General features: G+C 36.0%; 3 protein-coding genes across 9 annotated transcripts; 1 reads left to right on the top strand and 2 right to left on the bottom strand.

Moving 5' to 3' along the window:
* Positions 1 to 20,332: 20,332 nt before the first annotated feature.
* RB195_017146 (uncharacterized protein) lies at positions 20,333 to 20,839 on the bottom strand (the record flags this gene model as incomplete). Its single annotated transcript, XM_064184011.1, has 1 exon — positions 20,333 to 20,839. The coding sequence occupies one exon, from the start codon at positions 20,837 to 20,839 to the stop codon at positions 20,333 to 20,335; it is 507 nt and encodes a 168-aa protein (XP_064039892.1).
* A 15,607-nt stretch (positions 20,840 to 36,446) lies between these two features.
* On the top strand, positions 36,447 to 38,402 carry RB195_017145 (uncharacterized protein; the record flags this gene model as incomplete). Of its 2 annotated transcripts, none has more annotated exons than XM_064184009.1 (4): positions 36,447 to 36,525; positions 36,759 to 36,845; positions 37,376 to 37,421; positions 38,198 to 38,402. In XM_064184009.1, 4 exons carry the CDS (start codon positions 36,447 to 36,449, stop codon positions 38,400 to 38,402), a joined length of 417 nt encoding a protein of 138 aa, XP_064039890.1. The 2 variants fall into 2 exon arrangements, with proteins under 2 accessions (XP_064039890.1, XP_064039891.1); XM_064184010.1 differs by having other exon boundaries at positions 36,468 to 36,525.
* Positions 38,403 to 39,290: 888 nt separating this feature from the next.
* Positions 39,291 to 116,353, bottom strand: RB195_017144 (uncharacterized protein; the record flags this gene model as incomplete). 6 transcript variants are annotated; one of them, XM_064184005.1, is made up of 21 exons in its annotated part: positions 39,291 to 39,443; positions 41,654 to 41,786; positions 41,851 to 41,947; positions 42,020 to 42,128; positions 42,685 to 42,768; positions 43,442 to 43,557; positions 44,031 to 44,107; positions 44,744 to 44,853; positions 45,547 to 45,630; positions 63,788 to 63,899; positions 69,044 to 69,125; positions 74,769 to 74,857; positions 75,774 to 75,881; positions 77,239 to 77,335; positions 78,389 to 78,505; positions 79,943 to 80,101; positions 81,068 to 81,150; positions 83,683 to 83,767; positions 84,884 to 85,045; positions 88,393 to 88,461; positions 116,182 to 116,353. In XM_064184005.1, the coding sequence occupies 21 exons, from the start codon at positions 116,351 to 116,353 to the stop codon at positions 39,291 to 39,293; spliced, it is 2,298 nt and encodes a 765-aa protein (XP_064039885.1). The 6 variants fall into 6 exon arrangements, with proteins under 6 accessions (XP_064039885.1, XP_064039886.1, XP_064039887.1 ...); XM_064184004.1 differs by lacking the exon at positions 116,182 to 116,353 and adding an exon at positions 89,084 to 89,237 and having other exon boundaries at positions 84,872 to 85,045; positions 88,390 to 88,461; XM_064184007.1 differs by lacking the exon at positions 116,182 to 116,353 and adding an exon at positions 89,084 to 89,237 and having other exon boundaries at positions 88,390 to 88,461.
* Positions 116,354 to 144,179: the final 27,826 nt, after the last annotated feature.

The raw sequence follows: 144,179 nt of genomic DNA, 5'->3' as shown, positions 1-144,179 counted from the left end.
CTAAACAATAGCACATTTTGGGAACTTCAAAGTAATATGTTCGCCCGTGGGGGAAATTGCTTCATTTTCTTCGACGAATGAGTCCCCGGAATGGTGTCGTGCCGGGGAATTGCACTCCAGAAAACTGCAGAAAAACAAAACATGCAGTCATATGCGCTCATTAACTCGCTCTCAAGCTCGAAGCGTTTAGGAAACGGAACTCTGTAATGCTTATATCATATTTACTTAAGGATCTTGTTAGTACATTGAAAAAGGCGGGAGAAAGTGTTGAATTACGGTAAGTCTTAATATCTACAGTACCCCAGGACGAAGATGGAACATAATGCGGTTTTTGCGGGAGAAAATTTGAATTGGTGAAGCTAATAAGCTAACTGATACCTGCATCAATGCAAAGAGAGAAGATCAGCTGCGGAAACGCGCCGCGCAGCGCACTGCGTACGAGTACTGGGATGCATGTCCTCAATGCTGAGGATGTCGTAGTTGTTAACTGTTCGGCTATCAGCGAATTAGTTGTTTCCGGGCAAGAAAAGAGTTATCTGTAGAAAAAAAACTAACAGATTGATTTTAGATGGAATTTACTAACTATCGATCAATTCAGTTGCAACAGAATCTTGAGACAGCGCCTCAAGAGAGGGATAACGAGGTTTGATCGGTGGGACCTCTTGGGACAAGAGTAGATAGAGGTGTTTACGAGTACGAAGAAAATCACACTTAGTTCACTCTTCCCGACAACCAAATAAATCTGGAAAAATGCCTGTGCAGTAGTCTTGCGGGTTCTCGTCTCTCCAACGACGCAACTTATTACGGCCGATAGAACGCGGGCAAACCGCAACGGGTCCGTCGATTTTGCGCGGTGGGGCGGCTTCTGCAGCCTAATTTAATTGTAGTCGTTGGAAATATCTTACGAGGACGAAGTTTCAAGCAAATTTATTTTAATTGATTTTGCTGGCCGTTTGAGCAAATCGTAATAAGCTAGCATATGGCTTTTTCTGGACTACTAGGTTGAATTGAGCGTATGGGAACCTTCTTTTCGACTCTTCCATGACTGACTTCTTGACTTTCAATGAACTTCTTCGCGAGAAGATTTTGCGTTGATAAGCTCTACCCGTCTTTTTAATTGATTTTGCTGGCCGTTTGAGCAAATCGGCTTTTTGGAGCCTAAAATGGGTGACTCAATCCGCATTTGAGGTAATCGAATCTGTCTACAACTGAAGAGGAAAAACTCAAAGCCCAATTTTCGATAATTAACGAATATATCGAATCGCTCACCCTGGATTGAAGAAGCTTAGGAGAGTAGTAGCCGCTGACCGATCGCTCACGGCGAACTACGAAAAACTCAGATATTTCATTCAGGAGAGCCTTAAGAAGAGTCGGAGTCAGGAGGGATATGGCCCTAGTTCCCATTTAATCAAGATGCATTCTCCTTCGCAATTCATCTTCGGATTTTTGGCTTGGATCGAAAATCCGTGCAACAATTTTCGCGTCAAATCCCCGTAGATTAGCGCGCTAAGGTTCTATAGCTCCATCGTCGTGCTTCCGTGTTTTATGGACGTCTAAAGGTGCCGATGATGCGGATGTACGCCGAATTACTCTTGTCATTCACTTGTTCTTTGAGACGAACCTATAGCAGCAGCGCTCGTTCACCAACAGAACATCGGTGCCATTGATTGTCCTGGAGATCGGGTAGCTTTTCCTGGATCTCATACAGTCTGCGGTTTACCTAGAGGCAAACGATACACTTTGGTGTTGTGTAATTCCGATCCCGAGCTACTTAAGGCTTTTAACTATACGGTAGGTGGAATAGAGCTTGAAGGCACCGGTAAATGTGGACTACACCTCCGTCGCTAACTGATTCCTATAGAGTTCTCTACATCGCCGCTTTCGTGATACGCTGCCTTTAACAACTATAATGCTAACTTTAATAATAATAATAATAATAATAATAATAATAATAATAATAATAATAATAATAATAATAATAATAATAATTCACTGCTTATGCAATAATTATGGGGTCTTGAGATTAAATGACAGCGAAGGAAATGTTTTTTTTTTAAATCTATCTTTTATAATTCTTTTATAATCTATATAATCATTTATCATTTAATCATTTATAATCATTTATAATTTTTAAACTAATTTCAACAGCTATGTTTTATTATCATGTTCCAGAAACATTTTCAGTGCAAATTTTAAAACTAAGACAAATATGTAATGCGGAAACTTCCTCTTTCCCTTAGCACGCTGATGATAGCACGCTGCTGTCTTGTGGCGTATCTGTTACGTGGTACAAGTGAAACGGCTTTTGGTAGCTGCTTATTACAATTATTACATTTATTTATTAATGTATTTATTTATTTATTTCTGGGCGGGTGTGGCGCAGTCGGTTAGAGCTTCGTTGTAGTCACACGGTCGAGAGTTCGAAACCGCCCTAGTGCAAACCAAGCCCTTCATCCCTCCGGGGTCGATAAATTGGTACCAGACTTGTCTGGGAGGATAAAAACACTGACTTGATCATCGGCTGGCCCCCGCAAGTCATTGTACGGTTTTTTCCGTTTTCCGCGTCCCAAAACGTCAACGATGACGAAATCCAGTAAAACGCGTTGGCGCTTCCCGCGTGGATTAATATGCCAGTGACTTTATCTTTATCCTTTATTTATTTCTAGAATTATCTCATTAAATACGAGAAACGTTTCCAAAAAAAAGATCCAGGAAATCATGCGAAATAACGGTCGAGAAATGTGATGGCTCAGCGATGTGATGGCAGCGTTGTCCCAAGCGATCAAAAAAAAAAAAAGAAAAAACGAGCAAGCAGCTCAGCATTGAGTTGTGTTGTTCGTCAAAGTTCTGAAGTCATCGTTATTGGATCCTCTACCACAAAACCGCCGTTATATACCACATTTTTAGTATTTATGCGCTGTTATTCCTCAAATCTTTCTCTTTTTTTCGTTTTTTTTTTCGAGTTTTTGAATTTTTTCAGCTGCCGGAATATGTGAGAAAGTGATTTTCTTTTGGAAAATTCTATTAATCAGTTGTCCTTTTGAAAGACCAAAGTGAATCGAAATATTCACCAATTGCTACGGCTACTGCTGCTATTCGTGTGTTCATTGTTCACCGAAAGGCATAAAATTCGTTGCGTATGCATTTCTAATGAAATTGTTATATTGAGTCTAAGCTGAAGAACGCTGAAGTGATATTTCGTTTACTGAACATATAGAAAATCCGTTAAACGTCTTCAAATTCATCGCCGATTCTTCGGGAATTTTTTCCACAAGATTTTTTTTCCACAATTTATTTTAGAACTGAAATGGTCCTCTCTCAAAAAAATAACCTCGTTTTTCCGCCGTTTCTCTAGTTTCAACGTTTTAAAGTCGTCCGGTTGTAATGATTTTGAATAATTTCAGTACAATAATTTCAGTACATCTATCGAAATCTAGACGCAAAATAAAGTAGATGTTTCGAGAATCTTCTCGAGAAGAAAGCTGCTCCATCGTAGAACTTTGCTCCTTTTTAAGATCACTATGATCTAGTGATCCACTCCTTTCGAATTCAGGTTTTTTTTGCTCATTTTATTGGTTACGTTTATGTTTTGAGCGTAGAGAAAACGTGACCAAATAGCTCCTGTCTTTGGGTCATGGATCAGCCATAGAGCACACTATTCTTCTGAACTGTATTCAATTCTGTTGTCGTACTTTTCTCAGTTAAAGGCATCATCCCACGAATCTGAGGTGGTACGGATTTCAGGTGGAGTATTCTTATACGGGATCGTAGGTTATGGAGAGCGAGGTGATTCCGTCTATTTCCTGCTAATTGGCGTAAAAAACGGTCCTGAAGATGCGGCTCCGAGCGATCTGGCGCGCTATTTCCTACAACGAGTTCGATTGGAGCGCGCCAGCTTTGTGTACGCGCCGCATCTTCCGCCCGTTTTTTACGGCAATTAGGCAGAAATCAACGGGATCACCCTCCTCTTCTTAATCTACGATCCCGTATACAAATACTCCACCTGCAATCCGTACCACCCCAGATTCGTGGGGTAATGTCTATAACGCTTCAATTTTTTTTCGCGTTCTTCTCGGAAAGGTGGGATTTTTCTCTCAGGAAAAATTCGAGGACATCGGATATTCCGCGGAACACTAGTAACTTTTACAGCTATTTCTTCATTCGGTAAACAATCAGCTGAATCTTGCCTACTAATGAGGTCTAAATGTGGAGGAATAGGATCTCCGAGTAAATTAAGCTGTTCTCCTGTTATCAAGTACGATTAGTGCACATTTTTACTAATTTTTAATCTCATCCTCTTTCTTTTTCGCTTTTTCATTTTCTTGCAAAAGTTTCGATCATTACTTTCTCTGGCTTTTTAATAGAATGTGGTTTGTGTGGAGGGCGAGGAAGAGGACAAGGGGAGAGAAAAAGGAAAAAGGAGAGGGGTGAGGGAAGAAGGAGAGTTTGCACTGATGCCTTAAAGTAAATACCTTCAAAAAGAAAAAAACTCTGCGCTCTATGATTTTATCCTCTCTTCTTTCTCTTCCTTACACCGTAGGCTTTTTTTCCCGGATATTTTTCCTCCTTCTTCTCTTCGCCGAACATGTATGTTCGGCAATATATCAATTCAATGCGACACTTATTTTCATCTACACAGCTTTTTTTGGATGCGTGTAGCGCAATCGGTAAGAGGTTCTACTGCAGCCATCGATCTATATAGTTCGAAACAGCCTTGGTGCCAAACAAGCGATTCATCCTTCCCAGAGTCGTATTTTTTAGAGTGATTTCGTTTTCCTCACTTTTGATTTTTACTCCCCTTTCATCTAAAATTGTCCTCTTGTCGTATTTCTGATCAGATATCTCTAATCTTTCTTGAGTTTAAAAAAAACAGTGAACAAATGAGAGTTTGTACTATTCCAGAGAATTCTGTAGGGTTTAATTTGTATGGACGGCTTTGTTAAATTGTTACGTATGGAGTGAGGGAAGAAAATGGGAGTCACGGTGCTGCCATATGAATGTCCCCAAGAAATCTTTGTTCCCTGTGACCTAGGGTGATTTTATTATTTTTCCTCGTTTTTTCTTCGGCTCTAGCACTTTTTTCTGAATATTTCTTCTCCTTTTCATCTTCATTCTGTCAACATGCCTGTGATCCCTCTGCAATCCACCATGGTATTCGTGATTAACTAACTTTTTGTTTGTTTACACCAAGAAGGTGTTTAAATAGGTGCACCTCCTCCATAACTCCTTCCCGATCCCTCTAAGGATTCAACTTTTATTCGCGTCAATCTTCCGGCTTCCATCACACGTTCGTTCACCAGTTCCCATTGTCGTTGAAAAGAGTGCGGAGAGTGACTGAAATGACTCTGCACTTATTTCTCGATACGTACATACTTGCGTGGACGCATTCCATCTCAGTGATTGGCATTCAGAGGGGAGGGCTGAAGGTAAAAATAGTGCCTACTAAGTCGTTTCATGGTAGAACATTAATTTTCCCTCGAGCACTTCACGGTCAACGTTAAAAACGTCGTTTGAAATATGGGCAGACTACACACCGAAGTCCTCTATGAAGCATCACTACTCAGGAAAAGGATTTTCCACAAACTCCAAACTTTCGCGTTTTTTTTTTTTCTCCTGGAGCTTCGAAACAGCCACATTTCCACAAATGTTATTCGGTATCACTCCCGATGAAGTATACACTCTTCTTGATTAAATATTTCCCTTTCTGTGTATTTTTGCAAAAATTCCCAGGACTCATTGATTGAAAGTGTGCGTTTTTGTTCCATTCCCGAATTATCCCGCTCCGAGAAAGAAGGGAAACGGTGCCACTTCCCGATTTTCCTGGCCATTTTTGACATGTGAGGGACCAAGGTTGTACTTATACCGTAGTCCATTATGATAGTTCACCAATAACCGTCAACGTTTTTTTTTTCCGCAAAAAAAAAAACCGTTATCTGTGAATTTTCTCATGCAAAGCATTATTATTATTTTCTCACTATTTTACTTTTACCACTTTCGTGAACATATCTTCTGATTAGAATCTAAGAGATTTGATACTGTCCCAAAAGCTTTCTTTGGCAAGTGATACACCGGTGACTCACTCATCTCCGTTGGATACATTTGTTTGATCAAGGGTATTTTAAAGAAATTTTCGCGCAATCTATTTCCCATTTTCCTCACTGGTAGCCTCTCAAATGAGCGTGAGTTCCCCTTTTATTCTCTTTCTCCTTGAAAGGTCGTACTGCAAACTGTAGTTAAATAAGTTCATTGTAGTTAAATAAGGTCAGTTATGGAGGAGCGTTAGGAAAAGTTGGTAAAAAAATTTCGATCGTTCTGGAAAATGGGAAATGTGCAATCTTTTCTTCTTGAAATTTTTACCTCTTATCCTTGTTTGTATTATTTTACTCGTAAGCGAGTCTAATAAAATAATAACGATAATAATATTAATAATAATAAATAATATCAATATTAATAATAATTAACATAAAGAATTAATAATATTAATAATAACGATATTTACCCGTGGGGATAAGGTAAAGCGTGGTGATGGGACACTGTCCCATCATCGGGATCGGCTTGGTCTTTGCATCTTTTCCTACCTTGCGGATCTGTTTTTTTTCGTATTTCTTTCTCATACCTCTTTTCCTCCTCTCTCTCCCGCATCACTTTTCTCTCCTCTCCTTCCTCCTACTGGAAAAATTGCCACATACGTTTGACCCCATCCATTGGTGTGCATTCCGTACAATGTGAAGCACCGGTGTCTCATTTCTCTTAAGGTGGTTTTGTGTTTAAACAGCAATTCCATACGCGTGTACCATTTATTTCAATCTCACTTTATCCTGCAGGAAAATCGTAATTTGTCAATTTTTTTCGCTAAAATGTGCAGGAATAAATTTTTCCATTGTTTGTTGCTGGTCTGGATGTGTGTGTGTGCGTCGTCATTCAATATCACTTAGTGAGATTGCTGCCAGGACTTTTCGTTTTTTTCCCCCGTACTCCCGTTTTGTTAACCATCCAGAACTGCTGGAACCTAGGAACCGTTTCGCCTGAATTCACTGTATTTTCTGGATTTTCTTCCTCAACACTTCACGTACGAACTGAGGTAAAAATAATGTGAATAACTATGGAAATACAAAGAGAAAAAAACATCGTTTTGTGCCCAGCCACTACCTCATCACTCTGTACAGATGTGTTTTGTTGAAAAAAAAACCCAGAAAAATTTCTTCTTTTCTCATTTCTTTCCCCGGATGTCACCTCGTTTGTTAATAGAAAAACCTTTTTGCACTTTCCGGAATATATGCAGTCAGCAGTATTGGGATGGTTTCATATTTCATGGTACCCAAGTGTGTTCACAGCTTTGCAGAGTTGTTGGTTCCAGTCGAATGCGAACATTTCCCTTCTTTTTTTCCCCTCAGCTTTTAACATTCACGCTTTATTACACTACACTGGAGATGTCCTCAACGTCCACAGCATGATGGATCTAGTGCTTCATCAATAATCAATGATCTGGTAAAGATCTTTCGTCCAAGTTAATTAGCTCAATTATTTTATTCGTTTGTCGGTTTTCTTCGGCAAACATAGCGTGTTTCTTTGCGAACGGCTGTTATTAACGAAATTAAAGTCAAAATAATTTTATTTTCAGAGAAATTAGAAATATAAACTCGACAATCAACTGTGGTTTTTTTTTTGAATTTTTATCGATGTTTTTTTTTTGTCGCCGCCAATCGGAGACAATTTTCCCGTCAACCTTTCCCTTTACATACTGCCACTTTTTCCAGAATTCCTACAATTATATTCCTGACTCTGGATGAGTTTTCGATGAACACTCGACTGTTTCAGATCCGATTTAGAGCTAAGTAAACCTGAATCGACTCAAATTTCGAATAGTTCCTATGCGGAATTGCTCGAATTATCGGCAATTCGAATAATCTTCGCAAAAATTCGACCGAATAGAGAAGAAAAATTCGGTTTAAATGCATACTAGACAAAAAAAAAACCGGCTGAATCTGCTAAATAAATTTGAAATTTTTTTTATTTGCTCCAATCAAATTCTCGCTATTTGTCTCGGATCTGTCGTCTTTTTTTTGGATGCATAAGAAAAGATTAAGAATCCAGAATTGATCATTTATTAAGCTGTTTCCTTCTTTTTCCGAACGAACGGGCACTGATGGCGGAAAAATACGATGTTCCGTGGATGATTTCCCGGATGTCCGACATCCGTCTTTACATTTCCTCTCATACTGTAACGTGTGTAGTTTAAAACGAAACGAATCAGGCTTTCGAGGGAAAAAAACTTTCGAGCGTCATCGCTTGTAAAGAAAAAGACATCATTATCTTTATGTTTTCACATTAAATTCTGAGAGGACATCGACACAAGAAATAATGTGCCTTTTTAATGGGTTTTTGTTGTTTGTTTTGTTTTTTGTTTCTGGCGCTGTCTACTTTTTGTGCCTTCAATTGAAGATTTTATACTTACTCTTCTATTACTCTTAATTTTATACTTTTTGTTTATTTTTACTTTATTTTTCACTTTTTTTTACTTGAGAATTGCATATTTTATACTTATTCTCTTGCTTATTCTCCATTTTATACTTTTTTGCCTTCAAATCAGAAGAATTTTATGAATCCAATGATTTTATGTTTACAAGATGTAGACGCAATAACGCACAAATTTGTTTAAAATATCCGAGAATAAAATATAAAAGCAAATAAATAAAACGTTAGCAAATAAAACATAGAAAACATACAAAAGCATACAAAAACAACATAAATAAAAACTATGAATACGTCTTTAAATGGGAAAATGCTCTCACAACTTTTCGAGAACTTCTTCCGATTGATGACCTCTACTGGATTCGTCTCCTTCAGTAGACTATTCCAAAAAAAAAAAAATTGACGAGATGACACGGATTTGTGCCTCGATAATGTCAAAATCTGCTCGATTTTTTCTCTCTATTTTTGTCAGCTTTCTAAAATTTTTTCTTACATTTCATCGGTTTTCATTTTTTCACCAGCTTTTTTATTTTCTCGTTTGAAATTTGAATCAATTTTAAAGTAATGTTGTTAATGGTCTTCAAATTGGTTACCTCTCCAAACAAAATAGAATTTCTTCTGATGTGAATTCGAACACCGATCCCCGTATCCTACAATTTCTACTGAGACTCCCATACGTCACGTGCACAGAATTTTGGCGGACGCGTCGCGGTCTCTCGGCGCAACATAAGTCCTAGCATTTTCGTTAAGTCAGGGAAAACTAAGTTTCCCTTTTAAAACTTTTAAAACTAACTAAAACTAAAAAAGTCCTAAGTTATGTAAATTACATAAAAATAAAAAAAGGTGTAGTTAATCCTAGGTTATATAAAATATATAAAAATAAAAAATAAAAGATGTTGATTCTCACGACTGGAATTTGCAGAAATTTGGTCAATTTTGTGGTCCTAAGAGAGTTATAAAATCAGAATCGATTAAAATTATTAATCTACATATGTATGCGGGGGTGGACTGAACAGCCACGTGCCGGCGCGCATAAGTACATATAGGAAATACGAATGGATAATATTTGAATTTGAGAATTACCATTATTACCGTAGAAATAATAGTTTTTCATGCAGATTTAGCTAAATGCTATGAATTCGGAGGACATATGAATGCAATTCACCTTTTTTTGAATTTATTAAATTGAAATAAAAGAAATAAAGTCTGGATTTTTTCTAGAAAAAAATGCAATCTTGACGGAAGTTTGCCTTTGAATAATAGGCATGGTTGTGGAGTGTGTGTTTGTGTAATTTATAGGACTTATGAACGTAATGCATCTCGTTTAATTAATTTTAATTTTTGGGGACTGTTCTTGTGCTTGATCATTTTATTTATTCTTTTTTTCTCTCTAACCCCTTTTTTCTTTTTTCTTTCCAAAAATTGCAATCTTTGCCAGAATTCGCCTTAAAATAATTATAGACATGCTTGTGAAAAGTGTGTGTGTACATATGTGTTCATTTCGCGTGTGTATGCACTTAGGGCATTGAAATTTTTGATTCATGTCTGTTCATGCACCAGTAAACTTTGAATAGCCACGTTTTATGGGTAGCCGCGTACAACGAACGATGCTGGATAACTGCTCCGAATTCCAACAACATAAGCATCTAATCCGTGTTTCTTTGTTTTCTTTTTCTTTGTTTTTTTTCCCAATCCATGTTAGCTGAATATTTTTCTAAAGATCAAATTTTTGTAATCACTTTTATTTATAATAATTAAAAGTCATTGCAATTTCCTATTAATTGCTTATTATTCTTAATGAGGGGTAGGAGTGGCACAGTCGGTTAGAGGTCTGTTGTAGTCTCATGGTCGATGGTTCGAAACCGCCCTAGTGCAAACCAAGCCTTTCATCCTTCCGGGGTCGATAAATTGGTACCAGACTTGTCTGAGAGGATAAGACACTGACTTGATGGTCAGCTGGCTCCCGCAAGTCATTCCAGAGGCCAACACACGTTCCAAAACCTCAACGATTACGAATTCCAATGAAACGCGTTGGCGCATCCCAAATGGATTGATACGCCAGTGACTTTATCCTTTTTTATCCTTTGGGGACTGCTCCTGTGCTTGATCACTTCATTTATCCCTTTTTTTCTTTCTTCTCTAACTCCTTTCTCCTGATTTTTTGAAAATTTTTCTTTTTTCCCAACTCCTAATTCTTTAAAATGTTTTTGGAAATCTTTGTTTCTTCTTTTTGTCTTCTAATTCTTTACGTTTGAAAGAGGCGGATGTAGCGCAGTCGGTAAGTGGTTCCGCTGTGACTACATCATCAATTGATGGTTCGAAGCCGCCCCGTAGACATCCACGCCTTTCATACTAACCCCGCAAGTCATTGTATAGGCCAACTACACGTGCGTAAACTTCAAATGTTTCGGAATTGGAGTGACCGTGTTGGCGCTACCAAGCGGATTGGTGGGACCGACATCTTAACCTCTTATTTGTTTTTTTTTTTATTGAAGAGCGATTTTCCGAGACAACCATACTTTTCTTTTTCTTTTTCTGGCTTAGTTTTGGACTCTTTCATATGAGGAGTTGGAGGTTTTCACCACACCTCTTGAACCAGGAATCGAAAAGAAGTGTCCCGAGGAAAGTCCTACGTTAAATTCCTTCTTTCCACCAACCTTATTTCTGCGTTGTGCGTTGTGACAAAATGAAACTAAAATGTGCACAATTGAAAAAATAAATAATTTTTTAAAATAAATAGATAAATAAATAAGTAATTTTTACGAATAAACCTGATCCCGGGTCACAAGTCTTTGCTGCTTACCACCATACCATTAACCTACCTTTCTCAGAATTTATTTAACTAATAAAAAGTACCAGGCAATTGTGATTGACGGATGTGATCCTAACGATTTTTACACTGTGATGAAATGGCGAAGAAAGGTGTTTTTTCTATCACATAATTAATTTCTCTTTCTTTCCAGAGATTAATCTGTTTTCACGTGAGAATAACGAATGAGTTGTGCATTGCGCGTTCTCATGTGGACGCACAGAATTCTTCTATAAAATATTTTCGAGGAACAAGTAAATTTTTGTGTCCGGTCAATTGAAAAACTCATTGTCTTGCTACCTGATCTCTTCGATCAATAATTAAACGGTGAGAAAAATAGCTGGAAATTATCCATGAACTGATCCGGGTGCCTAGAAGATTTTCTCCTACCGTACTGTGTGTTTAGGAAGGCCTTCTCCAGATCATCCTGAAGTTTTGACCACTCCCTTTTCGCGGTCAGTGCACTCCTTATTTTATTGATTCGATGCTGATTTGAGTTACTTTTCGATATCGTTTCTAAGATTCAAAATATTTTAAAATATTTTGAATAATAAATAAATAATAAGATAATAATAATTAATAAAATAAATGATAATTAATTTTAATAATAAAATAAAATATTTTTTTTGCTATTATATCTTTATGAAGGGTTTCTGGTGGTTTTCTTGCTACTTTTTTCAGGAATCGGTTTCTGAATTTCCAAATACCGTAAAAATTATTTTTCTTGCTATTGTATCCATATGAAAATTTTCTAAAGGTTTTCTTGCTATTTTTTCACGACTCCTTCTCATTTTTTCCCATAAGAACTATCGAATTTTCTGGATAAGCTCCCTGGAAACGTTATCTTAGCGTTATCTTAGTTTCTTCCTCGATTTTCTATGATGGTTTCTTTTCTATGAATTTTCTTTTATCACGTTTCATTTAATCTATTTGGGTGAATTTTTCCGTGTATCTTTTTTTTTTTCGCAAGGAACGATCCTAGATGAAGAGATATTTAGACTAAAGTGGACGTCATCGAATATTCAACGAATAGTCGGAAAAGTTCCGTAACCTGACTCATACGAATTCTTGTTATCCGGCGCTTATACGCGCTCCCCCTTCGCGTGTCATCGTTAAATGAGCGGAGTGTTGTTTTCGAGAGCGAAATTCACCACCACCAGGTCCACTCCGGCGAACTCCTCCATCTCCAGCCACCGACCGACCGACCGTAGTCCTCGTCCTCAAATCCTCGTGAATTTTTCATCAACATCAGCGAATCAAAACAGCTGCATGCCTCCACGAATCCAGGAAACATCAATCTCGACGGCTCGGTACCAATTAACGTGTCAGCTCACCGGCCCGCAAACCGTCAACTGCTGGAAGTTAGGCTCGGCCCCCGGGCGCTGAGTAGTACTTCTACGCGCCATTTCATCGGGTCGCAATACTGGGTAATTTCTCTCGGATAAGAAGAATTTTCCCTCATTTATCAACTCAACTCAACTTCAACTTTATAATCAACTTTACCTTCCTTTTCTTCAAAGCTTATACTATTCAATTATTAAAATCTCTTCGAAACAATTTAGTCCTTTTTCTCAGCAATAATACAAAGACAACAATTCCTTTTTTTTTTGTACACATATACATCTTACATATTTGTATTTATTTCTGTTTTTGTATTTTATATATATTTTATACAGTCATACATTTTAATTTTAAAAGTAGCAAACAAGTAAGCCACCCACCATTAGGTCTTAATTTTATAATTTTTATATTTTTATTTTCATTTTTATTTTTATACCAGAAATAATTTTTATACGAGTACTTTCCGGACTAGGCTACCAGAAATAATTTTTATACGGGAACTTTTCGAACTAGGCAAATATTTTCTATGAGATTTCCTACTGTAGTCAATCTGTTTTACCTTGGATCTTCAGCTATTACATTTTCAAGAGAAAAAATTGTTATACTAATGGTGTATAGAGTTTTTCGAAGGTCGTATTAGGCATTTCAACGTCATACCTCGATCTCATCATTTTTTCTGTTTTCTTTTTTTCTGTCTTTTTCCAATGTTTTCTCATAATAATTGCGGAGAATATACGTTTCGTCTGTCATTTTCATCACTGATTTTCACCTGCTTATTCTGTGTTGCTCGGTTGTGTCTGATTTGGTGCGTTGTTTAATGATGTAGGTGTGCAATTACACAACTCAGCAAATCTGTAATCACGTAGTCCTATGAAAAATTGCATGAAAAATAACATCAAGTACAAAATGAACAAAATTTTTACAGTATTCAAAGGAAGAACAAAAAGTAGCAGGACTTATTGGGGGAGATCACCTGGGGGCGGTACCAGGGCAGCTGCAACCAATAGGAGAATTCGTGGGTCATCATCCTTTGTACTACCATCGATACTCGGAAGTGCTAACTAAAACTTTTAGTTTCTAAGCCATTTTAATTTTATTTCCATATTTCTACATTACTTCTTCATTTAACATTAGCGGAACTGGTAAGAGCTTTTCGCGTTGCTTTGACTTCGTCAGGATTGGGTTGATGGTGGGTCTTAGAAAGAATTTGTGTGTTTTTTTCTCTCTTTTATTGCATTTGGATATAGATCCTTTTGTTTTAAGGATAAACAGAGGATTTAATTGCTAAGAATAAATTGCTATCCAAATTTCTTGTTAATCAGTTCTTTTGTCATTTTAATGTTGCCTAGAAATTCTAGTGATGGTGATTTATTTGATGAAGTAAAAATTCTGAGCGTTTTCACTGGATGCCTTTAGTGAACCACATCTGACGATGTAAACAAACACGCATCGGGTCATTTTATACCGTAAGGCGATTTCAAGGTCACATTACGAGAAAAAAAACCGAAAAAGATCGTGGTCCAATCGCGGTGAGCCGGTCTAAACGATCGCCAAGCCCACATTAAAGGCATCATCCCGCGAATTTGAGGTGGTGCGGATTTCAAGTGGGAGTATTCGTATACGGAGTCGTAGATTATGGAGAGAGGGGTGATCCCGTCCATTTCTTCCTAATTGCCGTGAAAAACGGCACGGAAGATACTGCTTCGAGCGTTCCGGGGCGCTATTTTCCACAACGAGTTCGATTGGAGCGCGCCAGTCGTGTGCACACACGGCATCTTCCGGGCCGTTTTTTATGGCAATTAGGAAGAAACGGACGGAATCACCCCCCTCTCCGTAATCTACGATTCCGTATACGAATACTCCACCTGAAATCCGTATCACCTTAGATTCGTGGGGTGATGCCTTTAACGACGGGAAAGGTTTGTGTTTTGCTGGGATTGAAAGGGAGTTGTCCACTATAAGCTCCTCCCATCGGATCAAACACTCAATTCGGACCTCTACTGTCAACAACTGATCAGATTGAAGCAGGCGACGGACCAAAAGCGGCCAGGACTCGGAGGACAATAAGAAAAGTGCTCTGCCTCATCCAGATAACGCCAGGCCACACACACATTTTTAACAACGCACCAGAAACTCCGAGAGCTTGTATGGGTGGTTTTACCGCACCCACCGTACTCAGTCCACAGCTGGGATTTTCCACAGATCCTGGGACAAGCCAGCATTATCACCCTTTCAAATATTTGGAAGATTTTCTTGATGGTACAAAACTGGCCTCAAGAGAGATTTGTGAGAATGAGGTGGTCAAGTTTTTTGCCAATAAAAACAAGGACTTTTTCATTTGCTGAATTATGAAATATCCATCAAAATTGTCAGAATTTATTGATTAAAGCGATTTATATTTGATCTTAATCGGTTAATTCTAATTATTTTAGTTTCATCGTTGAAGCAACGCGAAAAAAAACGCTCAGAACTTTTTTCTGCACCTAATAATTTAAAAAGTTTCCATACGATTACTTAATTACACTATGATTGGATTTATATTTAGGTTGGACACAAAAAAAAACCTCCAATCCTATCAAAAACCATCCAATCCTTAAGAATAACTTCTACTATAAGCAAACTTCTAGAAATCGATAGACTTTCTCAGAATTAATTATTTTCTATTGGTTTCTAGTATCTGTAGTGCTGCTGTAGTCCTTAATTGAGAAATTTTCCACGTTTTTATGAGTATCTTGCAGGAAAAAATTCCCCTGCAGAAATAAAAATGTTATAGTCACCAAAAATCGTCACATTAGACACGTCGCACAAATTTGCTATTGAAGAGATGTTGGGTAATTGCACTATGTAGTGCAAAATAACTTTTTTTTCGGGTGGACTGTTGAATTTCCAAGCAGTTGTCCGGAAGAGATACTTTCGAGTAAAACTCGACATAAGTCGTGTGTGTGTGTTTGTTTGTTTGTTTTCTCGTTGTTTGCATCCGTTCGTCTCTCGTTCCTAGTCGTTACGTCGTATCCATAGACATTTTGATTAATCTACTAGTCTAAAGTTGAAGGTAAACTGTCAACGAAAATGTCTCCGGAAAACACTCTGGAAATATAGGGTTGGGCAAATAAAAGTGGTCCAGGTCACTTGATTTATGCGCTATTATTTTTTTTTTTGTAGAGAATCCTCAAGGCTAAAGTGTACCCGCGCTACAACCCTCATGGCCCTGAGGAACTGCAGCAGAACATTTCTGCTGAGATTGCAGCCATTCTAGCAGTCCAGGTTCGTTCCGGACCTCTGGAATTTGCTGATCAGGGGTCAAAGTTATAAAAAAATTAGCGGTGTGGTCATTTTCAACATCTCCTATAAGCAGGATAGTAAACTATCTCCTTTCCTTTGATGTGTTCCCTTCCAACCTGGAAATTTTTTCCCCCAGGCCACATTTATTCGCCCAAACTCTGTACACACTTGCAAATCCATAGGTATACGTTCAAAAATAACACATAGGGCAACGATGAGTGGAATTGGACGCAGGCGCCGTCCTCGTCTGTCCTCATGTCGAGTGCAAATCGCCAGCTTAACTTTTATAAATAAACTCGTGCTCGGTGTTTTCCCAACGCTCAAGCTGTTGTGAGACGTTTTCATTTATCTTCGTTTTGCGAACGGCATCACAGGGGACATTTACTTCCTCAGATCCGAGAAAATACACAATGGATCCGTTTTTTCCTCCTTCTCCTTTTGGAGCACTCGACTCCTACAGCGTCTAATCTCATTCTATTTCATTATCTCAGCTTCTCCTTTCCAGTTATTTCCCAGTTTCGATGGAATTTATCGTAATAATGACTTCCTGAATGTTTATTCTACTATTTGCTGTGAAGAGGAAAAAATCTCGACTTAAAGTTGTTCTACCAGAGGCAGAAAAGAAGGAATGTCAATTTTTATATGTCTTTAGTCGTTTTCGTACGTTTTCTTTTCTTTATGCGTTTTTAGTGCATAAATAAATAGAAAAATAAATAAATAAATAAATAAATGAGTACTTGGAGTATTTGGATGTAGATATAGAATGTTAAATCAATACAACACGTCAAAATTACTAATTAGAATTTGGAAAAATATTGATTACAATTATATTAGAGATATCGATATCAATGTTATAATATTTTTTGCTTGCCTCTTCATAGTTCATAATTCGTTCCAACTTTTAAGTCGCATGCTATGCCGCGCCGCGACCGCGTCAACAGCGAAGATGTGTGCGAGCGCACGTTTACGTACCGGCTAAAACGATTTTGCACTCGATGTGACTCGGCTAGGAGAGAAAAAGAAACCAATTTTAGTAAATTGTGGAAAGGCTGTGGCATTTAGAGAAAAAAAAGTTTTTTTTCATATTTTTGATGTAAAATTCTTCCTTCAACATAACGCTATGTATGAAGTTTTCTTGACATGTTTTCCCAGGAGAATTTCCTGAGGAAATTTTTTTCCGCCCATCTACAGCATTGCTTCTCTGTCATCTCATCAGCTTTCAATCTTCACATGCGGCCCGCTATGACAGCAGCAGCAGTTGAGTTAGTCATAGAGGACAGAAGAAGAAGGAGAAGAAGGAGAAGAAAGAAGAAAAAGAACGAACGGGGAAAAAAAACTTCTATCGGCACTAACTGCGTCACTGAAACGAGCTTGTTTTGTTCACATAAAATTTTATTGAGAGCCTTCGCCGCCGGAGTCTATTTTAACTGTGAAAATCACCGGAAATTCCTGTCATCCGGAGCTGAGACAGCTGGCCACCGTGATCGATTTCATTTCAACTTCCGAACATTTCAACGTAGTTAGCGAATAAATAATTTCAGTTGTTAAATTTCAGACTTTTTTGGTTTTGATTTATTTCTTTATTATTGTTCAACCTTATTTTTATACTCTTTATTATTTGTTATATTAAAATATTTCATTATTTTTACATTTTTTATCTTATTGTAGTTTATGTCCTATTTGAAAGTTTTAAGATTCGTTTAAAATTAGGGTTTATGTAAAATAATACGTCATCTGTACTCAATCCTCACCATAATTTCCCCTTTCCGCTACATTTCAGAGAATTTGCTCAGAATTGCTCCGGTTTTACCACTTCCCCTCGAATCGCAGTTTCCTCTTTTGCGCGAAGAGAAATTATCGTTTTTCCACGGCCCATTGATTGTCCTTTCTGGCGCGAAGATTAGTCCAATGTTTTCCACAATTTCTGCTTTTACTGCTTCTACTGCTACTGCCGCTGTCGCTGCCACCGCGGCTACAAATCCTGCCGACGACGAGTGTTAGTGTTCGTGGTTTCGTTCGGTGTGCCGGCCAGTATTCAGGCGCTCATCCACTCCCCGGGGACCGTTCCTTGCTCGTCGCCGATGACCGAGCCTAATTTTGATTAATAACCACCAAAACTATGCCTCGTGGTATGGTCGATTGCTCGAGTTTTCACGTGAAGTTTGAACGTTTAGGAGAACGAAAAAAAAAGAAGATTCATCCCTGGAGAGTCGTTAATTTTATGCTCGTTTCGGCGTTAGTCGAGGATTTATAACTCTCACTTGGTATAAACGAAGAAAAGAACGCGTTAATCGATTCAAGTTAGACGTAGTTAGGTAGTTAGAATGAAGTAAAATATTCCTGGAAATTAAAAAAAAACCCGTGTAAAAAAATCATTCTTAAAGCGAAGAAAATTCAGTTCCAACGGGAGCTTTCTAGAAATTTTCTAGAAATTTTCAGGAAAAAAAAACTTCCCATTCTAATAGCTTCAAGACCTTGGCTACTGCAGCGCTCAAAGGTTACTTTCTAAATGGGAACATTTGTCGGTGTCTGTGAGACACCGGTGACTCACCACGTTAGGCGACTTAATGCTCCATGTGCGATGCTTGGTGAGACACCGGTGAATCACGTCAAGTTCAAGTGTTCTTCTTCGTGATAACAAGAAATAGCTGCAGTTGAATGCTTACATTTATTTATTTATTTACTATTTTTGTTTATTATTTATTTATAATATTTACGTGTGTCATTGCGACCGCCGCTGCGCTCATTGATTTAATCCCATCCCTAATCGTCTTCTTCCAAGAAAAAAGTGGGCATGGCTTGAATTAGCAACATTGGCCGCGTTGCTAGCCGAAATCTTCTAACTTCACTTGTGATTTTTCCGAATCATCACTTAATTAGTGCGTAGAAATTAATAACTAATTATCTAATTAATTAATTACTCTAAGGAAATGTTCTTTCGTGACTTCACGTCTGTTTTTCTTCGGATACAAAAACCTCATACCGTTGCCAATCTGTTCGCTTTTGCACTCCTCTCTATGCAATTTTCGAGTCACAGCCCCATGAGTGTTCGCTTTATTTTTTAAAGCAAAATTTATGGCTTAAGGTTCTGGTTGGAGTTTTAATTTTTCATTTTACTAATAGTTATCAAGCAGCTGTAAAAAAGTTCCTCATAATAATTCCATTGTTTCTGTCACCAAAATCCGGAGATATTTTCACTCAGTATTGACCGGGTTCGTTTTAAATTCTTAATTCAGAACGTATTTCAAACAGGGTTGCAGATTTAACTCTCAAAAATTTCCACACATTTGATCACTAATCTCTGATTTCCAATAGGGGTCTCAGATGGAATCCCTTCAGGCAATTAGATCCGCTTTTGTTTTGCAGTGCAATTCTGTTTGGAACTTCTTTTAAATTGATTTTATCTTCACATTACTCGAATGATCACATTACTCGAATCATAAACCTGTTGATGATTATTTATTCTACGTTCCAGAACATTCTACTATTCGAGCAATCGAGCTTTTCGCAATCGTTCGATATTCGAATGATCGAACACGTGAATCTTTTGAAAAGCTGAATATTCGAGTAGTTAAGCTTTTGAATTCTATGAGTTAGTCAGATAAAGGAGAAAACTGACTTTCTCACTACTCCAGCAATTCGAATTTTCGAACAATTCGAATGTTTGAATACTTGGAAGGAATTTGGATTTTGAATCCTTCAAACATTCGCTGCTCAAATTCGATTCCTTGCCTGGGCATGTGTCTGAGCAACATCGTCACATCTTTTATCCTGGGTAGAGTCATTGCGGCACTGTATGGATTTGAATGTTTCCGGTTAGGGAATTCGAGAAAATTTATCATTTCCGGGAAATAATCTTGCAGATAGTTGTTTCCGGTAAAGTACAACACGATTACTGTACTGTGGATCTTAATTGCTGTTCCACACCCGGTTACTTACGTTCCTCTCTTTTTACATTAGAAGCATATGTATATAGGTGGAGGAGGTTGATTACCTACTGCTACAGTATCCCCGGGTCTCTGTCGATGTCTCTTTTCGGGGCGTCTCAAGGCTTCTCATTGTCCCCGTGCGGATAATTCTTCCACTCACTTTAGACAAAGCGTACATAGTTCTATTATCGCTCCTGGATCAGATTGTTTTCACCCAGGTTTTCGCTGATGTTCCCCGCGTTTACACCCATCAATCACGGTCATCGTCCGTCCCTTCATCGTTCCCGGTGCCGCCGGTGTTGATCAAGCTCAGCTCAACTTGATGGAGCTGAACAAATGGTGCGCTTACACGCGTCTCGAAGATGTTTTCGTTAAAAGCGCTTGATACGTTCACATCGCTACATCTACACCGATAATTTTTGCAGTCGAAATTTAATTTTTGGTAATTCTTGGTAATTTTTGCACTTTTCATACGTTAATACGTTCACATTAGCCACATCTATCCTGATAATTTTTGCAATTGTAATTGAATTTTGAATTTTGTTAATTTTTGCATGCAATAATCGGTAACCGTAACTTTTTTTTCGAATTTTTCTCTTTTTTTTCGACCAAACGTGTTTTCTTTTTTTCTTCTTTCTTTTGGTGCACCACTGTTGAATACTGTTATTATTATCCTTCTATTTGCTTTTGATGCATCATGATACAATAATAATAATAATAATAATAATAATAATAATAATAATAATAATAATAATAATAATAATAATAATAATAATAATAATAATAATAATAATAATAATAATAATAATAATAATAATAATAATAATAATAATAATAATAATAATAATAATAATAATAATAATAATAATAATAGTAATAATAATAATAATAATAATAATAATAATAATAATAATAATAATAATACAATTCGAAAAACAGAAAATTTCGTATTGAATATCTTATTTTTTTTTGTTGATAGATCAGAAATCGTGCAGAATAACGTCATAAAATGGAGGAAATTGAACTGTCAAAGAGATTTTTGACCAATGTACCTAGGATACATTAATTACACGTGCTGCCATTTTTCTAAATACTAAATGGCTTCTAACTCTCTGAATACTGTAGCTGAACTAACGGTTGATCGCTTTACTGTATCATTCTGCTGATTTGTTGACATTTTGATGTGTCGTTTCAATGTTATTTATTTATTTACTTATTTATTTATTCACACACACCGACGATGCACCACGAAAGGAAATTATTTTAATCTCGAGCCAAAAAAAAGCCCACCCTTATTTTTAGGCAATAGTCTTCGCCACGGTGATTTACGGGCTCTTTCTTCTCTTACAGAAAATGATAAACTCATTTGCGAGATCTGGTCCCCAAAACCAGAGAATTTTCGTTCTATTTAGATCATGATAACTAGGTGGAAGTGAAATGAGGGAATGAATGAGTAAAAACAAGTAAATATTACCACTATTATTAATGATATTAACATCAAATATTAATATCATAGTGTTGTTCAATTGAGCGGGAATTTTTGGGTTTTCTTTAAAAAAAAAAAACTTCTGTAGTGGATGGGAGAATAAAACCGAATTGGGTGCCTTCTAACTCTGAAATAATCCCGCAAGAAAGTTCCAAATATAGGTTTTTAGGTTGAATTATGTGTCTGCAGCATTCTGGTGCAATTACAAAAAAAAGAACTCGTTCTACATACCATTATTTCTTCTTTCTCAGAGATTTTTTTTTGGTTTCACAACGTGTCGGGGACGATTTTTTTTCCATTCAAGTACCAAATGTCTTGTGCAATTCCGAACGTATGCAAGGATGCTGATCTTATTCTTCTAGTTCACTTTATTTTCTGCTAATTTTCAGTCGACGCGCGACCACTGCGTATCAATCACACTCGACACTTCTCCGATATTTACTTTATCATCATCTCTTTGATTTGTGCTCTCTTCGTAATGCTCTTGGGAAAATTTTCATCCGTGAAGTGAATGAATGTGGACTCTTAGGGGTCGAAAAGAAATGAAAAAGTGAGACTCGAAAATTTTGCGTAAGGATGAGGATGGTGTTAGGAAGTTTTGTGCAAATATCGATGAAATCCAGATTAAAATCAAATCTTTTTTGGGAATTAAATCTTCTAAAGGCTATAACGAATATGAGAGCTGTTATTGACTAAAAAAATATTTTTAGAACAATTTCTCATTAGGAAGATATTAAGGAAAAGAAAAATATTTTCGTAATTAGCTTTGTGGAGCAGCAGATGGAAGTAGCAGAGCTGGGCAAATCTCCACGATTTACTCACAAATAAAACGATTTAATAAATTGATTGAATTAAGTCAATCGTGCACGTGGTTCACTGCGAGGATCACGTGCATTTTTTTTTCTCTTTTTTCTCCATTTCTTCTCTTTGAAGATTTCAAATGCTGTAAAGCTACAAAAGCGTCTTATTTTTATGTATTTTCGAATGAAAAACAATTAATATCGTGAAAAAGCTAAAAGATAATAGTAGCATCACGTTATGAGAATAACGGATAAAATATTGAAATAAATAAAATTCTAACAAAAATAGTAAATAACATTCTAACAAACTTAGCATCCAAGTGTCCTTGGCTGACAGGTCATCCAGGGGCAGAAGGATCCAAAAAACCGTGGGCGTGAAGATTTCGGGTCAGGTTAAAGCGTAAAGGCAATGAGAAAGATGCTCTTTTGACATTATCACATGACGTCGGTAGGGCGTGGGTAGCGGAATATACTAATAAATAATAATATAAACAATTGATAGGTTGAAGATCAAATGTGAAATTTCAGTAGTCATTTTGTTCCTTTTCCTCTGAATTTTCTAAAAATTTCTACAACCCCCCGAACCGAACACGGCTTGTTAAGTAGAAAAAATTATGCAATTTCATTCCACAGACTCGTCGAATCGTAGAAATAAAAAAATTCAGGGGAAATAACGAGAAAATGAATTTTTAAATTTTGTACTCGTCTTTCAACCATTAAATCATTGTTAGGTCATCTTCTTGGAAAACGAATCTCCCGTCAGTTTCAACCTGGAGCGAATTTTTCTTTTTTTCCAGAATTTGGTCAGCCTCATCGGGTTTTTTTTCCCTCCTAACAACTTGCACCGCCATGCTTCCGTTACCGACGTCTAACCCACCTACCTACCTCCTTACTCCATAGTCCATTCGTTGCGCGATAAGTGTCCTCAGATCGGGGCTTAACTGTTTTTAATGGGTTTCCGGACAAGTACAGCCATATGTATGCGGTCAGAAATGTCGCCTAATTCGACACGGCTCGTCATATCGCTTGGCTCGTTCGCACATCCGCCGACACTAACGCGGCTAATCATCTGAGATGCGCTTCCGGTCGCTTCGTCGCCAGTCGCTTTCGCGCCAACAACGACAGCAACACGGACGACACATTTACGAATTTTTAGCAGTGGAGAAAATTTTTGAAATTGTTTTCCCTTTTACTTGTAAAACTTGCCGGAAGACACTATTGGTAGATCTTTTTAAAAATCGACGTCGAAAAGTAAATGAAGTGAAAGTTTTCGAAAGTAAATGTGTGAAAGTGTGAAAATTCGATTATTTCGTTGTTTCTGTTTCAAGGATCATCCGCTCCTCCATCACCATCCCTGTGATAGCCTTAATTTCTTCGCATTAAATGATTTGTTTTTTTCTTGCTAAAAAATTTTGAGGGAAGAGGTAAAATGCCCTTGTATGTCAGTTCTTGTCTTACAAAAAACTGTAAAATGAAAAAAGTTTCCCTTTCGCGGGGGTAGGGGGGATTTCACGGTATTCAGTGATGACTATTTTCGTAAAAATATCTAATTAAAATGCGATCTTCAAGGAGCAGCCTCCAGCGTTCTGCGAGCAAAGGCATCTACGATCTGCCTAAACGTTGGCAGAAGACCATCGATACTACTTCAAATAACTTACAGTTATCATTTAAAAATTGTAAAATGAATAAAAATATTGTCAATTTGTCCAAGAACTTTCGACTCAACCTAATATTAGCAAGGAAAAAAGAAACTTTTTTCGGTCGTTTCTCATGTTTTTCGAAAAACACGGCGGCTTTCAACGCGGCCCGAGCGCCCGGGCCAACATTAACCCTCAGGGGACGCGTCAGTTATGATTCCGCTAGTTATCTCGCATACGAATCTTCACATTGACCTAGCCAAACACTTGTCTTCGGCGACCACATCGGGTGACAAACTCGAGCAAAGCACTCGATTTTCTCGACGCACAAATTCCCCGAAGGGCGTGGATTTTGAGGAGTGAAGGCCCGGAGTAAATTTATGGTGAACATAACCGAGTTAGAATGCGATAAACGGGAAAATCTTTCATTGATTTACTTCCTTCAATTTTCTCTTTTTTTTTTGGAGTTTTGAAAAAAAGAGCCGCCAAGTTCCCTTTGGTTCACTTTTGGGTACTGTAGAGCATCGCTGGGAATAAAATTACTTCCCGTACTAGCCGTACGTCATGGAATCCTTTCTTCTTCTTATTTATAGAAGGATTATTTGAAAATCTTAAATCTTTCGCTATCAATTTGGCTGTCATCGCTTTTCTCAGGAATAGTAGCTCGAAAAAATGATTACATTGACATTTACAAATAAATATAATAATATGATACAAAAACCCCTGATAGTTTCTGAAAGCTATTTTTAAGATATTTTCCCCGCTAGAAGTTCGACTCCAATGGATCTTGAACTTTTCTGGAAAGTGTTTCTCTCCCTTCCCTTTCAGTTGTAATTTCTTAAATTTCTTAGATTTCTCTTAGTTACATGCTTTTCAACTCGTTCCGGCGACATTATCTATTTGAAAATTCTCTCTTTCTCTGGTAATTTTCAATAAAACTTCAATATTGTTTTCTTTATATGAAAAATCGCTTTGTTTGAGAATTTCCTAGTGAAACCACTTCATCGCAAGTCGTATTGCGTGACAGAAGCTTTTCGAAAGTATTTCATCTATTTTCCTGATTTTTCCTGATTATTTTGTTGTTTTTTTCAACGATCTCTCAACACTCTCAACACTCTTCCATCCTAGCGTTACCTCTGCCTCTACGTTATCTCTTATATCGAGAAATCACCGATCCCGGCGTTTCTCCACGATCATTTTCATATTTTTTCATAGTTTCCAAATCTGCTTCGTTGTAAGTCCACTCCTTAAGGTACAGATGTCGGGTGAATATGTGAGATGCTTTTCTTCCGTACCATCTCCTATGATATCCTGAAATATATATTAGGTTGGTGGAAAAATAATGCGCGTTTTCAAACATTCACTTCGAAATCTTATAACTCGCGTGAAAATTCACTTTATCAATGGAAATAATAACTATTACAGCATGCGCATCTTTGCCAACGAGAAAGAAGTTTACGCTGCTTAAAAGACCGAGTTTTCTCAGTCCACGAACTTCCGGAAGTCGTTTTCGGCATCACTTTAATTTTGAAAGATCTTACTACTCGGGCAGCTGTCCGGAAGTTGGAAAAAGTGGTAGTCGGTTGGCGAAAAGTCTGGGGAATGTGGTGGGCAAGGCACAGTCTTGAGGCTTAAAGCCATCACCCCACGAATCTGAGGTGGTACGGATTTCAGGTGGAGTATTCTTATAAGGGATAGTGAATTATGGAGAGGAGAGTGATTCCGTCCATTTCTTCCTAATTGCCATAAAAAACGGCCCGGAAGATGCGGCGCCGCACAAGGCTGGCGCGCTCCAGTCGAACTCCTTGTGGAAAATTGTGCGCCAGAACACCCGAAGCCGTATCTTCCCGGCCGTTTTTTACGGGAATTAGGAAGAAGTGGACGGAATCATCCCCCTCTTCATAATCTACTATCCCGTATACGAATACTCCACCTGAAATCCGTACCACTTCAGATTCGTGGAGTGATGCCTCTAACTCGTTCAACTTCAGCAGCATCACCTTTGAAGTGTGTGGCCGGGCATCGTCGTGTAGGAGAATCGGGCCCTATCTGTTCGCCAACGCCGAACGAAGAAATCGGAGTTTTTGGTGCATTTCGTTCAGGCTTTTGCACTACTTCTTTGCGGTTATTGACCTCACCAGGTTTCATGAAGCTGTAGTGGATCACATCTGTAGCACACCACCAAACAGTCACCATGGTCTTCTTGGAGTGTATTTTCGGGTTCGCAGAGTGCTTCGGAGCTTCGCTCTTGTCCGTCCATTGAGCAGTACGCTTCCTGTTGTCTTAAAGGATCCATCCCTCATCGCACGTAAGAATAAGATCAAGAAATGGATCATTCTCTTTGCGTAACAGAAGCGTTGAGCAGATCTTAAAACGGCGGTATCTCTGGCTTTCACTCAGTTCATGCGGCTCCTGGCATTCATCGGCGCCACTTGTTCAACTTTTTCACCTTTTCAATTTTTTCCAAATGGCGGACGACTGTTGAATGGTCAACGTTCTAGTTCCTGAGCAACCTCTGGTGTTGTTTTAAGCAGATCTTCTCCGATGTTTGCCTTCGGCAGGTTGTCGTCAACTTCAGAAGGGTGCAGCGACCTTCATTATTTTCGATGCTCATATAGCAACGATGAAACCTTTAGAATCAACGGGATACCGCGGATTCGGTGGTGGTTCCCTCACTCCAAGCAATAGTGGTGTTCCGAGCTGTTTCCGCTGCAGACGGGTCCAACTTGAACTCGCAGATGAAGATTTGGTGAAGATCTTGCCTGGACATATTATCTTCTAAGTTTTGGTACTGATCAAATATTGGTTCTCGTTCAAAATCACTTCAGGACTAACAACCACAACCATTTATGCTACAAAACGCTACATGGGTTCTTATATTAAAGGTGGATGTGACCGAAAATCATTTGTCATGAGGATAAGGAGTGAGTTTACACCAACCTAATACGAAGAATGCGATTAGAACTTCCACCTTTTTCTCTACGAATTGTCAGCTTTCATGAATTTGTGAAAAAATCTAGGATTTTTCTAAAATGTCAAGGTATAAATGGACGAATTTCTAACCTTCACCTCCTCCAAGAGCTCCCGAATGTAATTTATTTCAACGTGAAATCAATTTTGAAATCGCTTCACTCATTCAAGATTTTAAGAAGAACGCAGGGGAACAGTTTTCGCTTTACTTCCCTTTTCCTAGTAGAATTTCTCGTGATCCATATATGACATTATTTAACTAACTCAATCGTTTTGTGCCATTCAATACGAAGTTCTAATCAATTTTGTTACGAAAGAAAATTCCGAAATTTCATTCCTTTCCCCCACACATATTTGAGTGGTTTTTTCGGATGGAGGAGAAAAAGGTGAACTATGGTTTCCTAGTGATGTTTACGACCAAACTTTCAATTCATATATGGCCATCAGCAATTTTCAGTTGCTCGGCAATATTCCACAGGTGAATGAACACTTCCTCAAATTTCAGAAGCTTATTCTCTTTGGGGAATTGACAACACTTCAAAGGTTTTTTTTCCAGAATCAGGAGAATTTTACCATCACAGCATTGTCCTCGAGAACCTATAAGTTACTACAAAAATTACATTAATTCCTGTTTTCTTGTGGCATTTTACTTCCCTCAACTCCTCAGAATTTTTTTCCCCATGAGTTTTCAAGTTCGCCTACTTTCAAGTTTCATTTCTTATGTGAAATTTGCTCTGTTACTTGGTACAAAGTTTATTAATTTTTCAAATTGCACTTTTCGCAACGGAAGAGTTCCTTTTCTTTACCTGTGGCCATCAATTTTTGGAACCAAGTACCAAAAATTTCTCGGAGCGGCGGTTACTTTGCGCTCCATCTGTCTTGTATATTCAAGGACTATTGCCACTTTGCTGAGCACATTATGTCTGACGCAAATTCTTCACTTTTTCCCGTCGCCATACTCCGTCAGCTGGTCGACATTATTACCCAAATTTGATGCGAGGATCGGCCACAACTATCGCATATTCCCCCGAATCCCACGGCGCCTTCGCTTATTCCATGGCTTACAGTTATTTCAGGATTTATTCGATGCGATTATCAATTAATACGCTAGACATACAAGTAATCCTGTACTTTTCCTCTCTGTTTCAAAAATTTGAAAGTATGGAAATATTGAAAATTGCTCCGTATCTTTACAAATCTCATCTTTTTCGTTGTAGTTTTCGCTATGTACTGAAACGAGAACTGGTCCTCAGCTATTTTTTGGTCAGTAAAAGACCAAAACTTGTCCAGAAACGTCTGTAATGCAGTTGTGGCACGATAAACCTCTAGGTTACTATATTTCCAATGTTTTTCTGGCTATTAACAGCTATTCATTTTTTCTTTTGTGAACTTTTGTGTTGAAGAGGTGAACTAGAAAATCCAATTATATTTTCATTAGCAACAAGTAAACATCTGCCGTTTAGCACATTCTTCTTTTCTCTTTTTCAGGTTTTTAAAATGGGCAGATTTTTTCTGGAAGACTTGAGAAATAGAGTTTATTAGAAGGTTGTCTGAGAAATTGAGAAAATCTGCTCAATTTCAATCGATGTAGTTTATATAATCGTTTATTTCAAGAATTTATCTCTTTTTTTGAATTTATTCACAAAAAACATTTATAATGACATTTATGCATGATTCTCAATTTGCTTTACGAGGATTAGTTCACCCTGACGTTTTTTTCTGCCCAAGATAAATTCGTATATTCGTCTAGCCTGCCTCGAAACTACGTTTTCCGGAATTTCTCGGACACTTTCCTCTCACATCTCTGGAAATGTTATCCCGGTAGTTGCCCGGGATATGGGTTATCCGCTTCCCGGTCGGAGCTTCTAACGCATGCATCGTTCGGCCGCGTATCTCCTGTTTTCGCCGGGATTTCGTTTCATTTTTCATAATCTCAGCGGCAACAAGCGCTCCACTATGTTTACTCACTCAATACTCACATCCGAGATGAGAGAGAAAAAGGGAACTAATCGTTCTTCTCAGGATGAGCCACCAATATCCTCATCTTTTTCGAATTATCCTCACTTTTTTGTGATCTATGTACAATGCAATGGTTTATTTCTCCAATCATGTACATTCATGGCATCATGCATATTTATCATTTATTTTGCAATCTATCTATCTTTGTTTATCTATTTATTTATAATTTATACTTTGCTTATTTATCATTTATTTACTTCACTTTTACTCATTTTATTTTGTCTTTTTTTATACCAAACTATGCATCTTTTTTTATTTATATAAAATTTAGTTTTTTAAATTTTATTTATTTGACATTTATTTATTAATTGTTCATTTTATTTTTACTTAATTATAGTATATATTTATATTTATGTATATTTTTGCTGATTTGTTAACAGTCTGGTCTCTTCTTTCGTTCTCGGCTAAGGTCTGAATATTCGAAACCATAAATTTTCCACATATCTGTTGTTTGTTTTTTTACTTTTACACTTAATTTAATTTAATTTATTGATTTTATTGACCTAATTTAATGTAATCCAACTGTTTTATTTTATTTAATTTTTCTAAATTTACTAACTGGTCATTTCCCTAATATATGTGTGTTGATTCAAGGAGAATGCGCTCTTTGTTAAAAAAAATGAATGATCGGCTTTTTTCACATCAGTGCGTAGTTCCAGTAGTTCATGTCCCAATTCTTCTTGATATACTCCAATACTGTGCATTGTAATATTCAAAATTTTCCCAGACGTTAGAAATCTCTTTCACATTTTTTTCTGATTATTTTTTCAGCTTTATTTTAAATCTACAGAATTCAAGCTGGTTAACTATTACTGCGTCAAATTTCCAGCTATTTACTTTTCGGATTATTTTCGTCTCATTTTGTTTCATATATCGATCCTTATTTTTTAGTTTAAGATTTATTTACTGTATGATAATTGTTGATCGTTGTTCACGCACAACGCTAGGGATGAACTTCGTAAAAAAGGTTGGTTTGCCGGTAGTTACCACCCCCTTCGTCGTTTTTTTTTTCTGAATTTTTTAGATAATAACTATTTATGACTGTTTATGAGTGGAAAAATACTATCAGATAGCACCCATCGAGCTGCTCATAAAAATACACCTCACACCAAACGCGCTTTAAATTACTTACGAACTACGCTTATGCATGAAATAAAAACGCTTACGAAAGTCTGCACTAAAAAATTCTGCTTAAAATTTAGATGTGGACACTTATTTCAATGATCAAAAGGTATTTTTATTTGTTTTTTTTTATTTTTATTATTATTTTTTATTATTTTTATTTTTCATTTTTTTAAAAAAATTGTAGAAAATTGGTAAAATGAGAGATAAAAGCTTTCTTGTAACTTAGAATTTTTATTGCCTTGAATTTAAAAAATCATGTGCCTTTTCTCGGACGTTTCATGTTCGTTCTCAATTTTTTTCGATGTAGCGCAGTCGGCAAAGGCTGTGACTGAAAGGTCGACCGAGACTGGTTCGGAACTGCATTGGCGCCAGCCAAGCCTTTCATACCTCTGACCTACGAATAAAATGGTGTCAGACTTGTTCGGAAGGTGAAGAACATTCCGGCTAACCCCCACAAGTCATAGCCACGAGACCAGACACTCCTACCTCGAAGGATTCTAAATTGAAGTGAACAAGTTTGCGGATCCCAAGCGGATTGCTGGATGCCAGACGCTTTCCCCTCATCATATCCTCATTTTCCAGAGAGAAAAAAAAAACTTTATTTGATTTTGCTGTGCTTAGCCAAAAATTATTGAAATTATTGGATTTAAGACGGTTAAAAATTTGTCTACAACATGTAGAATACTGCTGAGGAGGAAATCTGGCTCCGTATTATTTGTTTTTTGAAATGAGAAACAAATAAACAAACAAGAATTAGTTAAAATCAAAGTTTATACCGATATTTTGCTGCTATTTTGCGAGAGTTTCTCGTCCAGACCTCTTTGAGAAGAACTGTTTAGAGTTCAAGTAGTATTCCTTAGAAATACCGTGTGTAGTCCAAAAATATTTCAACTGGGTTGAGTATACGGTAGTATACGGTAGGCTCGACAAATATGCTTAGTAGTTACGTATGTAGTCGTGTTTCAAATTGTCTTTATTTCGAATTATCCAATTTTCGGAATTATTTGAATAGTCTCTTTCGTTTCGAATGATTCGAAGCTCGTTGTGATTTGAACTGATTGAGTTCAGGATCCCAGGCCGACACCATGTACATAAATGTCAAGATCCTAGAATTTATGCCCTTATTGATTTTTTTCAGGTTTTTGCACCGGAGAATTTTTTTAAACCACCCTTTTGTTTCTCCTGCTAAATCACAAATTGTCCTAGAAAAAAGATTTCCGGATTATTCTAGTGTTCAAATTCGTAGAAGTAAAAAAGTTTCTGGGATATTGTGTATTTGCTTCGATCGTCGTTTTCCTTATTTACACACCATTCAAAATTTCTAACGAATTTTGACGAATTGCCGAGAATCTATGCATGTAGCTGCTGCTGCAATGCAATTCGATACATTTTGTGGTGTTTTTAATTTATAGACAAACAAAAAAAAAACTGCATCTGTTTCTCTTCGCAATAATGGGACCCATTTTAAACGAAAAGAGAAAAAAGAGTTGATGAGACGATAATTTATTACCATCAAACATCTGTTTCGACTACGTGGACGTGGACTGGAGTGGACTTTACTCAGCTCTGTTCAGCTTCTTTCTCAGGTCTCAAGTTTTCTCTGCTTCTCTGTGATCTCCGTTTAACGAGCAATATCTCCCCTTAAACACACACATGTATAATTCATTGCTACATTGCTTAGTCTTTTCACCTTTGAGCCCAGGTGCTATTCTTTAGTCAGTTTAGTCCCGGTTAGTCCTTGAGTTCATTTTTCGCACCTACAGCTATCCGCTAGCAGTAATTTCTTCCTTCTTTTCACTCACCACTTCAGTTTTTACTCTAATTTAAAAAAAGAGTTAACATCTTGATTTTTAGGATTGTTATTATCACATTTTTCTACGGGGCAATTGTGGCGCAGTCGGTTAGAGGTCCGTTTTAGCCACACGGTCGAGGGTTCGAAACCGCCCTGCAACCTGCAAACCAAGCCTTTCATCCCTCCGGGGTCGATAAATTGGTACCAGACCTGCCTGGGAGGATAAAAACATTGACTTGACACATCGGTAAGCCCCAGCAAGTCATTGCATGGGCCAACACACGTTCCAAAACTGCTACGATTACGAATTGCAGTAAAACGCCTTGGTGCATCCCAAATGGATTGATACGCCAGTGACTTTATCCTTTTTATGACATTTTTCTACATTACATTTACATTTTTACATTATGTTACTATTATTATTTTCGCAGTACATTCCTTGATGAATTTCCTTTTTTCTTCTAACAAAATCTCGAATCTCGAAGTGAAATCTTCTTGGAACTTTGAAATGGAAACGTTACTACCATGTGCTTATTTTTTTTCAAACTAAAATGTCAATGGTGGTTCAGTCACGAAAATGGCACGGTGGTTATATTTCAGAGTATGGGAATATATATGTGCGCAACGCAGAATAGCAATTAATCCATTCGAAAAATGCCGAAATTTATTGTTCATCCAGAAAAGCGCCGACACGAACACGTCAAGCCTTAAATTTCGGATAATCAAACTAAAATAAACATAGTAAAAATACAGGCACAAACAATAAAAGTTATTTTGACGAAGCACAACGAAAAAAATACATTTAGATAAGATATAAAACACGTAAAGGTTGATTTTTGATTTTAAAATGTAAAAGCAAGACAAGTTTAAGTTGTAAATTTTTTTTTCAAAGATTTAAAACAAATTCAAGTGTAGTCTTTAAAAATGACGGCATCAATGAATTCTTCTGACATATATAAAATTAGAATAAACGAGTAGGTGAGATGTGAAATTAAGAAATGAGGATTTTTTCTGAGAATCAAAAAATATGATGGCTGTAGTAGGATTGAGGGAAAGGAAGAGAGGTAATCATGAAATTTTCACCGTGAAATTTGAAATCATGAAAATTGAAATTTGAAAGTATCGATCAATGAAAGTGTAGATTCCCTGAGTTTCCTTATTCGTAGTCCCTTAGTTTCCTTATTCGTGGACCGACTTCTCCAGACCTCAACGCAGAAAAAACAGAGATCAGAAGTTTACTGAGGTACTGACAGAGGACATTTAACTAATTTAATTATTTATTAATTTAATGTGAAGAACATTTAGGTGTTTCCGTTTTTCTACCGCTAAGATTTCCACAGAAAAGCGAGAAATTCCTCCAGGTAACAATCGAATGAAAAAAAAGCGCTGAAAACCTCACCTAAGCTTAGTTTTTCTTGGGAGGAATCATATTTCCGGATAACAGCTGATGAATTGGGAATACTGTAAGTATACTGTGTTTTTTTTGTGAACTCCGCTGACAGATGACCCTAGTTGTTATCGTCGTTGACGACCAGATTCCACTGCTGTGCGGGTTGAATGACGGTGGTGGCGCTTCACACAGCGCTCTGAAAAAAAAAATAAAGCACTCCTTCACTGCCCTATCATTGTCTGACAGCTCATCTGACAGATTTCAGCTCTCTTCACACAACGTTGTCATCTCGGCTGACAGTGACAGCAAGTTTTTATCAACGTTATTTCTTCACCTGCAAAAATAACTTAGAAACATCTGCTCGGGAGAAAAACATTTTTTTTTAGTTTGTTTGGTTTTTTTTTTTGACAGGTGCTGCGGAGAAAAGCTGATACAGCATGGGAAAATCCTTTCCCAATATAATATGGATATATTCCTTACTTTTTTCAATCTTTTTTGGTTTTTTTTTTTAAATTAAAAAATGCAACACAGGGCAATGTTCAGTGAATTGTATGATGGTGACCTCTTATCGTTACGTACAAGTAAAATATAATTTTTAAAATTTTTCACCTATTTTGCGTTTATCATCCTTTTTGAGATGAAGCAGAGCTTTTCGATAGCGGTAACATAGTTCGCGACCGTAGAGGTCGGCGACCTCTGCAGGAATGAAGAGTTTTCTGGACGCTGCTCTCGAGTGGCGTCGAACCATCGAATTTATGGACCATGTTGGGACCTCTTACCACTGCACTACACCCGAACCACACTAGTTTGGGGAAAATGTTAAATTTAAAAACAGGAATGGCTTGTTTTCAAGGTTTTGGTGATGGATATCCGAGAAAAAGGAAATCTTTAACTATTTCAAACATATTATTTTGCAATTTGTCAATGAATGGGATATATCTATGGATTAATTTAATAGTCATTTGTTTAGAAGTTTAGTTTTGTGATCTATTCAACACCGTATGCGTAGCTTACGTTTTTCGGCACAAGCAGAAAAAAGACGGAAAAAATCGAAATTTTTCCATCCTGTATTGTTTTTCATAATCATCTGTTGACATCCTTCATGGGTATTGTGTCAAAATAAGCCGTGTGCTAGAATTTCTAACTCTAAGCAGCAGAACTTTGATCAATTGATTGATTGATTATTTGTAATAATAATACAATATTTGTTATATGATTATTTATAATAATTGATTATATGTGAATTATTTGATTTCATTAATATAAGTGGCCCTGTGGCCTAATGGATAAGGCGTCGGTCTCCTAAACCGAAGATTCAAGGTTCGAGTCCTTGCTGGGTCGAAATTGCTTTTTTTTGAACCCGTTCCACTTATTCTCTCTCTTTCTAAGCTGTATAACTGCAGTAAGTCATACAGCTCACCATGAGCTTATTTATGCTTGACACTTCAGTTTCTCATGTTCCACAGTATTCGGGAGTGTCTGGGTATTAAAAATGTCTACTTATTTTCGAAAAAATTATTAGTAATTTCGGTAAGATTCGACTACATTACTTGTTGTACATTAGATTTCGCTTTTTTCTGTTTGTTTTTCTGTTTGTTTTTTTTCTCAGTTTTCGCATAACACTCCGAAAATTTTCAATACTGTTCAACCTTAGAAAATCCAGGCCTTCTTAAAAGCATCCACCCACGAATCTGGGGTGGTACGGGTTCCAGGCGAGTAATGTCCATAAGGGATCGTAGATTGTGGAGAAGAGGGTGATTCCGTTCATATACCCCTTGATCCGTGTAAACGGACGACAGAACGCTGTTTCTTAGGACGGGTTCTGTTGCAACGTGCAATCATTGCGCCCCGCCCCCGCCTGTGATTCGTCCGAATGGGTCTTCGACGAAACACATGCCACCCACGACTCGTGGGATGATGCCTTTAAGGTTTACAGCTAACTATTAAAATGCTGGAAAAAATAATAATGGATCCAAAAACAACATATAATATTCTCAAAAAGGTTTGTAAAATCGGATAAAATTCTGGATAGTTAGTAAAGGAAGATAAGTAGTAAATGCGTTGTATATAGTACCTATTTACTTGTGTTGTGTAGAGGTACAAAAGCATTCGAATAGTACATGCAACTGCTCGACGCTCGCTCTGTCCTTTTGGTAACAGGCCACGTTTTCGGCACTGTTCGGAATCATAGAGGGGTGACGATCCACGGAAAGATGAGGAGGGTTTTTTTTTTCTTTCGCCTAGAGCAACATTGAAACATAGATTTCATGCTCTATGAAACCTTGAGGGAGATCTTTTATCTCTGAACTACATTGAGGATAGCATAATTCATATTTTATATGTAGTTATAGCCATGGAATATTTTTGTTTACTGTTTACCTCCTCAAGTTTTTTGGAACCTTACTTACCATGCAGTATTAGTATCACATACAAAATGATGAAAATGTGGCCCTGTGGCCTAATGGATAAGGCGTCGGTCTCCTAAACCGAAGATTCAAGGTTCGAGTCCTTGCTGGGTGGGAAATCTTTTCATGTTCGAAAACATTCTGCACATTTTACTCTTCTTCTAAACCGTAAACCTGCCGTAAGCTATGCGTCCCCGCACGACATAGATTCATCTGCAGCAATGGGTGAATTTTTTCTGGATTTCCATTTTTATAATTAAGACGTATCTCACCTTTGTAAACATAAGTGTCTTCATCTGTGCAAAAACTCACTCGTTTCCTTATATTATGAGCTTTCGAATGCGAATCAGTGCCAAAAATCCTATGGATTACGAGACTGATTCAACCTGCCGAGGACCAGTTCTCGTATAATATAAAAAAAACAGCCATTTAGTTTAATCATTATTTGTGTGGTGCTGTTCATGACTAAAAACAGCAGCATAACTATCATTCCTGGTGTAGAAAACAACTTTTATAGTAACTCACATAATTAAAAATTTGTAAAATTAATTCATAGTGTGAAAAAGTGAAAAATAGGTAAAATTGGAAGTGGAAAATAACCAGTATTGTGAGTTTGTTCTGAAACATTTACAATAATGAATAATTTTTTATATTTCTACAAGTCTTTACAATTCCTGTGATCCTTCTGTGATCCTTTTACGTGATACATGGGACCTGGGAAAGGTTAGGTGCAGAATTCTAATTTTCTTCTGCCTTTTCACGTGAAAAATATGGATATTTCCTCTGTTTTCCTAGCGGATGCGTTTACTACATTTTTTTTTGGTTGTGTTGTTTTACGCTTTGTTTTTTTCCCCACAATTTTATGTCTTGCTCTTTGTTCTGTCTTTTTTTTTCGATTTCATTCGCTGAGAATATTCTCTCTCGTTCAAATTATCGTAATAATTAATTTTTCGCGTAAAAAACAAGAAATCGTTGTTTTCAGAGATGTCATGAAGTGTTGCTTAGGACTGATGTTGTTTTTGATAGGAGCGACATTCGCTTACAATAAAGAATATTCAAGTAAAAATTGTAAGTTAGCTGTATGCTTATGTTTTTCTTTTCTTAATTATATTTCGAAATTATCCTCATTTCTCAAATTTTCCTCGGAAAGGGTCGCATTCACGCGAAAATCTGATTTCTTCGAGAGTTTTTCCATTTTTAGTGCTAAAAATACACAAATTATCCTCATTTCTCAAATTTTCCTCGGAAAAGGTCATTTCCATCGAAAAAATTGATCTCTTCGAGAGTTTTTCTATTTTCAGTGCTAAAAATACGGTGTTATCAATGTAATCAACCGTATCAATGCGGTCATGGTGTCTGCTATGGAGATTTATGTGTGAAAACGTCAAGTAAGTTGTGAAGAAATTTGTTTGTCTGATGTGTAATTACGTACCTTCGACATTGCCGTTATTGATCTACGGCTGTGACCGGTATCGATGATAGAAACAGCGGAAAAGAACCGTTAGGCTCGAGAATACGGTACTTTGCTGTACTGTGTACAGCACTTTCGTGGTAACTGCACCTAACAATATGTCCATTGCTTCCAAATTCCATTATTTTAACTCACCGAAAGCCTTTTGAATATTTCTGAAAGTTCCTCTTGAATCCCCAAGTAAAAATTTACTTTCTATCTAGAAAATATTTTTCTATCCTCTCTATCGTGATGCAGAAAATTTTTAAGATGGTTTTATAAACGTCCCGTGTTTGAAGATTTCTTTTATTCTCGTTTTTTTCCCCAAAGAGATTTGTTTCCGAGCACTTTTTCCTGTTGTCAAAAGTTGAAATTAAACGAAATAATAAGAAAAAAAAATGTCGCGTACGAAAAACGAAAAGTAAAAGAAAACAGAAGAAAGAAAAGAAAAATTCGTTTTCATTCCAGTATCTCAAAACAACGCCTACGTGAGCAAAGGATGTGAGAATATCACGTGAGTTCCGTATTGTTTGTTTTGTGGTTTGTTTATTACGTTTTTTAGTAACGGAATACATGATGTTGTGGTGTTTACCGTAATAACTCTAATTTTTAAAACTGCTGATGAAATCCGGCATTCGGCTTTTATGCTAAAAGTCAGGGTTTTCCCCCAGCCTCTGTAGTTTTGAGACGTCATTGGAAAATTTAAAGTTTTAAAGAAGAAACACTGGCTATTTAGTACTTTTAGTTCAATGTTTACTATTTTTCTAACTTTCGCCTGGAAGAAGAGATAGTAACCTGGAATTTCCTACCGAAAACCTTTTTTTTTACTTTTTACCTCTTTTTAGAATTTTTCAAAAAAAGTGTAACGCCCTTTTTCAACGAAGAGCACAGAATCATCGTAAATACCTAGGTGACCGCTTGGTTCCTCTTGAAATCTTTCCGAAACAGAAATTTTCTTCTTTACATAGAAAAATCAATGAAAGTATCCGAAAAATCCACATATTTTGAGCATTTCTTGGATCCATGGAAGATCATGAGCCATAGATCAATGCTATGAGGATATTTGTTCGAACTGATGTAAAAAAAAATTAGAGTTTTTGCTCGGTATTTGGCTCTAAGCCTGGACTAGTTGTCCTCTTAAGTTTCGGAATGAAAATTGTCTTGAACTCTCGTTTTTTCTGGCTGTATATTGGATACAAAAATTATGAGTGATTCGTTTTTGACAGATATCCGTCCGAGTTTCATGTTCTAATTTTTTTCTTATTTAAACTATTTATTTGCTTGTTTTAGACATGCAATCAGTCATTACGAACCTCAAATGAAACTGAAGAGCTATTGTCGAACAGAAGTGGTATTCGGTATAGAGAGCACGATTTGCTATTGTCGTGATGATGATTTTTGTAACCACGCCCACCAACATCGGACGAGTTTCCTCGGGATCTGCCTTCTCCTCCCTCTACTCCTCCTCATATTTCGAAATATTGAAGCCTTGTGACATCGCATACCTGTATATAGATACTTCTACAAACTTCTAGTCTCCAACCTCCAATAATCTACGCCCCGCCCCCCCTCCCCTCTCGCACCAATCATGCACCCCGTGTCCCGCCCACCTCTTTCTTATTCGTTCGAACGTTGCACCAAACATGGACGTGTCTTTCACAGTGATCGATTGAATCGATTTATTGATTTTTGTTCATCCCGCATCGACATATCAGACCGTGTATTATGGCTAAGGAAACTCCTATATACCGTTCTTAGACATGAAAATATTATTATTATATGTATGTTGTTAAATATGTATGAGAGATGAAAATAACAAATGTTCCTATTTTTGTAAATGAATGAGAAAAAAAAAGGAAAACGAGGAGGAAATACATCACAGTTATTGACTAGTACATAATACTATCGAATATCGAATTATTGCCATTCCAAGAGTTAAAAAAAAGGTGCTTTAGGATTCCTGCAGAAATATTAGCCACAAAAGAGACGCAGAGACATCAAACAAGAATGACCGGCTGCAGTAGGCTCAAATCGATATTATCGATCGATCGACTCGACGATTCAACGGCATTCGATCGTATACGCACAACCATATTATTACACATATATCGTAAATATCACGAGCACTTGATACACAATATACAACAATAACAATACAAAAAAAAAGAAGAAGAAAAAGAAATTAGCATTGTACGGCAACGCTAGGGATACTGTAATTTCGAGGAGGACAAAAAGTCAACTGGCTAAAGAAATACGGCATAAAATGCTTTTTTTCTTGACACGATTCAATTGGCGAAAATATAAAATTAATTTACAGCGAAAAAAAAGACAAGTGTTCAACTATTATTACACCCAGTACACGTTATTTACGTCAACGATGCGGCTAATTGACACCAATTCGGTGCCACATACATACGGGGAGGCCATTCTTCTTGAGCATTTGTATCCAATGCGCGTGACCGGTGATATCGCCCATTCGACCAATCACACAATGACCAACGGACAACGGTTGACCGGATGTATCATGGTCGAACATCTGAAATTCAATTATTGATTGATTCAGGTCAGTTATTGATTTTTTCGGTAAACTCCAGCTAGAAGAATTTATTACAATCTAATACAATTTTTTACAATTATAAACTCTGGTAGGAAAGAAATAGAGTGAACTGCAGCAAAGGTTTACAGAGCGAAAACTAGTCCCCGCAGGAGCAAATGAGCCAAATGTTCCAAAAAAAATTGTTACTATTAAGGTTAATTGGATACAACCAAATGCGGCTGAACACAGGGAAGAAAAAAGTGCAGACGACGCGTATAGGTTCCTGCCATTATTTAGTTGTTAGAGAGATAAGTATGAAAAGAATGGTTTCAGAAAAGTATTTCGACCCAGCAAGGACTCGAACCTTGAATCTTCGGTTTAGGAGACCGACGCCTTATCCATTAGGCCACAGGGCCACACAAGATTTTGTAGTTTTGTATTTTTCTAACAAACCACAGGATGCAGCTCACTTTGGTAAAAAGTGCGAAATATAAGAAGTTGCTTACGAAAACCAAAATAGGATGTGGAACTATTATCCCATTGATAATTTTATTTTTATCCTATTTTTCTTTCTTCTCCCCGCTGTAGCATGAACAAATTACACGCTGACTGTTGAATAAGTTCCACTGCGGGAACTTCGAAAGGAAAACTGGGAAAAAAATTCAAAATCGGTTATAAACGTTCGAAAAAATCAAAATTCAAATTCTCCATCACTTTTTCAGAAGTAGATTTTATTGCTATGATAAGAGACGTGAAAGTAATATATTTATTACTACGACTGGTTGCCAAAAATGCAACGGCCACATCTAACAGCGAAAAAAATGTATCAAACAATAAATTAGGGCGATGAGTCAAAAATAGGGTGATTTACGATAAATGGATATAAAAAACTGAATGTTTTCAAAAAAGAATACTTGAACAAATCTCCCAGCAATTCTTAATCCAACTCACAATGATGAATAATTTTTTGAGGACCAAGATATTCCAGGATCCGCATTCAATACATTTCTACTTGGAATGATAAATACACGCTGAAAATCAAACTTTCCCCAACTCTTTCTCCCTGAACTTTTCCAACTTTTTCAAATAGTATTTGCTTGATTTCCCGAACTAGGGTCACAGCGTTGCGAGACGTTTCTTGGATAACAATTTTCAGAGGGAGTAGTGGATATTTATTGGATTGTTAGGTAAGTAACGTAATAGATTAATGGGTGGGCGGTTTTTTTTTTTAAATTTAAACCCGTGCACAGAAAAAAAAGAATTCAGCGTTTTTTCTTTTTTGGTTTTTATGCTGATTTTACTTTTTGTTAACCTGAAGATCAGAAAAATTAAGTGTCAAGCTGAACATTTTCGGTAATATCTTTACTTTTGAACTTTTCCCACAGATTGAAGATGCCTCGAACTACCATTGATTGATCACATTCGATCTGGTCGAGATGTCTCTGAGGTTGAAATTGCGTTCTTCAAATGGCTTAAAGGCATCACCCCACGAATCTGAGGTGGTGCAAATTCCAGGTGGAGTATTCGTATACGGGATGGGAGACTTTGGAGAGGGAGGTGATTCCGTCCATTTCTTCCTAATTGCCGTAAAAACGGCCCGGAAGATGCGGCGCCGCACAAGACTGGCGCGCTCCAATCGAACCTCTTGTACAAAATGGTGCGCCAAAACGAATGAAGCCGTGTCTTTCGGGCCGTTTTTTTACGGCAATTAGGAAGAAATGGACGGAATCCCCCCCTCTCGGTGGTCTTCCATCCTGCATACGAATCCACCTGAGATCTGCACCACCTCAGATTCGTGAGGTGATGCCTTTAAAACAATTCTGCGCCACTAACACTTACTGGCACTGAGAATTTTCCATATCCTTCACACCTCACGAATCTTGCAGTAGCAATTTCTGTGGCGCCTCAACTAAATAAATTTGAATTTGAATTTTGAATGCTCCTTCAAACAATGTGACACATAATGCAGAACTTCTTTTTTTCTCTGATTTGAATTCAAAAAAAAAAAAACGGTATCACTTATCCAACAACTTTATATTTTCGCTGCTTGTTGCATTTATTCGCAGAGAAGTTGTTATTGGATGGTAATATATCCTATACCTACACCAATATATCCTGTACTCAAGCTCATTTATCCGCCAGGAAACGTTTATCCAGTTGAACAACTGAAATATATTGGTATACCGGAACAGTAGAACTGAAAACCTCACCTCGATCACAATATGGCATCGATCCAATTTCGACGGGGTCACATGGAATAGGAATGACTCGGAGAAGGATGCATCACCGGATGAGGAACTAAGCGAGGAGGAAACGGATGATGAGGATGGTTTGGAAGAAGTGCTGAAATATTCGATTAAAATCCTTTGTAGAGTGAATTACTCCGAAAATATAGTGAATCGCTCACTCAAGGGAAGACTTATGACCAACGGATGGATTGACAGTTGTCTGTTTTTGTTCCAGAAGTCGTCGACCGTCGAAAAGCATTATTCGGGCGAAAGGAGCTGTAAATTATTCGAACACTGAAGGGAGTTCGGAAAATTTTCCAGAAACTGGTCCATCAAAAACTGACTTACAATTATTATACGGCAGCGCCTTTGCTCTTTTTACCGTCGCCGTTACAAATTGTACTTGAGGCGCGTAAGTGAGGATCGTCAACAGCTCACAATCGGCATCCGAAGAGCTCTTAATACGGAATTATTTATGGACAGTAAAGAAATACTGTAACAAAATCGGGAAAATCTTGTGCTGCTTTTAGTAATATACCTTTTAATGTCAGTATTTTCCTAAAATAATAGTGGATCAGGAGGATGTCAAGGTGATGTTAGATTTCTCTTTACAAAGCAAAGCAGAAGAGAGGGATTAGATGACTGCGCGAAAACTGGTCCCCATTCTGGGCAATGTGAGGCATGGAGACCAGTTTTCGCACATATCAAAAACGAATTTTAGAACGATGTCCAACATAGTTCTCATATTTTCACTTAAAATTCATGTCATAGAGGAAACGAGGAATCATCTATGAATGTAATTCAACAGATCTATGAATGCCGAAAACTTTTAGAGGAGATATTGGTTAGGAATTCTGACGACACTGCATCTGCAGCTGTGAGCTTGAAGCAGTTTTTCTGCGTCATGCATGTTTTAATGTCAATTGTAGCATTTTCCGTCTGACGTGTATCAGTAGGAACGTCCGTAGTTACAGAAAAATGGATGAAAAGAAAGAAACGAAACTGAGAACCACCTTGCTCGCGTTGTATGCCATTTGAAATTCCAAGTCATCGGCACTTATTCGTGAAATTCGTTCGGGTAACGTTTCCTCTTCAGTCTGAAAAAAAATATTTTTCATTTTTCTTCCCGAGGAGGGCGTTAAACTCAAAGTAATAAGTGTCCTTTGTCAATTCTGTAAGAATTACACTAATCCATAGGCTTTCCAAATTTTCTAAGGGAAAAAATTTGAAAGAAAATTGGTAAATTTTCTATGCTTCTCCCTGACCGAAATGGATCGAAGCAAAAACAAGGATATTCTCCTGGAAATAGATTTTTTCACTACGTACCTTTAACATTTGCAACTAACTCCTATTACATTACTTCACTACTATCCTTTCTTATTTTAACACATTCAGAAATATTGATATTTGCTAAATATTTAATTAATCAAACAAAAAGTTAACGGCAATAGATTTTCGCTATCAATATCAAGAAAACTTAAAATGTGTGCAGTGTATTTATCATAAATGGGTATTTATTTATTTATCAACTAAATGTTCCAAGAATTCAAATTAAATTATTTATTTTCTCCGTAAATTTTTTTTTAAACAGAACAATTCTGTCCTTTTAACGTTTATAGTTTTTCAGTTTATTTATTTCCTGAGAGACGGACCCAATTTGATAGGATAAAAATCATATTAAGAAGTAAAAAGTAAAATAATATTATTTTTTCTCATATGTGGCACAGCCAAACTTGCATGTCCTATTGAACAGCAATAAATTAGTGTCACCTCTAGAACTCGATCCTCCAACTCGCTGTCAAACACCGTTCTTTGCCCAGGATCCTCATTAGATAAGAATTTCGTCCAAGCGTCTTTATGTGGAGCAACTTTCTCTTCTTTAAGTTCTAAAAAAAAGAACACAAAGATCAAATTCGTTGGATTCAAACAGAAATATACGAGAAAAATACGTGAATAAATATTGAACACAATATGATACTCTTAAATACTCTTTGAGTCTCTTGGTCCAACAATTAAATACATGGTAAGATAATTAATTTTTTTCCGAAACAAACAACACTTTTGAAAGACCCGAAACATGGATAAAGACAAATATTTCTCAGAAAAAAAAGTGAAATTTTAGAACAAAAATGTATTGGAATTATGGAATTCCAATAATTCCAGCACAATCACAATAAAACGATAGTGGACCTTCGACCAACTTTCGACATTTTGCCCTACGGGGTAATATTTTTTTTTTGTTAGTGTGTGCAAAATTATATAACCACTCAATAAGCCATAATTTTTTGAAGTCCTATAGTGTCGTTTTTACATTTTTTTAAAATCCTTGCTTAAAATGTCTGAAGATGTCTGATTTTACCTCCATGACGATCACCCCAATCTCGATGTTCGTGTTTAGCAGCTCGACCGTGTTTAGTGCCATTAGGTCGTGGATCTCTGGAATAAATAGTATATTCGTAATGAAAAAAAAAACAAAATATAAATTGAGCTGCTCGGAAAAATAACAAATGTTTCGCGAGAAAAAAACAGAAATCACTTTTTTTTTCCGGAAACTGAAAGATTTATTGAAAGAAAGAAATCAATAGCACAAGAATTCTGCGAAATTATCAAAACTGTGTAAGTAATGTAGAGAATTTCAGGTTATTTTAGTAAGAAATTTTGGAAACATTAAAAATTCCTTATTGAAATAAAATATTAATAAAACAAAATTTAATAAATAATAATTATTCAATAATAATTTAATAATAATAATAAAATAAATAAATTTAATAAATTAATATTAAGTTAAAAATATGCACCAATGGATTTTTACTCTTGAACGAGAATATCTAATAGAACAGAAAGATGAATTGTGTGTCAAAGGGAGCTCGGTTAGAAGATTTTTCCCGACATCTTCTCGAAACTTCGAGAATTCTGTGCTGGTCACAGCTGTGGGTGTACGGTACGCTAATTACGGTAACCGATTACCGGTTGTGATGTACCCGATTCAATCATTATCGTCCCCGGTGCCGTTCAAAATACGAATCACAGTAGAAAAAATTTCTCAGCACTAAAAAAATTCTATCCGCTCACCGATGCAACCGATTCGCTCGAGCTGCTGGTGCCGGCTGATTCTTCCCGGCCCTATTCATATTCTTCGGTGCCCATCCAACAGAAGGATCGGTCCCAGCTTGAGATGGTGGCTGAATACGTAGGATTAGCTTGAGCCTGCTGTTAAAAAGCTTAGTAGTCTTAAAGAAAAAAACTTTGGTTGCTTCTGAGGAAAATTGGACAATGTTGAGCTCTTACTCGAAATTAGAAAAAAAAATCTACTTTTAATTTTTTCCTGGAAAAAATTATTCCAACTTTCTTCTACTAAGCTTATATGCAGAAGAATAGAAATAAATTTTAAAATATTTGTACTGGAGACTAGCAATGTCTCAAAGTAATCATTCAGAGTTACTAATCGTGAACACTGGCGGTTCTACCGCAAGCGAGCGACATGTGAAAACTTCTCGAAACTCTTGAGAAGTGCGAAAAAAAGGTTTCTTTTACTGATACATTACTAGGTATAAAACATCCGCACATATGCATAATTGCAGAATTTTTAGCACAACAGTAGGTCAAATGTCATTTGCTACATAGCAGGTGGTTACTTTGAACAAATTTTTAGTTTATAGCTGCGGCAGAACCGTAGGACACTTGCAGAAATCCCTCCAAGAGATCTTCAATTTCTAACAATTTTAATCCCCAACATTTCATGGTTCCTGCGAATAGATGAGAATTTTCCATCTTTTTCTTTATCTATTTTCCTTGAACAATTTCAATCGACCTCTTTTCCTCTTCATTTATCCTCTGTCAACAATTTTCAGCTGAATAAAAAAACAAATTCTCACCGTTTTATGGAGTTGAATGGCTTTATGAGGCATGTTCACGAAAGACTGATACTCGAAGAAGTGTTTAGCGATGAAGTTCATGCCCTGAAGCGAACGCTTTTTCCTGAGAATCCTACTAAAAACATCATCGACTGTCTCGCCTCTCTCCTTTCTGTCCACTCTCTGATTTATGATAAATAGTTCATAGTTAGCATTCTATTCGTTGTCAAAATGTCATTTGCACTTTCTGTCCGAATAATGCTCCCAAAATTAGCGATTTCAACTAAACGATGTAATCCGGGGTTTTCTAGGAATTAAAAAAAAGTAGCAAAGAAAGTAATTCTACATGCAAATGTATTCGCCGAAAATCGAATCTATGCGAAAATGGGTCGGGAGCGGTGGAAAACACGCGGATCCTAATTAGGAGGACACATTAGTGCGCAACCTAATCCAGTGAATCCAGTGTACATCCTCCCGCCGAGATCAGCTTCCCTGTACGTTACGTTCACCTCATCAACTCTTCAGTTCTAAGTGAGCTCACTTCAATATTATCGAAGTTGTCACGACATTCTTCACTGGATCGACTTCGAGGCGATGTACATTTACGAAACATTCGTGGATGTCGTTTAGCTCGCCACCAAAACGGTGACGCCATCACATCGTTTTCCATTTCACGGTTACGGTAACGGCACAACAACGGGTAAGGCAATAATGGAAGTGAATCTAGTGAATGTTCAAAATGACATGAGGTCGATCTAACCAATGCTATGTAAAGGAATTGTCAGTCATTTAGATTGACATGCGCTTGAAAATGATGACTTTCCTGCAATAATGACAGAGGTGACGCGAGGTGAAAAAAGAGACGCACTTATGACGCAAAAATCGCCTCGTTCGGATATTTCTAGGAATTGATAAGCAAAATAAAACATAGCAATTACTGTAGCTATTGTTAATGTACTGTAGCGTCCTTTAATCTAGAATTTAGGGAGACCTTAAAACGCTCAAATCTCTTATCAGACTCATATTATAAGGATGCCTTGAAGGAACATCTACTCGAAGGAAATCACTTTGGATACGGTAGCGCTTTTCAACTTTGGACCACGAAAAAGGGAAAAATAGAAGGAGACGAAGAAAATTTTATTAATAGATTTACGAGTCCCTTTAAAGGAAACCATAGCGACAAAAAAAAGTTCTGGACAACTGGACATCGGCTAAGAAATGATCCTGATAAAAAATTAATTACAGTAACCTCCAAAATATTACCGTAACGAAGAAATGATTTGGAATGCTGCCAGGACATAGAGAATTATGTGTAATTACGGTAGAATTAAGTGTAAATAGAGCACACTCTAATTTTCTAGACTATAATTTAACCACATTACCGTAGCATTAGGTGTAAATTGTGTAATGTAAAATAGAATTTTGGAAAAAAAACAAGAATCGTTTGTGGAAAGATTTTGTCGACTCCTGTTATCCTTGAATAAGCGCTAAAACGATAAATGGGTGGATACCCTAGGGTGCAATTATTCTCATTGGAGCGCGCCATTTCTCTTCTTTGTTGAGTTGTTCGCCGAGAAAAAATCCATAAAAATTTCCACTGAGGACGCGTATAAATCCGTAAATTCCCGTCATTTCCGTTGTTTTTTGTTCAAGGTACAAACATGAATAAACATGACACAATGTAACATGTAAATCCTATGCTTAGCAAGTCTGGACATGTTCGAGTCCATGATTGACATGTTTAGTTGAGCGTGTGCGTGTAAAAGCTCAAAAATCCAACGCAAAAGAACAGCTATACATTTCCTCTATGTTTGTCTGCTGTCTCTCGATTAGAGACAGATACAAAAAAAGTATAAACGCTATCAGTACGCGTACGTAGAAAAAATTCGATTTGACGCAGAAAAAAGCATTGAAAGCGAAAAATTTAACGAGATACCAGACACGAATAAGAATTGCACGAAACTTCGACGTTTACGTTTTTCTTATGCACCGGAAAATTGTCGTTTTCGCGCCGAACTTTTGAAAAACGTACTTTTAAAAGGCGGAAATGTTGCGAACAAAGCTAATCAGCCGTTTCATTCGTATAGCACGAATATGGAGTTTTTTTTTCCCCTGAACGCTTTAGCGAGAAACACGCTCACTCACTTCGAAAGTGTATCAGCCGTTAAAAAGAATTTAATATCTTTCACGTAATGTCACGAGTAAAATATCTGAATTTTTTTTCATATAGTGAGAATGAGGACGGCGGTAAAATTATGTGCATTTGCGGAAATTAAAATTTTTTTTTTTTGGCACGCGTGGAAGGCGTTAAACTTTTTTCGCTGACTAATTGAGACGAGGATTGTGTTGAGGTAAATACGAATAATAAACTAAAATAAACTAAAACTATGTAACTATAAATAATAGAATAAACTACGAATGTCCTTTTAAATCTTTCCGTCTTTTTTTTTCCAATTAGTCTTTTACGCATTATAAAGGTGATGTATGTAGAGATAAGCGAAATATTTATTCTTTTACTCGAAATCTAATCAATCATTCATTTTCCTGAAATTTGGGTCCCAAAAAATATACTAGCACTGCCTAATATTCTAAAAAATCGATTGTTCATGTTTTTTTCAGCTAAACGCTCCCAAAACACAACGATAAACCTATAATATATGCGCAAATAAAAACATAAATAAATAATAAATAAAAACATTCCACATTTTAAACAGATACAATATCAACTTCTGCAATTTCTATGGGAATTTTCCCCGGATTTTTCTCTCATGGTAGGAAAAGTTTCACAATCTGATACCCCATTAAATTATATGGCTTATTTTATAGCAATATAATGTCAAGATTAAATTATATGGCTTAAATTAAATTAAATTATATGGCTTAAATTAAACTAAATTATATGACTCATTTTATAGCAATCAAATGTCAAGATTCGAGGATTTCAAGGGAATTTTCTCGATTATTTCTTTGAGAATTTGTAAAATCTCTCGATCAGATATTCCTTCATGTTATATGTTTCATTATATGGGAAGTTCTTAAAGTGTTTTCCAGAAATTCATTCCACACTGCCCTACTTTTTTTTAAAGAAAATTCTTTCGTAGTCGTTTTTCTATTGATATATGGTTTTTCTATCTTTTCTATTGATACTTTTGCGCCTTCCACCTGTATTAATGTTTTTTGCTTAGTTTTTTTTTTTTTTTGTCAACATAATAGAGTGGAAGCAATCGCGTTCTACGTTATGACCGTGGAATGTTTTAGAACAAAATTAACATCATTTATTTTTATTAATCAAAATCATTCGTGTATTGAACTGACAACTATTCTTTTTGAAAACGTTTTTTCTTCGTTTGCCAGACCAGAAACCAGAAAAAAAACGCATTAAAAAGTTATCCCAAAGTTCCTGCTAGAAAATTTTCCCCTCATTTCATTTTGATTAGGAAAAGAAAAAACGTAAGAGAATGCTAATCCTTACTCTAGAAATAAATTAGTTTAAAGATTAATCCCTATAGATCCTTCGGCCGTTAAGTCACTTTCAAAGAAAAGAGATGAAAAGTTGAGAATTTTCTATTGAAAATTAGTAAGTAAAATAATATAAGCACCAGTATTAGTGCATCCTCATCAATTTTTTTTTTGTAACTGAAATTACAAAAAAAAAACTCGAAATATCATGCAAAATGTTGTCGAGAAACGATAAATAAGCCAGAAAAACCAATATTCACACACAAAAAGAAAATTAATTCAGGTGTTTAACCGAAGACACAAAATTTAATCACCTGTGCTTCTTCCCGAGATTTTTGATCAAATCAAAAAATAACAGTAAAATAATCAAGAGGGTTTTTGTAGAATAAGTAAACGTCTCCTTCAGGAATAAATTGGAATAAATTGGTGAAATAGAAGAAATCAATCAATACAAAGTAATTCTAGGCTCAAAAGAAATATATATTTTTTGTTATTAGAAAAATATCACTTGAAGGAACTTTTCTATCACGATAAATTCCATTAAAATTCAATCCAGAATATTTTTGACGAGTAGAATAAACATCAATAAAATAAATTCATTAAAGATTACGGATAACTTTACGGGTTTCATGTAATTTTAATTTGAAAAAAACAAAACAGATGCTAACACTTAGATTCAGAGTAAATTTAGTTAAAATTCATTTTCGACGTTTAAGGGATTTCAATTGAATTTGAATTGGCGTTGGATTTGAATAAATCCCTTAAATATATTTGAAAAAACGAGACCAAAATCGTTTCGAAAGGAAAGTTTCGTGGGAAAAAAAACTCCGGGACGAGAAAATGAGGTCGGCAGCGCTCAACGCCGCTTTAACAATAAAACATCCGGAATTGTTTCGGATCCACCTCGATTTAAACGAGTTCGCGAAGAGGAAGACGACGAAGAAAGAAAGCTGCCATTCAAAGACGCGCATCAAAGATGCGCACGGGTGAAAATTTCAATTTAGATAATTTAAGCCAGATTTTTTCCCTGGCAACAATAAATCTTCGTCAATCGGCTCGTGCCTACAGTGCTTGAGGAAGGACGATGGAAATAAGATCCAGGGGAATGAGAATTGCTGCGATTGAGGAATTGCGAAGCGATGCGCGTGGGCGGGGTCCCGTTCAAAAAGAGCACATACGGAGCAGAAGCAGTACAGCAGTGGCGTTGCGATGAGCTCGCGAGCGCTCGCACACACATGCGATAGATAACCGACGACCCGCATCGCACAACCTCCTCCCCCTCCTCCTCCTCCTCTCCCCAATTTAAGGGTGCGATGGGAAGAAGAAGAAGAAGAAGAAGAGCGACTGAAATTGAATATCAGAACGCAATTAACGCTCGCACTCAACCAACAGCAACGTATATGCATGGAGGAGAGTTTTCCGGGAAGCATCTAACTCTTGCACGTGCAACCACTAAGATTTCTTTAAAAATTGTCCGGAGGATTTCAAGAATCCTTTCTTCGTGGATTTCGAAAGATTTTTTAGGGCTTTTTTTTCGCTTCTGAGACCACACATATTCACGATTTTTCCGTTTTCCCGTTTTCCGAACGTAAAGGAATTTCTGCGCAATTATAATAATAGAAAAAAATTGAAAGAAATAAATAGAATAGAAATAAATAGAATAATAGAAAATAATAATAATTGGAAGGAATTTTTATTTATTATTCAGCTATTTTATTATTAACTTTACCACTATAATCCCACAGATTTTTAAAGCTTTCTTTTTCTGGTTTCTGAGATCACACATTCTCTCGAATCTTCTCTTGGCCACGTATTCGAAACCTAACCGAATTTCTGCGGAATTATAATAATGGAATTAATAATTAAATCATAAATAAAAGAAGAACTACATAACAATAATAGAATTTCTCAACAAAAAAAAAACATTTGAGCGATGGAATTCTTCCGGGGCTTACTTTAAGACGAGAATTAGTGTTGGAATCGATAGAAAATGGATAATATTTTGGACGCAAAAATAAAGATCAACGAGATTCAAACGAAATGGAATTTTTCTCAAAAAGAACCAATGGGGAAATGTTTAAAAATCTATTCTTATTCTATTTTCTTTTTTTTTTAAAGTTGGGCAAAGTGATACGCCCATGCCTAAACTTCCTTGACGGCTATCCAAAGAAATCCTTGGAATTCTAAGTTTCATGTATTTCGATAAAGTGGTAGTAAACATGTACGAGTTTCAAAGATTTTTAGAAGTGAATAAAATTTAGTCCACTGAATTTCAGTCCATTTTCTCTTCTCCGCAATAAATTTGCAAATAGTTACCTGTATTCATAGAGCTCTATTTTCAATAAATAAATTAATAAAAAATATCACTACACGTTGTATGTGTTGTAGAACTTCTGCTTTATTTTTTTGACAGAAATACGCGGCATTCAACAAAGAAAAACATTTTTTTTTGAAAGAAATTGTTAACATTATGACTACTTTACTTCACATCCTGGGAAACCTAACCATATTTCCTCATCTTCGACAAAGATTCGCAATTCTCTCTTTCTCAGTCAAAGATCTCGGAGACTAGAAAAATCGACTTGTTTTCGCTTCGAGACCAATTATACTAGAAAAATCAACTTGTTTTTGCTCTGACACCTACTATCTTGAGGTATTCAAGGAAGTAATATTCCATATCTTCCTCTTCGTGAAAATTTCTCAATGAACATCAGCAGTTATTGGGAAAAATAAACAAAGAAACCAAGCAAATAATGAAAATTAAACTTTTTTAATCAGAAATAAATTGAACTTTTTTCATTCGGAAATTATCGTTCCCGCAAATCGAAAGAAAATTAGGAAATCTCGCGGATTTTGCGAGTATTCATCTGGATATGAGACCAAGTTCTGAATGAACGAATTAATATGCGTAGGAAAATTAGTAGAGGTGTGTACCAAAACTTCTCTCACATCAGCAATTTGCAAAAAAATATGGAAATTTGAGTGGGAAATTCGTAAAAAAGAAAAGAATATAACTCAAATATATGCGGTTTTCAAGTGGATCCATAAACAATGTAAAAAACGTATAGATGTAAACATCTAAGAGTAGTCACAAAGTAAAAAGTGGTAAGTTATTTCAGTTTGAAAATTCCTTTCAATGTCCAACTTCCTCTGGATGTGGTCCCGAAAAATGAGCGCTAAGGTTCTCGATTCGATGAGCAATGCGGAGCATGTTTATTTCTCATTATCGCAGTATCGCCTCAGCGGCTCTCCGAGGATCTCTTGGATCTTGAACAAGCGCAATCGAGTAGAAATTTTCATGTAGAGGATAGAATTAATTGGAGTAGATTTTCGTGAGAGAAAAGAATGATGAAAGAAAATTCATTAAAACCCTAACCGTATCGCATGACACATGTCAAACGCTCGATTTCGTAGCGAAGAGACATAGAGATACGAGATACGAAAGAAAAAACAAAGAACGAAAAAGATGACCGCCCCCACATCTATAGATCCACATAAAGTTCATCCGGTTGCAGGAAAAGAAGTGACACGAAAAGTAGGAGAGGAGAAAAAAAAAGACGAAACAGGAGTAGAAGATTAGCTGAGAACGATGGTAATTAAAGGCGTACTGAGATGGAGCCAACGAAAAAAAAGGAAGAGGGGAGTAGCAGCTTTCGTGTTCGTCGATGAGGACGAGTTTCGCTTTCAGTGGGACCTAAGGAGACGTCGATTGTTTGAAACTCGGCTAGTTCAAGACCTCTTTATGGGACCTTAATCAGTAGAAAATAGGTTTTAGAGAAGGTGCTTCGCTTATCTTTATTTAAATGAACCTCATAACGCGTCCCTAATGGGACCTTAATTACAGAGGGAAAAATTTTTGAAGTGTTTCGCTTATCTTTACCTTAATGACCTTCGTAGTACGTTATGTTTGGGACCTTAATTAGGAGGAAATGAAATTTCTACGGTGATTCTACCTAAATGTCCGTCACTATACGCCTAAAAGGCTACATATGCGTAGTGTAACCACCATTTTGAATTCATGGAAATTTTAAATGCGATTTTTCCGAGACGAGAAAAAGTCTAACCAACCAATCCAGGGGAATAGTTAGTGAGATATTGAAGAAGTGAAAGGATATGGATGTGACATCCCTGGAGATATCGGGGATGAAATGAAAATGATTGCTCGATGCTTGCCGCCGTGTTGACTGACATCTCAACTCGTTTGAGGAGGAATGAAACGAACGAACTCCTCAGCTTAACTCAACACGAACTCAACTCATGCACTCCTCTCTCTACTACACAAATCCCATAACGCTTCTTCTTAAGCCGTGTTATGATTGACTTCGTCCCGAAAAAAACCCCGTAGGAAATGGAAAACAAGCTGAAAATAGAGGAACAAGCTCTGCTTGTACGCAGCAATTATTAAAGGATTGTGGGTGGAAACAACAGCAGCAGCTGCAGCAGCAGCCAGTGAGTCCAGATGGTGGTGGTGGAAATCTATGGATGTCGCACATCCGACGACCGAATGTCTTCCTTTATTTTATCTTGCCGGTTCTGTTGCGCTATGTAAATATGAATTGTCTGACGACTACAAATATTAGAAAAAAAACCACTATTCAAATATGATACTGCCTTTGAAAACAAAAAGAACGACCGCAAGTTGCTAGTGAAGAAAAGTGCAAAAGGAGAGTTTCCATCAAATTTCGCCACACACAAAATGTTAGGATTCAAACTGGTGAAAGACCGGAAATTAAAGGCCAAATAAAATTTTTCACTACTGCTCATATTTACTTCTGACCGCACTGTTTCAAAAGTTGTTTTAGCTTAAAAATTTTAAAATTTTACATTTTTAGCGAGAAAGTAGAATTTCTAAACTTGCAATTTCTGGATGAAAAGCTCTACGACGGTTTTTTTGGCAGCATTTTTGAAAAGTTTCAATCCAAAGATAATGCCAAAAGAAAAAACTTTGCTTTTACCACTAGAACGATTATAATCTGATTTCAAAAGGTTTTCAGCGCTATCGTCTAGTTTTTTTTTTTTTTAAATTGTGATCCGATCTGCAGAAGCTTTTCCAAAGTAGTCTCGAACTCGTCGAAAAACTGGATGTTGAAGACAATTGGAAATTTCTCGATTTTTTCTCTGAATTTCCAAAAAAATACATTAATCATAGGATTCTTGTCCGATTCCAGTAAAAGTGTTTGAGGATAACTCGATCTTCATTCGTTTCTCTTCTTGGACTAAATAATGGGAGCACTCCAACTGAAAGGATTTTCTCTAGATTCAATTAAATTCTCACTGTAATTCTGAAGAACCCGGAGGGCATTTAGAGCCGCGTAAGAGGTCTTAGAGAATGTCAAATTTTCAAAGTTTTTGAGCCAGCCCTCTGTTCCTTCCAATACCTGAAGAATAAAACGTTGTTGGTATTCCGCGGCATGGAAAATCTCCTAGAAATATTCCTACAAACACACATCCATCCTGCTTTTCTTCACTGAGCAAAAAAAAGCTGCTTTCTACAACCGAAAGTATATTATAGTATATTATAGTACAGTATTAGTATATTATAGTAGATTTTTCTCAAAATTCCTCAGAATTCAGAGTTTTCTATTTCTAACCATTTTTAAAAGAAACTGTAGAACAGTAAGATTTTTGTTTAAAAAAAAATAGAAGTCATTAAGAACCAGAACTATGACACTTCTTTAAGGCCGTAGTAAATCAGATTTTCATTTCTAGACTATTACTAAAAATGGAAAAAAAAAAAAACTAATCTTAACCTTTGCTAAAACGTTAAAATCCTAACGGAAAAATTTTCACTTCTTAAAATTCCTAACTTAAAACGTCACATTAGATTAAGAATCATCTTCAAAATTCCTGGGTTCTCCTTAAAATTACATACCGATGGTAGACAAATTTTAAATCCCATCATATTTAGATGATTCCACTTCTGGACATTTATCCAGGGATTACCCTGACCGCACCCTTACATTAGTCATTCGTGTTCCAAAAGGAACGAAGGATTCTTCCAAAGTAAAGCTTTCGTGTTCGTTGCAGATTAACTGAGAAGTTATGGATGGAAATCTTCAGGAAAAATGAGCTTAGGATAGCTGGAAACGTTCCTTCAATGAATATGAATGATCTTCTAATGAATAGTCACTGGAAAAGCTGGGAATTTTTCCTAAAAAAAAACTTCCGTTCGTTTTCTTAAGAGGAAAAACAAAAAAAAAAACAAAAAAAAAAAAAAAAAAGGAACACCGCCCGGTATATAACTGCTCAGATCATTGCTCTTGAAAATATGAAAAAAAATCCTTCGGGCCGGACTACTCCCTACTTTTTTATTATTAAAAGTTTTTCTTCACCAGAAAAAAGATTCCTATGGGTTTTTTTTTTGGCAAAGGAGAAGCGGCCTCAGGAAAGGGAAAGGAGATATGAGGAGAGAAAAAGAGGAAAGAGAAGGAGAAAGAAGCAAAAAGAGAGGAAGAAGACTCTCTACCACTGAGGTTGAAATAATGCAAAACATTAAAAATGGCCACTAAACGACGACAATTCATAAATTGTTCATCCGAGAGAAATTGGCATCGTTTAGTGCCGATTAGATTTTGCCAATTTCACGTCCATACTATCCTATAAGGGCAAATAATGAGAAACAGCGGAAGTCCTTCGGCAAAAATCCTAGGAGCATAAAATAGCATCCTTAATCGACGGAAAAAGATTGTTAGCTACGTTAATTGGGCTGATTACGCATGACCATCCAGGAGTTTTATGAACGATCGCCAGGAGAAGGCGTGAGACATCCGTTGAGACATCGTTGAAATGAATCTGAACGAAGAGGGTCGACCGAGAGGCACCTGGGTGCCTGCTTGCCTCTTTTTTCGATTTCCCACGAGAGTGGACGTGTTCCACCTTAGCGGAAATGAAGTTAAAGAGAGACAGCGACAAGCGCACAATGGGAAACACAAACAACAGAAGTAACTAATCGTATTTGTGGACAAGAAAACTCGTACCGAACTCGCTGCAAACGAGGAGAGAGGAGCTGAGAGGATTTTGAGAAACTTTTGAGAACCCACAAAATTCGTCCTCTAGAGGTCCAGAAAGTGGATAAAGCACTTCTTGGCAAACTCTATTTTGAAAATTTCGTTAACGTCTTCCTAAGATTCTTAGAAGGAGACGAATTGGAGTTTGTGCGGACATAAAAATCTCGTGCAACGATCTTTTGATCATATTTACGTACGAAAAGATCTCCTAACGTTAGTTTGCGCTCCGTTTCAAAACATTAAGGTTAGCTAAGATTAGGAAAAGATCCCAGGAGGTCTTTTTTCCGATCCCAGGAACAGCTGGTCCTAAAGAGCACTTACAGTAAAAAAATCACAATATTTGAATGTACTCAACGCTACAAAGGTATTATCGCAAAAGTACGAAATTATTGTGAGTTTTTATGGAGTTCCACGATAAGATGAATGTTACCATTTCATATTTTGTCATGAAATGTTCCCTGTCTTTTTCGATCCCTGTAGAATTTTTTTTGGTAGAAAATTCTCGAAAAGAGGCAAATGTCTGAGAAATTAGTGGTAGTCCATGAGATTTTAATTAAGTAGAATAACTGGTAGATGTTAGTTTTCTGCATTATAGTTTATTTTCTTCTGTTCAGTAAGAAATTAGAGAAACAACACCCCGATGTAGTCTTTAACCTATCACTCAGTAGTTTCTTGGAGTGAAATGCTAATCGAAAAAATTAGCGCAAAAAATCAATACCCGTCAAATTAATGTTATGTAACACTGAAAGACAGCAACGCGTGCGAAATTACTGCGCGTGCGTCGCGGTTCACAGAGGAGAATGTATTTTTTTTAAATTCTAAAGGCGTCACGATTTGTTATCGATGAGGCACGTGAAGGTGAAGTGCATTTGTTTGTTTTGCACTTTGCGGACACAGCGTCAATATGTTTTTCGTGGACGATCTGATTCTAGAATTTTATGGATTCAACTGAGTTCAACTGAACACTGACATTTTCTGTGGAACAACGGCAGCGTCGCCCGTAACGCTAGCAGCAGACGTCCGGATACGGTGATGAGATCACAAAGGCGAAATAGGGGAATGGATATGGATTCCAGAAATGCTCCAGAATGGTTACATCAGAAGAAGTAAAACTTTCTGAAAATTAATAGAATAAAAGTAATTTTTCGACACAAGAAAACAATTCGGCCAAGATGTTCTCACTGATTTTGAGTTGGGAAAAAAAAATAAAAACTTACTAAAAGCTAGAAAAAACTGAGCTGAAAATCAGCGAAATGGAAATCTTCCAAAAATTCGTCAAAATAATTATATCAGAAGAGGTAATAGTTTTGAATTTTAATAAAATTAAGATAACTTTGCGGGTGGGGAGACTATTCATCTAGGACGTTTTTATGGATTTTGAGGCTGAAAAAAATTAATAGTTCACTGAAAACTAACTAGAAAATTGAACTAGAAATTATCATAAGCTAATTGATTATTAATTATGTGCTGCAAGAGTCCTGGAAGTTATATGTGTTACGGAAAAATACTACAAATCCATAAGCATAATGGACCTATTCGCTCTCAATACCGGCACCTACCGTATACCCCAATCGATAAGCTCATATCACTTTGAAAAACTGCTATGTCACTTTTACACTCGCTCACTTCTCATTCACTCAATATTTCAGGGAAAAAAGAATTTTTTGTTTCCACGGGATGAATTCCACGTGAGAAAGGACTCTCCGAAAAAAAAGAAGTGGAATTAAATAGTGTGCATGGACGACGTCAATGTAGACGTACGTGTGCGTGTGTGTGTGTGGATGATCACGTGATAGCGATTGTACAGTACACATTGGAAAGTTCGTCGAGCAAAAATCCTCATCTCACTTACCACAATGTAAATAGAGATACAAGGATCAGATGACTGCTAGTGCGAGACGGTGAGCGGACGAGTTTTATCGCAACGTTCGTGAGAAATTTTGCTGACGACGACGATGTACGACGTACGTGCTAACGTTATGTTATTAACGTATTGCGTGTGAACGGAACGAAATTACTGAAAGTCATGAAAACCCCCGTTTGGATCCGGCGAACAAAACTCGGACGAATTAGAATCGTGGATATTTTTTTTTTGCGCTGAAAGGAGGACACACAGCAAACACATCTACATACATACACACACGACGTTTGTCCTTTTCTGAGTGAGCGGGAAAATCAAACACTTGAAAGTCAGTCATCAAAGATCGCTCCGGAGGGAAAATGAGACGTTTTTTTCGATGCCGAGAAAAGATTTGGTGATATTATTCGAAAACTTCCATCGCATTAGGTCCTGCAACGATGACTCCCTCGTGATCAGGTAGAAGAAGGCTTCTTTGAAATGTATTTAGCAACTTTTATAAGTAGGTCCTGCAGCGAAGAATCCCTTTGATCAGGCGTCAGGCTCTATTGAAACGTAGAAATCTCGGAAATAGGGTTTTTTCCTTTAAGAACATGAGAAGCCGTAGAACTATTGTCGGATACGGTATTTTTTAGACCAAACAATGGAAAATTTCTCAAAGGAACCTTTTCGTTTAATTTTTCTGCGCTTGCATTTTAAAAATGATACCATCCGGGAATCAAGAAGTTGAAAAATTACTGGGAATTTTTTTTGGAAGTTTTTTGGAAGTATGCCCTCAAAATTTAGTAATGACTTAGTGCTCTCAAACCCTAAAGAAATAAATTCAAAATTTAATATAAAATGAATCCAAAAGGATCAAGACATATGTTTTAAATGATAGTGATTTTTGAGTAGAATTTAAAAAAATTAAAGTTTAAAACGCATTTTTTAAATTTTTTTTTTAATTTTTTATAGCTTGCTCTACTGTTCGTGAGAATTACTGCCCCGCATTTAAAATATCTTCTTGAATTTTTAAAGCATCGAAGTTTTTCGGTCACTAGAATATTCCTAATTCTGAAATCACAATTTCCCAATTGAATTTGAATGTCACACTTTCGAGTTTTTGAACTTTCTGAACTCATTCATTCACTCTCAGATTTTTCGAACTTATTCGATTGTTCGAACATTCATGCGTTCAATGTTTCTCGCTCCACCAGGACAGAAGATCGCCTATCACTCCAATTCCAATGTAGAAATACCTCAATCTTTGCAATAAGAACAGAAATGATCGGAAGCAATTCTGGAACTTCTGGCAACGTTCACTCAGGAGTCAGCGATGCGGAAGAGGGCAGCTGATGTGCCGTGAACTCTTTGGATAATGGGAACTCATGCTATTTTGTCGGGAATTAATTATTTCACACGTGCTTTTTGTCGGGAATTTCTTAATGGGACCGCCGGAGGCATCACGTTCATTATTTCCTAATTCTACGAGGATATCTAATAAAAATTCATTTTAAAAAATGAAAGAAAAAAGCAAATAGGACATGGCTTGTTTTCTGGCAATTATGCGCATGCATTATGGATTCTAAAGCTATGGAAACGTTGGAGAGAAAAAAAAACGGGAAGAAAAAACAACAAATGGACTAAGTGCTAAATTTCAGTAGATATTACACTAAGAGGTTAACAATCCTGACTGTCGCTTAAATTTGACTATCGACAAGTTGCAATCTCTATGCCAAGATTCAAGGAAGGCCGAACTTTCGCACTACTAAGAGGTTTTTTTCGGGATGATCTCAAGCGACAGGAATTGAACACTTCAGTGATTTAATAAAGTTTCGCTCCTCTACCTCTGCGCTAAGGAGCACTTGAGACACTTGAGATCAACTTCAGGAGTAGTTGATTTGTGAGCAGTAGCAGATTTGTTGTTTGACGTTTTAAGCTCAACTCAGGAATTATCAAAAATGTAGAGGTAAATATTTTTGAAGGTGGGGGATTTAATTATTGGGTTCTAATTAAATTTATGAGAATTTTCAGAGCTGTGCTTCTGAAATGATACCTGCCTGTACCAAAACGATCTTCATCATGCGGCTCTGAACGCTTAGACCTGACTAGTCAAACATTCGCAAATTTTTAAAGGTCGGCATTCGAATCGAATATTCGCTTTCATTCGAAAATATATGCGATTGATTTTGGTTTTTTGGTAAGCTGTAATGTATAGGCACATAAATCATATTTTTAATTTTTTTTTTAATGTGAAGTTATTATTAAATTTATATCTCAATACATTGATTCTAATACATTAAAAATTTTTTGAAGGCGAAAGTTTTTAGCCACCCATTTTATTTCGATAATCCTTACACGTTAAGCGTAAAGCACCTGTTTTCAAACATTCCTTCCCAGGAAATAATGAAATGAGTGAAAAAAGGGAATATACGGTATGCAGTGGTGTGAAGATGAGCAAAGAAATTCCACGTAAATCATAATGTTGAGAATTTTCCACGATTTTCTCTTTTCTTCCAGATAAGGTCCGGTGCACATATGTACGTATTTAGCTGGACAAATTTTGTACAATGTTTATAAAAGTTTGAAATCTTGAATGAAACAGCAGAAAAATCCAGCGGATGAGTATTGCGGAAGGCGTAGGCGGTGAATTAAAGTGGAAAGCGTGGGCGAGGCAGAAACAATGGCGGAATGGCCGAACGGAAATTTTTCATCTTTTTCCACTTTTTTCGATTTTCATTCAATTTTCCCATCTTTGAGAATTGACGTAGATGAGAGAGAAAGTTAATTCTTGTCTTCATTCCTAGGTTTATGTTCAAGTGGATTCAAAGAGGCTGCTGGTCATAAATCATAAATAAGGAAATCCGAGCATATTTATCAGAAACTATTTATAAAATTAAAATATTTCCTTTCAAAAAATCCCAGGAAAAAATGACAACAATGGTTTTAAACATTAGGAAGAACTCAATTCGAGCCGATAAGAATATTTAGTTGAGAGATTATCGCAAGCGCGTTACTCCCTCCCGTGGAAAAAGGAGTTTGTGAGGGTGTTTATGAATTTTTAAGCGGTGAAATATTGAGGATTTTCATAAGAAACGTCCGTAACGTCAAAACGAACCGAAAAAAAGAAAACGAAATGAGAAAAAAAAGCGCTCCGCTAACGCTGCTCGTCTCGTTCTCATCGAATCGCCGGGGGCGGCGGGTGAATTTCGCATTTGTCTATGCTCACTCTGTTGAATACATCGTAATCAACGAACTTACACACACGACACACACGACACACATAGAGAATTACGCCGTTGCTGCTGATTTCCCTATGCAACGAACAAATTAGCAATTTTTCCTCGGTTACGCGATGGTGGGAAAAAAAATGGAATTCCATGCGAAAAACAACGAATAAAGTAGAATTCGAATTGAATTTTGACCTAGAAAGATTCGAGAACTATAGCTAATTTCTTAGTTTCTTTCACCTATTTATTTATTCGTTCATTTATTTATTACGCCGAATGACTTGCCAAAAGTTTTGATTTCTCTTTCTTTCTGCAGCTACACATTCAAATTCAAACAAATTAGCACTTTTCTTCGGATACAGGGTAAAAAGAATGAAAATCCACGAGGTAAACAAAAGAAAGAGCACGATTTGAATCAAATTAAGGAATCTATGGCTAATTTCTTTATTCCTTTTATTTTCTTCGGATACAGAGTGGAAAAAATGGAAACCCCGGAGAAAACAACAAACGGAGAGCGATTCGAATCGAATTAAGGAATCTATAGCTAATTTGCCTAATACTTTTGTTTATTTATTTATTTAATTATTTATTTACTGCGCTCAATGGCGTGCCAAAAAGATATGACGAGGTAAAGGATGAATAGAAACAAATTTAGAAAATATCTAGTGAAAAATCAGTAAAGAGAATAAACAATGGCCAGGGATTAATCCCGAATGCGAAATTCACATTTTTTTCGCCAAAAAATGATCTACATCCTTGAAGAAGAGGCAATTTATTATCTGTTATTTATTTATTTATTTATTTATTTATTTATTTATTTATTCAGTTAATCAGTGCGCTCGATAGAATGCTACATGAAATAGTTACTAGGTTTCAAAAACTGAAATTTCTCGTAAACAATGTATTGAATTAATAAAGACCTTGAGTGGGAATAGTATTTTTTCAGAGGAAAAAAAAAACAATTTTTTGAAAAGAAAATTCAGATGAACTAGTGGATAAGAAATAAATGCGAGCTAATCTGAGAAAATGCTGCAAATTTTGTTCTCTGTCAACTCGGTGAATCTTTTTAAAGTAATAACTTGCAATACTTCTATTTTTATATCATATTATGTATTACTGTATATCTTGGTGATGTTGTAATTTATTATACATCGTATTCTTTAACATTTAGAATTTGTTTGTTTGTTTATTTATTCAAATTTCGCTCCAGAAATGGTCCTTCGAAATCTGAACAATAGAAAGCAACGCTACAGTAGTCAGGAATATCTACAGGAATAAAGAAAAAATTATTTCAGGGGTTTTTTTCCTTCATTGAAACGCAACAACACAGGCGCCGATGTGAACATTTTATTTTCCCCAGAGCAAGAGTTTTTCCCTCGTTTCTGGAACAGCAACGTAAAGTGCAACTCCATTCGAGGGATGAACTGTGCTAATCCCTTTGGGATCCCATTTGTTGAAAAACGTCGAGCAATATTTTTGTCTCGACTCAATTTTTGTGTAGAACATAAATCCGGAAAAATGTTTCACTTCCTCAATAGAAGTATTCGAATTTCGTTGTTTGAGCATTATTTCTCCTAAACTTTTCTTCCGAATTTTCTAAAAACTGTCTCCGGTTTTATTACGTTTGTTACCTCTCGTTAATATCACCCTGTTCACCTTTATCTGTCTGTTTTTTGTTTGTCGGTGTGTATTTATGTGAAATTATCGGTAATTTGGCTCATTTATGAATATTCACCAATTTTTTTGATTTGAAAAATTGTCAACTCTACGCTAAGGTAGGGATTCTCCATAAAATTCCCTTATAATCCTGGGTAGTACCGCCGTATACTCGGCCGTGGTTATGTCCACACAGATGTCCGCAACGCGTTCACAGTAATATGTATCCAGGCACTTTTTCTATTTGATACACACCCTTCCTGCCTTTTGCTTTGCACATACATGGGATGTTTATCAGTGTCATTTGGTGAAACAAAAAAAAACATAAACGTAAACACGCAACGTATGGGAGAAACATAGGTATGGGCATTAAAAAGTCTTTTTCTTCCAGAAAAAAACCCTAGTATCAAGCTTAGAATTTTAACTTTTTTTATTATAGCAAGCTTTAAGCTTAATTTTATTACTCTACGCTCTAGGCCCAGCTGATAAATAAGCGTTAGTTTTTTTCCGCTCAAAAACATTAAATAATTCTTCTAAAATTCATGTATAACGATAATATCATTTTACCCGGTTCGAAATAATTAAATTTTAAAATAAATTCCAGGAGGATGCCTTGAAAACTCAGCCAGTACTTTGATGCTACGCTACTTATGTATATACAACGACCACGCCGCAGTTTCTAAAACAAAAGAAGGAAGATAAAGGGAGTGAATTGCAGTGGACGCGTCGCGGTCGTCTGGGTAAACATAAGTGTCAATGAATTCGTTTTAATTCTATTATATCACCTCTCTTCCTTACTTACATGTGTAGATAACCAAGTTTTTCTTTACTAGAAAATAATTCAACCACATATCCACAATAACTCCCATCTTAATGCTAATTTGACAATAAATACGTAATCCGTTCATTTCTCACCCTACCCGTGTCGATAGAGGAAACGGTAACCGATACGTATTTCTATTTATCTGCTTGTCACATCAACAATTATTCACTAAACTTCCCATTTTGCATTTTCTATCTCTTTCTCCCTCTATAATCCTCTCTATCCTCTCCATTATCTTCGTCGGACCTACCTCCGGACTAATAGGTCGACCGTCGTTCAATTTAGCAAGATATGTGGCCAACTCCTCGTCGATGTTCACCAACGAAAGATCTGTCTGTACCGTGGACGACGCGGTTCCAGAACTGGAAAGAAAAGATGTTTGTTTGGAGAGAATATTTAGAGTTTTTCTTGTTTTTTTTTCCTACACTAATCATAAAACCCTTAGATAAACTAACGAACAATATTAGAAATTGGTAAAAAAATTAGAGTTGGGTCCGGTAAAAAAGGATTTTTAGTCCTGAAACAGAAACTGGGAAACATCAACGATTATGATGAGCTCCGACAATCAGACCCTAACTGTCAAATGCAGATCCGGAGATGTATGAAACCTGAGAATGAGAGTTGGCGTTTTTTTTTATCAGATGACAAAATCCTCGTGAAAAATTCCTCATTCCAGAAAAATGTCGGCTCGAAAAACCGTAAATAAAAGGGTTTGGAGCTTATCCGCTATCTTATAAATGTCATTTTTCCAGCAAATTGAGAAATTTTCTAAGACTTTTTCCTGATTGAAAAATAGAAAAAGGAAGAAGACGTCAGGAAATTCCCAATGAATAGATTTTATGTGAAAATCCGCTGGTAAAGGACTTTTCACACATTCTTTTTCATTTCAAGCATTTTTGTCACCTGAACATAGACAAAGAAGTTGAGGAGGTTAAATTTCTACAATTTTTCGCAGTGTAGATTTGAGAAATTAGGGTTAGAATAGGATTTTGAGAAAGAAATGCTTTCTGGTGAGGAAAAATAGGGTATGAGGGAGATAATAAGGCAGAGACTATCGACATTAAATTAAACATTAAAGTTAAATTAAATTGAATTAGGTTAAATTAGATTAAATTGAAATTAAAACACTAAATTGCACTAAAATTTTAATTTATTTTTAATGTTCTGAAACAATTCCTAGTGCTTTATTTTAATTCATTTGAACTGAAATTTAATTTCCAACTATGCTATATGAGTAGATGTCGCTAAAATCAAATGTTAAGGTTTCGAACAAGAGTAGAATTTTCTGGAAAATATTTTCAGACGCATATCTGCCGGCAAATGTGCCTTAACACCTGGATTAATTCTGATTAGAAGCAGATAGCGTTAGATGCCGAAAAAAAACACTTTTGAACACCTGCACCATAAAATGACAGTACAGCTGTTTCCGTTCGTTACCGTAACCATGGTGTTTGTGTGTGTGTATAAGAGCCGGTGACAAGAAGAAGAAGAAGAAGAGGAAGAAGAGGAAGAAGAGGAAGAACAAGAGGAAGAAGAGGAAGAAGAAGAGGAAGGAGAAGACGACGAGGAAATGAGGCCAGGCAACTGAGAATTTCGTTACGAGACGTTACGGGGTCGCCGCCTGACGACGTCCAAATCTCATTTCACGGCCCGTTATTCATCCACGAATGCGCTAAGAATGTGAACTAATTAGCCTTTTCAGGGGCGACCACGATAAACGAACTGCCACGGCATATTTTTCGCGCTGGAGGAACGTGAGGAACATTCCATGAAAATCAACAATTTTCTCTACGTATAGAATAACAAGAAATATCAAGAAATGGGAGCTACGTGTTACAGTACGCCGGAATTACAGTATATCCAACAATTTTCATCAGTTTTTTCCTTCGTTAAATACTAGAAAAGACAAAAATCCATGCAACTAACACATTTCTGTATAAAACTAAAAATCGGGCGAAATTTCAGTGTGCTCTGCTGTTTCTTTTCTTTCTGTTTCATGGCACATCTATGCGTGTTTTCGAGTAAATAAATAAATATCAGAGAAAAAAAGATAATATGGACATTCATTGCCAGTAGGACAGGTGACAAGGACTTGAACGTCTTCAAGTACTAATCCACAAACTTTTTGACAGATTTTCCACAATTTTTTCTGAGAGCAGATAGTTTTCATACATGTCTAATTAGAACTATTTGTGGAAATTGGTAGTATTCCTATTGGTGGAAATTATCCGAGTTAATTGTTCTTTTCTGACAAATGTCAATTGCTAGGATTTTCGATTATTGATTTTTGCTCACAAATCGTGTGAAAGTTGTCCAGATTCATAAACTATTAAGGTAATTTTTTATTGTAATTCGCATTTCGAATTTCAGACATCAAATATACAGCTTTTATGGACCTAGTGTATTTATTATGGTGAAGTATTATTGTTTATTGTTTATTAGTTGCAGATCTTATTTAGAAAGGAAAAACACAAAGTTGCATGATAAACTCCGCCCAGTTAACCTTCAAGAAGCCAGTGAACGTCCAATGTCAACAAAAACATGAAAAAAGAAAAGCGACTTGAAAGAATTTCAAAGTTGTAATAGACTCCCCCCCCCCCCACGTATGCATGTGTTGCTTGATGTTCTTTTACATCGCTTCCGTTTCTCTCAAGTTTTCATGGAATCGCACCTCCTTTAAGATCGATTGATTGATTTTTTAGGTTAAATTCTACAGAAATCGCGCTCTGATGTCTCGTTTTTATAGGTTTTATAGTAGCTGAATGAGCACAAGCGTAACGTTCAAAAAATAAATTTAAAAGAAATAAATCTGAGAAAACCCCACTTATTTCATTAAAAAATTCCTAAAAAAACCCTTAAATTACTTTGTCACTTTGAGATCTGATTATGAGTTTTAGGTTATTATCTGGAGTTTTTTTTAATAATTTGATTTTCTTAACCTTTTAAAATAATCCCAACTAAGTGAAGTGATTTTTATAACAAAAATGATAGAATTACACAAATAAAAGGAGTGTAGTCGATTTCATGATTATCGATGTGATTTCCCCTCCCCCTCTCAAAAAAAAAAGGATTTAATTGCCACTGACGACTAAGTCACAAGCGGTTGCTGAGCTACGAATGGTGGTCCTGAGCGGAATGATTGATGAGTGCATGAAAATCCTCTGAGAATTTCAGCACTATCTGAATTTTCGAGGAAATTGTGAGGAAGTTGGTCAACCTCTGAGAAAAAGAAGGAAATTAACTTTTAGATGGGAAACTATCATTGTCAGTAGGAAAAAGCGATGACAACTAAGGAGAAACTCTTAGAAACGTTTTTATTTCTCTAGATTAAATTTTTGGGCCAAAATGTATGTGCTGAGATAGATGTTGCTGGGATACAAATGCATGTGGGAAGTGGGAAATGCAGAAATAATCCTAGAAAAAAGAAAGGAAAGTTCGATAATTTGCAAAAAAAAGACGGGAAATCAAAAAGGAAGCACGCACGAGGATTTTGCAGAAATATAAGCAATACGGGGTGAAGAGGGCTTAAGGGCACTTTTTTGTGAGGTTCAATTTAATGTATTAATTCCAATTTTGTTCTTATTTTATTTTTATCCATTCATTTTTATTTTCTTATTCATTTATTTACTACTTTTTATTTTTTCATCTTATTTTTTTTAAAAGTCATTAATCACTTTCCTCATAGAAATCACCAATCCAGAAGATTGCCGCAAAAAAAAAGCTGAAAAAGTAGTTAAAAAAAACGGGATGATGTCAAAAAATTGGAAAAACCCCGTAAAATCAAATAGATGCAGGACTCAGTGGGATCAAATACTAGAAAAATCCCGTGGAATCATAAATCTCAGCTTATTGATCGCTTTGGGGCCCTTTATTAGAATGGGATTTCTCGATGAATGCCTAAAAAGACATGTGTCCGATGTGGATCATGCGGAAATTCGGAGCGAATAGCGGATGAGGACCCGACTTCGAGCCGAGGTATAAAGTAAGTGTACTGCGAGGGCTTTTATCGGAATTCATTGGCTCTTTCTAACGTCCTCCGAGAAAGATGAGCGAAATGATCCACGATGAGTGACGACCCTTCGCTTGCACCACAAAACAATTGAGCCTCTTTGAGGTCCGTCAAAGATGGAGAAAAACCTCCTCCTTTAACCACACTCATAGCATAGCTGTCTGTACAACCGCGGCGGTATGCCGGTGACAAAAATTGATAAGCGAAAAAGAATAAAATTGAAAAGATTCGAAAAAAAATGGCTTTTCTTCCCATTTTTCCAGCAATTTTCGCATTTCATTTCTGGAATTTTTGAAATTTTGCAGGATTTTCCTTTTTTTTTTCGCGGATTTCCCCGTTATTTCTACTCGTCCATGATTAATCAGGTTTTTGTTATTGCTAATCAGCATATAGCCTCAGATTCGTCGCTTATTAGTTAGTCATTGTGTCCCGAAACGAAAAACATGGTGGCGATGACGAAAAAAAACCACTTCTTTTTCAAAAGAATCGCTAAGAAGTGAGGAACGAAAAAAAATTGAACAGATTCAAAATGCAGCGGTTTTTCTATTCATTTTTTGAGAATTTTTTCGTCGTTTTTTTTCAAATTTATAACTTCGAATCCTTTTTTTCTTTTACAGTGAATTTATATTCATTAGTCACCTGATTTTCATGTTCAAAGCGTCAAAAGTTCCTTATCGCGCTCATTTTTCGTTTCTACGTGAATTATTTACGGAGCGACGGGCAAAATCCTTGTTCTCACAAGAAGAGCCACGTGCTGGACAATCACGAAGCCTTTAAACTTCAATACGCCAACAAAAAGCATGATTTTGAGCAAGTAGAATTGTTATCGTCAGATAATAAAAAATCAAAATTATCATCTATCTTTTATCTTTTATTACGTTCATATTTTGCCCCTATGCGATCACGTGCCTTCTTGTGGTCTCTCAGGAAATTCCGAATTATTATTTCGCCTTATTTTTAGAGTTCTCATAACATTTCTGTTTTTCGGATTACTAAATTAATTTGATCAATTGGAAATCTTTCCAGTGTTCTTGTAGACAAAAATTTTTCACTATTGAATTTTCAATCTTTTTTTCCTAAATTTTTTCGAACGTATTTGAAGTGTCGAATGTTCGAAAGTTTTTCCGGAATGGATTCTCGGAACATAAATTAAGACGAGACATTGAAAACCCCTTTCGGGAAACAGATGATGATTTCAGATATTTCCCGTTTTTCTCATTTTTTTCCGTTTTCCCGGAGATTATGAATGTCGCTGGAAAATGTTGATTAATCCACGTGCACATTAAGGATTAAGGTTTCGTCCTATGAAATCCCTGACTAAGTAACAACTTTAGGAAAAAGGAAGAGGCTTAGGCATAGGGAACGTATTCCAGGACATATATTTTGTATTCTACAGGACTCCTCTGAATCCATCCTAAGATTTTTGTACAGTAAAATTTTGCTGCTAATTATATAAATATCACGTTAGCGAACTTCATGATTCTCTGAAAATTTCACCTTTCTCCTTGTTCTCCTTCTTCCCTTACGGCCAAATTCAAGGAGAATTCCGACGACAACGTGTCCTCGTCGAAGTTGATCTCTGAAAAAAAATCTACTAATTTATTTACTAGTTATAAAGATATTTTTAGTCTCAGCACATAACTAAGCAATGTCCTGGAATCAGATTTTCCCTCAATTTTACTGACAACTAACTGAAAAAATCTGGAAAAAAAGCAGAAATAATACTGGTATCTGGAAATATCTGATAAACCCCTGAAATTCGAATATCTCATGCAAGTAGATATATATTTTTGTTATTGTAAACTTTCCTGTCACTTCTCGAGAAGAAAAATTCTCAAAGTAGAAAATAGTAAATTTTTAAGGAATTATTTCCTGCTTCATATATTAAATATAAGTGGAGGGCGATCACCACCGCCAGTACCACAGAATGGAGAACTTTGGGGAGGGTTGGTCCCACGTCCGCCGCCGGGTTCATTTGTTCATGGTGCCGAGCACTTTTTTTTTTCAAAGAAATTTCACAAAAAAAAGGAAAAGTAACGAGAAGTGGAATTTTTCAACTGCACAAACCTCTGTCTGCTGCCTTCTTAATAAATGAGGAAATATGCGGCTGTACGAGAACTGGTCTTTCATCATAATTCAATGATATTTTTCCTTAGTTTCACTCAAGAAAATTATAGGTAGGTTTTGCAGAATTGTGGAAAGGTTGCGGTAAAAAGGAGAACCTTTTTTTTTTGAAGAAAAAAATCACAATCAGCTGTATTTAATTTAATCAATTCTTGGTTCATATTTAAATAAATTTTTGCACTTAAAGAAGATGAAATGAACAGATAAGATAACCAGAATCACAGCTAATCCCACAGAAGACTGACTGATGGAATTTTCCAGAATCAGAGATTAAACGACTTAGATGAACACACACACACACATGGGATTTATCAAGTAATTAAATCCGATTCTAAAAGGATAAGAGCTGGAAAGCTGCAGAAATTTTCCGCAGCACGTCTGTCAAATAAATGTCCTTAACCGTAGAGCATAAGCCGTTAACTGCATAAGTTTTCACAGTCACATGCTGGGATGAAAAAAAGAAACAGCTGGAAACTGACATTTGACGCAATTACCGACAAAAACACCACAATTTCGCACACATACATCACACTAAATTCAAATAATAATAATAATATAGCAAATAAATAATAATAATAAATAATAATAGCAATAGTAAACGTTATAATAAGTAGTAAAAACACACACAGACAGAAATAGATATATGAATATGAAAGAGGTGGAAAGCGTCAGAATATGTCCGAGGAGAGAACTAACGAATCGCCAAACATGTCACATTCTATCATTTACTCATAGCAACACGCCTTATATGTTATGACAACTCCAAAGCCTTCGAAGGAATTGCATTCAAATATTTGACGAAAAAAAAAAAAACACATACACACGGAAGGACTTTTCAATTTGATTTCACCAAGATTTTTTCGAGGAATTTTGCAGATAAATTCAATTCTTTCGAAAAACAAAAGCTGTATTTAAATGATCGAATCTGCACTCAGCACATCTGCACAACAATTAGCAGGAAATCCGCGATAAAACATCGTTATCATTATTATTATCGTTGCACTTTCAGTTGAAAGATAAATGAAGAGCAGATGCTGCAGAAACAATAAAAAAAAGTGTCAACCGATTACTATTTGTTACATTTTGCAGCAAAATTATCGTTGCGAGAACTGGCCCCCACGATAAAGAAAAGACTCTTCTATTCACTGTTCACTCGCTACTAAAGTGTATTTTAGATCAAAACGCTGAAAGATAACAAAAGCCGAGACCGGAAATAGAACCCTGATGTAGAAAAATAGATGGGAACTACTTCGGGATTAGTTCTCGTGCTATCAAGACTTGGAGGTAAAGGAAATAAAATGAAGATAGCGACCATTCCGCTCAAAAATTTCCACTTCTATTCAGAGAAGGGAAGGAGCTTCTCCAGCAAATCTGCTCTGTTTTTGGGAAATTTCTGACAAAGGAGATTTCACCAAAAAAAAAATGTTACGGTGCTCAGCACTGTCGTAGTACGTGCCAAAGAATATTAGTTTAGAGGAAATGGTAGTGTTTAGCTTTTTTTTCTTTGAAAATAATTCTAGGTTAATACATGGCAAAAAAAAATAGAACGGTAATTCATGGGAATGGTCGCCTTTAAAGAAGTGTGCAAACGAATGAATCTTCTCCTCAAAAGAAGAGAATTTTTCAAAGTTCTTCAGGGAAAAAAAGAATGCCTGGAGCCGTGTTTACGAGAACTAGCCAACTAAAGAAAAGAAAAAGTGAGTCAATACTCTATAATATCTAATTATTCGTATAAGAAAACACATGTTGACGTTCATTTATTGCATCCGAATAGTAAAAATTATCGAGAATCGCTTCAAAGAGCATTTTCTTCATTAGAACCAGACATATTGGCTTATTTTACAAATTTTACTCTAAAAAATCGAGAAAAAAACTATTTGGATGATAATTGTGGGTGGTTAAGGTTCCTATGCTCGTACTCTATACATATTTGTCCATTTGAGGATCAATCCGATGGAGATAAAACCACTACGCACTTCTCCACTTCTTTTTCCCAATTGTGCTTCCAAATACTAATTATTTAATTTTTTCACTTTACTTAAAGTATAATATTTGGTGGATTTGCTGACGTAACGTCAGTGCAATGGTGTTTCGCTAAGGGACCTAACCGATTGTTGGATAAATATGTCCAGCGCTCGGACGGTACGATGTTTATTTCAGTTTCCTGACGGAATTGATGAGATTAAGCGAATCAATGTGATTAAAGGCTGACAAGTTTTTGTTGGGGTTAAAAAAACTCAGACCTATTTATCCGCCAGAACGCGTTTATTCAGTTGGATAAATCCGTATCGGATACGGGCACTGGATTTTTCAAATGAAACACTGTAATAATTGTAGAAAAAAGGAAAAAATGAAGTTTTTGATGTTTCCGAAAATTTACGGATCATTGCACGGTGAATATTTGACATTTAGCCTATGGCCCACGAAAAACAACATAACGTGCTCGGAATACGATCCGCTGCTCTAATTAACATCGCTCCACTTGTCTTAGCGTCTGCCATACGACACTACGCCCACTACTGATTATGCGGAAAAATAATGAGCCAGGATCTTCTATAATGAAAAAAAAATGGAAAATTTGGAAATATTGGATGAATATTTCTACACACACCTTTAAAGTACAGTAAATCTACAGTAATCCGATCATCTGTAATCTAATCTGTAATCTACAGTCTAAAAAACTATACACCCACGTATTATACAAATTACTAGTAAAATCTTTACACTATTAGGGAAAATTTTTTCAACTGACAACTTATTTTGAGAAAATTATTGTAAGCGTCGAGTACGGGTTAGGAAAAATCACATAATACAGTGAGCAGGTTTTTTCCTATCTTCAATAGAATATTTGTTTAATTATAACCACTTCGCGCCATAAAAAGTAGGAAAAGGTACCGTGGTATTGAACAGAAATTTTTCCAGGAGTTTTCAGCAAAAGTAAGCAAATATTCGTGGTAGAGTTATAAAATTGCAATCTTTGGCTTTTGAATTCTAGAAATTTCTGCGATTTTCCAAGTCCATAATCCGATAAATAATTCTTAGGAGACTAGAGAAATTTCATAAGGAATTAAGTAGTAAAATATTCCAAGAAATATAAACCGAAATATTTTCTATAATAATTATCGAAGAATTTTTGGAGATTTAGAAAGAGTTTGCTTTCCGGTTTCCGGAGTGCAAAATTATGTACAACGCGCTGTCGGGCGCATATTTCCCTTTGAATTTCTTGCCGAATGCGCTAAAATAGCAATTTCCTGACTACGGAATAATTTCCGGTTTCTGGAAGTCTTAAGAGATTAAAGAACGTCCGAAAAAAACCTTCTCCACAAAGACGAACGACTGTCAATTGGGGCACGGATTGACAACGGGGCGCTGTATCGCAAAAATAAGCTCTATAGAAAAATGCGAACCTGTAATTGACGGAATTGTCAGTTAGTTACGCCAGAAAAAAAAAATTCGTTCAAAAAAACATTTCTATTTTACGCATAGCTACATAGCAGCATAGAGGAGTTTACAATGGGGACCAGTTATCGCTGGGGAAACAATTGAGGTCTATGATTTTTTTCAAAAAGGGATTCGAAGAACTTCAAAGCAAAAAAAAATGTGAAGGGCTCTCTTCAGTGCAAACGGAAGGCACTTTGAAAAATTGCTTCAGCGAATTATTTATTACATTTTTAACCGATAAACTATTCATTTTGACTACCTTTTTCCTAAACGAAGTTAGCTAAATAAAATTATGGTTCGAATTTCGCGCCATACGAAGCGATCGTAGGTGACGAGAATCGTCGCTGTATTGAAACTTCGCAAAACAAAATTTTTCAGTTGTCAGTTGAGGGGAGGAAAGCGTTCTTCAAGGAGAAAACAACGCTTGAATGCCGGAAACTGCGCGCTGCTCCACAACAACGTCGAGGAAAATTTAATCCACGAACACAGATGAGACCCGTTGCGATGCTATAAGCGAAATAAAAGACACGTTTCAGCTATACGTTATTTCTTTACGACCGACGACGACGACGACGATTGTTCTATGGCGGTAATTCCGAAAAAAAAAATATGATTGTATGCTAGAATATCCGTGACGATCCGAGAGGACCATATGAATCTGAAAGCGGTTGTTTTTTCTATTTTAGGCACTCAAGGGATAAAAGAGATGAAAGTGAGGGTGGAGATTTTTCGAAACGAATACATCCACACTATTCTTTCTCTGATTGATGGATACTGATAATTTCGATGCTATTTTTGCATCGAAATTCCAATTAATTTGCTGGGTGGAATAGTAGCAGCTGTTTTTTTTCGCGTTGAGTTGTGGCTCCGAAGATTTCCATCGGCATTATGTATAAAGGTAACCACATGAACAAAGACACATAAGAATGAGCAAACATAAAAAATTCGATGAATTTGAAATATTCTATTCTGACGAAAGTGAAATTTTTAGTGAAAAAAGGAGTTGGAGTGGAAAACTTCACCGAGCTACTCTAGGAACCATCTAGAATTTATTTAATTATTACTAATTTGTAGGGAATATTTTTTATTTTAGTGTCATGTACGAAAAGTAGACGTGAGCACTCCTGGATTTCATCCTAGAAGTAATGCCACAAAGCCTTAAATAATTATTGTTTTTGTTTATTCATCTTTTATATTATTTGGGACAAATTTAAAATAATATTCTTGCGAGATAGAACGAAATCATTAGAAAAAGAATATTTATTGTTCTTGTTTAATCCTCTTTTATATTATTTTACGTATTTGCTTATTTTCAGCTTGAATTTTTGAATTTCCAAGGACCAACTAGATATGAAGATCTTTGCGACCATTTTTACAATTAGCATTTATTTATTGCTATTTTTATTTACTGTACATTGTTCCTATTGTTGTTTACTATTTACAATACGTGCTACGTGTAGTTTCATTAAGCTTATATGTACTTCTCTTTGAGGCGAATGAAATGTCTAGGTGTTTTTTTTACTACTTATTTTACTTATCCACAATTTAACTAACAATTTAAGAAATAAGGTTTCTTTCATACCTACTTATTTACTTCTCTGTAATTTTTCATTTCTCCTAAGAAAAAAATCTAAAAAAAAACATATGGAAAACATACGACTGCTCCTTGATAACGGTAGATAATGATCCAGAACAATTGTGGAGATATTGTCATCGAAATCAGCCAGGTCTTCTGTTTGATTCGATCTGAAACGAATACGAGATGAAGTATTCAACTGTACTGTACTGTACTGTTACTATATTGTGACTGAGGGCACCATCAGATAATTTATCGCTCTGATGGAGCGATATTGAAACGTTAAAATGCCGCGAGTTGGAGCTGAGTCAGAACCACGCTATTAGGGATTTGAAATTCGCGGCTAACCGGACAGAGAAGCGAGTTACGACCGTAAATCACGAATCACAGAAGATAAGAAGTTCTACTACCACTTTCACTATTATTATTATTATTATTATTATTATTATTATTATTATTATTATTATTATTATTATTCTACTATTACTCCACTACTCTGATTCTACTTCAACTCCAAAACCCTCTAAACACACTCCACGCCTTCTGATCCCTCCCGCTAGCCCTTTTCTCCCGGCCACACTTCGAACACCTCTACAAAAAAGTAGGAAATAAACTTTTTTTGAGGATTTTGAGTTGAGTCAGTCATCCTGGCTGCCAAGGGCCAGAGATCCTTCTCTCCATTCTTCCTTCTCTTTTCTCTTTCCTCTTTTCTCTTTCCTTTTCTCGAGAATTCTCACCAGAAACCTAAGCACTGTGGTTGAGTTTAAGGATAAATATAAGGTAATTCGTTATGCCCCAAGGTATCGAAGTTGGAAGAAAATGATGATTAGCAGTTTTATCCCTAAAATTACTATCCAGAGATTAAGGTGTTACGACTCCATTTTTCAGATGACGCTTTTCCCGCCAATTTCCTGAATTTTTCACTCATCGGCGAGGGTGCACATCCATTATTTCAATTTCCACCGGTTCTATTTTGAAAGCTTTCTCCTACAGGAACTTTCATTCCGGACAATCCAGGCCGATTCAGGGCCCTATCCCCGAAATTTGATCTACGAACTCAATCTTCTCAAAGCTGTCTCAGCTCACCTCCTAGACATAGCGGACACCCGACTGATGACGTCATCTTCTCGTTGTTTAAATAATTCTCTCAATTCATGCACATCCTCATCTTCTTCATCCACCGTCTCTTCGTCCCTGAATAAGGGGAGAATCACAAAGTTATAGGATTTCGATTATGTTACATACACAAACATTTAATCATCGCAATTTCCTGGTTAGGTTCCTGTGTTTGCCTGACAGGATGAACTCAGAACTATGATCAGTTCGAGGAATGAGTCATTTTCGGATATTTGCAATATTAGAGGCGATGCTTCGAGAAATACACGGCATGTGTCTTAATAGTTTTTGCCTAATTTCTCCTCCTGCTTCCCCTTTTCACAAAAACTTCGCGTTTTTTTTTCAGAACTAAATATTGAGTTTTAAAACTAGATTCTCCAAATATCCATTAAAGTTTGAAGAAAAAAGCTTTTACCGAAAAAATCTGACACAATTGATTGTTTTGATCGAAAAGCATTGAAAGCTACCAAAGAAATTCAGCCAGCGATGTTCCTGCACGAGTAACTAAGCTCCTCAAAAATATATTTTAATTTTGTTTTGACAGAAAAAAGAGACATTTTAGTCACCGTTACAGTAGCCTACAGTATGCCACCGAATGCACACATCAAGCGCTTGACCACATAAGCGTGTTTCGAGAGTTTATTAACTTAATTTGGCTCGCATCCCTTTCGGGAGTATTTTTTCGTAGAGCAAGTTCTCGAATACCCAAATCCTAGTGATTCGATTTTCTGGGGACCTCCCTCGTCCTTTAAATCCAGTAAGGAAACCGGGATTTTCTTTGTTTTGTCCGCGCCGTTTCAAAGATTAGAATAACCTCATAAACTTCTAGAAAAGCCATCCCTCTAATCCTTTAATGTTCATCACGCGCTTTCACAAACAAATCACAACGAGCGCTCAAACGAAGGAAGAAACGGACAACTCGTCCGAAAAATGGACGAAAAAACAAGGAAAGCATCGAATCCACACATGCCGTGCATTTTATTTCACACACGCGAACATAAATCAAACACTGAAGAACAGAGACCGCAATTGCTCGTTAAGCATTCGCAAAAATACGGACTTAATTAGGATTGCCATAACGTCACCAGTATGTCACACAAACACAAAATCAACCTTATCTACAGTAACGTGTTGGTACTGTACCTTAGCTCAGCACAGCTAGCCTATCCAAAATTAAAATTATAGTACGCGAATTTAGCCCCTTAGTTCGAGGAAAAGAAGAAAAATTCGAGGAAAAGAAAAGAGGGGATGCAGAAATGATGTGTATAGCGTAAAGAGTTTCTTAGGTACGAATTTTTTTCTCAAGAAATCATACATCATTTGAACAGGATATTTCACTGGGAACTCTATGGAATTTGGCAACAAAAAAAAAAACGAAATTTTTCGAACAAGGACCGAAGCCGATGACGTCTGATCATTCATTCTGATCGCTCACATTGCAAGTTGTGCACGTTGTGGACGATGATGACGTTGACGACGTTCCGCTTCCATAGCTCGACGCATAAGGCGACGTTCGACCAACGTATCGGCTGCTGAAACAGGAAATTTCTAGAAAAGTCGATCTTTTTTTTTAGAAAAAAAAAATGGCAGCTTTATTCTGCAGAAATGGGATCCACCTACGCTTCTTTCGTTTTTCAACCGTTTTTTTTTAAAACTATCACTTTCATTTTCCATTTTTACTTTACCCATGACTCCTTATTTTTAAATTCATTTTGTCAGCCAAGGAAATAAAACAATTTCTAATTTCCAAAAAACTAGGATCTACATACACATGTATTTTTGAAAAAAAAAGGAAAGTAAGTTGAAAAAGAAGAAGAGTACGGTTTTTACTGAGCTTGTCCCTCTTTTTTATCTTTTCCAAAATCTAAAAAAAAGAGACCAGAACCACAATTTTCAAAAAAAGGGGTGGGGGGGGGGGAACTTTGCTTCTATTCTCGAAAAGAGTTTCTTTTGACGTTACAAGTCTTATAACCTGCAGAAAAAAACTTTAGTCACTCTTATCCTGGATAGTTGTCTGGACAACAATAGAGCGCATGAAAAATGGTGATTCCATATCGTTACTAGGTTTAGTAACACCCAATAAGGAAATCTTAGGATTGGTGAGATCAATATATACATTTGGATCTTAAAGATGAAAAATCACACAAAAATAAGGAGATTCATACCAATTTAAACGAATGTTTCAGATGTTGACGTTAGAAAATTTCAAAATTTCATTCTTTGTTTTTTAATTTTTTTGTAAAAAATTCGTAACTCTAATCACATGGAATTTGAGAATTTACAGGTTTCTATTTCTTCTGGACGTTTCTAAGAAAATATTAATCCTCTATATGCCTAACATATAGCTATAGCCTTTTTCCAGTAACCTCTTCCTCCTAGAAGCTTTTTCTTTCCTTCATTTTTCACTCTTTCCCTCTTTTCCTTCTATAACCTTGCTAAAAATGTAGGAATTTCTCTTCTCTTTTCTGGGATTTTTTAAAGGGGATTATTTCCGGTTTTTGAAACCTGGAGCCCGACATAGCTCAATTACACACTGCACCCGCTTTCATATTGAGAAAACCGGATTGATTAACTGTAATACGAACCAGTAATGGGGCTCGAGTTTCGTTCCCCAGTCACCGCCTCATCTTCGGATTCGGAATCGACAATTGGCGCACGAGGTGACGTGGAGATACGCAATGAAGAGAGATCAGGGCAGGAACCTGAAATTATGGGGATTTTGTGGAAACAGGGACGACAAGCTTTGAAGAGTTTAATTCCATTGAGTCTTAAATTTCACTAAATTGTATTTTATTCCACAACGTTCATATTAAGATATTTATATTACTATAAGTTATTACATTATATTTGTATTATTTCATTTATATTTATTTCATTTATATTCAATTTTTATTTCATTTATTATTTAAACGAAAATGAAAAATCATTACGGAGATGCTTATTGATTGATTTCTCAAGAAGAGCACAAAATTGATGCCCACCCCTAGTTTACGCCTATGGTTCTTGAACTCTATATAGGTTCTGGATTAAGGTCCACTACTTGCTCTATGCCTTTTCTTTTGCCAGAAAAAAGCTTATCCAGAGGTAAATGAGTTTATCCCGTATTCATTTCCTGAAATCATAAAACTATCCAGTGTATAGGTCAAGCATTTCCCGTAGGGAATTCTTAACGACTTCCTCATACATTCCTCATGTAGCACAAACAACAATGTAGCGGCTCATTATAGACGACAGTGGTCCCAAAACGAACAAAGGTCACAAGAAACGCTGTTTATTGACGAACAAATGCGTCTCTACAGTTATTTTCAGATGAGAGAATTTGGTGTCGAAAATTTTTCCCTTGGGAATCACTTGGCCTCGAAATGTGTACTCGAGAATGCAAATCCATAGATCTTCTCATGTTTTCAAGTAAGTAAATGAATACCTCCGTTCCGTTAGTTTCGTGTCAGGACCAAATTACTGGACCTAATCGAGTCTAGATGAGCAATTTTGCATGATAGAAAACTATTTGGAGCGAAATACATATTTGTTATGGATCGTAGTACTGTGTTTTACCGATTTTCTCGATGTAAACAGGCATACGGAAGCATTTTCCGGAATACTAACAAAAAAAGGGATTTTTTTAGGTACGAAGTCAATGTCCTTTTTTTAAATGGTACCGATGATTTCTTAAAAGATGGGATTTAGTAGATGTTCAAAGAAAGGCTATCCAGAGAAAAAAGATTAATTCCCAGTTTTTTCCCTGACATTCGACTAAAAAAACTACTAATCACGCTTCTAGGTATTCGGTTGTGGATCGGTTCTACCGCAGTAGGACAAGAGATACGATAGGTAGGAGATTTTCAAGTATACTATCCATAGACTGCTGGCTCACACTTGGTTAACATCCAAAACGTCGCTTGATTTTCAACTTTCTTCCAGATTTCCAAAAATTTCACTAGAATCGATTGTCTACGTCTGTTATTCTACTGCGGTAGAACCGCCACCAAAACTGCAACCTATCTGAAGGCTAAATATAACCGATAGCGGTAGAAGCACTTCTTTATGGTACCATACTATCGAAATTTGTAGAATTTCTGGACTACACAATAAAATTCAGCTTCAGCCAGGAAAGGATCCAGGGGAAAAAAGAAACTTACTAGTACGAATCCTTCTGTACGGTTTAACAGGTTCATCATTCTCATCGTTCGGTCTTTCAATGATCGCCACCGTTTCGCCGATCACTCGATCGTTATCCAAATGTGGTTGGCTACCGCGTCCACTATCGTTAGTGGTAGATGGCGATTTCCGTGCGCGACCTGCAAAAAAAAAAAAGAAGTGCAAGCGACTAGATCCACAAAGTTTCTTTTATCGCTTTTCCGAATTCTCTGCTTTTTCTCCCTTCGTCCGTTCCGTTTCCCAATATCTTTATTATTTAAAAATTCAATATGCTTGATCAACTCTTAATAATTTTTGTTCCTGGAAACTCATATGAAACTGTGAGTCCAAATTTAAATGTTCCCAAGTCGAAACCGGACCAAAAAATCCAATTTTTTGATAGGGCTTCCTCCTATGCCTTTTCCTGGAAGAAATTTTGGAAAATTTGCAAAACATCACCAAGAGTGGACTTTTTTCCAGTTTATTCCGAGGATCGGCGATACTAGTTCCGGCTTTTTTGAAACATTCACAAGAGCGGACTTCCTATCCCGCTAAGAAGAAATCGAACTTATGAAACTGGAAATTTTTTCTTAAGAACATTACAACTATTCCGAAAGCATCCAGAAACTTCTGGAGCTACGAATAGGCCAAAAAAAAAACAAAGCCAAGTTCAGAAAAATTTGGTAAAATGGATCGGGAAAACATGCTTCAGTCTTGACGTTTCTTTCAAAATCTGGCTTTCTTGCACGTTTTTCGTCCGTCTAACCGTTTTCCGGACTTCCCGAGAAGAATCAACGAACTGGACCACAATAATTTTGTGAATCATGATGAAAACAGGAAAAACCCAATTCAAAATTACCTCCAACCATAGTTGAGAATAACTTTTTCTATGTTTATAAATATTCTTTGCGCTTCTACACCCACGTCACCTTTTTTATTGGCGTCATTTCGCTTGTTTATTGTTCATTTGCAGGCGATTACCTAAATCAGGTCGTCAAGCAAGCGAGCAAGCAAGCGATGGCGGTGAATTTAATTTTTGGATAGAGGCGCAGCTCATTTGTTCACGTTCCCCGTCGATCCACGAAGTCCTTTCGCGGCCCCACGATTTCGAAGTGGGGCACACTTACCGATGATGTCGCATGACTGAGAATGTTCTTCACTTGGATTGAATAAGCCGTCAACACGATGCTTTTCACGTTTTCCGAATAGCCTGAAAAAAAGTGCAGAAATTATCCACGAATAGATCAAACATCACATCACGAACTAGTAGTTAGCCAGTTCGATTCGACCACGAACATCTCCTGCCGATTTGGTCCCTACTAGTTCAAAGATATTTGAGATCCTGAAGAGTCTGGATCCTATTCAAAGAGACTAAAAGCGAGCACCATCACCGCTCAGCGAAGCCCTCGCTACCCGTTGATTTTTGCTCTCCCACTCTCCGGCTTTTCTACTCGAATTATTCGAAGCGAACTATTGGCGGTCGCGTTTGTCCCGTGAGAACTCGGACAATAGACGACTCTATGGATGGATGTCGCCTTGTCAAACTTTACGCGACCTTTTTGACTGAAGTCCGAGGTTATTCATAGGGATTCGTATCCCTGTGGAATTCCCAACAAAGTGATTCTAGGATTTAGCGCCTAGTCTCCACATTTAGAAGCTACAACCCCCCTTTTTTCCGACTCTTCAAGCATCAAACAAAAATCCACGATCTCCGCTCATACATGATCCCCTGGGATTCTTGATGATTTGTTGAAAAAATAGTGGCTGATACGGCTAAAATATGGCTACAAATTCACATTCACCGGTATCTAATAAAACTCATGCTTAAGTTATTTTATTACGTAGTTAGTCAATTATTTTCTATTTAACTTATTTATTTATGGTGAATCGGCCAGAAATTTTCTCGGATTACTCGTGAAATGAGACTCAAAAAGGAGTCAAATAGGGTAGATGGGAAAAAATCTATAGCTAGAACAGAAAAAAAATTGTTTTGAGTTAAACTTTCGTCGCTCCTTGGACATCTATGTAGAACACTAAAAGTCAAATAATCAATTTTTTATGAGATTTTCTCGATTCCCATTGAAGGAATTGAATCCAGGATTACGAGAGCAAGCGCCTCTATAAATCGATATAAACATTTCCCTACTTTTTTTTCTGAGAAGAAGATAATGCCTCTAAGTTCCGGGAACTAGAAAGACATGGGAAATAATTCGAAATTCTTCCCAGAGAAAATAATTCATAGAGCTTAGAACAAGGAAAAACATCATGGGACTATGTACCATCGGAAATTTTACACATTTCTCCTACAACGCAAAAAGTAAGTCGTTTTTATGCCCCTACGGTGATTTATCGGAATTATCGCAGTACAACAGGAAGTGAACAACGTATTTTATTCTCGAGGAATCCACAGATAGGGAATCCATGGATGAATCCATGAGACTTATAAATATGATCAAAAAAGTGCTTCTCTTTCCCTTACTATGACAATGAATCAGAATCTAATCCGAAGTTTCCGGAAATATTTATCATTAAAAATAGCAAAGGCACTCTATAGTAAAACAATAAAATGTATTTGACCGTAAACTTAACTTCCTTGTTTGAATCCAAATTTATAGCGTCAATTTTTGGCAGCTCATGAATATTTTATTAAAAATTTACTGCTTTTTACATCGGGTTTTGATCAGTAATCAAGCATTCGTTGCTCTACTTTGTAATGCATGTTACATTTAGCACAACTTCCGCCAACTATTCTGTCGAATAACAAATTAAAACGCCTTGTTTCTGTTTCCATGAAAACATTGAAAATAAAATGTAGAGTTGAGCTGCGGTAGTACCGCATCCATGCCGGCTAGGAGACAACTGAGATTTGGTGCATTATTTACCTCTATGTATAGTTTGAACCTGTACTTCGGATATTTCAAAAATGTTCTTTTTTTCTCTCTAAGACGTTAAAAAAAACTTGTCCAATCGGTTCTGTGTCCACGTTTTCCCAGGATGCCGACAGAATATTAGAAAAAAAGCAATCTTTGAGCTAGTTGAAATGAAAGATTTAATTCTCCTAAGTGTTTATACTCTGTCTTATCGTCGTCATTGATTATGTGCTAACTTGTCCAAAACGCGAGTCTAGCTGAGGTGTACGGTTAAATATCTAACAGAAAAGACTAAGGTGCTAACTTATAAAGAAGCTTTTTTGTTCTACCACTTATTATTCACTTTCTTCATCTAAAAAACGCTACCCTTAGCCGAGAAAAGGATGGACTGGACGAGTTTTCACGGTTTAGACTCAGCAAAACAGCTCTAGACACTTTCCTGTGCACAGTGCAAGCAACGGAAGCTCATTTCGTCGAGTAATTATGCAAATTACGCGATGCGTAGTGGACGGGGAAGTTGTACGGACGATGGCGGCGACTCATTATAGCCAGAAGGAATGAAATTTGGATTCTAAGCTGTCTTCCCTTCTGTCCCTTCACCCCTTTTCTCCTCTCGGAATCCAGCGCTACAGCGATGTTTACTCAAATTCGGACATTAACATCGACGTCGGACAATGCGTGGATGATGTGCGACCATCGAGGACGCATTCTTAGCCACTTAGCCCCAGGCATTAGGGGCTTCACTTCATGCGTCTTTATCCATTTTATCGCGCGTTTTTCAGAGAATAGGGAAAAATGATCCAATTTCTGGATGCATTCCATCCACTATTCATACAAGGATTCGTCTCAAAAACCGTTCGAAAAAAACATACTTGGATTTGAGATTCGATGCGAACGTCTTCTTTGACGGTGATGCATGTGGTGGTGGTGTTTTGTTCGGCGGTGGAGGACTCGTGTCTGAAAGCGAGGAAACTCGTCCATATTAGTAAATAACCCTATGCCATGTGATCACATGTTATTTTTTACTGAGCACCCTCACAACTTCATACTCTCCTAGAATCTAATCATATGCGTTTCGGGATCAAAAATTCCCAAAATAATCATCCGCCGATGCCGCAGATGTTTGTGGTTGGTTTTCGAAGAGCATATTTGGGCCCTGAGGGTCTAATAAGTGGATCGTTAAGGATTTCTCCGGACGGAGCGGTCTGAAGATGAATATCTGTTCTTTGATGTTTGCTGAGGACATCGCCGGCCGACGGTGTCGAAATTTTGTGAATTCTCACATTCATCGCCATATGTTCTACGATGAGAAAGTTCTCGAAAGAAAGTTCTCGAAAGTTTAATGGTGAGAAAATTCCAGAAGAAAAAGTGCGATCATTCACAGGATTTTCATGGATTCTTCACATTTCATCCCTAACATTAACTCATGTAGAGCTTGAGGACAAGAGGAAACTTTTCGCGAAGATCCCCTTCAAGGATAACCGCTCCTGAAACGTTTTCTGAACGTTGCAAAGTGCATTCGGCGGCAAATATGTATGCGCATATTTTTTCGGAGTCAAATACAATATTCATGGATGCAAGGCACCTCCAATTCAGTACTAGTTCTGTGAAAAATCCAATAAATGCTACAAAACCTATTACATTTACTGGTATGTTTGTTATCCTATAAAGATGTGAATTCGAAAAATCCAGAATAAAACTCGAACGAAGAAACTCAGAATTCTAGCGCCCCAGAGAAAAAGGAAATGTCCTGAATTGAAATTGTTCACATCACTGAATGTGAATGTATATTGTTTGCCTGATTCAGGAAGACATTCCAAGAAGGCTTCTCTGCTTCTACGTGTATTTATAGGCATGAAGAAGTCAGCGCATATAAATTCTATTCAATTTCCATGTTCCAAATTTGGTCCACTGCCATTTCCGCTGCCATTCGGCTAACACAATTTCCTAGCTGCTTGCTGGAAAATTCCAGAAAACGCTGCCTATGAACGTGCAAAAGAAAAACAGATGCGGATGTTCTCCATTGTGCTTCATGCGCCCGTGAAAAGTACTCAAGATCACCTCGATTCGTACTTTCACTATCGGTTCGTTGTCGATGAATCTCCAGTCCGCTGTCGTTTAGTTGACGATTCTGTTGACGTAACGTCTGTAGAAGACTCATTCGTCGTCGTCGTTGTCCATAAACTGATCCAACATATGAACCACCAACTAACGGTGGTTCATCACCGACATCAACTGAAAGATAGCTACGATAAGAAAAAAGTCAAAAAAGTGAATGTTTTTGCGTTTTGTTCCTTTTTCTCTTTTTTAATGCGTTCTTTTTTTTTCGAAACGAAATCTCAATCGATATGCAGGATAGAGTAGTACAGTTTTAATTTTTTTTTGAACTCATGACTTTCATCGCACGTTTTTAATTGCAATGCATTCGAAAAAAAAAATCATCATTCTTTTCCAGTCTCCTACGCTCGGATAACCTAACAGTTAACAGCTCTGAAATGGGACCCAGAATAAGAGCTATCAAAGAGGATTTAATCATATTAAAAATAAGTATGGAAAGGGAAAAATTCGCGAAAAAAGCGGGAATAAAAAATTCCGTGGAGGATGAATGAATGAATGGCGGCCATCATGTCGCCCCGGATATCAGCAATATTATTCATGGTGGCTGGCAGTCGGGAAAGAACAGCTTATATTGACGTTCATCTATAGCTTATAGCTCGTAAATAACTGCTGCCGGTGGTGGCTTACGATTGCCACCCGCACCCGAGCGCCACGTGATTTCCATTTAGTTCTCTCGGAGAAAACAATGCGGTATGAAAGCAGGATAACTAATGTTTTCAAAGAAAAAGGTTCTATGCGGCTTCGAAGCAAAAAAAGCAGCCGACTCAGTAACGTGAGTGAAAAACATTAGAAAAATTGTAAATAATTATTTTTTGTAACGAAAAAATAATTATTTTCAGTTTTCAGGTTTATGGTTTCAGATTTTTCCGATTTTACAGGTTTTGGCTTTTATTTTTATTCAGTTTTTTTTCAATCAGTTTTCAAACGGACACAATTTCTGTATTAAATTTTATTTTTCCTACACTATTTTTCACTCCTTTATTTCTTTCTACTTTCTTTTAAGTGTTTTTTCAATAAGGAATACAATTCCACTGAATAATCTACATTATATAGGGATAATTTACATTCTATACATGACAAAACGAAACTACCGTAACGCCGTTTGTAGTCCTTTACGATAAATTCAAGAGAACACCGCTACAAATTACTGACACAGTTAAGTTTACTTCTTTTTCTACTTTTATCGGAAATAAAAATCAAATTCTGCGGAACACTTTCTTCGAACATTTCTGTACATTTTAACGAGACATAGACGAGACAAAATTACAATTTTACTAGGATTTTTCTTTTTGTTTTTGCTGAGTCCTTGAAAAACTTCCGCAATTTCCTTCCGCAAAAAACCTAAAGGTCCAATCTCAGTGAAAAACCTATCCAGTAAGAGAAAGACAGCTCGTTGAAGTAAGACGAGATTTGAAAAGGGTAGCGGTGAAAATTGGAAGCGGGATTACCGCAGATCATAGGCATGACTATAATCTACAAGTAGACAAAGAATTTTTTGATTTCCGATTTTCCTCCCCTCGGTTCTTATTTCTCCGATTTCTTCTTCTTCTTGCTTCTTAGTGTTTATAGATCGAATTTTTTTTTCTGTTCGTGAGAAAAAAATTGCATTTAAGCCTCGCCTTGGATAAAAAAAAGCTCCTACCTACGCAATAACTCTCTAAGCGCAATATTTTTATCAGCAACTCCAATTTTTTTCGTGCTGAAATTAATAGACCAATCAAAAACACAAACAACGTGTGACTTTGGTGTTCTAATTGAACAGTAGGCAATACCGTATACCTCATAAAATTACCCTCAAAGGAGGCAATTATATTAGGAGACTACGGACTAGTAGGTAGTATTGCGAAAAGAGAAAATTTCTAAGTCTATGCTATGCTAAAAATATCCGGGAATCGAATAGCCAGAACTATAATACTACAGCGATAAGAGAATACCTTGCAAACAAGGATGGCTTATAATCGTTGAGCGTGGGAAAATTTGCGGGAGAAAAATATTTTTCACTCGTTAATTTTCCGAACGTGTCTATATATGCGTATACAGGCGAAATACATATGTATCTCTCTACATATGAACATTTTGAATAGGAATAAATGTCCTAAATAATTAAGGACATCTGTTCCTATTCAAAACATCTCTGCCCTCCCCCCTCGCCACTGTGTTCTTAAAGGACAACATTCTCTTATTAAAGGCCGAGGGCAAAAAAAGGTCGAGTACCATTTATTGGTTTTTTTCACTCGAAGTACTACATGCCTTTGAAAAGTTTTCCCCGGTTTGAAGAACTCTGCTATTACCACTTAAACGACAATATCACTTTTTTTCCAGAAAAATTACTATCCTTACGAGTATTTTCCACACATATTTCCGTCCACACTTGGAAAAAGTGGGTAACAGTGCAAGAAATATCGAAAATGACCTATATAGTTTGAGAAAATCATGTCTTCATTTTTTTCTTACGATCTCTTTGATTTTTCCCTTAATATCTTCACATTATGTAATTTTAAACCCCAATAAAGTTAGCTAGGGACTTCCGAGAGAAAAATGGCTAAATCATGTGGAATTGTTTTTTTTTTATTTTCCTTTTTTTCTCATTTTTTCAAGTCGTTGAAACTAAGAGTTAGGTCCTGTATCGCTTCGAAACCTTTCCTAACTCTATAGAAAAAAAAACAGTGAATAATATTATGAGTGTGGCATCAACCAATGGAGAGTTCCGGGTCCGGTATAAAGCGAGAATTGGTCCCCTCGTTCAGTCATTGCAGTTCAAAGATGGAATGGAAAGAGATTTCAAAACAAAAATTGTTTTTGTTTTTATTATCTTTTACTGTGTTTTGCATAACAATTTCTTTTTCTTTTATATTTTTTCAATTTTAAAATTTTAGCTGTTAAATTTTCTATTCGATGATGCATCGTTGGCAGAAAAATCTGGACAAAGCTACTGAAATAGGGCAACGGCTAGAAATCAAATCCACGATTCACTTCCCCACGCTAAGCTTTGTTCAGTGTGTGTATTGTTTAAACAAGAGCATTTGCACACCCTTGATGATAAGCCCTTGCCCATAAAAAAATAAAATTATTTCCCGATCAATAACTATATCATACACTTGGAAGAGGAAGAAAATTCTAGAAAATTCCTCGGAACGCTTTAAATCTCTAAGCTTTCGCCTCAAAAACTCGTATTCCTGGACTCAAAACATCAAGTGATCAAAAGAAGTGAACTTGATCTACAGAGACAGACAGATTCTCAAGGATTCTATGAAGAAATTTCTGGAAAAACATTAATAGTGAATTATTGACCCCATTAAACTTAATTCCCACCTCACAGCAGTTATTTTTATCACCTATTTTTTGTGGAAAAATTTGGAGTTTTTTTTTCACTAACCCTCTTTCCAAATAACTTCCCAGTATCTAAATTTTTGTTTTTCTTTTTTTTTTGCAAAAATATAAAATCCAAGAACAAATTTCACCACTTGTACATCGACGATTCGCTAGTCGTTGTCGTATCGGTATATGTGGTACGATCGGTGAGCAGAATGGTTCTGAAATTATAGAGAGATGAATTGAATTTTTGGAGGGAGGAAAAAAAACAGAAAAACAAACTATAATTGTAAATGATTCCCTGGAAATCATTCCAGAGATGATTGTAGTTTTGCATTATCCGCACCAATAATTATTTCCCTACATGCTAATTTCCGGTGGGGGAGAAAAACGAGAAGGTTTGCGTGGAATAAGACCGCTTATTATTCCACGTGAATGATTTTCATGCGATTTCTCTGCAGTTATCCACAAAATGTCTTGAATTTGTATAGGAAAATTTGTAGGATTTAGATAAGTAGACCTCATATGGATGGTTATTTCCGTCCCGTAATAATTTTCTGGATTTCAATTTATCGGAAACAACTGAGCGTGAAAGCTCTCCTAATGATCTTAGTGTGAAGAATAATAATAATATAATATATATGTGCGTGCCCCTCAATATCCATGAATTGCAGTAATTATGCACAGCCATTTTGCACGTGAGAAATTCTCGATATCTCACAGCGGAGTATGCGAGAAATTGAGGGATAAATTCGTTTCTAGGATTGGATCCGGGACGTGGATCGCTAATAGCGCCCGCGTGTGTGTGCGCGGAAATCCTACATAAGAACCGTTCCTACTTACCAACGCCAGCACCATCCGAAATGGATGTTCTGGGTATGAACAGCGATCCACGATGTTGTTGTAATTGTTGTACGGATTGACGACGTTGACCTTTACGAAGCTCACTTTCTTCCATAAGCAGACGAAACATCAAATAATCGTTCACCATGCTCATTAGCTTGTGAAATACCGTATGCGATTTCTGGAGAAATTTCCGCTTATGTCCGAGATAGATAGAAAATCCACGATGGATGTGTCCGGCGATTGGACAACAAATAAGGAGAACCATGAACGTGTAGCTGATTAACACGAATATATAAGCACTTAAATGTTCAGTCCAAGGAAATTTCTAGAAGAAGATGTAAAAACTTTAAGGAAAAAGACGAGATACGCCAAGTTTCTCAGTGAATTTTGAAGTCGTGCCCAATCCAAGAAAATCCCAGAATGTTAAGCCTGGCAGCGTGAAGGATTTTTCCGCGATAAAACAGAAAAAATATCTTATTAATATTAATTTTTACCTCCAATAAATTTCAGCTATTTTACAAAATTTACAATAATAAGAAGCAATTATTTAATATATTTCGGTGGCGGAGGGTATTACAAAAAACAGAGAGAACTTTCATAAGCGCTTAATTTCTGTAGAAAAAAGTTACCGGAAAACGAATGCATGAAGCTAGGTTGCTAGGTTTTCAAGGATTTTATGGATAGTTTGACAGTAAATTCTAAGGAGAGATGAAAGTAACGTTACTGCAGCATTACTAGGTGATCTGCTAAGCTGCACGACCATGGAAAAATTCATGGAATGTTCCAGAAGAATCGAGCCATTTCTCGATCTTTTCGAAAATCTCATTCTTAAAGTCTTCGAAAGAAAAGCTTCGGGTCCCCGTTAGATTTACAGGATTAATCCTGAATGTCGTTAATTCTCTGATGGTTCCGAGGAAAGGACAACTCATTTCCCTTCCGAGAATTTTTTTCTTGTCTCTAATCAGAGTTTTTTTTTACTATGCAGGCCAGGCTGTTTTTTTCTTCTCTTCCAGAATCCAGAAGGGATGTTTTTTGAGCCATAAATATTCCGGCTATATGCGGTGCTGGTGGAAGCAAAACGTTGAACAATCGGTGTTAGGGTCGACAAACGCGACATACATAGGCGTCAAGAAAAGGCCGGCCGCTCGAAAACATACTCAATTATTCTCGAGAGACGTTAACTAGTAATTTTCGCACGGATAAACAAGCAAATTGAGCAGTAGCAGGAGTAGCGAAAAATACTGTGTAGCGTTGTTTTTTGATACATATATATTTTTCTGCTCCCTATTGACATCTTCGTTTCCTGTTCCTAACGAAGCTAGTTGTCGTCTGGTGGCGAACGCGAAGAAGAGAGAGAAAAAAATCACATATACAAACGACCAAACCGGGCACGGGGACGTTCTCGAAGACCTTAGTGGTTGTGGCCTAAAAGGGACCCGTGAAGAAAGTTAAGGTCCCATAAAGTTTTGAATATGGGTTTGATTCGAGCGCGAATCGATATATATAGAGAGGAAGTAATGGTAGCAGCTAGCGCATCGATGGGGTCCCATGTAACCAGATCCCACCAGAAATAGGTAAATAAAAAGCTGTCGCCGGCCGGGCACACAGTTGACGCCATGATGCGATGCCTAGAGGCCGATGAATATGCTAGGTAGCAGAGGGGGAAGCAGCGGCCAGAAAATGCGCTCCATTCGGAAATAGCAGTCATGCGCGCGGCAGAACACGCGGTTCCTATTGAAAGCACATCCACATACACATACAAGCACACTACACCTATAGAGTACGAGGTTCTCGAGGCGAACAGAACAGCGACGAGGCGGCGGCGGCGGCGCCGGCAGCGTGTGCATCAGAGGTGGTTCCGCCAAGGCCACGCCCCTTCGAGAGGGTGCACGACGAGGCGGAGAGGATTACGGACGGATGCACGTATGCACTTACGCACGTACGACACGCATACGTCGGATTTAACGCATCTACAACTAAGCGCTTGGTCTCAAGAAGAGTCTTGTAATCCATGGTTGTTGAAGAAAACAATGCATTCCAGAGAAGAAAAACAAGGAAGTTGGCGGAAATTTCTGGATGGAAAATCGGTAGCGCATCCTTCTAAGACATCAAGGATTAAATCGATCGAAGAAAATTCTCAAAGAAAGTATTTTAAATTGCATTCAAACAATTTTTTTTCCACGATTGCCCTTAGAATAATTCTGGAAAGAAAAGACGAACTTTTCGCATTTACATACATCAAGTGCTTGATGTCTACACTCTTTAAAAAATCCTTCCCCCCCAGGAAAAAAAAAGCGAATCTGAATGCTTCAGACTACAAAATCATCGTTCCTTAAATTTTCCGGAATCAGTTTTTCCTCTACACTGCAACGAACGCAACTGAGAATGTCATTCATCGTTCAGCTCAGACACGTCGCCCAGCGCTTCAGCGACGAAGAAGCGTTCCATCAAAACTGCTGCCCCGCTATTGAATTCAGCAAGCAAAGCGAATGGATGACCGCCGGATCCCGAAAATTTGGGGTGGACGTCAGAAATTCCAAACGGAATTAAATGAACCAATGATTGGTTCGTTAGAAATTGATTACAGGACCACGACTTCCCAGCAAAATTAAATTATTCTTTTCAGCAAAAATCCCCAAAGCTCTACGATTCCATTTATTTCAACAAGTTTTATTTGTTTCACAAATTTCATTTTATTGCACTCATAATATTATTTACTATATTTTACTTATTATATTATACTAGACTATTCTTTATTTTGCAAATTATAACGCTTGCAAAAGCGTAAATATCTTAGAGAATAGATAATAAATAGAAAGGAGAGAGCAAAGATTTCGAGGACTTTCACCGAAGCTCTCATTTATTTCCCTTTTTCTCATTAAATATTTATTTATGTATGTGTGTTATTTACTTGTATGTACCATTTTTAATTCGTAGAAAATTTCGTACTCCTCCAACCTCCTCCACATAGGCTACGCGGTGAATTCACAGAGAAGAAAAACAAGATTAAATAAGTTAGAGAAATCCTGGGAAAAGCAGCATAAATTTGTCGAATGTGCGCTCCTGGCGTCCTCCTATTCAATTATGCAAATCCGTTTCAAAGTTATTGAATTCGCTGGAAAAAAAATCGCTGGCAAGAACTCCGTACAAGCACTTACATAAATGTAGATGAGATGGACTGGAAAACTAATCAGAACAATAGGATACTGTACACCCTTTCTATATAATGAGATTTTTCATTCGGAATATTTTCTGCTCCCCCGTCCGAAACGCCACAATTTCATCAATTCATGATGAGTTCCTAATAACGAATGTATAGGAGAAGCAAATCTTATCCTTCAAAAAAAAAAAAGAAATGATTTCAATGATTCATTTAAAAAAAAATACTTGTGCACTTGTTACATGTGTTTTCTGGACAAATAAAAATTTTCCGTTCCTAAGAAAATTAAAAGAAATAGAAAGGAAGGAAGGAAAGAGAGAAAGAAGGAAGGAAAGAAAGAAATAAGGAAGGAAAAAATTCACTTGTTAGTAAGAATATTTCACTGAAAATTTCATGGAGCTATTAGAAAAATTCTAGCAATTTCATTATTGTTATTTTTACTTAGCTTGACTAAGTATTTTTTCCCAGGAAACAGCGATTTCAAAACAAATTTAATGGTTTGGTCGTTATTTTTTTTTCTGGATATTGTTTGATTTCATGGAATTTCTGCGGACAATTTCAGTTTTTCAAAATGATGAAAACTGTCAGAAACTTGCACTTTTACAGAATTTACTCTTTTCAATATCAAATTCTAGAAAATCACTTAGGGAACATGGGGAATTTCTCGAGAAATACGTGTTTGTTCCGCATAAGGTTTTCCATGAAAATTACGTTCTTACATAAAAATGTATAAGTTAACTACATAACAACTATGTAGATATAGCAGATTTTTGTTTTAGATGGAAATTTCTAGAATGGGACCTTTTTTACGATATTCCAAGCAAAGAGAGTTTCTTTTTAGATTTTAGAATTCAGAGTGAATAGAAAAGAAAATTACGGGAGAAAAAGTGCTTAGGGGGAACGAACAGAACTTTCAGGATAAAACAGCACACAGGACACTTTATAATTATGTTCTTTTAAGAAATCATCTAGGATTTGTCCATAAGCAAATCCTTTACTTTTAAGAATGGAATTATTCGATCTTATACGAGGAGATCTTTATCCCATATACGTGATTAAATTTCTAAATTTCTAATTTTTACTAATATGGTCATTTAATCCACTAAGGTAGGGTGGGTGCCCCGAATCCACGCAGATGGAACTCGTCCATTTTCCAGTCGGACCAGATTTCCATCGATCTCCCATTCCGGATGTTTCCCGAATTTTTCGTGGATTTTTGGACTTTCACCTCTTTAACAAGCTTATGACCGACTATAGCATGCTCGTCTCGTATATCTGAAGGCATCAACAACACGACCAACGTCACCAAACTGAACGAATTTCCCATCCACGACAAGTAACGCATCCGTTCTTTTCAGACGAAAGAAAAAAAAATTCGCTGAATGAAATCCAACGGATCATGTTGGGATGCCGTTCCATAGATGAAACCATCACTTCCTCCTTCGAAATGAACGTTCGCCGATGTTGGCGGAACGTTTCCTTTTTTTGGTGGATATAAAATGTCTGGATAATTGAGCCGTTACGAAGAAATGTTTCCATGCGAAAGGACTTTTTCAGCGGTAACATGAGAAATTACGGAAATTCTATGTAATCTTTCATCAGAACGTCTAAATTCTGATGCCCTTTGAACGAAAATAGAAAAATTCCTGAGAATTTTTATACGAAATTTCTAGTTAGGAAGAGGAACGTTTCCAGAATAAGAAACTGCTTCATCTTGCTTGAGATTTTCGTACGGCAGAGCATTTTTCTTATCATCTTAATCTGGTGACCAGGGATGCTTTTATTTAATTATTTGCTTTTGTAAATAAAATCAAAACAAAAATAAGAATATAGAAACTTTTATCAGATAGAACTGGGTAATTCTGAAATAATTGAAAAAGAAAGCTATTTCATGGAAATCTTTTAAAGCTTTATATTTCAGCGATGATTCCGGAGACTTATAGAGGAAACTTATTGCGAGTTTCTAGAACAAAAGTAACAGAAAAATATCAACATAACATTTTCTACAATAAAGTTCGTACAAGTTCTCGGATAATAAAAAAAAACCATTTTATAGAGACCACCTGAAGCTTTAACTTTTAGAAATGGTTCTAAAAAGTTAGAGAGGGATTTCCTTAAGGGTTTCTAGGATATGTTCCAAAATTTTCACTGTATCCAACTTTTCTAATCGCATCATTTGCTTACATGTCAAGATTTACACATGTTTTAGGTGTTCCAGGCAAATTTTAAGAAAAATAAAGGGATCTGTTCCACGAATGCATCCGATCCTTGCATTTTTGGAAAGATTTCGAACGCGAAAGGTTATGTGCAGGCTTTCAACGACCGCCGCATGAAAATCAATTGAAATCTTTGAAAAATGTTATCTGTAAAGTTTCATGGCGAAAACTATCCAAAGAAATAGCTTTTGAGAAATTTCTAGTCCAAAAAGTCTATAAAATAATAAAATTGATGCAAAATTGTACTTGGAAAGCAATAAAGGACAAAGCGCAGGCCATAGATGGTAAAATCGCGTCAAAAAGTACGCAAAAACTAGTGAAATGAGGAATGTTGTGTGCAATTTTGAAATTTGAAATTCGATTTTAAAAAAAGCTTTTTGAAATTTGGACGAGTTTTCACATATTTTGTGGACTTTCCTCAGCAAAACGTAGAGCTATGAAAGCATAGGGAATCACGAAGAAAAATATCGACTAAAAGTGCTGTAATCTCGAAAAGACACATGCGGAGGTCCTGACACGAAAAGTGGCATCGTTCCACAATGTGTGGCAGAATGTGCTTGTGACGTGTATGTATGTGAATTGCTGGTGGTGTTCGAGTCGTCCGGTGACTATCACGTGACTCCGCCCTTTTTCACTACCGTACCCCAGTGCGGAACGCCTGAGTACGAACGAGTAAAGAAAGAACGAAGGCGCGATTGTGAGTTCTCTTTCTCTCTCCCACTTCTTTTCCAGAAAGTGCAAAACGAGGAAAAACGGAGTGCTTGGCAGCTGGCCAAGTGGAAAAAATCCAGCATTGTTAGCAAAAAAATAAGCATTGCATGCTTCGTTGAGTAGTAGAAAAACATAAATAATTATTAAAAACACCTATTGCTATTTTCGCGTCGCCACACAAAATACCGTATGAATCATCATGCAGAAAATTGCTCGAATTTAAATAAGGCTCTCTCTCTCGAGAAAAAAAAAACTTTGCGAGTTATTCAACCGTAACATATAGGTTGTTGATTTAAAATTCGTTTTTTTTACGGTCAAAAAAATTTTCCAGCAGTCAGACACAAGTTGTTTTTCAGGTGGGAATAATTATCCAATCAGTCGCAAGTTTTAGTTTGCAGCTTCGCCTGTCTGCTTAGCCGAGCACCATTCAAGCGCAAAAGTTCACCTCAACTCATGGATAATAACCACAGCTCACTTCAGAAGCGAAATGAAATGCTATTTTTGCAAGAATATCCATCTCTTCCCTCAAAATTGATTATCGAAAAATGGATGAAGGGAAATTTCCACAGCATTATTTTTTCCGGATGATCTATCCGGGGAAACCTGTGTGGAACATCAATCCACACATGGTTATCCACGATTCAATCACGTTTATTCAAATTTTATAAGCAGATCTTCTGCTCATGCATATAGATTACTTCAAGAGCTAAGGAAATTTCTGTTTAACTAGGTTTTCAGGGAAAAATAGGTTTTTCTACGAGGTTTTCATTTCTTTTTTCCTAAATTTTATGATCTACTTGTAATTTTTCGAACGTTTTTAAGATTTATCAGAGCACAAAAACCAGCAATTTTAACCTTTTATTCCTCCTACCACGTATTTTATGGAAAGTTTTTTTTTCTAAAATCAGAAAGTAGGAAATACTATGAAAAGGCGAAACGCAGAGTTTAAACATAAAATGGCATCTGAAAGTGCAACTAGTAGTTTTTATATCGACGAAAACGTGAAGTCATAAAAGACGACCGTAATGACGACGTCAATCCTGGATAATCCATCCACATGAAACCTTGACCGATAAGACTTAACATATGTGACGAGAATGTTCAATGGTCGAGCGTGGGTGGTAAGGAGACGATTATGATTAATCCGTAGGGCGAACGTGAAGTGCTTGTCGGCGATAGAAAGCAAGTAAGAAAGAATCTATAGTAGAAAGTACGTGAGATATGGTCGTGAAGCACGTAATCAGCTTAGAATTACCATTAGTACCAAGAATTCAGAGTTATCCATCAAAAAACGCTCAAATCATGATCCGTGCACTTACGGTTCCCTGGCAACCACAACACCATGTATTCAACTGAACGAGGTTAACGGAAAAAATATGTGCCGGGAAGGAAAAGAGCGCGAATTTCGGCGGTAGCGTTGCAGTCGTTGCGTTGCGGTAGCGCAAACTAACAAAGATGTCGACGACTGTAAACTGTAGGGATTTTTTTTAACAAAGAAAACTCTATTTCCACAGCAGTAATTCAAAGAATTTGTGCCTTGCGATTTTTTTTTGAAAACGACATACGTCACTTTTGGAACAGAAAATCTGAGAAAGGTTTTCTTCAAGGATCACTATCAATCCCGTAGATTTGAACGACTGAATCCTTGACCAAAGCTGCGGTTCATCATAATTTAAGTAAATTATTTATTTATTTACTCATTGCGCTCAATAGTGTTCCAAAAACATCCCAAAAAGGAGGTAAACGGTAAAATTTTTACCTCCAGAAAATTTCGCTTAGCTTCTTGCTATTCTAAATCCTATAAGAGTCTTTCTAGCTTATGGAAAAGTTTGGAAAAAAAGAATTCCTTTGAAAATCATAAATTCTTACGTTTATATGTAGCATTTGGTTCAAGTTTATATGTATAATCGTCTATATGTAGCATTTAGTCAGGATTACAAACTTTTTTACTTCTTGGAAACTTTCTTGGAGCTTTCTAGGCCAAATTATTCTCAAAAATAAACGAAGCTTCTCTCTAAAGCGTAGTTATGAGATCCCGTGGATATTTGAATAGGTTATCGAGAATTTTTACGAGTTCCTATTAATAGAATATTTCTGAATGGTAAAAAAAAAGATTGAGCCTGTCGACCTTATCCTAAATGTGCGCAATTTTCCCAGCATTCCATGAAATGTAACGATTTTTACAATGTTCAGATTCCCAGATGTGTCTTTACGTGCATGAAAAACGAATCGAGAACACGTGGGATGTGAGTGCTTGAGGATCACCACATGATAACCCCGGATCATCTCTCCTACGGGATCCGTGACAAAGCTGGTGCGAAGTTCTACGTCAAATCGAGTGCATTAAAGTCATAGCCGGGCAGAGCCATTAATTTTTTTTTATTAATTAATTTATTTTATTTATTTATAAATGTACGTTCTTTGCTGTGTTAATATATAATAAAATGCTAATTTTTTTTTCTTTTACTAGGAAAATATGCACGCTAAACACACATAGCATGCGCTAATAATTTTATTTTATTACCAATAAATTATTTTATTACCTTTGAGTTCTGAGGTAGGTAGAACTATGCTGAAAGCTAACTTTTTATATCGTAACGTGAATTTTTGATGTTTTACCCTTTTCGCCTAAACGTCACCGCGTCACGATTTTATGAATAGGGCAAAATTCTTGCAAGTTGCTTGCAAAATGCATGCAAAAGTCGTATAACTTTGAAAATTTTGAAGTCGGTCAATGCGGTTTGCTCGAAGTTTTCAAAAGGACAAAAGTTATGGGCACATTTAACGCGTCCACTCAATTTCCCACAAAATTTTATCCATAGCAAAAAAAAAGGTCCTCCGAGTTTCCATGCGAATGAGGAAACCGCCACAGTGAATTTTGAGTAGAATTTGTATGCTGATCATAAATTGAAATTTTGAAAAAAAAATCTGGAATAATGGAAATTTTTCTTTGGATGAACAAGTCGACAAAAAAGTTGAATACACTGATCTCGAAACACTTTGTTTTTCAGCATCGCACCGTGGGTTAAGAAGATTCCCAGAAACTTTCAAAAGGAAAAAAAAATTTATCTGTTCGCTGACCGGATTCTTCCAGGAACATGATGGAGTTCAGTAGAAGAAAAAAACATGTGGCATGATATTACCACATTTATATTTTATGCCAACGAAGCTGCACATGTGAACAACGACGATTCGTCTCGAAAACAAAATTCTGGAATTCTTTCTAGGAACCATGGATCTTAAAGAGAACGCTCAAAATAGTGAACGTAATAGTATGAAGCGGTAAGTGGGGGACTTACCCCCGGAGGGAGCGGGGGAAAATTTGAAGTAAATTTTATTCGAAGACTTTCCTCAGAGTGAATTTACAGCGTACGGCAAAGCTTTTTGAGGAGAAAAGTTTTCGAATGCAAAAAAAATGGAAACATCAGCTCCCGTTGTTGTTCCCAAACATCAGTTTTTTTTTCAGAAATGTGCAAGAACAGCAAACATTTTCCAAGAAAAAAAAAACAGTAGCGTTGGTCCTTGATGTATCCTTAAGGACAAAAAATTCAGCGGGACAAAAAAAATTACAGCAATACCCAGTGTTTTTGCAAAATTAAAGCAAGTAACATGTCTATTTATACTTAAATCCGAGCAGAACTTGAGAAAATCAGAAGAATGATGGAATAGGTCGATGCCTATACAGAAATTCCTGAAAATTTCGAGAAACTCCTCATAAAACTCTTTTCAACTCTACTTTGTGGCTGTATTTTCCACACAAGAAATTCATCATCACATTTGGGTTTTTTTTGTCAATGTGAGCGTGGAAAATGAGGACTTTCCGGCAATTTGATGAAAAGAAGTAAATTTTTTCATCAATAATCGGATTTTTTCCTGAAATTTTCAACTTGTAGAATAAGAAAAGACCACAAAAAACGAGCCTACGATCGCTAACTATTCGCTAAGGAGCTGAAGGACCTTTAAGATCACAAGGGCGAATTTAGAATCCACCGGTTCACCTCACTGAATTTTCGCTAAATTACCTCTTAACTCTAGGAACTAACTCACATCATAGTGAAATTTATCCTGGGCAAACGAATTCTCCTCAAATATTCCGGAAACTAGAAACAGAATGTATTTTGTAGTCATATTTTATAAATACATAGTTATTAATTTGTGTTTTATTATTTTTTATTTATTTTCAGGCAATTTTTCGAGTGTAAAAATCCAGCAATTCATTTTTGAAATCAAAACAATAAAGATACTAGATTGAAATTGAACGAAACATTAAATAACATCAAGTACGAGAGAATTGTGAATAATCTCCTTTTTGTATTCTTTTTTTTTCTAATTCTAATAAATTTGTGCTTAAGCAGACATGCACTTTATTAATAAACAACTTAGTCTAAATGAAAGTATGTCCTTTAAAGCTTTGTCCAATAAATTTCTCTTCGTTTTCTACTAACACATTTATTTGACTGTAATGCAAGAACAACGCCATCTAAAGGAATTTTTTTGGGAATTTTTCCTGGATCTGATTTTGAAAAAGTTCAAGAACTAACAGAAAACGTATAATAATTCCAACGAAAAAAATCAGTAGAGAATTTAGAGTTACTGAAACTCTAAATAGTAAAGCGCTGAGTAGAGAAACCCTAAATGGTGCGTTTGCAACCTATACACCAGAATTGACGACAAAAAAAATGATATTTCTGCTACAGGTTCCCGGATAAGATGGCATCTAATGTAATCTACAGCAGTATGTGATTGCGGAATAAGTGCATTAGGTACCGTATGCTTAAATTGTGGCCTTGGAAAATGCAACAAACGCTAGTCACCAAAATGTGTGGGGTATCGAGGTGTTGTCCATTAAAATCAGATTATGAACAAAATTCTCGGAAAAAATCAACAGTTGCTGTTTCAACCAGCGTGTGGTTACAGAATTAGTGAACTAGTTACCGTACACTTAACTTGTGAACCACGAAGTTTCTGGAAGTTCCCATATGCGCTTGGCTACCGAAATCCGTGGGGTACCAGCGTGTGACCTACGCGGTTATAATCAAATTTAGAAGAAAACTTTCACAAAATCACATTAGTTACAGAAAGTTTAACTATAATTTGCTTGAAAAAAAATCCACATTTAGATCTATCATGATGACGTCATAAACGAATCCTCGCAGTTGTGTTCTGGATTTGATGCTAAATGTGGCAGGAGATTTCAATAATACGATGATGCAGCGATCGCCAGTAGAAAATCCTCGAAACGCGCTCCTATACGCTTAACACGCTAATCCTTTCCAGAAATACTAGAAATGTTCGGATATAACCAGGACAACAAATACGAGGATACGTAAGCAGAATTTTGAACCGGTTCCCAGAATGTTAATTGGTAGAAAAAAATTCTCGAGTAGAAAGATTGATTATTCCAATAAAATTATAGAGAATCGCATGTTTTCTTGAGCACTTTTAGGATTCTGAAAATGATTTGATGACGGTTTTATTTCAAAAATAGAAATTTTGGGAGAAATTCCTCTTTATCCAAAAATCCGTGATTGGAAAGAGAATTAGCAAAAGTTGTTGATGCAATTATGATCTAATTTACTTCAGTAAATCTAACTGAATCAAGAAAGTGTACGGTAGTAAGCAGATATAAATAATGGTGAGAAATGAGTCGATATAAGCGGTGACAAAAAATGTATATCAAGTAAACAAGTAAATTTAACTTTTTGTAACTGTAACTTTTATAGCAATAGGCAAAGATAAACAGAATAACTTTCTTTATTCTTCTCTTTTTCTTTCTTTATTTCTTCATCTTTCCTTTTCTTTATCTGGTATATTCAAAAGAGTAATTTGTAGTGGTTGTAACAAAACCAGATAATTTTTTTCTTCTATTCTTTTTCTTTTTCTCTTTCTCTTTCTTTAATGTTTTCTTTCTCTATAAACCAGTTAAATTTTTTTTTGGATGAGTCCTGAAAGTCTAATTAAAATCTAGCCGAACTAGTTTTAAAAAACTAACAAAAAAATAAAAGTTAACCTTCAATTGTATCTTTTCAAAAATGTGCACAGTTTTGGTTATTAGACCCTAATTAGTGATTATCTTCCGGGTCGTGGACAAGGAAATATTCGTGGAGAGAAGAAAAAAAAACTCATTAGTACGCCGTGGCCGTGCCAGACAAACTCGTACTCGTACAAGTTCGGAAGCATTCCCAGACAACTTATTCCGTCCGTTGGTGGCCGCTTGATTGTTGGTCGAATGATTGCCGCCGCTTCCAATGCCGATAGCCGTTGCGACTGAAGCCTTTCGAAGAAGGAAATGAGGAACCGGGAACTATCGCCGCCATATAACATGTTTATTTATTTATCCACTTATTTATTTATTCATTAGAATCTCTCCGGAGCTAATTTATCCGCTGGGATTTTCATTCGGATTAGAAAAGAATACAAAAAAAACTTTTCTAGAACATTCACGTCTCAGGAAACGTGACGCGCTGCGAAATCAATCACTTAACCCTATGCGGTTCATAATTTTTCCTCAATCCATAAATCTATCCATTTACTTATTAAAATCAACGAAAAGACCAAGCTATTCTGGAGAGATGAAAAACTACCGTGAAAAATATTATAAGAAATGAATTAATAAGATATATCAATTGTTTTCTCTAGGTCATAGGGGAAAATGACGCTTTGCGACATAATTAACGCAATCCGTCACACAAGTCAGACTTTTTCTCGATAGTAAGATTATCTGTTTTTTTAGGGCCATCGAAAATGTTGAAGTAATCTAAGAAAATTAACAAAAGGGAATTTGGAATTCCATTCCACATTTGCGTTCGCGAAAACGTGACGCATTGCAACACATATAACGCAGCCCGTCGTAACTAGACTTTTTCTTTATTCGTCACAGATTAGGAGTTTTTTAAACTTTATTTTTGAGGTTTTTTACGAGAATTTTTTCAGCTAGGCATTGGTGTGCAAAAGTCAAGGAATACTACAGCGTTCTCCGCATTTGCCGCACAAATTGTTCGGAAAAATAGCCGCCGGCTCGGCGGTCGCCGTCTGTGCTCCGTCGCTTATTAACCGATCGCATTTAGTCGTTAGTATGCTCACTGAGGTATAACTAAGACCAAGCAACGGGGTTCAACGAAGACTGAGTTCTCAGCCAATTTATGAGGGATCGTATAGCAGCAACTGCTGCTATTGTTCCCTATTCAAAAACCTGATAGACCAATAAATAACTACGGCTTTTGAATTAACGACGAGAATACATTTTTCTCCGGAAAAAAAACAGAAAATTCAAGAGCATATGGGGGAAAATGTGGTCCTCTAACTGTTTGTACGACAGTGGGAATCCTGGATAGGCTTCACGATGAAATAAGTGTTTTTTACATCTTTTTTTACATCAAAACCAGCTTCTCCTGAGTTTATAATTTAGGTATACGGTATCCACTAATCCACTAATTCTACACTTGTAAAAATCTTGTACTGCTGTAAGAAATTACAAATTAGAAAACTGTTTCACGCTTCGTCGCTGCTCGAACACTCTCAAGTTTAAAATTCGAGTCATGTGCATGCATCAGAGCGGAAATTTCCGTGAAATTCCTTGAATTGTGTGCAATTTGTGGAATTACAGAACGCACGCAATCCGATATGGAATCACATTTCCGACAGATTTCTTCAGCGTAATAAAATTTCCATACGGGGCCAAAAAATTCCTCTGTTTTGTCAGGGGAATTTGGGAAATCTCATACGAAAAATCGGGAAACTATGTTAGAGCTGTGACGATGCCGAAAAACATGTGATTTTCGGTGCAATCACGGAATATCTGCAAAGTCGCAGCAAAATCACATAATAATTTTTTAGCATTGTATTCTTTATTACAGTTATTTAGTGAATTTGTTGTTTGTAACCAAAAAAAAAGTTGATGTACACATTTATTTACGTTTCAACTTCGTGCGTACATCAATTAAAGCGGCGTTTATACTCTAGGGATTACTGTAAGCTATTTTCATCATCATCAGTCCTTTAAGATCATCCAAATGAACAAAGATTAATCAGCGAATTCCATTGAAGCATGTGCTTCTGACGTTTGCCTCATTACCTTATTAGTAGGTCGCCTGATTCAAGGAACAAAGAGCAGAGCACAAAATATCCTTAGACAATTTGCAGGTGTATTTTATTTTTGCAAGTGTATTCTTGGATTATCCCTGAGGAGAAGAAAAAACCGAAGAAAAAACAGTAAAATTCGATTTCCTCATTTCGTTGAAAATCAAGAGTCGTTCAGAGTTTCAAGAATTTTTTTCTCTTCTTTTTTTTGACGTGCAAAGAACTGGCAACGTAGACGTGACTTGTGTTGCTTTACATCATTTCCTGAGGGATTGTCGGAGTTTTCCGCATGAATTTGGTTGTTGATTGAAAGTACAGTAGTCTAATAAGGGATAAAATACGGTAGTAGCAAATTATATTCAGGAACTAAAATCGAAAGTGGAAGAAAAACGAAAAACTCAGCTCAGAGCCCCGATAAAATAAGTAGTAAATAAAGTTAGTTAGACAAAATAAAGCATGGAAAGCGGTAGAATTTTTAAATTCTCCGCGAAATATATTTTCTACGGTGTTTTTGGGTCATTAATGTTTTTTGGCACTCATTGAGCGTAATAAATAAATGAATAAATCTATTTTTAATATCTCCGTTTCCTTTAGCGGAGGAAGAGAATTTACTGGAAAATCCGAGATCCAGAGCTAAAGACTGAAGCTCGTCATGAACGAGGAACTAAAAATCGAAGAGAAATCCTCTTTGCAAGCTTTCACCGCACGAATATATCCGCAAAATCCTTTCTGACCTCAATGAGTGCGTTATTCTTAGAGAGCGAAACCCTTGCTCGTCGTAAAAAATCAGCACGCTAGAAGCCCTATTTGACCCATACGACGGGGTTTTGATGCGTTTCCACAAACCCTTGAGATTTCGGCGAAAATTGTGAGCTAGAACTATTTAAATACTAAGTGACGTTTTTTAATAATTTGAATAAGTATAAACGAAATTCTCTTCACGTTACGATTCGATAAATTGCAGTGCTGGTTTAATTTTAATAAAAATATTCTTCAAATTCTGCTAATCCACAGGAGCTAATCTGTATACCTGCTTATTTATTCATTATCTTTTTAAATTTTATATTTTTATTACTTATCTATTTATTACTCTGGCTTTTTCTAAACTTTTATATGAAGTTTAATTCCTCTTAGTTCCTCTTTAATTCGTATTTATAACTCTAGCTATTTTTTTCAGAATTTGATTAAAAGTTTGATTTTTCTGGAATAAAATAAAAGTAGTAACAAATTTAAGTGTGTTCTCGGAGCAAGTGAATTTCTCTAGAAAAATATCCGCTACTGTTGCGGACTCTATTGGTGGTTTCAATCTTGTCTCATCGGAGGACCTGGAGGAGGAGAGAGATTTCCAGAATATTTACTCAACAATTCTTCAGGGATCTAAAGTTTCCAGAAAAAAAGCACTGAAGAATGAAATCAAATTCAGTTGAATTATGATATGATAAGTTATGATTTTGTAAAAATGTAGAAATGAAGGGTTGCGATAGCTAAGGAGGTCAAGGAATATTCCGGAACTTTTTCTTGCTCAGATACAAAACGTCATAAAGGAAGTGTTATGTGAGGGCAGGTGAAAACAGCACCCGCACGCTGCTGACAATGTTTAATGGTTACCGAGTAAACTTAAGTTATTTTCAGCTCGTATCAGTCACCTCCGCCGGTTTTTCTCAGCCAAATATCGTCTCTAAGCAAACATTGCAGCAGCTAAAGTCTGTGGAAGTGCTAGACCACAAATCATCGGGGAGAAAACCACTGGGAAAAGAATTTTTCATGTCACACAGATAAGAATATCCCAGCCATCGAAGAAAAGTGTTTGCAGAGAGAAATTTGCAAAATTCTCTATACAAGTGTCTCCAACGTTACATTTGTTACGAAATCTTATTAAAGAAATAAAGATATAATTTGTGGGAATTTTCTGGATGGTGCCGCGAAATTTTTTCCTTATGGATCTGGGTCGACGTAGCTCTTTTGTCATGGATTCAGCCTCACTGGGACCTTCTTCTCTGAAGGAAGGTTTCAATCTCGGAAAAATCTCGTACCTGGTATCCACAAGAAATTAAAAGGATATCAGGCGTAGTGTGGAATGTATAGATTATTTTAAAAAAACAGTTGTAGATCAGATAGTTCACTAAATATCATAAAATATCAGATGAAATCTTCACCAAACTTTGTTCTGCTATGTTACCGTATTCGGAAATGTCACTAGGAAATTTCTTTTCTAACATGGAAATAATAAAGGAACCTTTAGACCCTATATATATCCTATCCTTCAGGATCCATAAATTTGTTATCCATAAATCCAAAAGAAGAAAGCACTTCTCCTAATACTTTTATCCCAAGCGGAAAAAATTGCTGCTTCAACATTTAAATTTTCTTTCCCTTCTTTTTTTCCTGGAAAATTTCCTAGTATTAAGCATTGGAATCAAAGGAAAACTCTTCAAAAAGCTCCTGGAAACTCGAGATTTCATTGAAATCCTTTTCAAATTCTAACATAAAAGAGCTGTTAGTAATTTTCAATATGATTTGAGTCCAAATTCATTCAAAATGAATACGTTCGAAATTTGAACAAGAATTTTTTTGGCGTGATGTGGAAATTTCCAGATGAAAGTCAACTCTTTGAAGAACTTTTCCAGGTCGGCACTCAAAAAAAGTGCGGGAGAAAATTTGCAAAGCACCCACAAAGCTTCCTTGCTGCTACAAAGCGAACTAAGTTCAATCCAGAAATTTTCCGGGGTTAAAAATCATTGTTGATTAGGAGATGAGCCCATGAATGTTTTGTCAACATAACTAATGGAGTGTGTGCTTCAAACTGGTGCCATATAATAAAAGTTTCTTCATCCACTCAAATCATGGATTTTTCTCTTATGGAGAATTAAAAAAATGAAAGAAATTTTCAGGATCTCTTAGTTAAATTGACTCGACTTCTCTTTGTGCACTAAATTCTTATTTCCTAATTTGGAGAACGATCTTAAACGATCACGCTCAGAAAGAGGGAACGGTGTAGGTCAAACGTGCACAGTCACTTTTTTGGATTCGATTTCGTTTCAAACGGATGAACATCCGTAAATGTTAGGTTTGCACTGTTCTGGAGTCATTTTGTGATTGCACAAAAAATCCAAGCTTTTTGAGATGACATCTTTAACATATCCTATTGCAAAAAGAACAAAACGAACATATAATAAAAATTTCGAAAAAATGCTAAATTAGAACGCCATTAAAAACTCTGAAGCGCCGTCACCAAGAAGTAAATCCTAAGCCTGGATCACAGATCTAACCTGAACACATCCATAAAATAAAGCTGTGGATGAACTGGGCGGTACATCTTAGCCCTGGGACCCCAACCCTATGAAAAATGATTCTTTTATGAGACCAAAACATCTGTATGTACGTAAGACAGCGACGAATACCACCGTTTGGAGGAAAACATCATAAAATCCATTTGGGACCCGTGCCAGACATCTTAACAGCGCGCAGAAATTGGAGACATTCACGATAAAATGCGTCGATAATGCAAAAACAATAGCATCGTGTCAAACATCAAAGTGGACGGATGTGGTGAAATCCAGGATAAGGATCCAGGGAAATTTCCGCCTGTGGAGAACTGACACGAAAATATCTGTTCACACGAAAAACACGTGACGTGGTAAAGAATGTCTTTGCCTTCACATTACCCCCGTATAGTGTTAGCTATCCTCTGTTTGTCCTCGGCACTCACACTTCCACTTGAGTATCACATCGCATGTCACTCACTATACGTATACTGTAGACAAGCGTTGCGCTGCGAAAAAAAAAAAGTCCAGAAATTAACGTTCGATATATTTCTTGTACGCAGTATTTTCGACTTTTTTTATTAGTATTTATTTTAGTATTTATTTTTTCATTTGCGATAGCTCAAAGTGAAAGTACAAGAATTCCTCCTCGAGACAATTATTTTCCACAAGTTCTCCTGTTTGGTTTTTCTTTTTCGCGACAATGTCACCACTATGCTTACAGAAGAATTTTGGGAATTAAAAAAAAATCGTTTAGATGGGACTTAAACTGTTACGGCAATTTTTAGCACTAACATTTAACTGATCCCCTGATTAAGAGAAGATAAACATACAAATTACATACATACACGTATTAATGTTTTTAAAGACGTGTGAACTTTCTAAGTGGGCGGAGCCTGACCGTCTTACTATTGGCTGGACTCATTAATCCTACAAATGTTGAGAGTTGGCCGAATTTAGTAGAAGAAACATTTTCACTCCTTCCAGGAATGAAGCGAAAACGAGGATTTCAGAAGAAAAGGAGACCCATAAGCCTAACTTTTTTCTTTTTTTTTCAATTTTCAATTTTCTTGGAATCTAGTTCCACAAATGTTAGTGAGGACACTTTGAGAAATATAAAACTCAGAAACGAAAAAAAAAAAAAGTTTTCTCATTTAAACAGAAAACAGGCGAACAGAACTGAAACCACGTAGATGCAGATCAGAAGAAATCAGCTAAGGCTCCTAGGAAATCAAATAGTTGCAGGGAAGAAAATTTTCTGGAAATCTTACATTTCGTCAAGAATCAAAATTCTCATAAATAGAACATCACTTTTCTGGAGAAGAAAAATTGAATTATGTCCTCATACAAAATGTACACATTACAAATCTGAAGATTTTTTTTAGTGAAACAAAAACACCCGCTTTGTTCTTCTAAAAAAAACTGAAAATGTAGTACATTGAAAAGTACAGCGGGTACGGTGGGCGAAGAAAAATCTTTTCAAGAATCCAGAGAAGTGGGAATTTTTGCGGTGGTGATAAAAACAGTCATGATAAATTGCTTGCCATTTTCAATTTATCACCAATGAATCATCCGTAAAACGATTCCGTGGTGATAAAACTGCATGAAAATAACAACACGGAAGAGGGGACCGAAGTTTCTGGAATGGAATAAATTCTCCTCCGCTGAAGCTGCATAACATATGCATAAATCATATTTCATGGGATTTCATTCGCATTTATCATAAGGGAAAACGAGACGAATTTTTTGCATGAATCTTTCACAAAAACGTTTCTCCCGTTTCTAGAATTTAGGGAATTTTCGAAGGATTATGTCATCCACTTAAAATCTCTGTTCGTTCACTTTAACTACAGCGTTATTCCAGGATTTTTTTTTTTTGGAACCAGTAATGAAAGAGTTTTTCGAAATTTGCTCCCCGATATCAATGTCATACGAATATTTGTCAAATTCTAAAAATTAGTTCACCTGTGAAAATTAGTTCTTAATAACTTAATTTCCTCAATTCAATTAGAATAATTTTTATAAATTGCACTATTTTTCGTTCGTTTTCGTCAACGTTCAAAGTTTACGGTGTTCTCTCCACATGTTTTTGTGAAGCATTTTCCAACCCAGTTCAGAAGTCAAAAACTGTTTAATTTTTATTCCTAAAAATAATTAAATTTTCATGAAGGAATAGGGTGAGAAACGCTAAGAAACCCTGTTTATTATCCATTACAGCACCATTTACTATTACGTCCAGGGTTCTTATTTGTACTCAAATATAATTTACAGTAAAAAAAAACTTTGTTCTCAAAATAATACCAGAATTTAATGGTCTACATTAAAAAAAGAGTTCTTAGCAACTAAAGTTTTTGGATATTTCTGAAAAAAAGGATCACGAACATCCAAAAGCCACAATAAAAACAAACGTTTTACATAGATTAACACAGATTTCAATGATTAAAATTTTAGAGAAAGAGTTTTTAGAGAAAAATCATCTGTGAAATCGTGGAGGGATTTGTGGATTTTGATTTTTTTTAGAGTGAATACTGACACACTGAGTCATCCGCTTGTTCCGAATAAAACTGAATTATTAGTAAGACCTATTGATTTTGGTGAAATTGGTAAAAAAAAAATTCCTTTAAATCCAATATAATGTGTCCAATGTTATCGATTACTACAAGAAATTTGTCTCTAATTTTGTCAAAGAAAAAATCCAATCACACCGTGAAAAAATCCCGAAAAAAGTAATTTTTTAGGCAAGTCTTGGTCATACAAAATAAATCTATAAATATCCTTCAGTGTTTTTGTTGATTGCAGCTGAACTGAAAGCTACTATGCTCCAAAGCGAATCGTTTGACCCAAATCTAATAAGGGTAATTTTAAGCGAAAGCTCCAGAGGAAAAACAGAATTCACCAACACAAATGTCGAGCGATTAATCAGTCTGAAAGCTAAAATTGCCTTCATTTTGAAATCATTCTGAATTATATCCAAGGCCACAAATAATAGCGCCGTAAGCGCTGTGGATACGGTATTAGTCTCGTTTATATGGGGCAATTAAATAGCTCCAACGAATGAAAAACTCCAATTAAATGAAACGAATGTACTTTAAAAAATAAAAAAGCGCTTGCCATCTCTTTTTTTTTTGTTTTCCTTTTTCTTGCTCATCAAACAGCTTCAAACTGCCATCGTACAGTTGTTTTTAAAAGAGAAGTATTTCAGGGAAATAATTGCCTCAGGGGAGAATTTTAGTGGTTTTCTCTTTGCCCGAAAAAAAAATCGCCCACTATTCAGACACGACTGGTAGGGTGAGCTCACTTTGCGGCGTGGAAAGAGTATACGAACCGGGATTGGATTACAAGTTTACGCAAACTTGCACAATTCGGGGATCTCACCAGTTGAAAACCGATACCGATGAGATCACGCAAACTTACACAACATATCGGATTTCACTACATCGATCTCTAGAAAGAAATACAGCTATTTTGGGTAAAATTACTGAAAATAGTCCCAGATTTATTACAAATACTAAAAATTATTTTATAAAATGAAAGATTTGCTCGAAATCCTGCAGAGGTCTGAAAAATTCTTTTAGACCAACTCATTTACTTAATTTTACTTAATTACTTAATTAATTACTTCATTTACTTTACTTACTCATTCCGTTAAAATTTGCACCATTACAAGTTCAAAGGAAAAATCTTTGAAGAAAAAAATGTAATAAGGATTTCCCATAGAGTTTAAAAGATCCACGAAAGTTATAAGAGCTCATTATAGCTCATTTACCAGCGGTTTGTAGGTATAAAATTAAAATTATTGAATTATTTATTAACTAAAATATTGAACGTTCAAAACGTTGAAAAATTTTCACTTTCTTCTTCTACTTTTCTGCAGAAGGAAAAGTTGATTTTGTTGGGAAAATGATGCAAAATTGATCCATACATGATGCGATCGATAATGCTACAAAATCGTACAGTTTCTAGAAATAATGACAAATCTTACAGTACTACCAGCCCCAGACGCACTCAACATTTAATGCAAACATCATTTCAATTTTCAGGGGAAAAAAAGCAGAGCACATTTTCCAAGCAGCTGGCTCATTATGCAAAATCCACCTTGCGTCGAAATGAGGTATGTAGCAAATTTTAGTAGAAAAAAACTATTTTTAGACATGAAAATCTCATGGAGTTGCGAATAAATAGCTGGTTAAGACTCAATAATAATCTATTATTAATTTCGACGTTGTTGATGTTTGAAATCTTGCTAAATGGGGCCCGACGAGAGAGGTAAGGGATCAAAAACTATGAGGGATTTTTGATGAACCACGTGACATTTGATGGTAAGCGTGAACTGGACGAGTTATGCTGCGGACTGGACGGGCTACGATGAGGACTGGACGAGTTATGATACAGGATGGACGAGTTATTTATCTCGGAGCGAATACAAATTCTTCTCCTAAAAATTCCCTGATTTTAGTCCTCTCATCGAATTTTTTTCCTCACTTTCAATGAATTTCGTTCTTAAAAAAATCGTTTATAAACTCAGTTTACCAATAATACACAAAATCACAGCATTTCAAGAAATTTTCACGTGATTTTCACATTCTATGAGAGTATTGACGTGTTCAAGCAATCAAAAAAAAGTTCCGAGAACTCGTCTATTGTGTTCGAAGTTTTAGAAGGGATCAAAGAAACGTTTGCAAGGAATTCTTCGTAAATCATGTTAAAGTTGAAGACAGAGCACACTATGTGATCAACTTCACGGATTTTTTCTTGATTCGGACGAGTTATCTCTGTCTCTCTGATCTAGACAAAAACCATGTGAAGTAGAGACTCAACTGAAAACCTGCCACGAATATGACAGCTGATGATTAAAATTTAAATTATTTCACAAAATTAATAGCAACATATTTAGATTATAAAGTAAACAGAACTATAGTTGCAACATATTCAACGTTTAAAGGACGAGAATCTTCATAAATGTTGCCTTTAAATTATTTTTTTTTCAATCACACTATTATTTAAAAGAAATTTTGCGGTTTTTTTTTTCAGGGAAAACGCGGCGAAAAAAATCCACACATTATTTGTGTTTTTTCTCCTTTAAATTTATGATATCCCAGTTTCTGCTATATCAACTTCTGTTTATTGTTTCAAATTGTTGAATAGGGAACAATTCTCGCATAGTTTAACACTTATACTACGCAAGCAAGTATGGATTTCCCTTCAAAATTTAAAGGATTCTTTAAATTTTTAAAATGAGATTTATGGCGAACATTTCTAAGAATAAGTACGTATATGGCGTACGTACACATATATTATCAAATTCGAGAACTGAGGTGAGCAATATTTTTAAAAAGTAAATACGAAAGCAGATTAAGCTAGAGTAGACACGAACCTTTTACAAAAAATTATGTCCCTCCACAAAATTCCAGAGAACAAAAATTTGCGCGTTCTTGTATTGTAAAACCAATAACGTTGCAATAAATCTCAAATATGTGTTTTTTTTGCATCGCAACGCTCGTTTTAGACCTTCATGGATTACGATAACACCACAGACGAGCCCATTTATTTAAATCCGGGCTTACCGGAAGTATGTACTCAGGAATGCCTTCATACTTCAGCGATAAGCCGCTGTGCAAGACATTTAACTGTGATTCTCATTTGAATAAATTATCGATTAATCACGATTTGAAGGCAGCACCATGTTACGAACCTAACGATACTGAGATCATTTTCTTGATGAAACCTCGACATTCTGAACTGGAACCCCCGTCCAACCAACGATGCAACTTATTACACGTGTGATCTCGTCTACCTAACGATGCAACTTATTACATGACGAAAGCGAGCAACTACTTCTTGTCCAATGCCAGGGTGTCAACAAATATAACTCAAATAAACGATAGTAGCCGCAGTTTCTGCAAAACCACGTCGCAATCGAATTCCATATTTCTATCATCCGTAGTAAGTTGCATCGTTAGACGATGTGATCACGAGGCGTTTTCACACGCTATTTTCTGGATGCGAGAGAGACAAAGTGAACGTAATCACGCTCATATTCATGAAGTACACCTCCACCTTTTCATGTAGAGATCCAACATCGTCAATTCTGTGATATGCTGTCTTTAAGATATGATCGATATTTTCCCGAAATAATGTTGAGAACTAAGGAAATCTTCGACAACATCCAAAATATCTTTGCATTTCTCCCTTATCGAATAAGTTATCGTACGGCAGTAGAAAAGTAATCCAGAAGTATAGTAGTACTACATAACTTCAAGGAAAAAATCTGCTTCACACCGTGACTGCCGCGTGACCCACCGGTGGGTCACGCCGTTGTCATTAAACAATCGGATGGCACCGGTATATCACTCTTCAAAAATGACGGTTATCTCTTACAGAAACGTAAGTGGGCCGCATTTTTTCACAAATCCTATAAAATAAGTTTTTCTTCCGAGAGCTCAAACATAAAAAAGTGTAATTTTGCTTTTTTTTGGCCATTAGGTGTTATTAAATTGCAGCTTAAACTGTTTTGAGTCACAAATTTTTGAGTCGGAGTGCTAATTTCTCTTCCTTTCGCAAAAATCACTATCCAGCGAGTTCTGGAACCGTTGAGATTCTATTGTCGACTTTATGGAACACGTGTTATGTTCTCTTTTTTATAATAATGTACAGTGCTTCAAAATAGTAAAAAGCTGAGCTTTTTCAACCACCTGGAACATTTTTCCTTTTTTCCAGTCTTCGCCTCCTCCTCAATCATTTTTTCTCAGCCATTTCCGCTCAATATTTACATTCTTCACTTAATCAGCTGAATATTTAACGAATGAATAAGTCTATTATGATGTATTTCGTGAGAAATAGAAGATTTCTCATCAACTTCTTCACTTCTTAGACTATTTTTCAGGAGAAAATGTATAATGAACGCAATGGGAATGCTGTCAGAATTTTCTTAAACAGCAAGCGCAGAGAATCAATTTTTTTCTGACCTCTCTTCTTTTTTTTTTCGCCATGGAGAGCTCCAAAGCTGCCTTTCAAATGCAAAAACAAGGAAAAGAGTGGACCTGAACCGCCCTAAAAAACCGGCAAGGATTATATTTTACCATTACCATTAAAAAATCCGTCTTTTTCATGGGGATTGGTCAGAATTTAAATATATTTCGCTACGTTTCGCTACTATTTTAATTCTATACAGAAATCAAGGAATCAAGCTAAAAATGTTTATATATGTTAATTTTATTTAATAACTTTATCAACAATTTTCTTAATATTTGAAATTCTTATTTTCTTGATGGTAAGCATGAAAAATCGTGAAAGAGCTAACAGGAATAATCGAAAAAGAAGTAACAGGAATAATAATAATATCTAACAAGAACGATCGTAAATAAAGTGCATTTCTACCGTAATCACTTTTCAATTATTGCTTACATCATTTTGCAATAGATGTGCTCTGACAGCACTTTGGCTTAAAGAAAATTTCACCAAATGTCCGTCAATAAGCGAACGAAGGGGAAAAAAATGTAATTTTCATATTCACATTTGATGTGCTCTTTTGAAACATTCGAAGATCTTTTGCACTTTTGCTATGTTCTGGAAAATTCTTCTCCCAATAACGTTTCCGCTTGCAGTTTGTAGCGAAAGATATTAGCAGTTTGCTACAGTTCATAATATGGACAGTTTCAGGGGAAAACCCATCAAAACTATAAAAATTTCTTCAAATTCATTTAAGTCATTTTTTTTGTGAATAGTACTTTCCTAGATAGATGTTCACATTATTATAAACTAATAAAATCTTCTTTACCCTATAATTCAAAAAGTAAACCTTTTTTATCAACAAAATGAGACAAAGGTTACAAAAAAAGAAATTAATAATTCCCCAAATTTTCCCGAGGATCTCCTCCACAATCACTTTTGCAATTGCAGACTAAAGAAAATTATACAGATTTCTTTTTCGAAACGGACATGGTTACATAAAGGTTCCCAAAGTTTTTCTGGAAACTGAGGCATTTTACTCAGCAAAAATATCATACAGAGAAATCCAAAGATTTTTGTTAGAAAAATATTCTATTTTCGCTTTTTTCATGCAAATTTTCATTTTAGAAATGTAGTTGATCTCCGATTTTACTAGAGGTTTTGTATGTGTGTGTGTTCCCACTACAGTACCCCATTACAGATTTGTACAGAACGATACAGATCCTGACCGTAGTACGCTTTGTCAGTCTTGAAAAAAACTAATTTAATCTGATTTCTCCCAAAACCGGCCACATGTTTCAGACGATCACGATCATCAGACGATTACTAACTATCTACCACCTCCATGATTCCTGAACATCGTATAAACTCGTTCATATTTTCAGGACGAAGCGCATAAACTCGTCCACAGCTTTGAGGCGATCGCGTTCATCTCGTCCATTACCTGCGCACACTTGCGTGTGAACTCGTCCATACCTTTCAAATGATCGTTTGTGAACTTGTCTGCGTCCTCTGGACGTTGCGTACAAACACGTCCACATCTTTCGGAAGTTTGCGTGGAGACTTGCCCAGATCAGATTTTCAGATCAATTTCTTTCCCAGAACAGGTCCTTCTTAGATCAATTTTTGATCAGAGGTTTCAAGAATTTTGTTCATGCCCAATAATAGAAGCAAATTAAATAAACTTATTATAATTAGGCTACAATTAATATATAAATCACTTCAAAATATAGTTAACGGTTTGAAATTTGAAACTTGATTAAGTCAGTTTCTTTGAGCTCCGCCCGAGATCATCCCTTCCAAACGGAAACGGACGAGTTTTCCTTCGGAAAAAAACATGTCCCTAGCGAAGTATAGAGGCGCCTGTGGAAAATATCCTTCATTCAAATGGTTCTGTAAAGTGCTCTAGCAGCAGCAATTTATTGCTTACACAGTAATTACTTTCTAGAAAAAAAGCATCGTTCTAGTATTTCATGCAAATATAAAAGTGTACTTTTCTAGGCATATTTATCGCTATTAAAGCACATAATAGGGAAAAAACTAATTTGAAAAATTGAAATTAAATATTTAAAGCCACCTTTGAAACCTATTTCTAATTCCTAGCCTATTATCCATTCGTCTGCGAAAAGTTAAAATTACCAGTTAAAAGAGAATTTGTTTCTTTTTCAATTCTAAAGCATATTTCTCCTCACTTATTGATTAATATGTATTATTTCCAACTCGTTACGAGTGAAAATTTGAAACTTCACCTATGTAAGTTTAAATGCTTGTCAAGTCCTTCTCTACATACATTTACTTATAAAATCAAAGTAAATCCAATGAGGAAATTTTCTCGAGGACTATTCGGATGTAACAAAACAAATTCCATTAATCTATACATTGCTTAGAAGAAAACCCAGAACCTACAAGTAGAAAAATAATTTTTGGAAAGAAAAAACCTTATTATTACCTTAAAAATTTATTACCATTACCTTACCTTAAAACTATTACTATTACTTCACCTTAAAAACATCTATTATTTACTATGTGTGGGTGTATTACTGGATTCTGTTTTATTTTCATTTATTCCCACTTTTATTTCTCATCTGGTAATGTTCTCAGCATCTTTACCAGCTAAAAATTGTCTTAGGATCAGATGATTATTATTTCTTCTATTTTCGGAATTTTTTCCCGCCATTTCCAGCCCACAACAATCCCAGAAACCAACTGGAAACCAACCGAATCGTTTTTTTCTTGCTGTCTCGCCTTTCCATAAGACGACCGGCCGTGATTTCCCGTTCATTCCTCGGTGAAATTCTCGATACAGATGCGAATGATGATGAAGACCGTTGTTACCCATACTGAATCCGCCGAGCAGCAACGGATCGTGCTTCTCCTTATCGCCCCACATCTACAAGTTCGTTGAATGTGATAGCAGTGCGGGAACGGGAACGAATCCGAACGGGAATCAGCGACATAATGATTTTTCTTTTAAATGGGAGCAACCGAAACAGGAAGCGAAGAGAAGAAAAGAATGAGATTGAGAAGGAAGGAAGTGAGAGCGTTGATGAAGACAAGACGAAGAAGAAGGAAGAGATCAAAGAAGAAATCAATATAGAAGGAGATAAGAGAATAGTCTACACGTGTCCATGTAAATGATGTGTAAAACAGATCCCAGGATGAATTCAGGGATTTCTAACAAGTATGGTATATGTCAGGAAAATTTTCCAAAAACAACTGAATCGAGTACATATTACCAGGATGAGACTGGAATTTCAAAACTGCAAACTTGCCAGAAATTATGTGTAGTACAACATTGGGACTTTAAAACCACAAAAATCGATTAGAAATTTGAAAAAATTTCTTAAGGAGGCGAAGTGTAGATTTAATAATAATTTTGAGAGTGCTTTCCAAGAACTTTTGCTGGAATACGAACAAAGAATGACTAGAGAAAATAATAGAAAAAGTAAAAAATAATTAACATTGATAATTCAAAAAGGAATAATAACCACGCTATTATTCGAAGAACAAGAATATTGGTAGGGAAAAAAGTTCAAGAGTAGAGCGAATGCGGAATACCTCCTAAGAATCCTTGCAATACTCACCGAATCAGTTCCCCACGGAAACTTTCTACGTTAAGAATTTTAGAAAAGAAAAACAAAATCTTGGATGTTTGCGGGAACAACTGGATTTTCAAGGAGAAAAAAATCAAGGAACAAAAAAAAAAAAGAATTCTGGTTCCTTTCCACGGTTCGCGCTTAAGATCGGTTCCCGCTTGAGAAGAATCATCGAACACATTTTTTTGTTGCCAGACGTCTTTTACCAAAAGGAAAATAAAAAAGAGAGGCGGAAAGAGGAAATTGACATTTCAGGATTTCCGAACTAAATCAACATTAATGTGAAATTTCCGCTTGTCTCATTCACGTACATATGTATCTTTCAACTTAAAGTTGACAGTCATTCATCAAATGATGTCATCGCATATTAATTCGTCAGAACAACTTAGTAAATAAGATGAACTCTAAGAACCAATTGAGATGAGTTGACGGCTGTCATCCAGAAATATGAGTCGAACATCATAAAACCTCATTCGAAAGGAAAATAACAACTTTTCTACGAACTTGCGAATGTGGATTCATTCGAGCGGAGACTACAAGTACAGCTTCTACAAGCCCACAGTTCAGCCGTTTGATTTGAAACGATTTTTGAAATGTTTTTTTAGAATATTTCATATATGATAATTTTTAATTCATAATAATAATTCAGTTCATAATGGTTTTGTGAACCACAAAAAAAGAGTAATTCAATCTAGTTACTAAGGGAATATCTGAACACTCAACAACAACCACGCATTTTCCCAGAAAATATCCTTGTGGATTAGTAGGAAGTTTTTCCCCCTCTTCCTTAGCTGGTAGATGTTCTATCACTTATTTACGCCTATCAAACTTTATCTTTAGCCTTGATGATCAACGAGAACCTAGGAGGACCACAGTAGACATATTTTCCCGGATGTCAAGGAGAACCAACAACGCCTACGCAATATTTATGTTTCCTTGTTATGCCAACGAGGTTTAAAAGATGTAAAAAAATTCCAAAGATTTAAAAAATAGAAGACGAAAAAATAAAAATAAAAATAGATTTGTTTTTTCCAAGTTCGAAAAATCAGTTAAGATAAAATTCCGGACTTCTTATCATAAAAACGAAGTAAATTAGTTCTCCAGATTTTGAATGATCAGGTATTAACAGCTATTTTGAAACGAATGCCACTGAATTACAAACCATTAAGGTAAAATATCCTAACTGCCTAAATAATTTTGTAAAATAATATTATTATCAAGGTAAACAGATAAGCGAAACAATAACGATACGATAATAATAACAGTTTTGTGTAAATCTGTTGGATTTGTTACCACTAATACTATTATTATTTTATTGTTGTATATACATCATTTTATTATGTATTTTTCATACCATTATGACCCTTTTATTTGTATTGTATTTAAAAGAAACAACATAGACGATGTAGCTCCAATCAACAAATTAGAAGTTTCCAGAAAATGCTGGATGCTGGAAGATCGTCGTTGAGGTCCAATGCAAACAAAAAAGCACAGTACAAAATCAAAAAGCTGAAAATTTCCAATTTCAATTTTTACAAAATAAAAAAGAAAAGTACAAAAAAGAAAAAAGTATGATATTTTTCATAAATTTCTGGTGCCTCCAGAGAGTAGTCCTTACCCGCCAAACAAAATGGGCACTGGAAATTGTTGTTCAATTAAGAAAGAATAATAAATTATTATTTATAAGTGCTGGAAAAGTAGAAGGACAAAAATTCCACCAATAACTTGATATGCCCGGCAAGAGACGGAGCGTGTAAACAAGGCGGCTAATCAAGGAGTACGATTTAAGGACGGCGAGAGTGAAAAAAGGAGTTAATTGATGCGAGGAAATCGGGTAAATTCTCTGAAGAACCAATCTATTCGAGCATAACTTAAGAAAGGAAACCTTATCGTAAACGAAGCGAAAAAAAAATCAGATATGAGCTGAATGGGACTCAAAAACGTGAGCTAATCCTATGGTATGCGGTTAAGAATGAGATTTAACGCCGCATGCTGGTCCTGCCACGAATTTATAGATATAACTTACTAAGAACTTTTTTTTTGTGTTTAGCGCTCCTCACAAAAACAATCTTCTGTTGTATATCTTTTAGATAAAGATGAAACGTTCTTAGAATAAAAAAAAAGTAGACAGAGACTTTTAGGTTTGAATTTATTTTAATGAAAGTAAGAAATAAATCAAAGAGTTTTATTTGGAAAAAACAGCCTGTGATTAAATTTGAAAATTCCGTGGAGAAATCCAAAAAAATCAGCTAGTACGAGATCAGTCGTGATCCCTTTGAAAATCTGAATCCATCCGAAGAACTCATCCTTAGAAAGATATGGAGGAATAGAATAAAGGAAAGAATGAATATGGAGGAATATGTATATAAACATTATATATATGTATAAATAAATAAATATTATAGATAATTATACATAAATATGAAATACATGTATAAAAGAGAAAAAATAAATATAATATAAAATATAATATAATATAAAGACAAAAAATATGAAGAAATAATCTGATCTTTATTTCAATTTATTGTGTAGTTTGTTAACCTCAGAACGGGTTTTTTAGTTGAATCTCTATGAAAAAGAGCTTTGTAGGAACGGAGAGAAGAAATACTCAGTCTTAAGTCATCCAGAAAATCCTAGGACTAGGAAAAATAATAATAATTTTAGATAACTAGTGGATAGAGTGGCGTTGAGTGACAGCGATTAGCCAAAAAGAGCGGAAGAAGTAACCGAGCACGCCGGAAACACGCACGGATTACGACGGATACGGGGAATTGGAACAACTTATATACATACATGTATTTAGCTGTATGCTGGCATTGCTTCACGATGTTAAGTCCCGCATAATTTCTGGAAAAACTCGATCTATAACGCTTCATTTCGGATATAAAGTATGTAGAAATCCGCACGAGAAATCACTACCACGAACATTAACGAAGAGGTGAGGTAATGGAGCACTGTAGAACCTCAGAAAATCCCAGCTCAGAAAAAAAAAGCAGAGAAAATCCATGATATTGTGGAAATCAATATTTGTTTAGACAGTTAAGAATCTCAGCAATTTTTCACGGTTCTTGGAATAAAAGCAGCCGTTGAGGTGGTGGAAGTAAGGAACTGCATGGAAAAATTGAAATGATGTGTACAAATGACTCTGGAGAAAATATGACTACTCAAAAGAGCCTCAAAAACTCAAAAATAGATATGACCGCCCATAGATTACTCCGCTTGACAAAATGAGCGGTCTCAGTATCATCATCGCTATCAGTAAACATTTTAACTTCGTTTGTTTTGTTTTTTAATGTTTTGTTTTTTAAGATTTCAGAAAAAAAACTCGCTAGAAAGCCAATAAGAGGCAAAAAAAGGCGAACGTAACAAAAAAACACGCGTCTTTCCACAAAAATCAAATTTACTTATTTATAGGATTTTGGAGTATAAGTTTTTTTTTTTATGTCGTCTCTATGTTTTTCAAATAAAACTTGTAAAAAAATCACTACCTTTCTTACGATTTTAATTATTAAATGAATAAATAATTGTAACATTGGTGTAAAATAACAGTAGTGGTTGTAATAATCGGTATATAATATGTAAGTTCATAATAATATTTTCCGGAATTCTAACCAGATAAAATTTTTCAAAATTTTAGGATGGATAAGAAATTTTGAACATCGAAATGTAATATGTAATAAGTAAAAAACCGATAATGACTGATAGACTAGGTGGAAATCGCGTTTTTCTCATTTACCAACCTGCTACCGTATGCGGACTTTAAGGGAATCGAGAGAGGAAGAAAGAGAATCGAGCAACGCAGCAGTAGTAGAAACTCGATTAAAATGAATTTAAGCATGAGCGAACACCTAAAAATCCAGGATTTTCCGAGGAAAATTGGAGAAATTTTCGCCAAAAAAAAATCGGGTTGCGACAGATTTCCTTCAAAATTGCCTCAATCAACAAGACGTACATCGATAACGGCGGACACTTTTCGACAATTCAATCTTTTCAACGTCTGTACAACGGACGATCTTTAGCCTTGTACATATAAATAATAGTGATAATTAATTTTAAACAACTTGGTCAAAGATACTCCTCGTGTACGTTGATTCACTTGCGATGACTTATAGATCCGACCGTTGACACTGCCCCCGGGGGACCCACTTATAACTTCCGTAACCTCGTCATATGTCGCCACGGACAACGCCCGAGGGCGACATGACCGACGCACTCATTCATGCATTTATTTCGCAAGGCGAAACGCGTGGGAATTACAAACTCGCAGCGTTATTTTTGCTAGAATTTTGCGCTTCCTCTTGGCGTTTATACTCTCTCAGCAAGCGTTCCACTCTCGTACACATATTGTAATATTCCTCATTTCTAGATTAATCCAGGCGGGAAATCTGTATTGTGATGTAGGTAATGCAGCATGAATCAGTGAATTACCGAGACGATAAAGAGGTAAATATGTTGATAAAAAAATATATGGAGAATCTATGGAAGGTATTGAGGGATCGACAGAAGCACTCTCCGAAGAAAAAGCGGGAAAATTTCACGCGCAAAGTCCAGGATTTCAAGGAATTGGGCAGAAGTTCGAGTGAAGAAGAGGAAAGCAGTTATCTGCTTAAATTAAAAAGTGCAAAAGGATGAAATATCCTGCATTAATCAGTCCGCTTGGGATTTGGATTTTAAAAATTTATTGACCCTAAAGAGATGAAAAGTCTCGTTGACACTAGTGGGGAATCGAACCAACGACCGATCATGTTACAGCCACAGCGGAACCTCTTACTGACTGCGCTATACTGTCCCGTCTACTGGAATTAGTTCATATATCTTATGGTATCAAAGAATACCGCGTGCAGGATTGTTGGGTTGAAAAATTTGAAATAACGTCACGCATCGTAACCTTGAAAGAAGCAAAGATTCAAAGATTTCCAGAAGTCCTCAATAATCCTGAAGTTGATGGGTGAGCCACCATTTATTGCATTCAGAAACAAAAATAGATTATCGAAATTTTTCTAGATCATTCGTCGAGGTTTCAGGAAATGAGTAGTTTTTTTCAGTTTTTTTTTTCAAATATTTTCCAAGTCGGTGGAATCTCCATATTTCTCACTACGCTCTATTATTAACTTCAAAGTGCGTGGTCACCACAACTACGCTAAATGTAATCCTACCGTAACCATGTTTTAAACGCAGCGCGCATTCATAGCAGTCATCAAGGACCTTCTCGACTTGACGCACGCCCTCTGGATTCTCTGGCTGCTCTCGAATCGAAAGCACATCGCGGCCGCGTGGATTAAAATAAGTGCTGGTGGCCACATACACTACATATGCGCTCTGCTACTCGAGAAAAAATAAAAATTGCTTTTGAAAAAACAGAGAGTTTACATTTTTCTCCTAAACGCAATTTATTTCAGTTTCGGTCCAGTATTATTTTTATTTATATTTTTATTTTATTTTTTAAATTTGATTTAGTATTATGACTAGATTACTTTTCACATAATTTTAGATCATGATAAATCTTCCGGACTGAAAGTTCATTACATCCGCTACCGTTCAGTAATGATGTAATTGCGTGGGAGGTTTTACTTTGTGTTTGTTCCGGTGCACTAGCGATTCCATTAAACTTGACTTGAGCACTGACACGCACAGATGTTTGTCCTTAAAATTTATATTTTGACCAGAAATCTATGTTTAATTGCACTACATAGAATAAAAATCGTCAGCTGTGCGTCAGAGAAAAATCCAGTCAAAAGAGAAAAAATTTTAATGGAAGAGGAAAAGGGGTTGAAGGTTTAAGTTTAGGTTGAAGTTTTTCGTCAAAGCCACAATAGTTGTTTACTTCAACCATATTTTTGCAGGGAAAAAACAACCGTTCCCGCTTTTCGGGACAGACATTTATAAATAACACAAATCTTAGCGAATAAATTAGGATGCAGTGTGGGGTAATTGGATTCGTTTTACGTATGTGTATGAGCTGTCCACGAGCTCGCTATGAGGAATAAATTGACTCAAATCTCCTCCAAAACAATCAGAAATGTTTTCTTCACGACTCGTTTATTTATCCAAAGGAATATCTTATAGAATCACCAAAAAACACTAAGAAGATTTGTAAAATCGCACAGAAAATTTTTAAATTTAGACTTAAGGTTGAAGTACTCAAAAAATCACAAAAAAAGCGAATTTTCATATTTTAGAAAGTTTTAAGAAAAATCAAAAAAGATAGAAGAATTTGGGCTCAAACTGTCAACAAAAAACTACAAAAGAGGTAAAAATGGATGAATTCTCAAGGTATAAAGAAAAAGATATGAAGAGTAGGGGAAGTTCGACAGAAATTTTGAAGACTTCAAGGAAAATCTTTAAATTTGTCTCAGTGTCCACAAATCTTCTCTTAAATTTAGAAATCCTTTATTCTAAAAATCCTACACCGTATTATAAAGTGATCCATAGATCTAGAAAAGTACCATAATGAAAAGTTCCGTAGTAATCGCAAATTCGGAGAGATCCAGAAAAGAGTCCGTCCTAGAATTTCTGTGCGACGTTTTCTTAGTGAAGAAAAAAGAGAGTGAAACACATTGTGCAGAGACTTCTCCCAAAAGCAAAAAAGACAGCCGGTCTATTGAATTTTGCGCAACTCAGAAAATATTTCTTTAAAAGGAATTTTTAAAATCTTTTTCCTACTTTTTCACTTTGCCATCTAGGAATAAAATCCAAATCTATCTTTTCATTCTGGGGAATACCTGAATACTCTTTGCGTTCTGAAATGAGCAATGATTAAATAAAACTATCAAGTGGAAACCCCTTAAATTGAACCAGATACTAATTGCCAATAAAATAATTAGGGGATAATTATCTGCATAGACAGTAGTCAAAGGTTTAAAAGTAGAGGAATGCTTCAGAGAACTGAATGATTTACACATCAGATTTCAAAAAAGAAGAGAAAAAATTTCCAAATCATAAAAAAGTTTCGAAATCCTCGAAAAAACGCTTCGAGGTAATTTCCAACTTTTTGCTCTTTAATGCCTTCCATTTCACGTACATCGATCAATTATTCTATGAATAATTATGTGATTCTAAGAGAAAAACAAATTTTCGAATAACCAATGATAGCTGAACCGCCAGAAAATTGTGGATATTCCTCGAAAAAAAGGTGACCTTCGAAGGTTCCGAGAAGAAATGCTTAGCATCCGAGAAGAAATAATTAGCAATGATACATTGAAAAAATTTTTGGTTTTCTTGCTCATTCTTTTTCTAAAAATTGATAATTTAATAAAAAAAAATTAGATTCGTGAACTGTTAGAATAAGAAGAAACTACTGGAATTCTACATTTAGATGGGCGAAGGTACAATTTAAAGCAACTAAAACTAAAGAGAAGGTAATTTTTGAAGAAGTTCGAAAAAAATGTACAAATTAGAGAGAAACACAAAATTACTTAATTAGCCTTAACGAAAAATTATAATTATTTTAGAAGTTGTGATTGTAGTGAAAAACTCTCCATAATAATTTAATTGCAAGAATTTTTATAGCTTATAGAAACTGGTACTGGATAGCAATGACCGATGTCTCCCACGCCAAAAAAAAATCACGGAAAACTTTCGTGGGAGACATCGGTCAACTGAAGGAATTTCTGGAAAAAGACATTTTGAAAGGCAGATAATGTTGGAAAATTGGAACTGGTTTTGTTTACTGAAAAGATGTTGCGTTCTGATAGTGTGGACGAGTTGTCACGGTTTTGTTACGGGAAAAGACTGAAAACAAGGAAGACGTCTGACAAGTTGTCCACTTCAGTGCTAAGTTGGCTTAACAAGGTGCTCATCGTGACTGAACGCTGTCAACGAAAAACAATTGCCGACAACTCTTCAAATCCTTGAAAATCAGGAACACAAGGAAGAATTCTATGAGGTGAAATAGTGATCTTTGTTATTAAAGGTAGAGACGCTTAGAAGAAAAGAAAGAAAGAGAAATGCAGACAAAAAATAAAGACGAAAGATCCTGCCCCGATTTATGACTATATGAAGTCCGAAGAAAAGGGATTCTATATGAGAAGCCAGAGATCAAATGACTTAGCCGATCCATAAACAATCCCCGATTCCCGGGCGTTCCCATTTGAAAAAGAATCCAGAAAAACGGATTGTTAAAGGTTGAAAACGCGAAAAATTCATTCGAAAGCAGGCGGAAAAGAGGAAATGAGCAAGAAATGGACGTAAATCTGCGTATGTATGTGTGCGGCATCCAGTAATCCAGAAACCACTAAATCTAACAGAATAATTGAATCAATCCACGGTACACCCATTCACATCCAGTTAATGGGACAATAAACGTAAGACATTTTCATGAAAAACATGCCAATAAAAGCATTTTTTAACCAAATTGGTACAGACTCGATGGAGAAAAAAGCCTATAATCAATTATTTTCGTGTAATTTCTCGTTTAACGGATTACTTAAATCACTTGGTGATAATTTGGAGAACTCATCGGGATCTGGAGAACATCAGGAGCAACCCGGGTTAGTTGGGTGCAGCCGACAAGACAGGATAAAAACTGTCTAGAAAAACTGTTAAGACTAGTTAGGACAAGTTATGATACAACGCTTGACCTGTGATTCAGGAACTCTAAAGGTCAGGATGTAGCAAGACAAGACCTGTTAAGACTAGTAGGGACAAGTCACAACACAACGTTTGACCTGTAATCCAGAAACACTAAAACTCAGGATGTAGCGAGACAAGACCTGCTTAGACCAGTAAGGACAAGTTATGACACAACGCTTGACCGATGATCCAGGAACTCTAAAGTCAGGATGTAGCAAGACAAGACAAGACAAGACAAGATTGGTTAAGACTAGTTAGGACACGTTATGATACAACGCTTGAGCTGTGATCCAGGAACACTAAAAGTCAGGATGTAGCAAGACAAGACAAGACAAGACTTGTTAAGACTAGTAAAGACAAGTTGTGACAGAATCCTTGACAAGTTATCTAGGAAAAATTTAAAATTCAATCAAATGCATAACAAAAGACCAGCTTGAAGCCCGAGTTTTACTGGAAGGACAGGGAAGAAATATTTCATGTATAAATATACCATAAATATATCTCATATATGGCTTCTCCTTAACAAAATGGGGAATTTCACAGCAGCGCTCGTTGATAGCGTTTTTCGTGACATAACTACCCAATTCCATTTCTTTTTTGAAATTCGTCGCATTGCGTCATTAGTGCTTCGTCGGTAGATTCGGTCATTGCCTTCACCCGTCTTTTAAAAAAATTATTTATATTAGGTATTATTATTATATTATTATTTATTTTATTTATATGTATTTATATGAGCAAACTTTGAAAAAATGTGTCAATCGGTTTGTGTTGACTTGTTTTAATCTGTCTTTTCTTTTCTTGTCGGCTGCATCCAATTACCTCGGGGGTACCTCCTGAGCCCCCCCCCCCTTACTGGATCAGTTTTCTTTGATACTACTTTAAAAAATTTTGGAGAAAATTTTCTTCATTTTCTAATGTAAAGAAAATGTAGAAACTTTAATCCACATTGTTAATTTTTTTAATGTTTACATCTAATGTTTTTCGAATGTTTATAGTGTTATTTTCAGCAAATACTATAAAATGTTCAAAATTAAATAGAGAACAAAAATACTTAAGACAAAAAACATTTAAAAGTGAATTTGTGTATGAGAGCGAAGGAGAAAGAAAGAGAGAAAGGAAAGTAGAATCTTTTGAATGGAAATAGAAGACGAAGAGATGGATGAATGGATGAGAAAAGAGAAGGAAGAAGAAAGAATGAGGATGAACGAAATGGTTGGCTTTGAAGGCCTTCAAAACTAAATGTTTATGGTCGTAAAAAAATCTCTTGAATTGGAATTTCTTGAAATTTCCGGAAATTTCTTCTATACAGTTTAATTCATTAAGTCATTATGGGTGAAAAATAGTATCTTGTTTGTTTGTTTACTTTATTTATTTACAAATAACGGTAGAAGATGATAAAAATGTTGGTTTTAGGAAGTGCTATCAGAGTCCAACACGGTGCAGAGACAACACCCAGTAGAATAAGGATAGTACTATAGAACTTTCAAGTATTAGAAGATTACAAAATTTACGGATATAAGGAGCTTGCAAGCAATAAAATCTTATCGAAATTCATCAAAAGTAGATAAAAATCCAAAAAAAATTAATACATATCCACCTCTTCGAATTTTTCCAAAAAAAAAAATCCTGACAAAGAAGTGAATGGCTCTTCTGTGTGTCTCTTTGATTCTAGCAAACGATCCTCATGGATTGGTAAAATCTGACGCTTTTATGGCAAAGAAGCTACCGTTTTGAGAGAAATCTATGAGAAATTGGAGAAAAACTCCACGATTAATTCAAGATTGTTGAAAATCGGAGTGAAAAATTCTATAAAAAAACATTTAGAAATAGTAATTGAACGGAAATTTTCCCAGAATAGTAATGTATGATTCTTGTATGAAATTGGAATGATTTTTGCATGAATTATGCATGGTAAAGAGTTCGAATAAAATCGACTCCACTTGGCCTCAGCTTAGATCCTCATGCATAGTTTACATCTGTATATGTGCAATAAGAAAATGTTGCAAAATAATAAAAAATAAACAACTTCGGCAGTAGTAAACAAAGATAAACTAAACTCCTCGACATATCATGGCATCCGGGGGTGTGTTCACAAATGTATGCATGACCGTATGTCAACGTATTCTCGCTCACCAGAACACGAATATATGATGTCGGGACAAAAGAAAGCATCCATAGAAAATATCAATAGAAAATTTGTTTCGAAGGAAGGAAGAAAAATAAAACCTAGCGCTAGAAACAAAGGCATCTTTGAATCTCGAGCAGAGGTGGACGTGATTTTTGCATAGGACCGTGAATGATTTTCGCATGAATTGTGCATGATTAATGAATGATGCACATGCAACGCACGCAAAGAATTCCTAAGTATTCTAAGGAATAATGCGATTAGTCAGGTACACTTGAAAAGTTAAGTGTGAAGCAGATTTAAAATATGTTTATAAAAATTTTTAAAGGGTGATTTGATTCGAAAAAGGACGAATTTTGGAAGTGACAAAATTTGCTATCTTAGATGCACTTTAACGCGAACACAAGTCTTTGACAGGCAACAAGACTCATTTCGTAGGAAAATGGCAATTGCCGGTCTGATCCTAGCTATCTTTAAAAATTGTGATTATAACATATTTCACTTTTGAAAAAAACATTCTGAAGGGTGTGAGAGATTTGCCGAAAATTTAGGAATCTACATTAGTGAATTTCCTCCTCAAAAGATAGACAAAGAAATCCCTTGTACCTTCAATTTATTCCCGAAAACTCTTGTGCTCTTGCATTAATTTTTGCCCGAGAGAAAAATTCTATCTTGGATTTCTTGTCGTGAACACTGGCGAGAACTGAACCCTGATCAATTTTTCTAGCGTCTTAACCGAGAATAATGCCATTAATAAATGTTGAAACCGATCAGTGTTGTCAAGAAATCAGAGTAGAAGAGAAAAGAATTTCTTAGACGTAAAACCCTGCTCTCTATTATTTTTGTTGCTAAATTAGAATAAATTGGTCCTTTTTACAAAATAATGTACTTTCTTTTCCCTTTCAATAAAATCTACAAATGCATTCATAACTACAAAATATTAGCGGGAAAAGTGAGGGCGAGGATTATTTTTCCAGAAGGCTTCAGAAGCTTCCTGACCTTTAACGTTATATTTCAAGGTGCAAGAGGTTTATACGGCTTTCAGAAATACAAACATACTGAAAAGAAAGCAAAACAGCTGTTTGACACTGATCAAGGATCAGAAAAACTAAAACTGAAAAAAATTGAATAATGATGAATCGAATTCAGTGAATGAATGATCGAATAAATATGTAGACAGTTATATGAATGAAAAAAGTTATTAAATACGAATGAACAGTGAAATAGGAATGGAAGTAGAGCTTATCAAGAACAAACCCACTAGTGAAGGAGGTGTCATGGAAACGAGTTGTTGAAATGATGAATGAATGAATGAATGAATGAATGAATGAATGAATGAATGAATGAATGAATGAATGAATGAATGAATGAATGAATGAGCGATTTAACGAACGAATTAGTGAACTGGTGATTGAATGGACGAATCGCTGGAAGAATGAATGAATTGCTGAAAGAATGAATGAATTAATGAATGAATGAATGAACTGCTAAAGGAATAGGTGAATGAATGAATGAATGAATTGCTGAATGAATTCCTGAATGAATTTCTGAACGAATGAGTGAATGAATGGACGAATAAGTAAATAAATAAATGATCAATTGAGTAAATAAACAAATGAAACCCTGTAAATCCCTTCGCCGATTCACTTAAACTGAATTTTGTTGCAATCCAGCTGAAATTCGTTCATTCAGTTTCAGTTCGGGCAGGAAAATAGACAAAAAATAAATAGAAATGCAGATAAACGATAATTAGATGGATAGAGGAAGAGGAAGAAGGATATAGTCCTCCTCTTTTTTCATTTATCGAGTGGAACAGGAAGAGGAAGCCTAAAGTTAATTGATGCATAAATTTACAAAGAGAGATGGGTTTTATGAGGTGATACAAGGGCATCATCATAGATTCAGCCTCTTTCCTATCGAAAGCCTCCGCCTTGCCACTTGAATTTCAGGAAAAAAGTGGACACTGCTGAGGTCGGTCACGTGGAAGAAACATCGAAACGAGAACCACTACGTCATGCACGATTGAATGCACATGGCCGTAGGCGTTGGAAAATTGCCAATTCAGTTTCGATTCTACATGTACGGTGTAATTACGTACGTACGTTCATTTGCGAAAATTTAAAAAAATTTAAAAAATGAAAATTTATAGATACAATGAAGATGACATAAGATGCACTGAAAGACTTCAAAAAAAAAAGAGATTTTTCAGGAAGAAATGGATAGATTTGAAATTTTGTAAATGTGGAAAGTTCAAACTAACATGTGTATGGAATTACTTTAAGGATGTCGCTTAAACTCCTTAAAGTGGTACATAATAAAAGAAAATCGAATTGAGTCAAGAGTACATAGAAATCCTACGAGCAGAGCGAACTATGTATGTACTAATTGAGAACTCTCGTTCGGGTTGAGGGAATTTTTCTGAGAAATTTTTCTGCCTACGGTATCTATTAGGCTTTTTAAAATCCAACAAAGTATAGCATAAATTAGGGAAAACGTAAATAATAAAAGAAGGAATATTAATAAAATTTACTTAAACTGTACTAAGAATACGAGAAATGTACAAGTTACCCACTGCCAGGTGTTAACCGGATTCTTCCATATAACAACATAAGAGTCCAAAAAAAATAGAAGTATGAGATTCCTAAATTCGAATGTTTTGAATTCTATTAGTAGTAATTTGAAAAAAAATCGACAGCATGATGTAAATAATCCAAGAGAAAATTCCATCGTTTAATTCATTGACTGACGCAACAGATCCATTAGAGTAAAAGATTCGTTTAGTAAGAGCATTAATTAACGCTCGAAGAGCTAGATGATCTCTGATCAAACCACAACCGAATTAACCTGTAAACAACACGAGAAACCCAAAAAATTGAACTAACACAACATAACTTTTTTTTCTTTGTTCACGAATCCATAGAAGACTTATAAATACGTGCGAATAATAGTGTGGACCTTAATTTTCTTCTGAAAAAAGAATTGGTACCTAAGGATTCCAGAAAAGCATTGTTCTCCAGATGTTCCCGGATCAAAATGTTGCAACTCACGATGAATAAAATTTACAATTGTTCATAACTTCTTGTGGATTTCCACGGAGACGTCCAAACGTCTTTTAAGTGCACGAAGTTGCATTGAAATGTTGTAAATAAATCATGAGAAAAATCAATTTTAAGAGGAAGAAGTGCAAAGAGGAAAATATTCCGAAAGTTGCATGGATATCTACTTTTTCCTTTGTGAAACAACTTTTGCTGTATTATTGAAGTTTTAGCATTTGAAGAGATAAAAAGAGTAAAAATATGAAGTCAAAAAGAAAAAAGAAAGCATAGAGGAATGACAGGATTCTCATATGCGTCAAGGTGCCTGATTCAGGGAACATACATATGTATGTACGCGTTAGCTATGTAGAGTTATTTAGATAGTTAACCCCGTCAAGGCAACCATGATACAGAAAATGTATATTTTTCGTGGAAGAATTCAAAAATATCTTGGATGAGACTGATTAAAATTATTTAAAAAATTATTTGCATTGGAAATTATTTTTAATCTAAAAATATCCAAATAATTCATTTCCGTACTCATTTATTAAAGGACATATGACCGTGATTAACGTCAAAACAGATTCTATAAGATATAAAATGCCCAAGAAGCAGCAAAAGAGAAAATATGTGAATTTTTAAATTTCTATCCGGTCATTTTAAAGAAAAAAAAATAAGTATGATACTCAATTCCACAAAGAAAATGTGCGATTCAACAAAGAATTCTTTTTCTGCAAAAATTATAAGAAAAAGAAAATGAGATTTGAACAGTATTAGAAAAATACATTGATGAAGAATTATTTTCTTCTTACAGAACAATTGTCTGCCGATTCGAACATTTCCTATTAGCATTTCCGATGGATTAACTCGAAGAAAGCCCAGGATTTGAGAGGCGAACAAAAAGAAATAGGAAATTTTGCAGAGAAAAAACAAAAAAGGAAAAAAAACAACATTCTTCTTCATAAACGAAAAAAAATAGAGGAATGTGAAAATTTTTGAAATATTGAGGATTAGATGAAAATGCTACATTAAATGGAAAAAAGACTTCCAACAATGCATGAAAAAATCGCTCTTGTTTAGAAATTTCAGTGCACAATATAAAAATTTATTTAAAAAAAAGCTTCCGCTTTCTTTTTCTATTTCAGTAACGACGCCTATTTTCCGGGAGACAATTTCCTTTTTTTCAAAAAAATTTTTGAAGAGAATTTCCGAAAGAAATGATGAGAAGGAACGAAGAATACTGGGAAAACATTCAGCAGTTTCACTTTTCCGGCATTAAATCGTTCCCTCCTACGCAGAGGGAAAAACTGACATTTTAGCTATTGATTCTTCCAACTAGAAACATATATATGTAGATAAGAGTTTGAAATCCAGAAACTTAAGATTACCAGGATGATTTCGAACAGCTCAAGGGTCATGCTTCTAGAAGAAGCTCCAAATTGAACTTTTTGAGAGCTTTTTAAAGCTTGTTTACAATTTTCCCTGCGAAAATAACAGCTGCTACATGACAAAAAAGGCGCTGAAAAACATCTTTTTTCTTGATTCTGACGTAGCTTCGAAAAAAAATCGAGAAAAATATTCTCCACGGGTTTTTTTTTTGCAGTACAGCTGACATAAATTTGAGTTATGAGATATTCAAAAACACCATAGGCGACAAAAATAGGACGGACGAGGTGTAAATCCAAAAATTTGTGATGGAGAAAACTCGTCCTTTCTCAAATGAAGAGAAGAAAATCAGAAAAACCAAGCTATCTTGTAATTTAGTAGAAAAATGGTTTCACCGGTTTTCTTCCATTTCTCCATTAATTGTTCTCTCAAGGATTTCTATCACTATTCCTTCTAGAAGAATCTCCTTTTTCACACTACATATGATTCTATGAATAAACGAGGTAAACGAGTAAATAAAGTAAATAAAAAGTGAAGTAAATAAAGTAAATAATAAATAAAGTAACAATAGAGCAAATGGTTGATTTCCCGAAGAAGACAACCATAAAAGAGCAGCGATTTTTGTTATTTTTGCAAATTTTTGCTGATTCTTTTCGTTAAGAAAGGATATTGTTGAATGGAAAACGAGTAACACAATCCTTTCCAGGTTCGCGAGACAGACATCCGGTAATTATGAACGCCAGAAAGTTCATAGAAGAAAATGAGATTTCTACACAATGTGTTGTGAGTTGTGATAATAAAAAATAACTAACCAATCATTTAAACCAACTGAATAGTCGAATAACTATATTGCTCGAATATCTAAGTCGATCGAGCACGCGAAAAAATTGAGTAGTTCGGTCCTCGGACACCCGAACCAACCGAGCATTCAAGTGCTCGAAAAGCCGAACGACGAAAAAATTCAGGAAATAATTTTTTAAACATTTCGAAGCTAAATTTTGATCGATAGGACTCGAATATTCGTCCGAATATTCAATCAAGCAGTCAATCAAGCAACCGAAAAGGATAGGATAATTCGTTCGTTTGATCATTCGAGCCTTATCGAATATTCGATCGTTCGTTGGGTTGAACGACGAAAAGACTAAGCAAATGATTATTCGAAGGCTCTGAAGCAGAAACTCGGGCCATAAATTTCGAACAATCATACGAATATTCAAGTCAATCGAGCGCACAAAAAAGTCGATTAGTTCGATTGTCTCGAACACTTGGGCGAATCGAGTATTCGAATTTTTAGTAAGTCAAGTGACGGAAAGACTCAGAAACTGGTTATTTGAACGTGTCGAAGCGACAATTTGAGCATTAAAATTCGAATAATAATCGGAATATTCAGTCGAGCATCCGAAAATATCGAATGATTTGCACGTTCGAATACGAGCAGGTTTAAAAACTAGGTTGAAAATAATCATTTATTTCTCGTTTTTCACTAATGTATCCAAATTCGGGGGTGGGTGTGGCGCAGTCGATTGGAGGTCAGCTGTAGCCACACGGTCGGTGGTTCGAAACCGTCGTAGCGCTAACCAAGAAGATAAGACTTGTCTGGGTGGATAAAAACGCTGCGTTGATGATCGGCTGCCCCTCCCCCAAGTCATTGCATGGGCCAACACGCATTCCGAAACCTCAACGATTACGAATTTCAGTAAAACGAGTTGGCGGATCCCAAGTGGATTGATATGCCAGTGACTTTACCCTCTATTCAAATTCCTGGAAAAGATGAAAAAAAACGGTCACGAAATGTAAGCGAATCCCATTTTTTAGGTTTCTCCCGTTCTCATCCTCTGAACGCGAATAAACAGAGTTATCCAGTCACAATCAGCGATAATTTTGCGGCGTTGGAGACGGAGGAGGAGGAGGAGGAGGGCCGGAGGGACAGAAGCGACCATGAGTGCAAAAAAAAACCGACTCGCATATTGAGATAAGGGTGTCAGTAATGTGACGGTGGCGCCGAATTTCTATGCATCACCGGGTACGGGGCGCTCACGTGCGGCTCCGTAGTTCTGAAGGGACCCGCCGGCGATCGGCGCCAAGCGAAAATATTCAAAATTTAATTTCAAAGAAGTCGATATCGATGATATCTCTTAGGTTTTTGTTTATTTCAACGGTTTATAACTAGCGTTAAGATAATCAAGTATTTTTTATACTATAATTATATGATTTTAAGAGAAGTCTATGAAAGCTCTAATATTTTGTTTACTTTCGCATTTTTAAAGTGAGCACAGAAATGCACAGACAGAGTGGGGCCCAAAATTTCCTGCTCATCCTATGCATATTTGATTGTTTTCCTGTAATGGGACGGGTAAGCTGGGATGGATCCAGAGCGCATCGAGAATCGAAAGTGGAACAATACTTAGTGAAAAAAGAGAGTAAATACTTTATTATGCATAAGTCAAAACCTTACTTTTCTAGGGAAAGTACTGGGAAATTGGCATGTGGAAAATCTCTATTCATCGAAATTTTCATGTTCAATGAGTTTCAGCCATAAAATGAATTTTACGGAAAACTCACAGGCGTAACAGACAAAAAATCTCTTCTTCTACCCTGATGTTTCATTTTTTGGAGTTCTTCTTTGTTCAGATATCAAAAAAATTGCTAAGGACTCATTGTAAAAAAAAGTTATTCACTACATCTTTAACGGCAACGTTCATTGCAGGAAAAAAATGGGTGAAATTTCTTAATTTTTATTTAAGATCCTGACCAAAATCGCTCAGATAAAACTGCAACTGCTGAGGTGTCCATGATCGCAGAGCTTATATGAAGAGGAGAGACATTCAGTTCACAAACGTTGCACTTCTTTTTTCTTCTGAATTCTGTTCTATCAATAAATTAATTTTTCAACAACTTTGAGGATCATAAATTTAATAATTTTATAATTTCACAATTAAATTATTTAATTTTAAACCTTCACCTTGGGTTTCGTGCTTTGACTTTAGTAGATATTTTTTCACCTCTTCTATGCACAAAATTTCACATGCATGTCCTGAGGTTCACTTTCGAATACAAGGAACGTAAAGTTAGAGCTTCCGAAAAATCGTAGGTTATTATAAAAAATTGATAGCAAGTTTTTTTTGGATCGGTTGAATTCAATGAAACCCCGGAAGGCCACCATAGAAATTCGCGCTATATCAAGGGACCAAGTTTTTGGTTCAAATCAATTCCTGAAGTGGAAAATTTGAGAAAATTGTTGGAGTGTACTGAGAACACGGCCGTTATTGGTAGTCGTTAAGTGAAAAATAAAGGAAAGGAGAGAAAGTGAATTGGAAAAGTACTGGATTGAAATCTGGAATTGAAATTTCTAATCCTGTGCTAGAAAACGGAGAAATTCAGGAAAGCCCGACGAAAAATAAGCGCTCCGAGAGAAAAAAAAAACTAAGGAAGACAAAGCAGATAGGAGAGTTTAATAGTAGTTATACAAAAGAAGTCCAGAGAGACGCGAAAAAAGTGAAAATCAAGAAAAAAAGAACAGCAGAGAAAACTGTAAAAACCTCAAGTATTGCAGAGCATAGAAACATCTCCGAAAAAAGCAGCAGAGAATTTTTTTAATTGGCAACATTTTTGTGAAGTAGTGTGCATAGTAGACAAATAAAAAAAGTAAAAAAAAAACGCAACTAAGTAGAGTAAATGAAGTGAAACACTTTTAAAATAACACAGTGTGTCTCATTTAGTCAGTATCCAGTGACCAGTCCGGAAATTTCCAGGAGCAAAAATATGACTTTGTGCAATGCAACAGATACAGATGAAAAGTAGCGTTACCAAAGGAGAATGCAAAACCAACAAGCAGAATGCTCGTAGTTATTTTTTGGAAAAAAAATAACATATAACGATTCCTCCTAGAAAAACTTCCAGAAAATCTTCAGTATGAAATCGTGAGAAGTCTAAGAATTCTGGAAAGAAGGGAAGAATCATCTGAACGGAAAAATTACACAAAAAAAAACGTCACTCTCTTCACGAAAACAAAAATGTGTAAAGCAAAAATACTTCCAAATAAACATATTTCACCTATGTCAAAGGTAAAAATTTCAAAAAAGAGAAAAAGAAAGAAGAGAGAAAGTGAAGAAGAAGAAGACTGGGAGAGAAAAGCAGGAGAGAACGAGTGTTCCATCGAGAAATGACAAATTCGTAGATTCCACTCCAAGTAAACTCAATTTTTACCTCACATGCATTTCGTTGAATTCGTCTAGTGCATCAACGTGAAAGTGCTCTTAAACTCAGTAACGATGAGTGTTTCCAAGAAAAATATCCACTTTTTGGAAAAAAATACACGAGGTATTCTATAAGAGTCCTGAAGAGTTCCATAGACTTTAGAATTTCCGCATTTTTCCACCATATTCACCATATTTTTTGTGGTTTTTCAATTAAAAAAATGTTCAAAATGTTAAGAAAACTAATTGCTTAAAATTCTTGTACAAATCTTTTTTTGTAAAACTACGGGGAAAAAACCGAGTTGGAATTTCTCCGATTATTGGGTTCCAAGACTAGTTTTGAAAAAGAAAAATCCGCCAGAATTGAGTGAGAAAAAAATCTGTGAAAATAGAATTTCTTATGAAAAGATGCGAAACTGAGAAAAAAAAGTCTTTTTCTATTAAAGTAGAAATTGCACAAGAATAGAGTGAAAAACACGAATTAAGAAAACAATGTATGCTAAAGACAATCAATAACGGTAATTTAACTGGATCCAGAAAAGAAGGAAACGAAACAACGAGAGCAAATTTTGAAAACGGTTAGGAAATTCTACGAAAACACGGGAATGGTTAGGTTGAAAGGAGGTGAAATGTGACGAAAAATTTTGTCTTTTTTTTTCTTTTCCTGCTGTATGGACAAGAGCCGTCCGAGAGCCCAACGTTCTATCGGTGAACCTCTTATCCAACTCTGATTTTTGTAACATATATAGACATTTTATATATCTTAACATTTTTATGCATTTCTTTCATTTTTTCACATTTTTAAACAAGAGCCAGAATTTTTTCGGATTTCCTATGTAGGAAAAGTCTTTTACGTTTACTATGCCTCTAAAAGTTTATTTATCTTCAATTTATTTTTCTTCTTAAACGGTCAAAAGTATAAAAATATGAGCTCTCGTTGGGATCTTTTCTTCTGAGAAAAAAGAGGAGAAGTGTTCCGAGGAGAAAAAAAAAACAAGAAAGAGTTGGTAAAAGAGAAATGCACGCAATTACGACAGTTGCAGTATTCTGTCGTAAAAAAAATGACCGAAATAACCGACATCCATAAAATTCATATAACATCCCACCTTCCGTCAATTGGAATTTATTTATTCGCTTGCGATGGTCTCAAATTACAGCATCTTAGGGCAGAAAGTACTTGCTGAGGAGAGAGGCGGGAAAACGAAGCGAGCGCAGACATATCTCGAAACACTATCGTCTTCGCTCGAACGCTTTCATTCTAATTGGATAGCATTCATTCAAGTGCTCTTGGGTGGTATGTGCATGTATGCGGCGACGAGGACGACAACGGCGACGACGACGACGTCGAGTGAGTGACGACGAGAGCGGGAGGGAGGGAGGATCGGCGGAAAACTCGTCCGCCGACGCAACACGGACGACGACGACAACGACAAGGACAGCGTTGACTTCTGGTGGTTGTCATCGGAACGAGAGGAGGGCGCGTGCGTATAGCCTTGACTCCTGATTACTTCAATTCACAAGTGAATGGACGCTGACGCCGACCGAGAAATCGGCATTTTCGTCATTTTTTCGATGTCGTCGAAACGAATGCACTCGTAACAGAGTGGATTCGACAAGGAGAAACTCGGATTTCATGGAGATGGTCAGCCCGTTCCAGGCCATGAACCCTCTCCAGAACACGAAATTTCTACTACTAAGCCCATCCGACGTTCCCGCATTGAATATTTGCAGAGAAAATTGAATCACCATATGGGTGAGTTGATGTTGTTGTTTTTCGCTGACATCCATAACATATGCAGCTATTTGTCCTACAAATCAAAATAGCTGGATTTCTGGGTACAAGGCGAAGAGTTTAATGAAAAGAATAATCTAAAATATATTTACTTTCAGGGAGGTTTCCCGGCTCTCTTTTTCTTTCTTTCTCTTTCTCGTCCAACTTTTTGCCTTCTGGGTCCTTCTGGATCACCACAAACTCAAAATAAACTAGTTTGTGAATCAATTAGCTTTCATTCGGAGTATTATTTCCATCCAACACCAATACTAATCCGATATTACATCCAGAAAAAAAGATCTTTTCATGTTTTTTTCGTGCCTTTTTGTGATCTCCTAAAGATCTTAGTGACAAGAAAGCGATCCATGAAGAAAATAGCGTAGAAAACAGATCGAGAACATACGATTTTTCGTAATAACGTCAACCGAAAAATATGTACGGTAAAATATTTCCTTTAAAAAAGTCAGAGCATAAACATAAAAAGCATAAAATATCATTCGAATCACATTAAGCCAATGAAAGAAAAGATTGGAAAAACTTGTTTTTTGTTCTCTGGATGTTCAATGGAAATAAAAAATACAAATAGAGACCAGTCGAAACAAACCCAAATCAGTTTCAAAGTTATCTAGAAGGACCGAGAAGGCAGAACGTTGGAGGAGAGGGGCGGGGAAAACTTGTTCCGATTGGTCGGTTCGGAAGTTTATTTGCTTCCCTCATCATCAGTTTATTCTGTTTTTCATCGCATTTATCGAATTCAATAGAACTAGCTGCTATATGTTTATTGCTGGAAAAACAGGTTAAAACCATGGGAAAATAATTTAATGGGAAAATTACAGATGCTTAGCTTCGCCTCTCTTATCCCCTAACATAACCAGAGAAAAAAACTATAGGATTTGTGTCTGCACTCAAAATGGACACGTTCTCTCGCTTTTCAAACTTCTCTTGGATTTTTCTTCAAAAAAAAAGCAAGAAAGGGAATTGAAGAGGCCCAGGATTGGAACAATGAATCGTTTTGACTCTAAATCGATTTGGTCGATTATCGATTTCTGATCTGCCTCCTCTAAGGCTTCGTCATACGAGAATGAGACAGATCTCATACAGGATGAGTAAATGCGACTGAAATGTGGAGAAAATCCTGGTAATATCTAAGCAAAAAGAGTAAATAAACTCAAAATAAAAAAAAAACCAAATTTTAGATGGAAATAAGAAGCAGAAAATTCCCTCTCAAAAAGTTCTCCAAAATTTGCAAAATAACTAGGAGTTGAGGCTCAAAAACTTCTGTCACTATCTACTGATAATATAGGGGAATACTATTTCAGTGCCGTAAGCAGAAGATACAGAAATTAGTTAGTTTCGGGATTTCTCACATTTTTCAATATGCAAAAGGTCTAATAATGAAGAAAAATATTTTATGCTATTGCTTTTGATAGTACTTCAAGAAAATACAAGAAACACTTTTTTCACGTCCCAACAAAACAAGAATAATAGTAAAAAGCAATGAGCAAGGAGAAGAATCAGTTGGGGATATTTACGGGAAATTTCCCTGAACAGAAAAGAGGAGAAAACGTGAAATGACCGAAAACTCTCCAATAATCACAAAAATTCATTAGCAAATGTGACAGAAATTCTAGAATATGAAATCCTATGCAACCATTAAAAAAACAGAAGTAGCACGATCGAATCGCGTGTGCAACGAAACTTAGGAACTCAATTTCTCAAAAGATGACGGCAATTTCTTTCTTTTCGTCGAGTTCCTCGCAAATTCTCTCTTTGAAGACTCATCGTTAACAGGAAGGAAATTCTTTTTTCTAGGATAAAAGAAATAGGGAAGAAAAAGAAGGAGATCCGAAAGCAAAAGTGCGACATTTATTATTATATATTTATTATTTATTTATTATATTATATTATCATTTATGGGAAATTTTTCTTCCAGAAAATATGTAGGAACTGAACAGGATGAGGAAAATGAAAAGATGATCTTACTTTTTCAAGGGCAAACATCTTGTTTGTGTGGTAAATGTGGTAAATTGTCGAAAAAATAGATGTAAATGAATAATAACAACTATAATAAGATATAATAATGAAAAAATAGAGAGAGAAAAGTGAAGGAAATCCAAGATCCGGTCAGATCCACCAAAGAAGATGAGCTCGGGCTGAGGACCAAATGTGATAGCAACATAGAATTTTTTCCGGGAATATTTTAGAGATTCCGTACAGGATGAAGTTAATGAAAAGATGACCATACGGTCTATAAATGGGAAACACCTACTACTGCGAAGAGAATGAGAATCGCGGCGAGACCACGAATAACAACCGGAGCGCCGATATGACGTCACAAATCTCGCCTTCAGGAGAAGGTAATTTTATGCTGCTTTTCATGTATTCTTTAAGGCTATGGCGTTAACGTTTGCGTGTGTCCAAGAAATCATGAACAACAGGAAGAGAAATTGTCAGAAAATACGTGACGTAAGGCGCAGAGAACTGCAAGAGAGAACTCGGCGCTGAAAAGAGCGTCGGGGATAGATGAAATAGCGAGATTAGCACATTTTTTCCTCCTGCCTAACGTTCCAGCAACGCATCATCAACAGCGCACGCATCTTATGCAAAAGTCGTAAAGAAAACTTATCAGTTTCGTTACGAGCCGAGCGCCAAGCTCCGCTACACTGAAACAGCTGTTGATTTATTAGCGCTCATCAAATTTAAGGTCTCTAAGAATTCCCGTAAATCACGATGCGCTAAGAATTGTATGTAGAAGAAACGCATCTACGCACAAAACACGTCAGCCGCAGTCACATTTCTTCACTCTTCAGAATGGGGTCAGAAAAAGAAAGGAAAGAAGGGTTCAAGGAGGTATTTGAAAGACAAAAAAAAAATTTGGAGGACTGAATTCTGCCAACGGAAAACGAGAAGGACAGAAGCTCGGGAAGAATCAGACTCTTTTTCTATCATTTATACGTACAATATATATTCATATTATTTACATATCATACATTATATCTGCATACATATTTATATTTTTGAATTTAAATATTTTATAGGCACTATTTCCATCTTTTTTTAACTTATATTTGAGGCTGTTCTAAGATGAGGAATATGCTATGAAATTTCCCTAGTATTTCTTGAAAAGAATTTTTATTTTTTGGGGAAATTTAGAGAGAAGAAAATAAAGAAATGAATGGAGAAGAAAGAGACATAAAAAGTTGTGTACATACTTCTTGACAGTTTTATCGATTGTTATTATTTTTGCTGACATGCGCTCCCTTTTTTTGATCATTTTGACATAGGGCTGAGCGTAGAATATAAATAATCAAATAAATAAGTAAACAAACAAATAAATGGAAAAAGATGACCTAGCAAATTTCTTGTCACAATTTTGAAAGCAAGAAAAATACGAAAAAAAGTGGTTGCAAACAGAGAAACCAAAGCATTCACGACGAGATTCTGAGGGAAACGTCAGCGGATAGAGGTAAATTATGAGGCTGAGTGGATTGAAAAACGAGGTCTTTGTACTTTTTTTGAACTTCACAGCCTTTGGGACTAAAATTCGCACTTATCAGACGCGAAAACATAATTTCCACTATGCATCTGCTTCAAGGGACTTCATTTCTAGGAAGTGGAACACGTGCAATCCATAAGAAACAAATCAATCTCAATTAATTAAAAATTTTGTAGATTTGAAGCGAAATGAAATCTATCAGAGAAAGAGAAAAGGAAGAAAGAGAGAATAGAATTAGAATTGTACGATTTAAATTAAATCTATAGATTTAAATAACATAGATGGCAAATGCAAGCCGACAATCGAACTCAAATAAGCTCGAGTGAATGTCTTCGAATCTTCGAAAAGCCGAACGATCCCAAACATTCGAATCATTTGAACATTCAGACTGTGACTATTTCAAAGTAGTCGAATATCAGATGCCATCAGAGTTCTTCATACGGGGATTAAAATATTAGGTGATAATAATAAAATAATTATCATTTTCATAATGAGAAGAAATTTGTTGCTGAAATAAAAGTGCGCTACTTTGAGCCAGGGGATCTTTTCTATATTCATCAATCACCTCAGGGTATTTTCCACCCAAAAAAAACGAAGGCTCTTGTGGAGAAGCTCAACTGGTGGCTGTGTTTCAGAAAAAAAATCAACCAGTCCAGTTCGTATTTCATATGTAATTTTAAAAATCGTTTAGCTTGAAATGAAAAAAAAATGTTTGAAGAGAAACGCAACAGCAATTTCTTTCTGAACAACCTAATATTTCGCTTATGTTAACAGTGAACAAAAATTGAGGTTTCCATAAAACCGATGGTGAATTTTGGAGATGGGAACTTGGGAAAACGAACACCAACAATGCGAAATTACAGAAATAAGAATACCGCGACGTTTTTTTTTCCCTCCGAGTCCTACGAGAGAATCGTAGAGTTATTGCAGAGAACTCCGCACAAAAAAGGACATCTGCAAGTCCCTGCAATAATTTTCTCATATATTCTTTAAAAAAGAACCACAGCAGTGCAGCGCAAAGAAAATATTAATTAAATGGAGTTGAGATGTCCTTTTGGTGGGAAATCAATAAAATATTGAATGCCCAATAATTCATTCTCTCTGTCTCCGGCACGCATTAACAAGATAAACATCAAGGAACATTTCTAGCGGTATAGAAATCGTCAAAAAATAAAGAGTCTACAGAAAATTTTACGAGAAAAAAAACCAGGAAAATCCCAAAGATTGTTGTGTATTCCAGCGCAATTCTTTTATCTGAAAAAAAAAACTCCTGGAAAACTTGAAGTAAAACAAAAATGAAGTAATTACTATTTTCTTCCTCCAGAACAAATACGTTTTCAGATGTGCCGAACAATTTTTCAAGGATTTTCCCTAAGGATGTGGTCATGTGATTGCCAGTTGAGCAAGGAGGGAATTTTACGTAGGAAAAATTGTTTTGGAAGAAAAAATTTAGAAAATTTTCCGAGATCAACACAAAAATTTGGTCTTTTTAGTGCGAATGAACATGTGATTTTAATCACGGCTTATCTCTCAACGCACAACTTACGTCTATTTTCTTTCTCTCTCTTTCTTTTTTTTCTCTTCCCAACACCTGAGGATATAAAAAATGAGAAAAGTGCAATTACAATGAAATAAGGGGCATTTTTTCAGTTTTTTTTTTACTACAAAAATAACAAAACCATGGAGGAGAATTCTCTTGCTGTAAAATTCGACGTATGGAGAAGAGTTTTTCTTAGGAGACATTTACAGTATCCGCTAATATCCTTTAATCTCCTGATTATTCTAGTAGAAAAAAAACTACTAAGTTGGGTGTTGTTATCTACATTCTCCCACGGACATATTTAAAAGATCTTTACTTGAAGCTGCAGACATCTTGAATAATCCAGAAATCCAAAAAATCAAGAAAGTTAAGAATCCAGAAATGAGAGGATTTTACAGATTGTTATCATACAAAGACCTACGTATCAGAGAACATTTGGCTGGGAAAAGGCGTGGAAGCTCGATGGCACCATTCGAGCGCCACAAGGATTTGAGATATGAAAGAAATAAGCTCGAAATAACGTGTATGATATGTATTAACTCACGAAAAAGAAGCACAGCGGCTAGGTATCATCATTTACTTTCCTGAAAATTTAGGAATCTTGAGGAATCCATCAATTGATGAGAAATGAGTGCATGTCAATCAATTACTAAAGGCCATCAATTTTTTTTAGGATTATTTTTTCCTTCCTAAAACTTGAACACGTATTTCTAATATCCAAAATTAGTTAATTTTTAGTAATTTTTTTAAATTTTTTCAAGAATAATTCATGAATTACTCTTATGCAACGCAAAAGCGTAGTAAAAGTTCCACTTTAAGAAAAAAAACCTTGACGCACAGAATATTTCAGGAATCCATCCATGAATTAGAAAAATGAGCGTTTAGCTGTTAGCGGTAATCTTATGCCGTTCATAAAACTCTGTGAGTTTAAGATTGTCCCCCACATGAAGTTCTTCAGTATTTTTCCAGACCACAGTACTTAAGGATACTGTACAGTACG

The sequence above is a fragment of the Necator americanus genome, chromosome II (assembly GCF_031761385.1).
Source record: "Necator americanus strain Aroian chromosome II, whole genome shotgun sequence".
Lineage (NCBI taxonomy): Eukaryota > Metazoa > Nematoda > Chromadorea > Rhabditida > Ancylostomatidae > Necator > Necator americanus.
This window is presented reverse-complemented; position numbering and strand designations above follow the sequence as displayed.